This window comes from Stylophora pistillata, chromosome 14 (assembly GCF_964205215.1).
Source record: "Stylophora pistillata chromosome 14, jaStyPist1.2, whole genome shotgun sequence".
Lineage (NCBI taxonomy): Eukaryota > Metazoa > Cnidaria > Anthozoa > Scleractinia > Pocilloporidae > Stylophora > Stylophora pistillata.
The window spans coordinates 18419963-18544878 of NC_142532.1; the positions used below are offsets into that span (position 1 = coordinate 18419963).

Genomic DNA, 124916 nt, shown 5'->3' on the forward strand with positions numbered 1-124916 from the left:
TTTCCTAGTTCTTTTTAGGACATTCAATCATCAAATTGTAGACAAATGGAATTAAGCTGAATTTTCTTTCAGAGCTTTCAGATCTGAAATCAAATTTCACACTAACCCTGGGTTATCTTAACACAGCTTTGAACAACCCGGCCCAGATTACAAGATCAGTTTCTCAGCGGAAGGTACATATCTAAATCCAGCAGCTTTCTCTTCCTAAAATTATTCTCTTTTGCCGGTTTCACGATCCCACCATCATCAAAACCATTCGACAAATAAATTCAAGAATCAGAGAGATGAAAGAAGATGAATATTCAAAAAGAGTCGCAAAGATTCAGGTCTGAGCGATGTCTCGTGCGGGAGAAAATCGAAGGATTTACTCAAATTCATAATCCTCTGAGAGGCACGACTGTGGTGGCCGGAAGCTAACAAAACCCTACGTCGGCGAGTTTCGCTATAAAAAGGTTACAGTCGCCTTCTAAGGGCTCATAAACATCTGTACGAGTACCTATTCTCATGCAAGGGCTACTGAGATTGAAATTTCAGCGGTTAAGTCATTTTTTTATTCTCGCTTCGCCAGAAATTTTTTTTTTTCGCGCGAGCGGCCATTGTTAGCGCGGGGAAAAGTAATATATTTTGCGACAATAATGGATACAAACAGAGACTCGGCCTACTAGTTGCAAAACGAAGACAATTTTTGGACCTTTTCCCTTGGGCTAGAGTTCTTAAATGAGGCAGAAAAAGAGAAAAAACAACGGAAAAGGAGACTCGGCATCAGCGCCGTCATGATTCGCTTCAATTGATATTGTCCGTTTTTCGCGCGTCTTATTTGATGCACAATTCCACCGGCTATGTTCTAAAACAATTGGTTCATGCTTTCAGCTGTGCACTATCGAGTTATGGAGCACGCGAGAAGTTTGAAGAGCACGAAAGAAGCGTAAGAGTTGCCCGAGGCAATAGCCGAGGGCAATTCTAGCTTCTTGAGTGTTCTCCAAACTTCCCACGTGCTCCAGAACTCGATAGTGCACAGCTGAAAGCATGAACCAATTGTTTTAGAACATAGCCGGTGGAATTGTGCATCAAATAAGACGCGCGAAAAACGGACAATATCAATTGAAGCGAATCATGACGGCGCTGATGCCGAGTCTCCTTTTCCGTTGTTTTTTCTCTTTTTCTGCCTCATTTAAGAACTCTAGCCCAAGGGAAAAGGTCCAAAAATTGTCTTCGTTTTGCAACTAGTAGGCCGAGTCTCTGTTTGTATCCATTATTGTCGCAAAATATATTACTTTTCCCCGCGCTAACAATGGCCGCTCGCGCGAAAAAAAAAAATTTCTGGCGAAGCGATTTGCTCACGCTACCAGCGTGCACTATCGGGATTTTGAGCACGCTTACGTATACTGAATTTGATTGCGCGGCTTTGCTAGCTATGTTCTAATTTAATATCGTGTCCCGCAAAAGTTTAGAAATTCAACCTTGCTTTATCGCACGACGAAAAACCCTATCAAGTTGAAAATTTGCAAAAAGATAAACCTTCAGCTGTTCTAAAAACTGACTAAACTAAAATCTCGAAAGGTTTGATAATTCCTTATTTTTTTTCTTTTGATGACGTCACGTGAAAACGAAGAATACACTTCACCAGCCGGGCTTCGAGTCTCTAAAATCCTGAGCTAACTAAATGTACTTTAGCTACAAGTTGCAAAACAGACAAACGACAAGAGCAAACAAAGAAGCAACAATAACTGTAATTACCTGAATTGATGAGCATTCCCATCAGAATCTTGTGGTATCTGAAAAGTTCAATTTAACACTACAGGGGCGTTAATTTTATTATAACTATTGCGGTGAAAGATACAGTGAGAAAAAATTCACTTCATTGTTGTCATTTGAAGAGAGAATTGTGAGGAATTAAGTATATCAATTGCATATTCATCTATAGTGCCCCACAGTCTCCCAAATTACGGGACAGGTGCAAGAAACAATTTCCTGCCTCAATGTTTGGTGTGGAAATGCAACCCACTGGATAACAAGAAGGGCCTTATTTCTCAGTTTAGGAAATTGTTAGAAAAGACACCATTACCCTATATAACCTTGAGCTCAGAATGCTAAAAACCGCAAATGAAGAATGTTACATTTGTACGCTTTGCGCTTGTCTTTCAGCGGTGAAAGAACAAACATACACAACACCAGAAGAATTGTAAATCGTTTATTGATTGCCTCATTGCTATTTTTTACAAGTAAAAGGAATATTCTCCTTACAACATCCATGTCTCAGCACCAGATTATTTCGCTGGACATTAAATTGGTATGAAAATTGAATATAACCCGACATAAGGAAAGAAATATACATTTCTATACTCTATATTGACCTTATATTGCACATATTGACGGTAAAAAAACGTACAACATCAAAGAACCCAAAATGTCTTTGGACAAAATAATTAAATATGAAAAATTACATCACCTCTTGTTACAGATACGAAATATCGAGCACTTTCAATTGGTCTCTACTTCAAAACATTACAGCCTTATATTTGCTCTGTTCAATAACTTTCCAAAACTAGAGATTTCTGTCATGCTTGCCTTACAATAGCAACAGCTTATACACAACACTTGTACACAACGGCTTGTACACAACGCTTCTCTTACACAAATTGCTGTGTCACAGCGCGCAAAATGACTTCACACCATTTCTTTACCAAAGTAAAATAGCTGATTAGCTTTTAGGTTTTACTTTACAACAACACATTTTAAATCTTAACATATATATTCTTGCTTTGGCCTTTGGGCAGCGTAGAAAAGTATTTATTGAGTAAAAATTTATCAGTTTAGTTATTCATTTATTCAGCGACTGAAGCCATCGACAAGTGACGAATCTTCCTTCATTCTGTGGGGAAAATCAAAAAAATCTATTTAACCCTTGTGGTCTTTATTTCAACCCTGAATTTCTTTCATCTTTATCCAAAGCTACGAGTAATAAAAATTTATTAAAAACTGGATCATTGGATAATGCAATTCAAGACTTTTTATTGGCTTAGCCATTATGGTATATGAGCCAATATGCCATAATCTACAAATATGGTAAGCGTTCGCGTCAGCTTAAAATTAAAAGGGAGCTAAAAAATTTGTCTAATTTAAAGATTTGTCTAATATCTTGGGGGCGTTTTTAATAAAAACAATTATTCCACTCCCGCTTGTTGGATACGAGATGATTATAGCCAACTCGGCGCTACGCGCCTCGTTGGCTATCTATCATCTCATATCCAACGCGTGCCCGTGGAATAATTGTTAATAAGCAAAGTAGGATTTGGCTCAGGGGTGGTGCCACTCAAAAAAGCCAAATGGAGTTTTAATAAAATAATCGTGTCGTTTATTTTCCTGCAGAGAGCAAGTCTTTTAAAACACTTCAGCTTAACGTCTTTGAGAAGAACTACTGTGACACGGACTTCACGCATAAAATTTTTTTAAATAAATTCATTTTAAAGGTGCCTTTAAGTATTTAAATAAGAATATCAGAATTACAGTTCATACGGATAAGAATTCATTAATAAGATAAAATAAATAAACATGTTTTCTTTTTTTTATGTTTTTAACTAAATAAGAAAACTGCTGACAATTGATTAGTGATGATAAAGATTTCATTTTAAACAGTTATCTGACGAAAATTCAACATAACCTTTAAAAAGTATTTATCGTCGTGCGGTGCATAGACATAAATTTGATACTAACAAAAATAGAACAATCTTCGAGTACAACACCATCGGGTTCCCCATAAAAGAAATGCAATGTCTCTTGGAGTCGACATCAATGATTCAAACTGCCAACGAGGCCAATTCGAATGAAAAAGGATGAGCGTTAAAAATAACTAATAAAAAAATGAGCGTTTCCACGAGCAGCTCCTTTTAAACTCCGGCTTCAAAATTTGTAGCGTAGATGGTGAACGGTTTTGCACAGCAGTAATATCGGATATATTTTCGCTTGAGGATGATTGTAGAGAAGTGGACAACGCGAAACGCAGAAAGAGGGTGTGGGAATTACCATTTTAAAAACGCGTACAAGTAACAAGTATTAAGGATTCTAACAGCTTCGAATTTCAGGTGATAAAGTTTCGGTCGTTCAGTCTTTGAAATTGAACACATAAGGATCGTTGATGCATGAATGAACACAAATAGCTAGTTACACCAACATAAGTCTACAAAACCCGATTTCTGACTAGCCTCGCTTTCGTGCAACCTAACCCAAACCGACCAAGGAGTCCGCCATATTTGCATTTGGTGTACTGCCTAAAGCTAAAAGGAGTCGGCCTTGTCTTGGATGAAATATTGGTAAGGTTCAATACAGCGGTATCATGTCGGGAATGCGCAAATCGATCAACTTTGGCCGGCCGCGCGACAGTTTCCGGCGCAAAATTTAAAAAAAAATATAGGCAACTGCACAATTTTCATGCTGCACAATAAGGCCTGGGTAAGATAAGAACTTGTTTAGCTTACCAATCAGGAGAAGTAACACCTTCCTCTTGACTTCCTAGAGGTGACACACTCAGACCAGAACTCGAACCAGACCCCGTAGAATGTCTGGGTGAGTCGTTCTCGGGAAGATTTAACAAATCCTACAACACGAAACAAATAACACGTATAAGACGAGATTATATAAACTAATCAGCAAAAGGCGTTAGGATTTGTTGGCAGTGGAGAAGCAGCAAGGCAGCAGCTAGGGGCCATTAACTCAAAGTAAGAGTGTGCGCGGGAAAAAAGGGAAACAAACAGACAAAACAAAACGCCAAGAAAGCCAAGGAGAAGATATTAATTGGAGGTCAAAAATTGGAAATTCAAATCAGATCCTTGAAGATAGAGGTTCAATCGAGAGTCGCGGTGCAATAAGACAACGAGGTAAGCAATGGTGAAATGCAAGCCTTGATTTAGGTTTCAACTTCCTTGCTTAATTTTACTCCTAATATCTTGATGAAAATTCATCCTGACTGTCTGTCGTACATTTCTTGTAAATTTTTATCTGAGAATTTGCTGTTGGATCAAAAGATAACCCTTTCGTTGATAATTTTCTTTATTCTCGTCACTTGTCTGCTGATATTGTATTGATATTGTAAGGAGAAACTCTGTCTTGATCACTCACGGGGGCGAAAGGGTTAACACGTACGACATGATCTTTTACAGCCACTTGTTAAAAACTAATTAACAATAAATTCCCTTAAAGTGCACCTAAACCCAAAAACTTTTTTTCGCTTAATGAAATAAGCGTATTTTTTGGAGTGTTTCTGTGCAAAAATTTTTTTATTTGCTCAAATCTTCAATTTTCTGTGCACGCTCGAAATACGGAAAATCGGCCACCATCTTGCCCCACGACCGAGTTTAAAGGGGAATGGCTCTAGCAAGTAATGTGACGTCAAATCGAGAACACGAAAGTCTGCATTTCACACATTTTCACTTGTTTGGGAAGATTGTAGTCGATAATGTCTGAAAATATGCCGACTAAGTGTGTTGTAGAAGGATGTAGCAACGTGCGAAATTTGGAAGAGGGTATCGCGCTTCATACATTCCTCATACAACACACCTAGTCGGCATATTTTGGACAATATCGACGACAACCTTCCCAAACAAGTGAAAATGTGTGAAATGCAGTCTCTTGTGTTCTCGATTTGACGTCACATTACCCGCTAGAGCCATTCCTCTTTAAACTCGGTCGTGGGGCAAGATGGCGGCCGATTTTCCGTATTTTGACTGGGCACAGAAAATTAAAGATTTGAGAAAATTAAAAAATTTTTGCACAGAAATACTCCAAAAAATAAGCTTATTTCGTGAAGCGAAAAAAATTTTTGGGTTTAGGTGCATTTTAAAGACCTTTGACATAGATACAAACATACTAGTGCTAAAAATCACTCATTTGAGTGCAAAGCTGAGACAACAAACCAAGTTACTGACACAACGCGCGATTATTTCGGTTAGCACAGCTAACAGTTTAATTTAACTTAAAAACAGCATGAAATTACAGTTAAGTTAAATAAGTTAGAATTTCGACATAAGCGTAAAAAAGGACATTCGGTTAAATTTAAAAGACATTACAGTGGTTAGGGTTAGCTTGTCTTGGACACAAAAGCTGTAGCACTTTTTAAGGCGCTAGTACAAAACCATTCAAATTGAGAAATAAGGAGTAAGTTTCTGGAGAAACTGTGGTGCTGCGTCGGTGGAAGGTATTGCAAGATAAGTTGGTTTTATCAATTGAGTTGATAATGAAAATTGGCCAATGAAAAAGTTTCTCAAACTGACGTTTCGAGGATTAGCCCCTCGGTCAGAGCGAATGTTAAACTTACAGTTCACCACAAATTATGGGGACCAGAAAGGACAAAAAGGAAATAAAGCTAATTCCATTCTAGGGTGTGTCAGTCGATTAAAACGAAGGTGTTCTAGTGTTGGTTGAAAATTAACTACTTTCCAGTACCCAGCCAAAGTCAACTATCAGGTGACTTTGGCAAAGTCATCTATCAGCCATCAAATACTCTAAAATAAGATTAGTGATCATTTGTTGAACTAACAAGCAGTGGCGAACGAGCCGTACTCCACGAAAACCTTAGCGAACCAGTGACATTCTTGCTCATCGACTAGCCAATACGGAAAATTTCTCCCGTTACCTCCAAATTCATAACAAAAAAATCCCGAACAACTTTTGGTCAACTCGTCCGAACAGTGACCTGGGTTACTACCTCAGCTTCGTCCATCAGAAAAATCAAACAAAAAAGTTACTATGGCTACAAACGCCGACCCGTGAATTTGTGCTGCCACCGTCATAACTCGGTCCCGCATGCCTTTTACTCAACTCCAACGCCAAAGCCAGATGCCTCTGCTCGTCCGCTACACTTTTGGGTCTCAAGGTATTGAAGTACTAAACAAGAAAACAGCGCTCATATCACAGGTGATATCAACCCTACTGCTTTCATACTAAAGTTTCTTTCTTTTTGTTTTCCTCTTTTTTATCCCTGCAGAACAGACGTCAGTTATTGCGTTTTACAAGCATGCAAGCACGAGGCGACCGCAAGGCAAGCGTGAGACGACCGCGAAGTAAGCGCAAAGAGACCACAAGGTAACCGCAAGGTAACCGCGAGGCGACCGCGCGGTACCACGAGGCGATAGGAGGTAAGCACGAGGGAAGCATTATGCAAAGCGAGAAGCAAGCACATGGCGAGCGGAGGCAAGTGCAAAACAAGTGCGAAGCGAGCGTGAAGCAAGCGTGAAGAGAACACGACGCAAGCACGAAGGTCAAGTCGCACCCCTCGCCTTTTGCTTCCCTTAGATCGGTTGAGTACGCAAAACGATGACGCCTGTTCATTAGGCTATCAATTTTACGCGAACCAAACTCAATGGAAGAGCACAAAGGAACTCATATTTCCCTTTTTTCTTTGTTACCTGTGCATAATTGTCGAGATCGGCAGAGAGCCGGTTTGAACCATTTGCCACACGTCCATCATTCGAAACATCTTCCGCTGACCGGGTAGATGATGATCGCGGTCTGGGAACTGGTGGAGAGGCTTCAGCAGAACTTAACAAGAAAGAAACGAGATAAAAAGTCAAAACTTAAATCTTACCGTTGGTTTTGTTGGTTTTCCCTTCCATTTCTCAATGAACAGAAATATAGGCAAAAGTACCTGTTAACAACATTCATGGACGCCGTTCTGCCATTTACCATTCCTTGCGCGGGTCCAGCCGGTTTCAGACCCCTCGCTGCCACGTTGGGTCGAGTCATGAGACTGGGATTTGCAGTGACAGCGCGCTTGGACCTGGGACCTACTGAAGTATTACGTGGAACCACTGTTTGAAAAAAAGTTATCAATATGAGTATAAATAAACATATAAATAGATTTATAGACAAGAAAATCGCGAAGGCATGATACATAAAATAACTTAAACCAAAAAGGACAATACCTTGAGGAGGTTCCTCCTCAACCCCGCGTTGACCCTAAAACGAAAAATTATTGATGTTAAAAGCTACCTTTACATACATACATACATAAGTTAATTGACCACTCCCCATAGGGGCTTTTTAGGGCCAACACCCACCCATCCCACCCAGGGGAGGGCATCCACCACACAGTAATCTCGTGCGTGGGAAATTAACGTCTCCTACCCCAAACCCTGCAGGAGACGGGGCCTACGATTTATTCGTCCTTATCCGAGAAGACTAGAATATCTATCCAATTCTTGATTATAGAAAGGTAGCAAATTCTCCTCACTTATTTTATATACCATGAGTATTGGTCCGAGACCATGAGTTACCCATAATGAGTTATGAAAAGTCGCAAATGTATTTGCTTCTTTAGCTTAAAAGCACCTGAACCCAATTTTGTCAGGATAGTGTCCCCGGTTTTAGCTCAAGGGTAAGTCCAGCAGTTCATGTCCACTTCTTTATCCCTCAGTAAAAATATTTGCAAGTGATTTATATTTCACCTGTCTTTAACCCTTAAACTCCCAGAAGGGATTAACATGAAACTTCTCCCTAAAATATCCTAACATTATCCAGCAAACAGGTAATGCGAATACCCAAGGTTATCAGAAAGAAATGGTTTATCTTGATCTCACACCAAATTCTCACAACTCATTTGCAAGGAAATGTGAAGCAGCTAGAAGGGATAATAAACAATCAGATCATGGCAGTTAAAGGATTCATGGCCATAGGGACTAACCGATGGTAAGTCTTTGATGATTTGGAATCCATCCCCAGGCCCCATATGAGAGATATGGTTGAAATTGGTTGGTGCTGAGATAAGCTTGGATCTGATATCCGCATCCATATCTGCTAAGCCACCCTCTTTGTTTTTAAATCCAAATCGGTATGAACTACTGCAGACAAATAAGATGAAACAAAGATAAGTTCCCACAGAGTATCACCGAGGTACTTCCGTTCGAGTAGAAAACCACATGGACATTTCTTTTCAGAACGACCCTTTTGAAAAGGGTCGACTTCTACTTGGGAGAAAATGGATTCTTCAATTTGCGGAAACAAACTAATCAAATTGGAACAATCATTTTCCAGGAATTCCGGTAAAATCGAGAGAAGCTGAAAAAGAATATTAATGGAGGAATTCTTTTTTGTTTCATTATCGAAAACATTTCTCGAAAAACGATGTACCATTTAGTTTCCAACCCGAGTTTCCGTTCAGAGGGAAAGTGCTCATGTTCTGTGTTAGATAACCAACCAATGAATGAAAAAATGAAAAAAGAAAGAGTCTCGTTTAAGATCAAGGTTTAAACCCGATGATGTTCAATCTCGGATAACCTTAAGATAACAAGCTATTCTAGACAACAAGTCTCTGAGACATGCTACTCAGGGTTAACTGCTTCCAAAAACTGTTGCTCAGCTGTGATTATTCATGTAGGAATGTGATAATGTTACACTGGAAGAAATGAAACATTTGGGTCAGAAGCCTCAAACCAACCTCCTCTTGCTGCTTTTCAGTCTTAAAATAGCAGCTAGGGCTTTCTTTCCTTTAGTGGGGTCTGGAATGATCAGTTCCTCTTCTGTAAAAAAAAAGACAAACACACAGCAATAATAAAAAAAAATCGCAACAAAAAAAATTGCAAGTACTCCCATACACACCATGACACCAGAATACATATTCTCCATAGTTTTTTCTACACACTTCCTATGGAACTCGCAAGGAGAATTCGTGTAACAATCAAAGCTTCTTAGGTAGGCGATAATTTCCTTTACATTCATGATCTTAAAGATTGATTCAGCTGTTTTACTAGACAGAGAAATTAGATGCTGGTCACTCTTTGGATTTTAATAATTCATGTTCAAGAAAATAACTAATGTATATGAGAACGATCCTTCGCAGTAAAGCACTATTTGAGCAATAGTGAAAATCAGACCTGAAAAAAATTTCAGGCCTGTACGGGATTCGAACCACTGACCTCTGCGATACTAGTGCAGCGCTCTACCAATTGAGCTAACAAGCCAACTGGGAGCAGGCCATCAAATTAATTCGATATAAACCCGTAGATGATAAATCAAACAACAACAAACATATGAAACATATGAAACATACGAATTAATTTGATGGCCTGCTCCCAGTTGGCTTGTTAGCTCAATTGGTAGAGCGCTGCACTAGTATCGCAGAGGTCAGTGGTTCGAATCCCGTACAGGCCTAAAATTTTTTTCAGGTCTGATTTTCACTATTGCTCAAATAGTGCTTTACTGCGAAGGATCGTTCTCATATACGTCTCATAACCGCAGTTCACACATATGTTTCATATGTTTGTTGTTGTTTAAAATAACTAATAGTTGAAATAAGAGAATATACAAACCTTCATACAAAGTATTCCTCAGGTAAACTAAATTGCACTGTTCTGAGGCGGTGCACAGAGCCAGTGATCCATCGTTGATCAAAGCATGACACTGTAAGAAAGAAACAGAGTACCGATAGTCATTGAAGAAGCGTTTCCTAACAAGGATCACTGACAATAGACCACATTTCGCTTAAGCATTGTTAAACCAATACTAAAGTAATTATAGTGGCCAATCAGAAGAAAGGGAAACACCTTTGAGAGCCAATGAGAACTCAAAGTAAAAACAATCAAACCGCAGAAAGCGCGGGAAAACGCGGGCTACCAAGAAAAGCGCGGACAAATGCTGGCGACCAAGAAAAGCGCGGGAAAATGCTTGCGACCAACAAAAGCGCGGGAAAATGCTGGTGACCAAGTCGTGATTGGTTTTAGTGTTACGTCTATTGGTTGAGAGTGGCACGAGTTTTCTGAACAAATCACAGTGCAAAGTAAAGCAAAACAAATACAATTCCGGATATTGACATTCAATTGAACATTGCTCTAAATAACCCTGACTACACAGTTTAAAGTTAAATAGCTATGGGTGATTCGAACAGAAGTATGTCAAAATTCATCGCGTTGGTTAATATTTCTCAGTCAAGAATCCAAGCCTCTTTTGCGCTCTCTCTCTCTCTCTCTCTCTCTCTCTCGAATGAAAAGGACTTGCAAAATTAAATTCTTAACAATGAACCATTTCTTTCAGAATCCAAAAATACATCTACCTTTTTGAGCGGTATGGTCTGCAGCCATTCGGCATTACTCGAGTCAAAGATATCTATTGCTCTCTCACTGAAGGAAATCACGTACGGATGTGAAAACGCTAAAATAGAAGAAAGAAGACACTATTTCTAAACCTCCAAGTTTCAATAGGTTAACCTTAACTTCTTTCTCCAAACAGCAGAGGTATCAATACACTTTAGACACCTATGACATTTACTGAGCTTTAAAAAAAAACCATCCTTAACAAACAGGTTCATTTGAAATGTCATCAAACCCTTCACATTTTCCACCACTTCTGTGATTTGTACTGCTTTCGAACACTTTCCAAAAACTTAATAAATGGCGCACAAAAGAAGATCTAACTCGATTCTCAAAACAGTTGCATGGTTTTCAATATTTGTATCAACAGTATTGTCTCGCAGAATCTGGTAGAATTTACTAGTTTTTTTCTTTGACACAGAAAACTTAATATTGTTTTGTTTTACTAAATAAACTCACCGACATTTGTTGGCGGTGATGGCCACATCAGCTCATAATGTCTAGATCTGTAACCACTTTCGTCAACAAAGATTCCTAGTACTAAGAAAAAAGTATACATATTTGGGTCTCGTCAACGCATAAACGTGTTTTCCTTCTCTAGGAGGCGAAATTTATAGTCACTGGACTAAGTGACTATAAGAAAAAAAAAACATCAATTTTCAGATCCCAAAAATCATGTCAATCAGCTCGCGGGCAATTATCTGGTTCTGTGTGAAGACGTAGGGTCGAAGACAAGGCCCTGGGCTCTAATGTGGTGACTTCACCAAAAGACTACCTCATTTCCTCAAGGACTCGCATTCAGACTAGGTTTACACTAGAGGAGAGTTTTCCGGATTCGTAAATGTTTCCGGATTCATCAATTTTGGAGTATTCGGATTCGTAGGCGTTTACCCTAAAAGGATATTCGGATTCCTGACCGTTTACACACAACGACAACTCCAGGAACATTTGAAATGGAATGGTTACCAAGCCCAGTGTTGTTTCGTCGTTCGATCGACAAAGTGAAAATGCCTCCCCCAAAAAAGGCTAGAGTAGATCCAGATGCCACTGAGGCAAATTTGAGTTGGACAGATGCCAAGCAGTCTACGTCGTCGGCGATTAAGTGTGGCTGACGTTAAACTTCCTTGCAATAATAATTTGCGTTTCTTCAGAAATACTGCGGTACACATGATAAAATTTATCGGCTGAACCTGCAACAAGATTAGGCAACCGGAGACCGCCAGCAATGTTAGCACCAGATCCATTTTGGTTTCACCGCAAACTCAAAAGATTGCAGGTGGAAATAATATCCGGATTCGAGAAAAAAAGCGGTTACACGACAAAACTTTCCGCATTCAAAGTTCCCACTTTAAATTCCGAATTCAAAATCTCCGGAGACACGACCAAACCGGGAAGTTTTTATTTCGGATTCGTCCACTTTCGTGTAAACGGCAGAATGAATCCGGTACTAAAACGTTTCGGATTCATCACGAATCCTGAACATTTCCTCTAGTGTAAAACTAGTCTCAATCTTCGTACAATTAATTAAGCCACCACACCTGTAGTCGCTCTCAGGAAAGAGACTGACGCTACATGTATGATTTTGGTTTCTCTAATCCATTCATCAAAGCTGTCCATGTCTCCATATACTTACAATTAAAACACAACAGAAATTCTTTCTTTGGTTCGATTTCCACGGCAAGTAAAGCATCCAGTGGGTTATTGGTGATAAAATTTAATGTCTGGTCGTCTGAGTTGACAAGTTCTAAAGGAAAAAGGAAAAAGCGAAATGCAACTTATAAATAGCGTAAACAGCGAGGAAAGTAACAACTGAAGAAGAGGTCAGACCAGTTGAAATAAAGTCTTGTATAGTTTGACAAAAGATTCTCTGAAACATTTCGAGGTATCGTCTAACACACTGAATTCACATGAATGAATCTGCGCATATTTCTAGCTACGATTCATCGAGAGCTTGGCGAAGCAAGACAGAGAGTGAACATCAGTGAGGGATAACTGGGAATCTCCTGAGGACAAAGAAAATTTCGCGGTCTCCCCTAGAGTACATTTAGTTAATACTTTTGTACAAGAGGGAAAATCAAATAAACAGTACCTCCGCTAAAAAAAAATGCTGAGATATTCTGTAAAGGGTAGTTGTATTTCGTTAATTTTTTTTTTTTACGATTGGATTAGAGTAAATTCTAACGATTAATTCATCGGGAGGAATCGGAACGAAATGATCAAAAAACAATTTGGGTGGGAGGGGAGGGTTGGGCGGGAACGTGACCCGCGAATTTATAATCAAAAACTTCCACATTTCAGATTTCCATTTGTTAGCATTTCTGGGATTGGTGCAAGAAAGATAAAAAAAAAAACTCACTCTGAGGCCCTCCTTCTCCTGTGATATCATGTATAGTAAACCCGGAGACATATCCAACTAGTAACCTTCCAAATGAAACTCCTAACCATTGAATGTTGAAGTTCACTGGAATTTCCTACGAAATGGAAAACACTTGAAATTCAACATTACAAATTTAATGTAGCCGCCAGTCAAAGAAAACGTGTGCTGACGCGTTATATTTCAATTTCCAATTGAGTGTCGAAAGTAATCCGAGTTTGCTTGGGTTTTGCTTTTCTTCGCTCAGTGATCGGTTCAGAACCTAGCATCATTTTCTCAACCAATCAGATTTAAAATTAAACCCCATAGGGTCGCACGCGTTTTCCCGCGTTTTGGGCAGCTTGCTTGTTTCTCATTGGCTCCCCTTGATTTCTTCCTTTCTTCTGGTTGGCTATTGTGATTACCGTAATCACAACAGCCAATCAAACACTCAATCGAAAAGCGCTCTATTTATGGAAGGACAACGAAGTAAAAACTTGCGCCCAAAAGCACATAAGTGCGTACTTCTGCCAGATCTGTCGGTATCAAACAAGTCCGTCTAGGTACAAAACCTTCTATTGGTCGAAATTGTATAGACTTATCTCTTAGATACTCTATTCCACAGCGACCGCAGCATTATCGAACCATCACTTGCGACAAAAACCACAGCATCGAGAACCATTAAGTTTACCTTGATCTTCAGATGTCTGAACTTTGTTCTGTTCAGTTCGTAGACGTATATATGCCTCTTGACTGCTGCACATAGACAAGTCGCTGTGTTATTATGAATACCTCCTGCTGCAAACATTAAACAGTTTTTCGCTTCTGCAATTTTAACTGGTTCTGTGTCATGTCCATCTACAGCAGAAAGTGGATAGAGTCGAATTTGACGATTCCTTCCTAAAATACAAATAACAACACAATGTTTTAGTACAATACCTAATAACACAGTTTACCCCAAAGTACACATTTCGTTCCTTGACGACAAACAAAACCCTAAATTCCCAGAAGTCATTAAAATGTAACTTCTCCTCTAAGATCCATTCGTTATTCAACAAACAAGGGATGAGAATACTCAAGCTTATCAAATTTCTTGAGGGGAAAATTAACGATCAGATGTTGAAAGTTTAAGGGTTTATTTAACCACAGTAAAAACCCACAGCCTATATAATAGATTTTTCTGTTGTTTTACCCATATTTACCTGATATCAAAGCAAGAAGTTGCTCATCTGGTAACATCTCTATCTGAGAAACCTTCTTATTGTCTCCAATGCGAGACAAACCTGAAATTTAGACAACAAAATGACAAATAGGCATAACAAACATCGAAAATTGAGAAATAACCCTAAGTCTACAAGAGAGTCATGAGGTGAGGCATCTAATTCCTTTAGTTTACACAGAAATTGCTGCTCTAGTCGTTAAGTTAGTTAACGGAGTCCGATTGTAAATGGTGCTATAGTAAAGGCTGTGGATCGAAAAAAGAATGGCAGTTTGGCACGAGTAAAAAGACGGAGAGGTCTAAGTCGGATGTAAAAGAGAGAGGTTCGGGTACGATAAAAAGAAAGAGAGAGGTCTGGGTCGGGTCGCATATAGAAGGTAGGTACTTGGTGAAATCCTTCATACATGCATCAATACAGAAGAACATATGGGAATACATGATCATTTGCATTCATTAACATACATTAAGGATTACACCAATTACTTACCATATAGAACGCATGGAACACGCTGACTCAGAAATTTAATGTACTTACTTTCTTTCATCAATTCAATACAGAAGAGACCATCCTCTGTACCCAGGCACACTCGGTCAGTGTCGATTATCGTTGCACAGAGTGCTTGTTTGATCTGTGGATTGGACTCGATAACTTCTTTGGCCTGGTAAACTTGCTGTATATAAAACAAAACCACAAAGTGTCAACTATAACCTTCGTGTCTCTGTACATATAGGAGAAATACTACTCACATTTTTCAACTTAAATCAAAACAAATTCACAAAAACACTTCTAAATTCGTCATCTTGTCTTATGTAGAAGATAACACAATAACCAAAAACTCGGTTGCCTCCTTTAAAAATCATTTACAACTCTACCACACAGAAATACCACTTCAGAGTTTAGAAGATGGAAAAATAACAGTTGATTTTGCTTGTTACAGTCGTTCTGTTAGTAAAAGTGGAGCGAAGTAGTTAATAGCGCAATTTGTAGTTCGTCGCGCGACTCGACGCGACTCCAAGCTAACCAACCCGACGCGACCCGATCCAAATCTCTCTCGTTTTTCACTCCTCCGCAGCTATCACATCGTCTGCTATTGCGCTTCAGTTGAAATCCTGGATTTTACGAAGTATGTCTTCCACACACTCAAAATGTTTTAAATATTCAGTGTAACAAGATACTAGTGTTCCAATTAATACAAATTTGAATATCTGTAAGCCGACACATGTATCAGGCACAATAACACAATATAACATCTACGGGGAACATAACATGATGAAGCAAGCAATCTGAAGAAATATAAAAATACCCTTTCACTGAAACAGAGAATATCCGAAGAATGTGCTTACCCTCCTGGAAGTCTCCTTGTTTTCCTTAAGGACTTTGTGCAACTGTTGAAGAGCATTCACCCATTTAACTCGATCATTTTCACTTTCTGTTAGTATCAGCTGTGTTAGAGATTCTCCAGGGGGGTTCATCTGAGATGCTGTAATCTATAAAAAAAAATTAACTTAAAAAAAAGCGTTGCGATGTTCCCACCAATAACGTAGCTCCATTTTCTGCCTTTAAAAGCACGCACAACCCACAATTCCTCTATTCGCTCCGACGAAGGGTTAACGCTCGAAACGTCAGCTTTTTTAATCGCTACGGTGGCCAATTTACCATTTCAACTCTGTTGATATATCCAAATTATTTCGTTACCCCCACCGACGCAGCCCCAAACAGTTTCTTTAGAAACTATCAGCCTTTATTTAAAAAAAAAAAAAGCTACTGGGGGCGTGTGCAACAGACTGTTTTAGTGGAAAGAACTATTTAATTCAATCAGAGCGAGAAAGAAGGTAAATATTTTGCTTATATCGTCCGTCAACCCAGCATAGCAGTAGCAATTGTGAAGACATTTTGGATACAAAGACGGACAGGAAAAGATGGCCACGCACAGTCCTCTAAGCTGCAACCGTTTTTAGTTGCTACTCTGTAGGAAAACATTTTGGCGTCAGATTTGCAGAGAAAGCCGCCAATTTGGTCATGTCACAAGCAATAACAGTTTTATACTGAGCGTTTATGGTCTAAAGTTTAAGTGAGATTTACATTTTTATGAAAAACTTAAAACGCTCCGTCGTTTTCATCTGTTAAAATTTGTCAGTGGTCCGAGTATCAAGGCTTGAGATGTCGCGTGCACCTCCGAAAGTGATTGCCAGCCGTATGATATGACTCATTGCCAATGGAATAGTCAGCGTTATATTTCGCCATGCACTCTAATGTCTTATCCCATTTTATCAACCATTTCAAGAAAACCGCTGGGTAGAGGACTGGGTAGAGGACTGGGTAGAGGACTGGGTAGAGGACTGGGTAGAGGACTGGGTAGAGGACTGGGTAGAGGACTGGGTAGAGGACTGGGTAGAGGACTGGGTAGAGGACTGGGTAGAGGACTGGGTAGAGGACTGGGTAGAGGACTGGGTAGAGGACTGGGTAGAGGACTGGGTAGAGGACTGGGTAGAGGACTGGGTAGAGGACTGGGTAGAGGACTGGGTAGAGGACTGGGTAGAGGACTGGGTAGAGGACTGGGTAGAGACAAGCTTATGGGTCCCTCCACTAGATGATGCCGATGGCTGTGCGTCACTACCCTTGTATGGGACGAAAAAAAAACATATCTCTATACATACCCTAAAAATACATTGTAAATCTCTTTTATTTGCGTGAATTACATCAGCAGCCAGTACCCCACTGACTGAGAACTCTTCATCTCTGCAAAGAACAAAAAGTACTTTAGTGAAGATCAGGTCTTTTCCTCAGATAGAGCACAATACATTCCTTTGACTCCATTTGTAATGAGACGACTTTAAAAACAACTGTCTGGTTCAATATATTAATGAAACAAAAACGCCGTAAGGTTGAAAAAAGAAACTGCTGAACAATTTTTTTTTCCGATTGGTACCTTCAAATACAATTTTAGTACAAAAAAATATTTCTTTTACATTAAAATAAAGTGTAATTGAGCAGAAAGTGACGTAACCAATACGATTAACTTTTCACACAGTGACATCAATGTGCATATTCAAGGCTGTGCTCTAAGAAAAATTGAAGGGAGACCAGTGCTCTGAAACTGTGAAATCCAGGGTGCCCAGCATATGCTTTCTATGAAAAAGCTAAGATTCTTGAGTCGCCCAAGAGCAAAAGTAACACGCCAAGGGCCACCGGGCGCTGCTATCTAGGCTACAGCCCTGATATTCTCCATACTTCTCTCTTCACATGTCCTGTCACACTAACGAGGATAATTTGTTTAATAATCAAAAACTTCTTTTTTATGGGATAATTTCCTTCATTCTCATGCCCTTGATGTTTGATTAAGGGGGGGGGGGGGGTTACGTGAGGAGAAATTAGATGCTGGTCACTCTGGCGGCCAAAGGTTTGATCGAAGGTCACAAGGCAACGTTTCTGTAGCACCTACCTCATGTCAATAACTTGTGTTGCTGATTGAGAAATCTGAGGGGGTTTGTCACCAGTTACATCAAAAAGAAATAATTTGAAGTCACAGATAAAAGCGAATTGTCGAAGCCAACCCTTTTTTATTCCACCAGGCTTAGGAATCTAAAAAAAGAAATAAAGAAAGAAATGCTTAGTGGGGAAAACCAGCGATTATCTAGGACAACTAACATGACAGCACAAAGACGTATCACTTCCTGTCTGATAACGTCACCTCCACCGTATGACCCCTTACGTCACTTTCGCTTAGCGTGAATATGTTGACCCCTTGCACGAAACTTTTTGACACTAAAGCCGTGAAAAAAATATTGAGCAATATTAATCGCCATTTTAAATGCCATTCCGGCCATATGATTGGTTTATTTGTACCACGTGGTGCAAACTCATCTTCTCTGATTGGCTGTGTACCATAGCGCCCTGTACACGACTGATGCCGGGAAAAAAAATTGAAAATGTGTTTGAAAGGGGACTTATTTCTAACTTTAACTACCTTAACAATTCCTTCATAAGCAGTTCCTATTCCCTTTTGAGGGTCGATTCCAAGCGGCCTTCTGTTCACTACACAGAGAAGAAAGAACAATGTCAAGCAAAATTACCAATAAACAAAACCTTTGTAGATCGACTTAAATGAACCAAGGTTTTGGAAACACTTACTTTGACTCGGAGGAATAGGACAAACTGGCGGTGCTTGTTTAGTGCAGGAAACATGGCAAGCGTATTGACACACTGTGAAACAAACAAAATTATGTCAAGGGGCCAAAATAATGTTAAAATTTGGAGATAACATTGATTGGAGGTGATAATATTTTCAAGTTGTAAGACCTTGCCACGCCCCACTACAAACCGCAGAGGCAATTGGGTCAACGAATAAATATCATTATTATTATCATTATTATTATTATCATTATTTATTATTACTATCATTATTATTATCATTATTATTATCATTATTATTATTATTATTATCATTACTATTATCATCATTATTATTATTAGAGAACTGCTTTATGTGAAATATTTTTAAGGAAAAAATTATTATTATTATTATCATTAATATTATTACTATTATTATTATTATTAAGGACGTCGATCATGTATCGTCAATTTATTTGCTGTTCTGCTGAATGAAGCCGAAGCAAAATAATGCAGACAACATGAATTCTGCTACTCTGTAGAACAGTTCTTAATACCAAAGAGATTCAAGACTTTTCTCTCAGCTAGAGACTTTTTAAACTTGTTTTAATATTTATACCTTAATTTGTCTTAATTTTGTTTGTTATCCTGTATTTTTACTGATGAATTATAATAAAATTACAGTTTAATTATTATTATTATTATTATTATTATTATTATTACTATTACTACTGTCATTATCATTATTGCGGCTAAGGTAATGATGAGGAGTAATATAGACTTATTTGGTTCAGTGTCTGGTTTAAGTGTGCGCCATAACTACATTTGGCAGATAATTAAGAGTAGCCTTTTTGGAAATCTGCACAAAAAGGTACAAATCACAAAACCTCACCTTCACATATTGAACCTTGCCTGACCAAACCGATCATCAGTGAAGTACACTGACTGCACTTTGTAGGTGTTGTGAAAGTTCTTACTGAGAACTTGTGTACACGAGGCTGGGAAGAAAAACAGAGTTGCGTAAGTATAGAAAACAAAAAGACGTAAAGACAGTTTACAAAGCATGTTTGCGCAAGAAAGTGAGATGTTTACTGTTGACAAAGGAGAAAACATAATTCTTCCCCTGAGCGTCTAATAAATTACACAAAACAACTGCCTTGGAAAAAATATAATGTGATACACAGTAACACAAGTAGAAAAAACTAAAACCAAGGCGAATTACATAAAAAAGGCTACTACAAAATGTGGCGTTCTTTAGGAGTTAAAAATGGAAAGAGCAAAGCTTAAACAAAATTCAAAACTTGTTAGCGAGACATGCTGAGCTTCAATTATGTAAAGGACATGCTATGAGTTGAAAGAAAATGTTTTGCATGGTCATTTTAGAACAACTTTCAATTGAGTGTTGAAAGTAACCTGAGATTCCATTGGTATTACTTTACTTTGCTCTGTGATTGCTTCAGAAAACTCGCACCACTTTCAACCAATCAGATGCAATACTAAAAACCAGTTACGACTTGGCGCCAGCATTTTCCCGCGCTTTTCTTGGTCGCCCGCGTTTTCCCGCGCTTTAGGCAGTTTGCTTGTTTTTACTTTGAGTTCTCATTGGCTCTTTAGGGTATTTACCTTTCATCTGATTGGCCGCTGTGATTACTTTGGTTTTAGCTTTACGACACTCAATCAAAAAGCGTTTCCACTAACCTGCTTGCAGGCGGTAGTTTGTGTCTTCTCCCCTTCCCCCCTTCCCCCTCCCCCTCGCTTTGTCACTCGTCCCAGATCTTCCACCCGTCCAATATGGCGACCGAATATTCGCCGCGTTGAATATCGGGCTTGAAAACAAACTACCGCCTACAAGCAGGCTATCTTCAAGGTAAAGTAATTAATGATGACACAATAACACGACAGTTCACCTGAGGAGGTGCGATGGATGACACAGATGAAATGGATGATCTTATTGAAATGGACTGATGGAAAATAAAAAAGCAAATAAAATATCAGCATTTAATGAGTTAGGTGTATGTTGTGTATTGGATCAAATAGCCCATTTCCGAATTACCCTTGGCCTCTTTTTAAAAACGAGGCCTGGTGCTCAACCATTCTTGTGAAAATGAGTTTAATTTGCATGTGAATGAAAACTTATTATCATGTGAAAGGGTGAGCACCAGAACTCGTTTTGAAAATGAGGCCAAGGGTAATTCGGAAATGGGCTATTCGTTATTGTTAACAGTCATAATTAGACGCAATCATTTCAATTAAAACTTTCTCTCAGGCGAATGGCTTAAACAGAAAATTTTCCTTACAATGCTAATACATCTTTTATGCCGAACGGTGATTAGAAAAAAAGATATGAAGAGAAGGATACTTCTTGATTTAATAACAAGTACTCAAATCTGTAATCGAAAGAGGTGTATGAAGACAGTGCGGAGAATTCATATCCAGATCATGGAGGAAGAAAAAAAAAGACACTTACATCGGGGGCAGCTGTTGAAGGAGTGCTATGAGACCGGGACCTCTGGTCCTCTCCTAACTGACCGTCTATTTCCTGTAGAAACACAAGTAAGAACAGAAAGACAACAACAACATCAAAACATAAATATAAAATTTTCACAATGAAGTGTTACATATCTCTTATTAACCAAGCGCGAGGGCCGTACTGGGAGAATATCGGCCCGAGGTCTTGACAGTACGGACCGAGCGCTGCGAGGTCCGTACAAAAAAGACCGAGGGCCGATATTCTTCCGGTACGGTCCCGAGCAAGCTTGGTTAATAAGAGATTTATTATACGACTGAAGTTCAAAGGGACACAAGTGCGGTATCATTCGGGACCATTCGGGACAGTGCCCGGTCCAATACTGAGAGAATATTGCCCGGCAATAGAGCATTTTGATTGGTTGATTTCAGTTATTGGCCCTCTGACTGCCTGATTCGTGTAATAATGTTCTTTATTGTTTTGCTTTCTTTGTGCATATGTTTGTTTATATTTGGCGGCAAGCATGGCAAGACGTTATGTAAGTCTGTCTGTTGGTAGAATTATGTTGGTTTTACTAAGCTTTGCTTTGTGATTCGTCCAAAAAAAAAAACGGCACCAACAAGTTGCAAGACTAATACCATTAAACGATTGGTTCGTTTTTAATTTGAGTTCTCGTTGGCTTTTCCGGATGTTTTTTTTCTTTCTCCAGATTAGTCAATTCGTTTTTTTAGTTTTACGACCCTAAATCGAAAAGCACTCTAACCCTAAAAAACTGAATGATTCCTTGCATTGTTTACTCAGCAAGTAAATGAAATCAAATGAATACCTCTGCCAATCCTTCTAGTCTGGAGTCTCGCGAAGTTTCCCTCATATACAAGAATGATAATCCATCTGTATAACAAACAGGGAAAGGAATTATTCCGGTAATCATATGCGGAACCATACCGCCCTGGCCTTTATGTAAGTCAAAGGTTTACCTTATAGCTTAGCCTGCAGTGCTGGCGTCTTGTACAAAAAGTTGTACCGACAAAAAGTGATACGACCCCGTGCTGTCATTTTATTGTCTAAAATGATCGCTGGTTTCCTTGCTACACATTTCTACTTTTTTTCGATTCCTAAGCCAGGCGGTATCAAAAAAGGTTGGCTCCACTGTCATCTGTGACTTTAAATTATTCCTTTTCGATGTGACTAGTAACAAACCCGCTCAGATTTCTCAATCAGCAACTCAAGTTAAGGTTAAGAAGCGCGCGATCGTTTATTCAACCGGCCATGTTTTATTTGGAGTTAGATTTGACGATAAGGGGGGAGGGGAAGGGAAGAGGCGAATAGACACTTCCCCACCCTTACCCCTTCCTTCCTTCACTGTTACTCACCCCCTTAGTACAAATTTCTTTCTCTCTCCATCCCCCCGCTTCCATTAAAATCCAAGATGACTGCCATAATTTTTGCTGGGAAAATACTGAGCACTCGCGCTATTTGCTTTTCGACAAACATTTAGTGCTCAAAAAAAAAAAAAACACTGATGCACACAACGACAAGAAAGTGCTTATGCAAAATGCAGGATTTTCAAAAGTCGACTGATTAGTTGTTCCTGTTTCCAGAGCCGAAATATCCATGAAAGCAAAATATCCAACGAAGTACATAAAATGTAACAGTAAACAACAAAAATGCACTCATATCTACTCTCTTTTAAACCATCCTTAGATTAACGCTATTGGAAAAGGTTTCTCATTCACAGTTAAGGAAAATATTTTAACTCTAGGGTGGAAACTGCTGAAAGGAGAGGGAAAAACATTCTCTTTTTTTTTTCACTTGTCCAAAACATCTTGCTTGCACTTCTTTAACAGGAAAATCTGGGTAAATTCCGCAAAGTAAATGAATTCTTACTTCCAGACTTGCCACCAACTCTCAATTGTTCGATTTCTGCTTTGAGTTGCTTGACTTCATCACGCAGAGTATCACACTGCGCTTCAGATTCACCCAATTTCCTATAATCAATCATAACAATAAAGAACTCCCATAAACAAATCAGTTATAATGACCAATTAAATTTCCCACATTTAACTGTTTACAAGACTGACAAACCTTGCAGAAATAAAAAGAAACCTAGCAGCAGAAACTTGTTTTGTATTACAATTTACCTTAGTTGGTTACAAGCCAGGTGTTACTATAACTTGTTCCATAAGCTGCTACCTAAGGTGTAGGCGCTTTTTCCATAGGTGACTGTACCCGGAAAAGAGCATGCACGCAAGCTAAACAGCGGTACACGGCTAGTCACCAGCTTTTAGTGAAACCTCCGCAATCTATCTCTAACACTGTTGCACCTCACCTCTCATTAGCTACATTAGCAGCTTTCATTTTGTTCAGTTCCTCCATCAGTTGCTGCTTCACCTGAATCTCAGCTTGGAGATTTGACTGCAGCGTCAGTATCTCTTGTTTGTCAACTTTCTGTGATCGTCTCATCTGCCACTGGTTCTTTTCACCCTGTCACATAAACAAGAACAAAATGGAATGGAAATAAATCATGTGCACATAAAATTTATCTTGAGCCAGTGGTCCGGGATTATTTTGGTTTTTCTTAACTTTGATCTGTGATTGGTCCAGAAAACTCGCGTCACTCTCTCGGCCAATCAGATGCAAAATGAAACACAATCACGACTTGGTCGCCCATGTTTTCCCGCGCTTTAAGCAGTTTGCTTGTTTCACTTTGAGTTCTCATTGGCTAATGATAATGTAAACCTTTGTGCTGATTGGTTGCTGGGATTACTACGGTTTTGGTTTTTTGACACTCAACTGAAAACTACTCTAACGCAAAAGTTGATTTTCATCTCAAAACCATGGTGAATTGAATCGCCAGCAATAATCAATGGAAAACTTTGCAATATACTTTGACTTTTTCTCCAGTTTCCTTGTTGATACGTCGCCTGGGAAATATCTAGTGCACCATGAAGCCACTTTTTTGTAATCTAAATTTTTATTGCCGCTGACCAGCACATACCCTCGGTATTGTGGCGTATCCTGATGATTTCAGACCATCCAGTTCTTCTGTCATTTTACTAGCTAATGCTTGAAGATAGCCTCTGGCCTCCTTCTCGTCACTCACCCTTCATTGAAAAATGAAAAGGAAACTCTTTTTTTATTACTGTTAAACCAGTATTCATAAGTGGCGGATCCAGGGGGAGGGTCCGGGGGGTCCGGACCCCCCCCCCCCATCAAACCTGACGCTTACAACTTTGAGACAGGATCGTATATCCCTTTTAACTGGCTGATTTTTTTAATAAATCCAAATAAACGGTAAGCGGCCAAGGAATTATGACGTACAACCGCGACTAGTGGGAGGGGGTGTGGGGGAGAAGTAATCTGCCTCAAAGAGTCCAACAGTCCTTTCTGAACCAAAGTTTGGACCCCCCCCCAATCAAAAATTCCCGGATCCGCCTCTGATTTATGGACCGTATTGAGTCACTTTGTTACAAAAACCTGCACTAGGGGTAATGAGAAAACTGAGTTCCATTTTGAGCCAAAAAGAGTTTGAGTTTGCAACATATTGACTGTTAAATTGTTTGCGTTATTACAACATATGCTCTTCTCTTCACCAGGAAACAAAACCCTTATGAGAAAGGGTTTGAATTACCCAATATCTTCTGAAACTTTTCCCCTCTTAAAAGTTACCTAATAGAGAGATTTAGCGCCGCGTTTACGTTTCACGTCAACGGCAAGAGTGACCACCTGACCTTGTTTTTCCCGCCATTTTTTCAGGTTTGCCGGTTGTGCTTTGCCGTTACTAAGTGAAAGTAAACTGTTTCGCGTTTGTCGTGTACGAAAGATTTTCTTCACTTTTTTCTCTCACAGAGTAGAAGTTGATTGCCGGAAATAGGGCACCAGAACTATTCCCTGCAAGTCATGACGTGAGCTCACGCGAAGCTTGAGCTGCAAGGTTCATGCTATTTCACGTGAAACGCGAAAGGACAATCTGACTTTTACCGTTTCACGTAAACACGAGGCTAAATCTCACTAATAATATATGAAGATAAAGCTGTCTTAACACATACCACTGAATAATCTCAGCTATCTGAGCTTCCCAGTGTGCAACAGCATCTTTCTTTTCATTGCTGTCCCTCATTTCTTCCTCAAGTTTACGATGAGCAGAGGTGGTACGTTTCAAAGTTTCTGTCATCTGCAACATTCAAAACAATAATATAAGCACCACGTTATCATCAAGTTTGAATAAAAGGAGAGACAAAATTGGTTGCAAGATAAAAAAAACTTTCATCTATCCAATAGTTAGAGACAAGAAGTTTAAGAATTGAATGGCCAAAACTCGATGAGCACTCCTTTACCTGGAAGAGGACAAATTTCATAATATTCTTTCAGCTTGGTAAGCCTCTAATTAAACCCCTCCCCTCCCCTTGTCCGTCAGACAACCAAAATCGCAAAAATACCCATAGGATACTAAGAGAAACAAAAGCAGTTTTTTTGCCCCGTAACAATAAATGAATCACTACAAACCTTGTCGACATCAGCTTGTAATTTCTTGTTCTCCTCCTCAAGAATACCCTTAGTTCTTTCACTCTTTCTCCTCAGTTCCTCGATCGCTTCTTGATGTTCTTTTACACTAAATGACAAAGCAGGTAATGAGCAATATATTTGTAAATAATACATGCATTAACCCTTGATCTAATTATTAGTTCTCCCCTCTATCTGCTACACATTTCCTTGTGAAGAGGTTACGAGAATTTAGTGTTCAATCAAGGTAACAACTTCTACCTGATAAGTTTGAGTACTCTCATTACCTGTTTGCTGAATATAGTATGGATATTACAGGGAGAAGTTACATGTCAATCAATTCTGGCAGTCAAAGAGTTAAATAAGGCAAAGTAATGTGACTACACATATGTAATGTTAGCAGACGCTTACTAGGCATGAGAAAGGATCAGGAACTAACAACTTCTGTGCAAGCCACAATGCCCACTATCTTTGTTTACAAGAACAAACGATACACAAAGGGGTTGGAACTCTACTTGACTCACATAAGGAAGGACAGACTTCCACTGAGATATTTTTTACGGATGACTTTACATTTACCTCTACTTGCCCTTCAAGTGAAGGTTGAGAACAAATTGTAATATAATTTACCTGTCCATGCGTGCCTCATTTACTTTGGTAGTTAATGCAGAGACCTGAAAATACATCACATATCAGCAATTAGTATATACACACTCAGTGATCTTGGCGTTTCAAGCAATCTGATTGGTTCGCTATCTCGGGCTAATCAATAATGTACAACTCCGAGCGAGTGGATAGTGTGAAAAACAAAATGACGAGTGTAAACTCGCGTTTCGCTAAAGTTTCAGAAGCAGAAATTACCTTTAAATGGCTTCCTTTTAATTTTGTCGAGATCACTTCATGTGTATATACTAAAACAATTATTCTTTTCAATCTCGGTGAATAGTGACTTTCGGGAATATTTAGCCACTATTCACCTCGATTTCACAGAATAATTGTTAAATGTAAAAAAGTTTGCAAGTAGCTAGTATTGACAAGAAAAGAACTGGGGTAGGTGTCAAGATTAAGCTAGTTACATAAATTTAATTACCTCATTTTTCAAACTTGCTCTCGCTGAATCTGCTTCAAGAAGTTTCTCATTCAATTCCTGATAAAAATTTAAGAGGCAGATGAAGAACATCAACATAGAAAAAAAAAAAAAATAACGTTCTTGAATGGAAAGCTTCATCATAAAATGTGAAATAATCAGGTATCGAAGATAACAAAAACCTCACCTTAATTTCACTGGAATATTTCTGTTGTTCCTGAGCTGTTGATTCTTCGTATTCTAGTTTGATCTTCTCTATCTCTGCTTTGAGTCTAAAACAACAACAATAAACTCCACTGAGTCTGAAACTGTGATCATCATTACAAAAGGAAATGGAACAAAGTTAGATTATTAAATCATCATTCAAATTATACAATATAGTATGGGGACATTTCAAGATTTCAAGATCATTAAGAGGGGGGGGGGAAGGAACAGAGAGAAGATGTAAAGAAAGGATAGCATTAAAGAAAAGCCTGTCTTAACCATTCCGTCCCCACAAAAGACCAAAGGGGACTTCCTATTTGCAATATCAATACATTTGAAAGCAAAAAGGTAATGAGGAGAAAGAAAAATATCAATCAAAGGACAGTATTTAATTCAACAACAAATTCACATAGTTTCATTGATAGATAGGTAGTTTAATGGCCATATACATTGCAACCCGAGGGCTGAATTGCGTATATACAAATGATTAAACTGATATAATGGGTACATAACATAAAATACTTTAAATGTAAAAGTATGCAAAAAAGGGATAAAATACAATAAATGGACTTAGAAAAACGTACGTATTAATATTAACAGTAAAGGATCTTAAAATAAAACTGTTTCTAAAACGATCTGTCTTGCAATTGGGTACGATGAAGCGCTTATTGCACCTTAGGGCATAGCGTGACGGACCGCTAAGTTGAATTAACTTGTTCAGACGGTGTTCAGGGTCCTTTATAATGGTGTCGAAAGTGTTATTACATAGCCCCATGATGAAATCTAGAATGGGGACAATGTTCACTATAGTTCGACGGTATCCTGGTAGGGCAGTTCAGGGCAAATCATAGACCTAGCCCGCTTCTCGACTCGCACCAAATCGTCTGTTAAGTACTTTGGCAAAGCATAAAAAAGGCAGGTGCCGCGTAAGTAAGAACACAGCGGATACAGGCAGTATAAAAGGTGGGCATATCATGCCCAGGAACTCTTGATCTTTTTAACTGCACTAACAAATACAGATGCTTTGACACTTTTTTTATTACGTCATTAATATGTTCGTTCCACTTGAGGTTGTTCGATATGGTCAGACCGAGAAGTTTCGCACTAGTCACTAACTCTAGTTCTTTACCATCTACAACAATAGGCGCAAACAGGGGCTCGTTCTTTGCGAAAGATATTCTGAGCTCCTTACACTTTTCGCGATTAAGTTTGACTCTATTCTGCATGGACCACTCTGCGATAGCCTGGGCATAACTGTAGTTGCCCTTGGTAACGACTTCTGATGCCGTCGTATCGTCAACGTACTTCCATACATTAGCTAAGTCATCAACAACTAAGTAATTTATAAGTACAAGAAACAGTCATGGGCCTAATTTAGTTCCCTGAGGGACTCCGGAGGGCACTGGGCCCCACTCTGAGTAACAGTCCTCAGATAGTTTGATTCTTTGGAAACGATTAGAAAAGAAGACTATGATCCAATTGACAATTCTTGTATTCAGATTTGACCAGCAAAATTTCTCTACAAGTATTCTATGGTCAATAAGGTCGAACGCTTTCTTATTATCAGAGAGAATAGCTCTAATTGTTGCCCAGTTGCCATCGGTTTCCTTGGACCAGTTATGAAGCATGTGTATCAGCACCTGGGTGATTGAGGACTTGGGAACAGCTCCATATTGGTTAGGGTCAAGCAATTCCAGAACTGCATGCTTTACGTAATCGAGAATTACGCACTCCTCTGCAACTTTCGATAAACATGGAGTAAGGGAGATAGGCTTGAGCTGCTTCGTTAGGTCTTCAACTGGCTTCACCTTGGGTAGAGGAGACACATTCGCGTACTTCCACGATCTTCGGAAGAGACTGCTCATTCAAAGTGAGGTTGATAATTCTACTGATGGGAAAGGACAAACATTCAGCATACTCCTTGAGCATCCAGTTTGGTATCTCGTCGGGACCACATGCCTTGGAAGGGTTTAACGCAGTCAATAACTTAACAATACGCATATCCGAAACCCCTGGAAGCTCAGGCGTGTCCTCATCAATGCGAAATTTGGTCAGCGGTTGAAGTAAGCGATATTCTTCACGAGGCTCAATAAAGGCGTTTGCTAGCTCCTGGGGCTTAACGTTGAGTCCTTAAGCAAGACACTTCACTCACATTGTTTCCTCTTCTCGGATAGGACGTAAAGCCGGAGGTCCCGTCTCTTAAAAAGGGCAAGGGGTAAGAGACGTTAATTTCCCACGTACGAGATTACTGTGTGCTGGATGTCCTCTCTGGGGTGGGTTGGGTGGGAAATCAGCAGGTCCACATCAGCTTATACAGTTGCCAATAAATTCAATCTGCTTGAACAAATAAACATGTTGATGATGATGATGATGATGATGATGATGATGATGATGATCACGGTAAGAGTGTCAACTCCGTCAATATGGATGTGACTAGAAACGTTCCGGGAGTCTGAGTTAAAACCGCACAAGCGTTTAACCTCCTTCCACCAAACCTTTGGATTCTCCTCCTTCATATGCTCGAAATTGGATTTGTAAAGTCGAGCTTTGCATGAATTCCTTTCACGATTTACAGCATTCCTGTAGAATTTTTACAGCATTGATCCCGCGTCACCATCGTGAAAGGCTTTTTGTCGTTTGAGAATGAGTGATTTAAGGTGATCGTTCATCCATGGGGCGTCAGATGTGTTAACGCGAACTCTCCTAATAGGCATCAGAAGGTCAAGCCCTGTATGCAGCACCTTGCTAAAGATGTCACGCATTTCCTGATAACAGTTGGCCAAAGAAAATAACATTGGCCAATCAATTGCACACAGGTATCTACCCAACTCAGCTTTTCCTACTTTCCCGCTTGTCACGTTTGAACACAAATCTAGATTTTTGACGACAGTTGTCTGTTACTTTGGCCTCTACAGTAATGGCATTATGGTCAGACAGGCCAAAGGGCGGGAAGCCATGAGGGGCAGCGTAAAAGCAGTGCAAGTTAATGAAGACAAGATTCTAAGACTGTGTTCTCTCTGGTTGGGATTTTCACTATTTGCTTGAGCCGCAAATGCCTTTCGATTGGCCTTGTGTCAAGACGATTGAAGTCTCTTGCCACAATAAGGGTGCAATCAGCGATGCGTAACTCGACAAGTTGTAATGACTGGAATTAACAAATGGTAAACACCACAGCGTACACTATTGAGTTATGGATGCACGCGCGAGGCGATAGCCGAAAGCGACTCTAGCTTCTTGAGTGCTTAGCAAACCTCCCAAGTGCGTCCATAACTCAATAGTGTACGCTGTGGTGTTTGCCATTTGTTTTATAACATAAGATTGATACATTGTAGCTAAAGAGTTCCCTTTTATTTAACAAATCTTTCGCGACCAGAAAAAACAAGCGCGCGCGGAAAAATAGTCTTTGCATTTGCTCACGTCAGCAGCGTACACCCATGGGCAAATGGGGGACGCTAAATTGACCAATCAGAGCGCGCGCTTTACTTTGGTTATATGTTATAACAAGTGTTCTTGCATAAACTTGTTCTCAGCGGCAGACCAATGTGGGTGATAGACGACATCAACTATCAGGGAGGAAAACCTCCCCGGCAGACGTTTAGGGCGTAGCTGAACCCATAAGACCTCGTGGTCAGGGCAGCACGAAAGAGCGTCCCGTCGTTTGTATCGAATTTCAGCATTGACGTAAAGGCAGACGCCACCATGATTATCGGATAAACGGTCCCTACGTAGGACTGCGTAGCCTGGAATATCAACGATAGGATCAGCGACAGAAGAGCAGAGCCATGTCTCAGTGATAATAGCGTGGCTAACTTGGTTTCGCAAAACGAATTCACACACTTCGCTCATCTTTGGTACAACTGACATAACATTTGTAACTATGACTTTTGGCTGACAGTTTCTAAAGAATCTGTTAGGGGCTGCGTCGGTGGGGGTAACGAAATAATTTGGATACATCAACAAAGTTGAAATGGTAAATTGGCCACCGTAACGATCACAAAAGCTGACGTTTCGAGCGTTAGCGCTTCGTCGGAGCGAATAGAGGAATTGTGGGTTGTGTGTGCTTTAAAGGCTGAAAATGGAGCTACGTTAAGGACATTATAAGGGTTACTGTGAGCGAATTCCTCCAAGGATCTCGTATCCAGCGTGCTGTTCCGTATGGGGTTTGTTGTTTGATTGTTGTTGTCCCATGAAATTCTCTCGGGATCCCGCGGCTCCTTTCCACCGGTTGGAGTGCTAGCAGAGAGGTGTGAAATTAAATATTTAGTGACTCCCTTGAAGAATTATGCAAAAGAGCTTCGTCTCCGAGATTTCCAGAGGACAAAGTAGATATGTTGGAGACGTACAAAATAGATGAATTGAGACGGCTCACAGGGTTAAAATAAGGCTGCTGGTCTTGACTGAGCCTGAGATTATTTCCAAATCGTTTGCGTTGACATCCACGGCAACCTCTATGTGTTGTAGACCAACGTTCTACTTCCAGAAAACTTCGGTCTATCCGGTAAAATCAGAATCACCTCTTTCGCATTTCACTCTTGAAATGTCATGATCAGTCAGGCGTCGCCACAAGTCTAAAGGACAACGCGTTGGAATACTCGAAGAAATAGTTTTCACAAATGATCTACAGTAGACCAGAGCCACAGGGGTGTGTTTAACTACCAGTTCCCATATGTAGGCAGATGAAACGAATTATCTTGAGGCAGATAATTAGATGTTTCATCAGAGCGGCGCTCAAACATGCTTATAAGTCCAAAAAATGGAATGAATGATAGTGCAAAATAATTTGATCTTGGAATTAAGGTTGAGAACTACCCTTAGATTGTCAGCAGATTGCAAGGAATGGAGTAAATTAGATGACAACTCATCAGAGGTGCCCCTGGAGCAACCAAACGACAGGACAAGTAGGCTGAAGTGAATTTCACATTCATAAGTAGGTATCTGGACTACTCGTCCCTTTGACAATTAGCCCCCGATCTTCAGACAACTGGCCCCAATATGAAAACACCTATGTTACGTTGGACAAATATATTTTTATGCTCATAAAGTAATAATTTCTTGAAAGAAGAAAGTTTGTTTTTTAAAGCACATTACGAGACCGAGACTTCTGTTTGTAGCGATCGATTGTAACGTTCGCGTAAACACCTGAACGTGACCATTTTGTAATCCAGCCACAACATTTGAAGTTGCTGAAGAGAAACAGATCTAACTGTTTGTTTTTTTTGTTTTGTTTTGTTTTGAAGCTTTCTGTACTATGAAAAACAAACTTTCATCTTCTTTCAAGAAATTGTTACTTTATGAGCATAATAATTTATTTGTCCAACGTAACACAAGTGTTTCCATATTGGGGGCCAGTTGTCTGAAGCTCGGGGGCGAGTTTTCTGGGGCTAATTGTCCAGGGGGCGAGTTGTCTGGGGCTAATTGTCCGGGGGGGCGAGTAGTCTGACATTCAACAGAAGTGTTTCCATATTGGGGGCCAGTTGTCTGCTGAAGATCGGGGGCGAGTTGTCTGGGGCTAATTGTCCAGGGGGGCGAGTTGTCTGGGGCTAATTGTCCAGGGGGGCGAGTTGTCTGGGGCTAATTCTCCAGGGGGGCAGGTTGTCTGGGGCTAATTGTCCAGGGGGGCGAGTTTTCTGGGGTTAATTGTCCAGGGGGGCGAGTTGTCTGGGGCTAATTGTCCAGGGGGGCGAGTTGTCTGGGGCTAATTGTCCAGGGGGCGAGTTTTCTGGGGCTAATTGTCCAGGGGGGCGAGTTGTCTGGGGCTAATTGTCCAGGGGGGCGAGCTGTCTGGGGCTAATTGTCCAGGGGGCGAGTTGTCTGGGGCTAATTGTCCAGGGGGGCGAGTAGTCTGACATTCAACAGAAGTGTTTCCATATTGGGGGCCAGTTGTCTGAAGATCGGGGGTGAGTTGTCTGGGGCTAATTGTCCAGGGGGGCGAGTTTTCTGGGGCTAATTGTCCAGGGGGGCGAGTTGTCTGGGGCTAATTGTCCAGGGGGGCGAGTTGTCTGGGGCTAATTGTCCAGGGGGGCGAGTTGTCTGGGGCTAATTGTCCAGGGGGGTGAGAAGTCTGACATTCAACAGAAGTGTTTCCATATTGGGGGCCAGTTGTCTGAAGATCGGGGGTGAGTTGTCTGGGGCTTATTGTCCAGGGGGGCGAGTTTTCTGGGGCTAATTGTCCAGGGGGGCGAGTTGTCTGGGGCTAATTGTCCAGGGGGGCCAGTTGTCTGGGGCTAATTGTCCAGGGGGGCGAGAAGTCTGACATTCAACAGAAGTGTTTCCATATTGGGGGCCAGTTGTCTGAAGATCGGGGGTGAGTTGTCTGGGGCTTATTGTCCAGGGGGGCGAGTTTTCTGGGGCTAATTGTCCAGGGGGGCGAGTTGTCTGGGGCTAATTGTCCAGGGGGGCGAGTTGTCTGGGGCTAATTGTCCAGGGGGGCGAGAAGTCTGACATTCAACAGAAGTGTTTCCATATTGGGGGCCAGTTGTCTGAAGATCGGGGGTGAGTTGTCTGGGGCTTATTGTCCAGGGGGGCGAGTTTTCTGGGGCTAATTGTCCAGGGGGGCGAGTTGTCTGGGGCTAATTGTCCAGGGGGGCGAGTTGTCTGGGGCTAATTGTCCAGGGGGCGAGTTGTCTGGGGCTAATTGTCCAGGGGGGCGAGAAGTCTGACATTCAACAGAAGTGTTTCCATATTGGGGGCCAGTTGTCTGAAGATCGGGGGTGAGTTTTCTGGGGCTTATTGTCCAGGGGGCGAGTTATCTGACATTCCATACATATTCAGTCAGATTCCATAGTCTACATTACCTTGTGATTTCCTGCTGTTGTTCCTCAGCTGTTGTGTCTGTGGCAAATGGTCTTCCAAGACTTCTCTGCTTGGCCTGAGATAAAGACAGGTAAGTTTATATTCATCAATATATTCTAAATCAATAAAGCAATATATGACAGTCGGCAGCCAGCATGTCAATAATTCTAAGACAACAGTCCATGTTTCTGGCTACAAAAAATGTAGCTTTTGATGAGTTCACTTCTTTCTCTGATTATAATTTCAGCAAAAGTACCAACAGATTACATTTAAAAGAGACAGTCACATATTAAGTAAATTAGCCTTTGCTATATTGACATTTGAATTTGCACAAAACAGTCCCATCTCAAATGAAAGAATACTTGACTTTACCTTAAGGTATTCTATTTCCTCCTCAAGTTGCTTGGCATTCTAGAAGGAACACAACCAGATTAGAACTCAATGAAAAAGTCTACTCAATGAATGGCACTGCAATCAAAATTTATATAGTAAGGATGGCAACTAATATTTCCTTACCTGATCACTTCTAGCCCTAAGTTTCCGTTCCTTATTAGCTTCTGATGACATTTCCTCCACCTGAGCAGCAAGCTAATATCAACAAAAACAGATGTAATAATGTTGAAATATTACTCCTCTTCTTGCAATCACAATATTTCATTCGATACACAAACAAAAATACCAACTTCCTATGGAAATGTGGTCAAAAAGAAAAATTAACATCTGCCTTCAAGATCAAAATAAAAACTTTGGATTTTATATCAAGTTATTGCAATTGTTCTTAATAGTGAGAAATGGCTGTCACCAAAAAAAAAAAAAAATTGTGGAAATCAGTACACTAGTCTCAGAGGTTTTCAAAAAAACTCACTTCTCTCTTTTTTCGGTCAGCATTGCGAACTTCTTGCCTGAGACCATCAAGCTTTTGTAGGGTGGATTCTATAAAAAAAAAAGTGTTCAGTGACTAGAAAAGAATAATACCAGATATTGAAAATTAATTTCTTTTATCATATCCTTCACTCAATTTAGAGAGCTCAACCATCATGCATTTTGGCCCATTTGAATTTAATGCTGCTTTCAAAACCAAAACTTCACTTCAGTCCCAGTTGTTCTTAAATTGTGAGGCTGAATGAAAGTCTTTTTTTTTTATCTTTTGATTTCTTTTAATTACATGAAATGCATCAGTCCTTTAAAGTCATTTCACAAGACTAGAAATAATAAGAATAATATATGTTAATTGGAGCTCCCCCTTAGTTGCTTTTCAGCCACAATGTAGGCTAACTAAGTGCTTAGTTAGTCCCAAAAAAAAAAAAAAAAAAAAAAAAAATCCCCACCGACAGGAGGCAGACCAGTGGGCTATTTACAGAGCGCAGCCGAGGAGTTGAACTAGGGGCAACTGAGATTAAATCCAGTGAGTGCCCGGGCGGAAGACTTGAACCCGGGACACCAGATTACAAGTCCAGCACCGTAACCACTCGGCCACGCCGCCTCCTAGAAATTGCTTTGCCAACTCCTAATACACTCATACCATTATCTTGATCACTCTGTCTTCACATACTGGGCTGCAAGTTAGTGAAATTTTTTTGCCCTTCAATTAATGGCATTTGTGATGCAGCTTTGAGCCATAGTAAGGGGGAAAAACTTGGTCAGTAACTTACAGCAGCAACCCCTTCAACATTAGGGAAGATATTCACATGCACCAGCGCTCGCCACTTACTTTTCAACTTACTAGCTAAGTGGCAAGTGACAACTTGAGATGCTAAGATAATTTGCAGTTTCTTTACTAGCCAGACTTGCAATTGGGAATCGAAAACCACTAGCCTAAACTGAATTTCTACTAGTCTGCACCCTTAAAATTGGAAGCAAAAGAAAAGACAAAAAGTTCTTACCCAATTCTTCCTCTTTTTCACGAAGCATCCTTGACACCTTGGTTTTCTGTGATCTTATGTCTGCCAGCTTGTCATTCAGCTCACTAAACTCTGCCATGGCTAGTTTTCTCTGGTTGTGTGCTTCTTTCAATTCCTTTTGCTGTGAGGCTATTTTTTCATTGGCCTCCTGAAGAACCTAAGGTTTCAGGCGACAGAGAGCGAGACACTTGTAGGGAAATTTACATACCGTAAAAACCCACAGATAAGCCACACCCTGAATTTAGCAGCTCAAATCTTGGAAAAAAAGTGTTTTTGAAAAAAATCCAAAGTTGAGTCTTGAGAAGTCTTCTTCATCAGCTGTTCATCGAACGCAAACTCACTATTTGCATTGCAACAGAAAATCTTTCAAAGTCTTACCCACAATTTTAGCACTTTAGTATAATGACACCATTTCTACCAACTTTGACATATGATTGATCTTTTTCTAGTATTTGTTGACAGAAAATTCATCATTCAACACAGTTTTTCCATAGATTTTTGCCTTACAACAAGAACACAAGCAGAACATTCAAAGCTTAGTAACCAGGCATTAGATCGGACGTGAAAATGGACATTCAAAACAACTTTTTCAAATGTTCCTGCAGATAAGCCACCCCCCCAATTTCTAACAATGATTTTTGGAAAAAAAGGTGCAGCTTATCTGCGGGTTTTCACGGTAAATCTTTTCTATCAAGATTACAGTTCACAGAACAAGAAATTTAAAAGGAAAAGTACATGTAACTCAACTTACTCTTTCAATGTCCTCTTTCTCCATTTTTAAGCCTCTGTTTTCTCTATCCAAGGACCGCATCTTGGCACTCATTTCTGACAACAGAAAGACAGCATCAGACAACTGTAACTCATCACTGTAGGGCACTTACATGCCGTTTAACTGTTAACTGGCTGTACCCTATAACAGAAGAAAGCAACTGCACCCTTCATCTTTACTTATGCTTTTCAGTTTTCCTGGGCAAACAGAAATGGTGGTACTGTTTCTTGATGTCTTTCCCAAAAACACGGTCATGCAAGACACATTGATATATCAAAACACATGGCATTACCCTTGTCGCCCCTGTGACAGACTAATCAGCTCATATATGTTATCTTGTTGTTTCAACAAATTCTCTACACAAATATACAAGGAAATGGATAGCAGAAAGAAGAAAGAGTCATTAATCTGATTAGTGGAAAAAGCTTGCCTTCGTTAGTTGATTCCAGGTCTTTCCGAGAGGTCAGCACATCTTGCAGTTCTTTCTCTAAGTCAGAAGATTGAGCCTCGTACTCTGTTCATTCCAAATAAAGAAACAATCAACTTTCTTGAATGAGGGCCATTATAGCACTCTGTTAGGCTCCAAATATTTGAACCCAACACACCCAAAAAAGACACCCTCAAGTGTCTAATAAACACTCCCCTTTCCCTCTCCATCAGAACCAAAAATTGTCAAGTAGTAGTTACAGTATATTGTGTTTCATTGGTTATGGGCTTGTAAATTATAAAGGCTGTACATGTTTCCTTTTTCAACCAAAGAAATTTAGATTAAATACGTTATTCATTACATCAAGACAAAAAGAAATTGAGTTGTACCTCAACCATCAATTCATAATATGATGAGCCCCACCAGGGCTTGACACTAACTTTTCAACTTACTAGCCAAGTGGCTAGTGACATCTTAGATGTTTATAGATGTTACGACAATTTCAGTCTGTTTTACTAGCCAAACGGGCTAGTGGAAATTGAAAACCACTAGCCAAAACTGAATGTCTACTAGTCTGTGACTAGTGGGTTACCGTTAGTGTTCAGCCCTACCCACTCTGTTATAGACCCCCGCCCCCCTCTGGGAGTGTGGGAAATCAAATAACCCCTCGGGGACAAACAGGAAGGTTTACGTACAGTAAGTTGAATTTTTGTAAAAACAAAAAAAAATGGATATAAGATTCAACAAGCATCCACTTACCCATGATTTTCTTCTTCATTGATGTCATTTCATCTTTTAGTCTTTTCACTTCCCTTGTGTCCATATGATCGCTTTTAGATCCATCTACAGACAGTGCTTGATCTTGCAAAGCTTTAGTGGATTCTGTAAAACAATTCAAATGAAATTTAGTAAGCAGTATTGATAAGCAGAGTAAAGATGGCTTAACTCTCACAGGACTCAACCAGGGAGATGTAGTTTTGACCCCCCCCCCCCCCCGGGATCATTTGCATACGGTAGTCCAAACTCTCCATTGCCTCTCTGTATCCTAGTGTGTTTGGGAATAAATATATCTTATTAACCAAGCGCAAGGGCTGTACTGGGAGAATATTAATTTAATTTAATTTAGTCCATTTTCACTGCATTAAGTTTTGCAGTGGGGAAGGACTAGAAAGGAACATAGGAACCATTCGTGCTAGTCCACCCTCCCACCCATCCCACCCCAGGGGAGGACATCCATCGCACAGTAATCTCGTGTGTGGGAAATTAACGTCTCCTACCCCAACCCTGCAGGAGACGGGACCTCCATTTATTCGTCCCTATCCGAGAAGACTAGAATATCTAACCATTTCTTGATGTTATAGAAAGGCAGCAAATTCTTCTCTATTATTTTAAGACCCTGAGTGTTGGTCCGGCCGGGGCTCGAACCCTCGACCTCCCGCACAACAGTCCAGCGCTCTATCCATTGAGCTAACCGGGAGGCGGTTATTGGCCCAAGGTCTTGACAGTACGGACCGAGCGTAGCTCCGTCCGTACAAAAAAGACTGAGGGCCGATATTCTTCCAGTACGGTCTCGAGCAAGCTTGGTTAATAAGAGATTTATCATATGACTGAAGTTCAAAGGGACACAAGTACGGTATTATTTGGGACCATTCGGGACAGTGTCCGGTCCAATACTGAGAGAATATTGACCGGCAATAGAGCATTTTGATTGGTTGATTTGTTATTGGCCCTCTGACTGCCCGAGTCATGTAATAAAAGGAAACTTCCAAAAGAGGGGCTCACCTTGAAGCTTTCTGGCCAGTTCGGATTTCTCCCTCTCTAGCCTCTGTATTCTTCTTTCATAAGCTTCAACAGACAGCGAGCTAGGAACTTGTTTAAAAAAACAACTCAAAATTAGATTTAATAGTATAATAAAATTAAAGAAGAGCAAGGTTTTGGAATAACAAAAAGTACAAAACTGCCTTAACCAAATGGCTTTAAGAGACAATAAACATGAAACTTCTTCTCAATGTCATTCATCAAATAAGATGACAATAAGATGCAAAAGTTCCCGCTTTCTGGTGTTAAATACCTTCCCTTGGTATGCAACAATTTTTAATATAAATTTATAAGGGAATTTTTAACCTCTGGATCAGAGTATTGCTGATAAGATCTAGGAACTTCAAAGGTTACTAGTTTTGCATGTGCTTTATCTATCAGCCTCTAAGCTGGGCCTGGCTTTAAGCCAAGACCTCAAACTTGAGACACTTGGTGATGGGCTTGAGCATGTTAAAAAATCTTGAAAACTCTTACAAACCCCTTAAATATAAGTTGAGACTCAAATCTGACTTGTGCCACTCAAAAAAAAAAAAAACACAAAGATGCAAAGCATTTTATACAAATTACCATTATTTGTGACCGGTTCCAAAGTGACCTGCCCTGCTTCCTTTATCACAGAATGAGCTTTATCAGACAGTCGACTGGTGTGGGTGGAAAACGTAGTAACTATATTAGTTTAACAATGAGCATAACCTCAATATCCAATTGGACTTACTTACGCTTAAAGGAAACACGAAACGTTACTCTCTTTGAACTCAAAATGTCTTAAAACCAGGACATAGAATCTAGATACTCTACCTTGAGTTCTGTGAAAAGCAGACCTTAAATAAAGTGGCCACCCTGCAATGGGCAGGGAGCACTGGCAAACAACGTCCTAAATTCGGATGAAAAGCATTTAAAGACGTTCACAAACCTGTTCTCTGTGAATGAAAATCCAATGAACGGCAAATGATGTCCAGTAAAAGGGGAAACAGATGATGGCCTCATTGCGTCCTAAAGATTAAGTTGAAATCGGTGCCAATAAAAACTATTTAGAATTAAAAGCTTACAGAATAACATTTTCACAAACTTATCTAATTCTTTTAAAATATATATATCTTTTATTTTGGCGAGCTTTTGCAGGAGTACAACTACTCAAACAAAGACAGACAGTTAACTCACAAAAAGAAAATTGAAATTGCATGCCTGACTCCTAAACAAACAGATAAACCGTGTGGGAGCATCTAGACCACTTGTGAACTCTCTGTCATCTACATTATGTAAAAACATGATCAGAAAAACAATCACAGCACATACATTTGCTCTTGATTCATCAATGTCCACATCAAAGTTTGAAGTATCTGATGGACTACTGACTTCAGGGACATATGGTGGAACAGCTGTAAAATGCAAAACCGAACATAATCACACCTATTGTAGACGTCTACCAACTTAAAACCACATGAGCAAGTCCCAGTTTCCACATTGTAGGACTACTGCAACCACCCTTTCCTTTTACACAAGATCTCAGCCAATTGCAGGTAACCTCCCAGCAATTAGTTGAGTTCACCAAACAGTTTTCTGTTACAAAACCTAAGGACTGAAAAGTTTTCATGCTGAGACGCTTCCTGCTTAGATCCATTTCTCCCATTATGCAAACTTCCATACCATGACAACTTGCCACAATATTTACCAGAGACACTTTGATAAGTTTCCTCTCTATCAACTCCCCCTTCCCCCCCTCCCCCCCCCCCTCCATCTCTTCATTGAAACTACCCTCTTGAAGGACCAAGAAATGTGAAACTCCCCCCTTAGGACTCATGAGTCCAAAAGGAGGCAGCGTGGCCAAGTGGTTAGGGTGCTGGACTTGTAATGCGGTGTCCCGGGTTCAAGTCTTCCACCCTGCCACTCACTGGATTTGTTATCAGTTGCCCCTAGTTCAACTCCTCGGCTGCGCTCTGTAAATAGCCCACTGGTCTGCCTCCTGCCAGTGAGGATTTTTAAGCTCTTAGTCTACATTGTGGCTGAAAAGCCCCTAAGGGGGAGCTTCAATTAATGTATATTATTATTATTATCATTATTATTATTAACATATATTATTATCATTATTATCATTATCATTTACAATTTAACATAAACTTACTGTCACCAATGTCGTCCCAGTCAATTCCCTCAAAGAAAGGGTGATTTCGAAAATCATCAATCCCATTTTGACCTAATCTTTGTTCTATTTTACAACACAGTCTGTAAAACAAACAGAACAAAAGTGATCTAAAAGCACAGATTTAACTTGGAAAGTTACCCAAGCATAGGTTCTTAAAAAATATTATGGTCTCTTACAAGGGCTTGCAGGGACATAACTTAACAATGCACACCATTTAACAAAGCAAATCCTTGCAGTAATGCTCCCAACAGCAAACAAAGAGAAGAAAACCCTCTTGTCACAAGGCTCAACACTAACAGTAGCCAAATAGCCACAGACTAGAAGACATTCAGTTTTGGCTAGTGGTTTTTTATTTCCACTAGCCAGTTTGGCTAGTAAACAAACTGAAATTGCCATAACATCCAAGTGGTCACGAGCCACTTGGCTAGTAAGTTGAAAAGTTTAGTCGCGAGCCCTGTGTCAAAAGTTGATGTAAACATTTCAACTTTATGCAGAAACAACTAACAGCAGCCAGCAAGGAAATCAATTTTTGCCCTTTGTTACATTCAATATTCTTAACCTCCCAGACTAATGATTGAAATTCATCAAACAAACCTCTGCATTAAATCTCTTGCATTATTTGAAACTTCTACATCAGAAGGGAAATTAAACTTGCCCTGCAAGAGAACTCACACTTTAAACATCTAATTATTAATTTCAACCAATTTTACTCTACCTGCCCTTAACTCCCAGAAGTGATTAACATGTAACTTCTCCCTATAATATCCATACACTATCCAGCAAACAGGTAATGAGAATACTCAAACTTATCAGGAAGAAGTTGTTATCTCAATCTACAGTTCTAACACCGATTTCTCAAAACTAGTTTAAAAGGAAACATGTAGCTACTGGAAGGGAGATTTGACAAGAAGATCTTGGGAGTTTAAGGCTCAATTGGTCAACTCCCCTCTATTTTGATGGATTTTTTCAACAATTAACGAGAAAAACCCCCAAAGGGCCCACTCATCTTCATATTCACCCCTCAGATTGGTCAATTTTTATTAGCCATAGGCATCATTTGTTAAGGGTTTCACATCAAATAACTTTCTTGAGACTTGACTAGATCAGTAATATTACCAAATTTACAAAGAGTAACCCTTACTTTAAGTGCAGGAGACAACAGAAATACTAAATTTTAAAGACTTACCGTGTGGCCCATGATTTTGCTGTAGGTTTCCACCAAAGATTCTGCATAAAATGGAGTTTCTCCAAAGAGCATTTCATACATGCACACACCCAAGGACCACCAATCGCATTCAACTCCATATTCACCTCTCCCATCTTCCATGGCCTGTACAAAGTAAAAGAGATCATGAAAGGATAAGAATGGTAAGTTTTGAGCTTGGTAAAGAAATAAAGAAAGATGTTTTTCATCTTGTCATAACTGTCAGACAAAGGAAAAATATGGAGTCCCCAAGAGAAATTGAACCTGAGACCTTCTGATTCCTCCCTCCCATACTCCACATTTACATTTACATTTTTACATTTATATCATGCAGACTTCTATGTGGATATATTCATTCGCGCTTAACAGTATCGTAAGGTTGAGATCGGACGTCAGCATTTTTATCAGGCGCCTCTGGCAGCCGCTTCAGTCCATGTAGCGATCTCACCTTCCCACCCATCCCACCCCGGGGAGGACATCCACTACACAGTAATCTCGCGCATGGGAAATTTACGTCTCCTACCCCTAACCCTGCAAGAAACGGGACCTACGGCTTTACGTCTTATCCGAGAAGACAAAGCAATATGAGTGAAGCATCTTGCTTAAGGACACAATGTCATGCCCCATCCAGGACTTGAACCCAGGCCAACTGACCCAGAGTCCAGCGCACTGACCACTGGACTACTGGCTGAGCCAAAGAAAATCCATGGTGAGCAAGGCCCATTATGAAGTTTAAGTGTGAAGTGCATCCTGCATATTGCTTGGATCATAATGTTGATAGCCTCATGTTTTGTAAACAGAATAAGAGAGATGGTAAGTTTTGAGCTCAGTAAAGAAATAGAGAACAATGGTTTTCGTCATGTCATGGCGATTGAGTGTGGAACAAAGAAAAAATTCCCCACAAGATCAAGATAGTTACAAAGGGTGAAGTGAGACCGTTTTTCTTAATCAATGTACATGAAAAATTATGGACACTGTGTTAATCTAGGAAGATCAGTCTTCAGTTTTGATAGTTAGACATACATTTGTAACAAAAGTCTGCTATAAAAACTGACACATAAACATACCTGCAGGATTTCAGGAGAGATGTAATCAGGGGTTCCCACAGCAACAGCTGATCTCACCTATGGAATGAAAAAGGGATATAAGAAAATTGTATAGTTCCAGGTTCAATTATTATTTCAGTGAGTAGGAGGGTTAGAATTAGAGGAATGCTGGCCAGAAGTCTCCATCACTAACTCACACAGAGCAGTTTTGCCATTAACTGGGCTGTGTATTCAGACTTCAATATTTAATTCCAATGTCAATTCCAATGCCACTGTGATGGTGCCTCACAATGGCCACTTATGCTTACCCAAACAACCTTCCCCAAATTTAACACTCAACTTCCACGATTTTATTGCTAATTCTCCCATCTAACTGCTACACACTTCCTTGTAGTTGGTTACGAGAATTTGGTTTCAATCAAGGCAACAACTTCTACCTGATAAGTTTAAGTATTCTCACTATCTGTTTACTGGATCATGTATAGATATTATAGGGAAAAGTTACATGTCAATCACTTCTGGGAGTTAAAGAGTTAACACTGGATTAAGAAAGGGAAACACTCACAGTTCCTTTCTTGCCAAGCTTGGAACAGGAACCAAAGTCTGCTAATCTGATATGTCCACTGACATCAAGAAGAAGATTGTCAGGCTTGAGATCCCTAAAAAAATAAGAATTAAAAAGAGTTTTAGAGAATTGTAAAGGCAAATTTGGATACAGATAATTAAGCTGCAAGACCAGTAAAGCCTGGTTTTCAAATGTCAGGAAAATCCCAGATGATTGGCTATTTCACTGTTTCCTGACTGTCCCCCAGATTTTTTATAGAGATCCCAAACTGTCTAGGATGGCCAGAAACAAATCTAGGAAATCTGAAATGTTTCTTTATTTCAAAATACATCCCAGGCTTCTAAAGAGCGCCTGCCAATTGCCTGTGATCTTTTTGAAATATGGAAACCAGCCTTACGCAGACTCGCCTTCAAACCAGACATCAATGCACTATAGGATTCAAGACTGTTCCTACCTGTGCACATAGTCCATTTTATGTATTGAATTTACAGCCAATACCACTTCAGCCAGATAAAACTTGGCCATTTCTTCTGGCAAATGATCTTCATATTTACTGAGCAGAGTGAGGAGATCCCCTCCACTGTAGTAATCCATGACAAAATACTATTCAAGAAAAAAAATTATTATGTTATCATTCACACCTTCCATTCAATTGAACCTTTTCGCTGTAAAGTCATAACAAGGGTTGTGGTCTAGCAGAGCCCAGTGACCCCCGCCGACTTACTTTTGCTCTTGGGTGACTTAGGAATCATAGTTTTTTCATAAAAAGCATATGCTGGGCACCCTAGATTTCACAATATCAGAGTGCTGGGCTTCCTTTAATTTTTCTTAGAGCACAGCCTTGATATCAAAACAACATTTCTCGAAACTATTAAGAAGGTTATCACTTGCACTATCACTAGCACTCCAAGCTGTGACCATTACAAGGCTTCACACTACATGCGTTTTGAAGTTGCCACTTTGTAATCTTGAGTTATAAAATGATCACCCAAAATATCTACTCAGCAAATTCTTTATAGCCAGAATTCAAGGGTAGTAATAAATTGCATACAAATACTCATCTGTTTTAATAGTTAACCTCAATCATTGAGTAATCTAGGTCATCATGTTGGTGACTTTCCAGGCAAATTTACTTGCCAAACCATTTTTCTATTTGCCATGGCAACCGAAATGGTGGCAGCTCAGAATCAGAGTAAAAGATCAGAGATCGTGGTCTTACCAAATAATCAGCATCTTGAAAAGCATAATGCAGAGTGGTAATCCATTTCTTGTCTCCATAAACAAGGACATCTCTCTCCTCTTTGAAGCACGCAGTCTGCAATAAAACAGAAGAAGACCTTTGCTTAAAATTCTTTAACATCGTCTCCAATCCCTTGGATTGTTTGTACCACTTACTCCTTTTCGATAACTGAGATCAACTTATGGAGTTACGATGACGCAGACCATTTAGAGTTTCCTTTAATGGGTTAAAACAAATCGGTTCGGAGATACTTTCATTCCAGCTAGCGCAAGACATTTTAACTAACATTTATTATAATTGTATATGTAAATTAGCTACCTTTTAGGTTTGATTTTATTGTATATTTCCTTTACATAATTTGTACACCTTTGCAATTCAGCTTCCAGCTGCTATTAAGGTATTCTTAATAAACATCTATCTATCTATCTATCTATCTCAGGAAACTTCTTGACGAGACTTGGTCATATGGAGGACGCGTATTAAGTTGAATTTGTATCCTGTGGTCACCCACTGGGAATGTCACGGTGACAACTTAATACAAATTGACACCTAAATACAGGTTTCACAGAATTAAGTGTCAAATATGATTAAAAAAAAAAAAAACATTTGTCAGTATCATTTTTAAGGTGACAACTTCTTATGCAAATGATGACATGATAAATTGCTTAAAAGAACAATTTTACTTGCATTGCATTGGAAACATTTGAACTCCATACGCTGACATTGATTATCAGAGATAAACATGGAATAAATTTGACTTGAGAGATTACTCTTGTTTCAATCAAGTGGTTACACTTTAATGGACCCTTCAATACAGGTGGAGACCATATAAACCGGCCATTAGGACTCAATCAAGGGTAATCAAGAATTCTTAATAAAGGTGACGTATAAATAGAGGCAAAAAATTACAGTAGTTAAGGGCGGAAAGTTTTCTGACTTTTGACAATCTGCCACTTAGTTAATATAGGTTCAACTGTACTAGATGGTGTTTGCATAAAATATGTGATTTCTGCATTACCGCCAACTGTGTCCGAGAATCTTTTAGATCTACTCTTTAAAATTTCAGCAAGCCATAATAGATTTGGTAATCCCCTTGTTGAGATGAACTTGCTTTACATTGCGAAAGCGTTACAGAAACTTTTCACTGTAGAATATCAAAAAATTGCTTAGTGTAATGATATTAACCCAAGTTCACTTCCGGTTAATTACACCATTCTTGTCAAACTTGGGTCACGTACAAACTATGTGCAAACCATGACTTCCACTTTTATTCTTTTGCTCATTGGTGTTTGTTATGAGACTTTACGTTAAGCACCGTTTATCCTTTGAAGATTACAAGTTTAAAAAAAATCTAAATTCTGCCTGAAACACTGATAGACAAACTATATTCAAAAATTGTGTTTGTTATCAGGACTTTCACATTTTCAGGAGACAGTAATTAACTGCTTCATTAATTGACAGGTTATTATAATACAGTTGAAGGCAAAGTGAAAAGCAAGCTTTTGATAAAAAACACCTTAAACTCAATAGGCATGTTATGCATTAGTGTCATCAGCTTAAGGAATTAATGAAAATTGAATTTAAAAAAAGTATGTGATAGATATAATTTAGCTCACTGCAAAACTAGATTGATAAACTTTAAAGAAGAACAATGTGCTATTAAAAGAAACAATGAGACGATTAAATGTGTATCTTGGCCGTGGAAAAATTGGATGAGAAATGTTAAGCAGGATGCTTATCTCTAATGTAGCTTGCAAAACAATTTCTTGGTTTCTTGTTAATTAAATTAAGGATACACAAAAATTAAAAACATACTTGCTGTACTAAGTAAACATACTGTGGGTTGAAATACACTTTTTTATTTCAACTACAAACAAAGAAATGAGAGGATGTCATGATGAATCTGAAAAAATGTGAGAAATTTTCTGAAAGGGCAAATAATTTTTTATGCAAAATGTTACTTCAGCTTGCATTTGGTTCTTGCAGTTACTTAGTCTTTTTCAGATTTAACAACCTCTGAATGAGCCCGAGTTGCTGAATAAACATCATTATCATGTACTACATGTTACTAAAATGAGAATCTGACACTACTGTGAACACTGAACTTAAGATATCGGACAAAACAAGAGAATGGTGGAATGTGAATTTTAAAGATAACATAGACACAGCACATTGCATGTGCAGCAGAAGATAGTTAGAATATTCACAACACCCTACAGAATCAAAACAAAAAGACAGGAAATTAAAATGATCAAGATATGAGGAGCTGTCAAAGTTGATTTTGACATTTTACATCGTTTAAACAATGTTAAATAAGTTGACATATATTTCATTGTGGTCATTTCTTAACCCTATGATGCCACATTCTTCATCTCCAGACAACAAGTAAAAAAAAAGTTAAGCTATATCAATTTCTAGTGTTGCACTTTTTTTATCTTCTAGTTTGTAAAGGAATGTAGTACTAAAATCCTCATGTGACTCTACTTGTAATTTAGTATTAAACATGTATGTACTTAGGAACTGATCATATAACACAAAACAGTTTACTGTTCCTATTTCAGACATGCTGTGGATGACGTTATATATTCAGCATTTCTTAACTAACTTTGTATTTGTATTGGGGATCGAGTTGAATTATTTATAGAGCCAACAGAATGCAAACTTGCTCTAACGTGACCTGTCATCCTCGTTAATAAAACACCCCTTCTTTGAAGGCTAAGATTTCATGCTATTAATTCGATATTCAAACTGTACATCTGACGGTAACATTACGTTTACTGTACATAGAAATGATTAAGATGATGCACCTTACAGTAACCATATATTGATAATACAATTACAGCTGTTCTTTCGTTTTTCCAGAAGTTACGACAGAAGAATTATAATCATTGAAACCAAAGAAAAACGAGTACATCTGTCAGCTACAGAGGTGAACATTATACTGTATTTTTTTTTTTCGCAATACAACCTCTGACACGGAAGGAGTCACGAAAAGAAACTTACGATCCTTGATTCACTTAAAACTAACCTCTCTGTTGGATCTAAACAAAGTCATATTTACATGAATATAAACAAAAGCTGTGTTTCACGATTCAGAGCACAAGAATTTCCTACTCAAAAGCTAATGGAGCATCGAAACTAAGCATTAAATTGAGTAAAGGCAGCTCAGAAATAGGAAACAAAGGAAATATCGACCTTCTTCGCAAAAACCTTCCAGGCAAACACTGCTATGTGTTCTGAGTAGAGGGAAGCCTTACGCCTGTGGTCAAAGTAGATACTTTTGGCATAACGTGGTGTATTTTAATCCGCACCGGTGCATTTCAAGTGCAAACCGAAACTGTGCGAATACCGCGCACTGTGTTCCAATTAGAGACTACTGAACTTCCATTCGTTCGGTATAACCTGTCTCGCAAACTGATCCAAACGCTGAAATTTGTCAAAAAATCAACATTTGATCAATGGTAAAGTCGCTTAGCAAACGACTGTGGATTGCAAGAGTGTCAAATAAGAACTTACACTTTCCAGACACGCAGTTTCAACTCATTTAATTTCCACAAGACCAAAGCGGAGCCAATCGTCGGGTCGAAATTAACCCAAAAGACTAAACAACATTTCACTAAATAGATGAATGAGCTACTCACCTCGGCTCTTTTCAACATTTCCCATTTGTTCAAAGTCTTCATAGCGTATATTCTGTCATTGGATTTCATTCGAACCACAGTCACCTATAATTAGAGAATTCGATAGGAAAGTTCACGTACTCTGTTAAAGAGAATTATGTTAACTTGGACATAAAACTTTATTCCCATCAAAAAATTCAGGATTCTTACTTCTCCAAACGCCCCTTTACCAATCAAGGTTAGTGGATCAAAATCTTCACGGCGCAAACGAAGAGTTTTAATCTTCGTGGCTATCGGCTTCACTGCAATGAACGCAACAACAGACACATCAGCAACCAAGTCCGCAAGCAACTGTCGCAGTTAGAATAACCGGGCTGTCATAAGCCACAAGCTCAGCGTTTCGTTTCAATGCTGATTCTTCACTTACCATTCTCAATAAATTCACTGATATTTTTGTCTCTACGAAGGGTAGAATTACAACACTCATCGTACAACAACAGTAAAATGTCTAATAAGGTCTCCGTGCTGTAAGACCCTTTCTCTTTTCCTCCGTAAGAGAAAAGATTTTCAAGTTGTTTCAGTCTTTCCTCGGCTGGTGCTTCACTCGCTGCTGCCATGATAAGTTCTATTGTCCTCGCTTCAAGCAATTAACAAGTGATCTAGTCGGGCGTACAGACTACCGCATATTCTCGGTTGAATATACACCTCTACTATGTCCTTTGGACATGGTCGCAATTGATAATGACGACCTAAAATCCTTCAAGTGTCGAACCGTTGGGCCAGCTTCTTGAACCCTAGACGCTTGAAAATACTGGTTTTAAAAAAGATCTCCAAGACCGGCTAAAGTCCGTAGCTTTGACCGATCTTAAGTCGATGATTCTATCCAAAAACAATGCCTCATATGCTTTCGAAGAAACTCGGAAATATGGCAGTCATCGCCAACGGCATTGTGGGAAAGCCAAGCCTTGCATACCGCTGACGTAATGAAAGAAGGCGCAAGGGCACTATGGGTAATAAATGTTTACACGTAAAAAAAATTTAGTTGAAGAAACTTTTCAAGGAGCGTCAAAATTCACGTCAGACGAATAAAAAGGAACATAGCTCTAAGATCAAAATAAATAAATTTGAAAGGAACGAAAATATGAGAGCACTAAAAACTGAGAAGTACATCGTGAAACTATTTATTCCGAACATCTTGACCACCTCTTCCGATTACGAGATATATACCCACTCAAGCAACTTCCTACCACAAATATCAATTATTTTTAAATCAAAAGACCATTCCACAGCAGATATATCGACTTTTATCCAGAAAACTAGCGAATTTATTAGCTTCTGGAGAAACTGCTATCCTCCGCCGTGGGGCAAGCTTAAGCCGGACTTGGCTGATTTACAACTCTGATTGAGTTAGTTGATTTTTATTTTTATTTTTTTATTTATTTTTTATTTGATTTATTTGTTTAAGCAGGTTGAATTTATTGGCAACTATTAAGCTGATGTGGACCTGCTGTTTTCCCACCCAACCCACCCCAGGGGAGGACATCCAGCACACAGTAATCTCGTGCGTGGGAAATTAACGTCTCTTACCCATTACCCTTAAGAGACGGGACCTCCGGCTTTACGTCTTATCCGAGAGACGAAGCAAAGTGGGTAAAGCATCTTGCTTAAGGATATCAAGCTAGATTCACGACAGTGGCTAATTTGAAAAGCTGACATCTCGAGCGTTTCTCCTTTGTAAGAGCAATTTATTTGTTGTTGTTGTTTGGCCACCCAAGAGTTATCAAAATCTTCCCCAAATTTCAAAATAATTGTTCCTGGCACGCCGGGCAAGATTTTTGCTTTAATTAAAGCTTCAACGGAGTAGGATCAAAGGTGTTCTCTATTTTATTATTCCCACACAGTCAAGCGCCGTTTCAACCTAATTAAATGTTCAATATTGTGTTTTCAGAAGTATCAACTTTTCAATACCGGAAAGATCAATCACGAAACTAATTATCAGTTATTCTTGTTGCCATATTTGTCGGCCTTTAAAGGTTCTAAAGCCTTTTATATCCTGCCAAAGATTCAAAGCGTTTTCTAATGTACACAATTTTTTCACGACTCGTCTCTCTTCTTTCGCGTCTTCATCTCATCTGTATCAAAATCCACCGAGGACTGTATGTCGACATGCTTATCATGAGTAAATAAATAAATCAATCAATTAATTCTGACTTAAAAACTTTGCCCAGCCTAAAAAGAGTTTGATTTAATTGTGTTGAAACGCAAGCTGACCTCAAATTTACAAATTTACAGGATTTCTTCACCGTGACTACTAAGATGCAAAATTACTCCAACAGTTGCAACATATAACATGCATCTTTGTCTAGAAAATGATCATGATCCAAGACAAAACAAAGCCTGACTTTTCTTGGCCTCAGCCAACACAAGAGAAGGAAAACAACCACAAGGAAAAAACACAGCCGGGTTAAATGATTTTAAGTTTCCTAAGAGATTTCATGCCTGACACTAAACCTTTCATTTAACTGAAGTTCCCAAATCTACCTCTTATGCACGACACCCACACATATTCTAGAAAATTATTTAATTAAAACTCATTATGTCCCGCAGCTGCCAAGATATAGACGAGTTTTACAAACACATCCTTTGTATTCACGTTTCTCGTTTTCTTTGCCTCTCAACTGATCGATAAGTTGAACAAGCAAAACGAATAATTTTCTTGAGCCTCAAGTCAACCTGATTATAAGGTTAAGACTGTTTATTTCAACTTTGTACGAATTTTCCATTTAAATCAGTTGAACATGGTTACTAGATAACCCAAACCCTTACCAATTTAAGGTATTTGGTGAATGCGACCCTAAAGATAGTTAACTTTTCTAGAACTTGGTCGTCTAAATCCTTCTTAGACCCTGCTGAGACGATGAACCTCTCATGTTTAACCAGTTCTAAGAAACTGTCGCATCTCGCAGTTTTGTTACCAGTCCCCACCTGAATCTACAGCGAAATACCTTACCCAGAGAAGACTTAAACTATAAATTATTCCATCTTTTGGAATCTAAAAGACGTCATAACGTAAATGAAAGTTCACTTACAAGATATCGTGCAACTCAAGTGGACCGTAACTTAACCGTTCCAATATTGGGTTATTGTAAATCTTTAAATGCGTTTATCGCCCAAGTGCTTCGGTCACGCAAAGCTACTTGATCCGCACGAAGAGTGGCCATTTCAACCGACATGGGACACGTGGAATCCTATCAAATTGAAATTTGTTGTAAATTTAATTTGTTAATTGGATTTTGACAAGAGCATTTGATGAGGACTTTGTTGCTGCAAGTTCAAAAATATTTACTCAATCTGTTACAAGTTAATACGCGCAGTTTTTCGTGATCTTGTAAAATTGGAATGAAAAACTTTCTCATAGAAAAGCAAGATTAGACAGTAGTTCAAGCTGACTTGACTAAAGAAAGACCAGAAACTAGAAAAAGTGTTTTCCTACTCTTCGTTTCCTGCCATGAATTGCATTCACAAGAAGAGATCCTTATAAATGGACCGCTCTTTAACCATCGCCTGGGGGTAGTAGAGGGGAGCGAGGTGGAAGGGGGGGCTCAGAGACTTAAGTTGTGATATGATAAAATTCCCCTGATCCCCTATAACGTTCCGTAATATCCTTATAACCCCTCTCCCTCATCGGCAGTCAGTTTTATATCGCCTTCCCCCTTATAGACTCTGTTGGCGACGAATGATCCCCCCTCCATTCCCCTGAAAGCCATTTGATCCCCTCAAAAGCCTCCGCTCCCCACCCCCCTCTCCCCTAAATGGGGTCAAATCTAAGCCGCCCAAACAATGGCTGCATCCGTCGAAATTAACTGTTACCGGACCCCTCATGTTAGCCCTTTCACTCCCATAAGTGACCAAGACAGAATTTCTCCTCACCATATCAATGCAATATCAAGTAGACAAGTGACGAGAATAAAGAGAAATATCAATAAGGGGATAATTTGTTGATCCAATACCAAATTCATCAAACTAATATCATAAGAATTGTATGGCAAACAGTCCGAAGAATCACTATTGAGATCTCGGGAGTGAAAGGGTTTTAATCGCCTTATTTTGCTCTAATCTAATGACGATGTAGCATGAAATATTCGGGCAATTTTTTTTTTTTTTTTTTCAATTTTGCAAATTCGCAATTTTGATTATTCTGTGGGAAGAAACTTTTGCCGTTCCACATGGCTGATGGTAACTTCTCAAGTTTTGCGATTTTTATTCAAGTAATAAAACCATTGTTACCGAGGAATGACACGTAATTTCAATGTTTTCAACTTTTATATATGTTGAGTGGAAGCACAATCTACTTACAAGGGACATTTCACCGAATTCGAACGAATAGTTCGAATATTTGCTCGATCAAGATTTCCATCGCGTGAGAGTTGGTGGGAGCCAAGGCCGCATCGATTATCACGCTAAAGATCGTGAGCGAAAGATCTAATCGTTTTAGTATAAATCTACTAGTCGTTCAAAATCAAACGACCACATAGGCTCACGTTTTTCATTTATTATATTTTGATTGCCACTGCGATGCTTCTCACTTTTCTCGCCATCTGTCACGGAACAGATAGCGAGCAGCTCGGCCAATCAGATTGCAGCATTAACGAGAGCACGACTTTCCTTTTTTCTCCATACTGGTCCTTGTACATCTTCTATAGTAATGACATGGCGAATTTGATAGACAAAAACCGAGCAACTAAAATTGGCGATCGCTTCCTTTAATTCTCAAGACGGTAACGTTCGATTCCTCTGTGATAGTGTAGGTTTAAGAGTTGAAAGGCAATCCCACAGGTTTTACCGAAAATCGTCTGTGCAGACAACTGATAAGAGTCGATGAAAGGTTACTCGAGCTGATAAGCGAATCCTTTACAATTGGATGAAAGGATAAAACTGGATATCTTAGATGCGATAAGATAATTTCATGTCAAATTAATTAAATGACTTTGTCAAGGTGTCATCATTTCTGGTAACCCAGTATAGTTGTCTCTGTGGTACGATGATTATAAACACTCTAAGAATCGTATACTAAAAATACAGATAAGAAGCAAACCAGTTAGTTATTCCAGGAGTTGCGCTGTAACAATGAATACCAAATCCACCTAACGGTCAATAGGGGACTCGAACCCGGGACCTTCGGGTTGAAAATCCAACCCGTTCTCCCCTCGATTGTGCTGCTGAACTTCTATAAAGGCCTTTATACGTAAAGGCCTTTATTTTTTTACGTAAAGGCCTTTATTTTTCACAGCTTCTTTTTATTTGTGTTAATCTCCCTTATTAACTTTTGGCTAAGGAAGGTTTGTAACTCTGGTCTCTAATATCAAGGAAAAGGAGACGCTTGTAGATTTCGTGAAACAAAGATTATTCTTTAAAAAATTCTTCATTACACTTGGTATAGTTTTGAGTTTTTATTTTGTGCTAGCAAAGCGCTTTGAATTTTGAGCAAGGGCGCAACATCTTTGTTACTTATTGTTGTTATTAATGGAAATTATTATTACATGAAATAATTTTTAGAATCATCGTCATTCTCAATATCGTTATTCTTATTAATATTATTATTAGCAATATATTCATATCCATCAGCAAACATTCATTATCATTATTATCATTATTATTATTGTCATCATTGCTATGAAATGTTGAGATTACTCAAATCATTTTCCTGTAAGTTACTCACTGTCTGACCACACGCTACAATTAGGGGACATGAGTACATTGGCACAAACCACCACATCCGAATAACAAGTGTCAGAGACTGGACCCAAACTTTACCGTCAGAGCCTGGTCCCGAACTTTAGTTGAGTTTGATTGACATTGCACGAAAGTGTAGTCATGCATGTGGCCGTGAGTGTGTGTTTTTTCATAGAGAAGGTGTGAGAGAATAAAACGAAACGGTTGTGTTTATTGAAACTTGTAATAGTGACTTCGGGATACTAAACTTCTCAATGCCACGGACGCATTTCCGAAACAAGGAAAGAACATTGTTACTTTTGTTGATGGCCTTGAACGTAATTCCTAACAGGCATTCATTGCAACGAATACCGAGCTATTAACAATGTAACTCATTGATAATTATGATTAAGCTATTAAATATCTATTTATTCATTTACTTATCTCTTTTCGAGCTTGCCGGCTCGAGCGCAAATAAAACAATGGCGCTGATGGATTCAAGAAAAAGACATTTATAAAAAGCTCCGCCGCGCAAATTACAAAGTTCTAAATAATCTGCTATATACAATGCTATACCATTCACATGGTATCTTCAAATTCAAAATAAGAATAAATCGCGCACGTAAAAATTCTTGCTTGCAATAGTTACTTAGAAAGTAACTATTGTTAGTTATAAAATTAAAGGTCATACATAGAACTGCAAGGGATACTCTTAACTGCAAAAGTAATAAACGAAAATAAAAAATTTTAAAAGCTAACGGCATAGGTACATGTGACTAATTATACGTATCTACGTAGTCATAGCCTTTATCGCAATGGAAAAATGTTCTTGCCCTTTTCCTTTTAAACCCTTACAGTGCTACAATTGTACTTAGAGAAACTTGTGAAGGTTTTATTCTAGTTCACTTTGTGATTGAATTTTAAAAGTGGTGCAACCCTCTGTATCAATTCCTGTAGATGTAAAACTGATACAAATCCCAATTTGGTCACCTGCGTTTTCTCACGCGATTGCGTGTTTTTACTTTGAGTCCTGATTGGCTCTTGCGATGTTTTCTTTTTTTCTGATTGGCCACTGATTTGCTTGCACAATAATTAAAAGCAGCCTATCGTTACAGAGGGGTCTCTCTCGTTAAACTGATTTGAAAAGAAAGGCGTTAGCGGTCATTAAAAAAATTATTGAAACAACGTTTCAACACTTTCTACCGATTTTTTTCTCTCACAATTCTTGTGGTGTTTTTTTTTTTGTGCGTGTGTGTGTGTGTATGTGTTACCCCAGCCTTACCTTCTTAATTTTATCACGAACATACCTTTTCCTCTTGCACAAGTAGACAACATATGTAAAAATTCTTTCCTTCAAATTCGGAAAACTATGAGCACAAATTTTCTAGGAGGAAAAGTTGATCCAACAGGAGCCAAGCAGCTACGATATTAGGAAGGAGGAGGAGTATATCTGAGGTGATCTTAATCTACGAGTTTGACATAAAAGAAGGGTCATCCTCGGTGTAAAAACCTAACGAGGTTTCCTTTGTTTCATGAGGTATTGTTTTGCTGTACGCTATTGTTTATAATGTTTTGTTGTCTTTGTTTTACGTCACTCGTGAGCTTCACATGTTTTTACACCGAGTATGAGCCTAAAAGAAACTATACCTTAATAACATACGTTGACACTGTGGACATAATCACTACTAGCAGATAGGTATGTAAGACCTGTTGAAACACCACTGAACACTGAGAACAAGTCACTGGTGATTTTTTTTGTGTTGGTTGCGAATTCTTTGGGGCAGGCCTTATCTCTGCAGGGCAGACAAATCCATTGTCGGAACAAACTTCTTTGCAAGAAGGACAAACGAGTGTTCCTTGAAAGCACCACATATCGACTTGCACAGAAATATTCAAAACTTGCCCTTTGTAGAAACACGGATATTTAAGGCCTGCAGCGATTTCGACCTTCAGTGCGTCAGGTTCACAATGAATCTTATAGCACCCGCTACCAAAATTCACAGCTGTATATCGTGTGCCACATTTCTCTTTAATCCACTTGGTTCGTTGTTCAAAACACCGTGAACTGCTGTTGTAAAATTCCAATGCATAATTCAGGTCAAACGACAAAGCGTTGTGTCCTGATATACAGGAAGATGTCCTGACATCTTCTCCTTTTTGCGTCCACGTAAAGCTTTGGTAAAAGGGACAAAAATCAGCTAAGGCTACTGCCCCGCCATACCTGTCTTCAGATTCGGAAATCTCCGGAATAGAACCGGGCAAAAAATTCTGAAATTCAGTTGGAAGATCTTGTTCATATTCTACTAAGTTACATGAGGCAACGGATGTTCTGTCAAAGGAACATCCAGTCTGTGGGTCACCTTTTTTCTTTATTTTCGAACAAAATGGAGCTATGGACTTCCCAACAGCTGTTTGAGCTTTCATCCAGGCAGCACAGCTCTTTTTAGCGAACAAACAACCCAAGTTCTTGCCCCAGCGTAAAGGATCGGCCATTTCATAGTTGACAATGTACCAGCCTGAGTCCTCCATTAAGGCCAAAGTCATTCGACTAAACACAGTACTTTGCGTAGACACACCCGTCATGGCTTCGTTTTCAAACAGGCGCTTTTCCCAATGGGCTAGGGCTGTACCTTCTCCTCCTTGGTTTTCAAGCTCGGCTCCTTCTAGTGTTGAGCAGTTGAAATGTCTCCGTGCCTCCTCCCTAACTCTTGGCGTAACCATCATATAAACATCGTGTTGCAATGTACCAGACCTTGTTAACCAGTCGTTTCTCGTCACCACCTTGACAGTCTGACATGAAATTCAGTTTAAAACTTTAACTCACGGAAAAGGATTACTTTATAACTTATCTCTGTAACATCAAGTCATTATCCCGCAAACAGGAAACGAGATAAAAGTTGTTGTCTTGGTTTAACTACAAATTCTCCTAACTTATTTACAAGGATATACGTAGCAGCTAGAGGTGAGAATTAACAATCAGATCTTGGGAGTTCAAGGATTAACCAGTCACATGACCGGCCCAAGATTTGGAGAGACCACCTACAGCCGACCACCTAACAGCCTCCCGGTTAGCTCAATTGGTTAGAGCGCCGGATTGTGTTGTGCGGGAAGTCGAGGGTTCGAGCCCCGGCCGGTCCAATACTCATGGTCTTAAAATAAGTGAGGAGAATTTGCTACCTTTCTATAATATCACGAAATGGATAGATATTCTAGTCTTCTCGGATAAGGACGAATAAACCGTAGGCCCCGTCACCTACAGGGTTAGGGGTAGGAGACGTTAATTTCCCACACGAGATTTCTGCGTAGTGGATGTCCTCCCATGGGGTGGGATGGGTGATTTCCTTGCACGGCATATTGGCATGTCTTGCCAGGGACCTAATCAGCCTCAACAACCCGAGTTGAAATAAAGTTACCTACAGCATCCATCTCCCACCTTACACTGTTGTCAGAGCTAAAATACTTTTATGAACGATGTTTCTGTTGTTCCTTGAAGTTTAAAATATGAATGAATGCTTGAATTTTTTGTTTCAAGATTAAAAGTCACAATGAGTTTTAGTGAACAGTCATGGTGTTGACCCTTTACACCCTAACATCAGTATGCATATTCTCCATACTGTTCTTGGTACATTTTCTAAGGTGCTGACAAGGAGAATTTTATTCAACAATCCAAAGCTTTTTTTAGTTGCTGATCATTTCCTTTACTCTCCTGACCTTCGTGTGTGATGCAGAGATATTGTAAGTAGAAATTACATGCTGGTCACTTAGAGCTCAAGGGGTTAATATCCATTGTGGAGGTACAAATCAGTGACAAAACAAGTCAGTGGTGCACAAACACTGGGAAATCCTTATTCTCATTTGCAAATAAGGATTTCGCTTTTGTGACTAAAATTTCTCCATTAGTAGTGATTTTGCGACCATTTTACAGCCTAGCTTATATATAAATTATATCAAACAGCCATGTGTCTTACTTGTTGCTGGTTGCTGTAGTTTTATCCGAAAAATCCTGCGAAATCCAAGTTAAATGTTGCATGACTTTTATCATTGACTTCTTGCTGAGAAACATATCACGGGCACACTTTTTCAGAAACTAAGTCATGCAACGTTCATGAAATTACTTTTGTGACTAAAATTTTCAAACTTGCGACTAAATTTTAGGAATTACTCGCAAATTGCAATCGAGAATTTTTTTTTATTTCGAGCCCTGCTCCAAGAGTTCTCCGCAGCACGCTAACAGCAATTGTTTTTAGCCTGGGAGACACCAATGCCTAATGGTTGGTGGACTGGACCACATGATAAGAGGTCTGGGTTGGAGGCCCAGCTGAGTCAATGTGTTAAGTTCTTCGGCAAAACACTTTACTCTCTCTCCCCAGGAATATAAATGGATACTAGTGAATTGTTAGGGAGGCCTGAGGAAATGCTGGGGGGGGTTACTTAGTGATAGACTAGCATCCCGTCCAAGGGAGGGTGGTGATACTCTTGGTTGCTTTATGCTAAGGAAACTGAGATAAGCTTCAGCTTGGTGGGTGGGCTTCTTAGCTTGAGTACAGACTTTAACCTTAACCTTGACCTTGACCTTAACCTTGACCTTAACCTTAACCTCGACCTTAACCTTGACCTTAACCTTGACCTTAACCTTGACCTTACCAACCAGCCTTGTCTGTCTCCCTCAGCTCATGGAAATTAACTGTTGTTTAAGTCTGTTTGGGTTTGACCACCAAATAAGCTGAATCCTATCAGTTTCAAGGCTGAGGTCTAGCAGCACCCGGGGGCTCTAGCGCCTTACTTTTACTCTTGGGCGACTCAGGAATTTCAGTTTTTTCATAAAAAGCATATGATGGGTACCCTGGATTTCACAGTTTCAGAGCACAGGGCTCCATTCAATTTTCCTTAGAGCACAGCTTTGAGTTGCATTTGATTGGATGGGTTATGTCTTACCAATTACAACAATGGTAAACAGACTCCCTTCAACAGGTGTCAACAACTACCAGCACTATACAGACAACTCATTCACAACATTTACCCAACAAAGGAATGCAAACAGAGCAACCTAACATTAACAACAGATTAAAACTGACAAATCATGACCAACTAATACCTTTAGAGTTTCACAGCCAACAACATCACTATTTAACTCGGGGCTCAACACTAACTTTTCAACTTACTAGCAAAGTGGCTTGTGATATCTTAGATGCTACAACAATTTCAGTTTGTTTACTAGTCAAACTGGCTGGTAGAAATCAAAAACCACCAGCCAAAACTGAATTTCTACTAGTCTGTGGCTAGTTGGCTACTGTTAGTGTCGAGCCCTGTTAACTGACCAATCAGTTTACATGAAAATCGCACTAGTATAACACTTGATTGACAACAACTTTTCTCTTGACTCTGATGATAACTCCTGCTCAGGACAAAACATCAAAACATCATTCACCACTACAAACAACAGTCCATCTCAGGACTGCCCTCGCCAGGATGATCAGACTACAAGATCCCGTTATCCCCACATTAAAACCATTTACTATTATATGATTACATAAACATAATCCCTAATTCTAGTAAAGTAAAACCTCTTCAATGTAATGTGTCAAATGCCTGACCTGTTCACTCCATTTGTAGTGTTTTAGCACAGGATCAAACTCTTCTGGAAGTCCATTGGAACGACGAGCAGTAAGTGGCTCACCACTGTGATTGCGGAAGAATGCAAACAATGATGGTGCAAATCCAAGAGCATGAAATATTTCATGTTTGACAGTTGCCAAAACCTAAAGAATAAATTTTTGTAGGATTATCCATGAATCACAATTAAAGGACATGACTAGAAAACATAACTAATTGCTACATTTAGCAAAGGTATACTAAAAAATAACTCAGAGAGTGGACACAAGAGAAAAACAACTAACTATATATCTGCCACCATGTTGAATGTAACTGCTACACAAGGGAACTGGAAACAATCATTTCACTGGCTAGCGCATACCATCAGCGGGGTTTTGCATGCAAAAAATTTTGAATTTACTCTCATGCTGTCACATTCCTAATATTTGTTTTGTTGAAGGATGGCCTTATTCCTTAAAATTGCAACCAATCAGAACAATGCAAAGGGTTATTATATGAGAACTCACACTTAGGTGCTTTCAATTTTAAAAGCCATCATATTAGTCTCTCCCACCTCACTGTAGCTGCTTCTCAGTTCACTTGCAGTCACCTTTTTCGGGCATATGTTGATAAATCCTACTACGGGTCTATCCAATCCACTCTCTTGTTGACATGCCGCTCCATACGCTAAAGTCGTTGAACTGTTTACACAGTTTCCATGAGTAACTGCTGTGACGTAAAGAATGAAATCTGTGTCTTTGTGCCCTTCTCCGGCAGTGAATCCAGGCTTTGTGTCGTTGCGACAGTTCTGGCCATTCACATCACAAACCCTACACTGATCTAAATCGTTTTCTGGAATTTCAACTGGTCCGCATAATATTCGAGAAGAATTGCATGATTCTTGACAAAATCGGACCCTCCCTGGTCCATTTCCATCGGCATTTTTGGAGAAAAACGTCTGGTTAGGACAACTCCTTTGAAGAAGAATCGCCGACGTTGTCTTACGGACTTTCAACGTTCTACTAAAATAGATTTGTGCTTGTTTCAAAATATCCTTCACCATGCTGGGATTTTCTAAATTGTTGATGTCGAGAAAGTCCAGCGAAATTCGTAATGGTTGATCCACAGAGCGTCTTTTTAAGATATGCGATGGTTCTAGTGGAATGTGTCGTATCATTTCGTCGTATTCGTGGATCAGATCATGTGACAGAGTGAAAAACCCAGCTAAATATGACTGGACCATGCAAAAGAACAACAAACCATCAGCCGCCATGTTGAATGCAACCGCTGTGTGTGGGAACTGGAAACGATCATCGCAGATTGTGGGCGTTTTGTTTCTGTCAGCTTGGTTTTGCACGCGTAAAAAAAAAAATGGAATTTATTCCGTACTCTCACAGAAAGCTAAATTTTTATTAGCACCATCCTAAAGTTATGTGAATCCCTAGTTTTTGTTTTGTTGAAGGATGGCGTTATTCCCCCGTAAGGGATCAGAGAAAATTTAGTAAAAGATTACTTAATTAAGCAAACCACGACGGCGACGGCAACAGGGACGGTAGCGAAACAAAAGATCTAATTGGCAGAACAATAGATCAGCACGTGCGTTTTAAAACTTAGCACATTTCTTAGTCGTCCTTTGCAAACAACAATGTGAAATCACCAAAATTTTCGTCGTCTGCGAACCGAAACCGCGATGGCAAATTATTTCAATTTCTATTTGGAACTCAACGCTACTTTTATACGTTTAGCTTAAACGTACACAGCTTTACCTAGCCCTTGACTTGAGGAAAAACGTGTAAGAGTAGACGCGTTTTATTACTTTCAAGTAGTAAAATCCATATTCTGTCCATCTCCACTGGAGCCCTAAAGATAAATCCCAGCAATAAAAGTGGTAGGGCTATAGCCCCTCCCTCTCTGCGGTCCCTGTGCATCAAAAAACGACCAAAAACAAAAACCTTGACCCTGTAATCCAAAAAAGCGACTGACATCTAATTTCTCCCAAATGTATCATCCCTTGATTTTTATTTGTATTTGCAATATTTAGACAGGCGAGCACAGTTCAGCTTGAAGCTGGTTTAAATGGGGGCCTGTACATCTCAACCATCTCACCTCTACCCACCCATCCCACCCCAGGGGAGAACATCCATCACACAGTAATCTCGTACGTGGGAAATTAACTTCTGTATTTTCAGAGCGGAAGATCGCAAGGCTCACACAAAAAAGATGATGAAACTGAAAGGGGAAACCGCCCAGTCTCCCTACTCAGCATTCCAAGCAAAATCATGGAGTCAGTAGTAAATAACGCCCTTGTGAAACACGTCTTTCGAGATAACAATTTGGTCTCAAACAGGCAGTGGGCCTACCGACCCGGGCATTCAACGGAATACCTGATGATCTATCTCACAGAATCTTGGAGATCAGCTCTTGACTCTGGAAAATTTGTAGCAGTAACGTTCATCGACTTCAGGAAAGCTTTCGATAGCGTCTCGCATGCTGCATTAATTATGAAGCTTGAAAGACATTTCGGAATTAAGGGATCAACCCTCGATTGGTTAAAGAGGTATTTGACAGGGCGAAAACAGTTTACAGAGTGAAATGGAGTTAAGTCAGACCTTCTCCCAGTATCCATGGTGATACCTCAAGGAACAGTACTGGGACCGACTCTGTTCTCACTATTCACAAATGATGTGCCACTATCTGTCCGGTCGGGTTCTGGGTATCTGTTTGCCGATGATACCACGGTCTTCTGTATAGGCGACAAGGTGGACGAGGCCATCGCAAAGTTGAATGGTGCATTGAAGGAGGTTTATGACTGGTGTGGTAGAAACCAGTTAAGAGGGTCGTGAAGGGATAAAATAGGAACTGAGATTAGCCTTATTTTGGACTGGGAAAACGGGAGTTACTCACTGGGACTGGGATTTAGCCACTGGGAATGGGATGAACAATTATAAAATGGGAATGGGATTTATTTTCTTCAGCGGTCTTTGCACCAATATTTTGAAAAATAAAAATAAAATTTCGTAGCAATAGACTTTGCACTCCTCAGTAGAGACCGTGAAATCAGTATTTTTCGCCTTCGCGCCCGCGGTCAAGCTACCAGGCTTACATGGTTGCATATGGTCTGCACATTACTACACACATCCCAGCTCATACTACCTTGCTGAACCTTCTGTTGCTGGCCATTTGGTAAGTGTTGAAATTCCCAAACCAGTTGGAGAAAGACTGTCCAGAAACGAAGAAGCAGAAATGAGATTGTGGGCAAAACGATTCGGCAAGTGTGTAAGGCAGCGCAATGTACGACAAGACAATACCATGGACAGAGCTGGTACACTGCCTTTGAATCTGTACGAAACACAGACATCGCTTAATCCAATAGATTTGCAGTTTGTATTTCCTCCTGCACAAAGCTCAGTACCGGATGAAAGTCAAGAAAGTGAGACTGATGAACATCCTGCGGAGGTTATCACCTGCACCGATCAACGTGACGACTACAGCAGCAGTGAAAGCGGAGACAGTGAGTCAGACGAGGATTGTGCAGATGATAGAATTGGTTTTCATATGGTTATGTAAACAAGGGCTGGAAGAGAAAGAGTGTCCACCAGAGATTTTCTTCAGTCCAGGTGAAGGTACGTGTATCCAAATAGCGTCAATCAGTGCTTTTAATTTATTATGGGTATGATTTTGCAAATAATCATTAGTAATGGGATTTTAGATTTGGTAACTTGGATTTTGGCAAAAATTAGCCTGGGAATTGGGATTTGGGCCAAATTTAGGCTGGGAACTGGGATTTGGTACCCCCCTTCACGACCCTCAGTTAACACCCTATCCAGGAAAGAGCGAAGCGATGCTACTTTGTAAGGGAAACCCAATGGGGCCGATAGCTCCGGTGTTATTTGTGACTCTAGTATAAACTGGGTGACTAAAGCACGCGTGTTTGGCTTGACAGTCGACCACAAGTTAACATGGGATGAACATTTAATGGATGTTAAGAAGAGTTTTGCTAGCAAACTAGACCTGTTAAAACGATCTAGATTCTTGCCAAAAAGCGTTTTGAGAGATTCTACTTTCAGGTCATTTTGCCCTCTGTTAAATACGGACTAGTACTGTGGGGAGCGTGTTGTAACTCAAATTTACTTGATTCAATGGAGAGACTTCATTGTAGAGCATCTCGAATCATTTTTAGCTTACCAAGAGACATGCCTTCAAAAGAGGTGCTGGCCTATGATCGGTGGCCCACTATTTATTTATTTATATTATAAAATAGACATTCTTAAGATGACTAAGATCTTTTTTAAAGCACAAAATGGTGGCTTGCCCGAATTACTGTCTAATTAACAATTATTCCACGAGCGCGCGTTGGATATGAGATGATAGATAGCCAACGAGGCGCTACGCGCCTCGTTGGCTATAATCATCTCATATCCAACAAGCGCGAGTGGAATAATTGTTTTATTAAAAACGTTAAATTAAATTAAATTTTATTCAATTTTTAGCTCCCTTTTAATTTTAATCTGACACGTACGCTTGCCATATTTGTAGATTACGGTATATTGGCTGATATACCATAATGGCTAAGCCAATAAAAAGTCTTGAATTGCATTATCCAATGATCTAGTTTTTAATAATAATATTTACATAGAAAGGAGTAATGGATATTCACTACGGGGTGGAGACTGCTTATCAGTACCAAGATTCGAAACTAGATTTATGAAGGATTCGCGGGCTTACAGAGGCACCGTTCTGTGGAATACGATTTGTCTCAATGAGAACGGGAACATCGCATCTGAGCAACAAAGATCGATATCTGATAAGAACAAAAGATTACTTCAAGGATTTTAAATTCGAGGCTACCTCTGCCTCGACAACGCGGCGTAGAAATGCAGATTTTATATATAATTGACTTTATATATAATATACTGAGCTATTTAATTATATAAGTAGTAAGTTAGGCCGCTAGATAGTTAGCTAGTAAATTAGTTGATTAGTTGGTGAGCTAGTTAATTGGCTAGGAAATTAGTTAATTTCAATATAAGTTTCAAGTTTTTACTCTCATTATTACAGACTACCTTATTAGCTAGTTTCTTTTACTCATGTTTTAGAGATTTTTATGGTTTTTTTAATCTTATCGGTCCGATTTATAAAATTATTGTACAGCGCTATTGGATAGTGATAGAAATAGCGCTATATAAATACTGTACTATTATTATTATTATTATAATTGAAGATTATTTATGAACATTTTGGTGATATTTTACCCATTCAGTAATGATTGTATCTCGTAAAAAATAAATTTAATGTGTAATTCGTAATGCGCTAGTTACTAATTTTGTCAATATTTTGACATTATTTTTATTTACATTAGGATTTATGTTTTTAATTACAACTACGCGACCCCACAAGCTTATAGCTTTAAATTTTTATCGTGTTTAAATAAAGGTCATCCATCCATCCAACGTCTCCTACCCCCAACCCTGCAGGAGACGGGACCACCATTTATTCGTCCCTATCCGAGAAGACTAGAATATCTAACCATTTCTTGATGTTATAGAAAGGTAGCTTCTCAGTTATTTTAAGACCTTGAGTGTTGGTCCCGCCGGGGCTCGAGCCCTCGACCTCCCACACAACAGTCCAGCGCACTATCCATTGGGCTAACTGGGTGGCGGTTACTGGAAATAACCACAAACTGGAATTGATCACATCTTTAAGAAGCTCTTGATTGTTAGACAAATTCTCCTTGTAAGTACCACAGAAATTGTATAAGGAACAGAATGGAGATCCTTTTTTTTTAATACTTTGGAGAACTTGTAAGCATGTAAAGGGTAAGTGTTGTTCCGCAAAGAAAGTAACGCCCACGAACTGATCCACCACAAAGCGTATAATTTGATTGTTATTTATTGACGACATTGCAATTATTCGATCTAGCAAAAGGACAATACGAAACCGTTTGTATCTATGTATAACTAAATTCTCATACAATAATTCGACCCCAAAATAGCTCGAAAATGTAACTTGACAATCACGTTTTACTTACTTCTGTGGTGAGCCGTTGACTACAGGTTAGCTTAAAGGCTCGTTTCGGGTTAGCAACTTGAACTAGACCTTTACTTTTTAAATTGATTTACTGACTGAAATGTGATGTAAAGTACAAAGCTTAAATGTCAATCAATATTCTAAATCACATGATTCTCATTCATTTTTAACAAAAAATGTGTTATCAAATTTTTCTCTTCTGTGCCTTTAATTTTCTGATGGTCAACTGTCCATAGCCCCAAAAGCAATCCTGTTTGCAACACAACTTACACCAAGTCTCCCGGTTAACTCAATGGATAGAGCGCTGGACTGTTGTGCGGGAGGTCGAGGGTTCGAGCCCCGGCCGGACCAACACTCAAGGTCTTAAAATAATTGAGAAGAATTTGCTACCTTTCTATAACATCAAGAAATGGTTAGACATTCTAGTCTTCTCGGATAGGGACGAATAAATGGAGGTCCCGTCTCCTGCAGGGTTGGGGTAGGAGACGTTAATTTCCCACACACGAGATTACTGTGTGATGGATGTCCTTCCCTGGGGTGGGATGGGTGGGAAGGTGAGATTGATAGACTGAAGCGGCTGCCAGAGGCGCCTGATATGCTGGCGTCTGTTCTCAACCTTACACTGCACCCGTAATTCAGCCTCTGGGCTGCAAGTGGTCAGATATAAACTATATCCATATTCAAGTCACCACTTTACAAACTACTTGATTTAAGTGCTCCCTAAATCAGAGCTCCCAAATGCCAATTCGTATTTGGCACTTTACTGTCTGTATTTTATGATTATTCTGATGCAAGCCACTTTTCAGAAGAAATGATGGGGTAATGCACACAAAGCAAAATAAACTGTTCACTTTTAATAAATGCATACACTCATTAAAGAAAACCTTGCATATTTTTCTCCATATGATTTTTCTTCAAAATAAACCTGTACTGATAATGACCCTGTCAGCTTATTGTTGAAAGCCTTAAATACTGAAATCAAGCAGAGAGTTAATTACAATAACTGATCTGGAAAACTGGTGTTTTTAAGGGAAAGGTTAACTCTGCACTTGAGCCGATTGGCTCACCTGGCAAGAGTTTATCCAGACCTCCAAGTAACATGAAGCAACTAGAAGTATTGCTATTCCCCATGGATGGATGCCGGTCAATTGCAAAGTTACCTCCAGCATTTCATCAAGCTTCCCTGCAGATTCAGCAGTACCCATTCTTATTACATCGCTTGCAGCGCCCATGGGCAAGATGAAGCGAATCCTGTGTTCTGATTGGCTACCCGAGTGGGCAAGATGGGCCTATCTTGCCCACTCGGGATTGCCCACATTGATCCCACACACATAAAAAAAAAAAAAAGAATTAGACCTACATTTGTAATTCTTGGACATTTTCAGCAATGGAAACGCAAAAAGCAGCAGAAGATAGTCAAAACACAGAAAACAGAGACAACTCTCGTGAGTTTGTTGTGCTACAAACAAAGTTGGCTTTCTTTCCTGGCTCTCAAAGTACACAAGTCATTCTAATTCTTAATAAAGCAAAATCTTTTTGGCAATATCATATATCCTTTATTAACTAAGCTTGTTTGGTCAAGATGGCTGGATGTTAGCCTCGTTCCTTTTTTGGTACTTAAAATAATCAGTGTGATATTTAGATGACCTATAAACCATTAATAGCACCAAACTTTATCACATACTCTTAGTATAGGTAATCACATGATTTCGAGTGCAATTTGGAATGAGCCCATGCAATTTGAAATTGCTTTTTTGGTATTTAAAATAACCAGTCTGATATTTAGATGACCTATAAACCATTAATAGCACCAAACTTTTTCACATACTCCTAGTATAGGTAATCACATGATTTTGAGTGCAATTTGGAATGAGCTCATGCAATTTTGTTAGTCTTTGAAAAAATTTATAAGTGCTTATTTATTCCAAATTGCACGAGAAAAACATGTGATTATCTATTAATAAAATACATGAAAAAATGAGGTAGCTTCTCATAACTACGCAGAAGAGCGCGCGCATTACGTGTAAAAATAATTTATTCAAACCCTGCAAGTAACATTGACCTTTACATTGACCTTGACATTGACATTGACATTGACATTGACCAATCATTCTGACCAGTCAGAATGTCTGGTTTGTTTCTTTCTTTGCACTGAATTAACTCTCTTCTGCACTGAATTAACTGAAAACTGCATTCATCTTAACCAATCAGAATTGAGAAATTTTTTCATGTATATTATTAAACAGTAAACAGTATCCTTTTATCGATCTAAGTTTTTCACCTTAGCTTGCTGAAACATGGAGAACCATTTTCTCTTCTCATCATCAATGTATCGAAAAAGAAAAACAATTTGATTACGTGGAGAGAATATCATTCAAAGGAAATGTTGTCTTTTTCTTCTCCTATATTCTCAGTGAGAGCATTACAAGGAGCCAATGGAAATGAACAAAGTGTTGTAGGATGGATTCAAGCCTGTATATGTCCTGACAGATTTGGTGGCAAAAGATCAAGGTAACTGAGGAAAAATGCAAAAAAAAGACAAATAATAAATGATATGGCCAGAGAGTTAAACAAGTGGTAGTCATAACAAATCTCATGATACTGAATTACATATATCTTATTAACCAAGCTCGAGGACCGTACTGGGAAAATGTCGGCCTGAGGTCTTGACAGTACAGACCTCACTGCGCTTGGTCCGTAAAAAAAGACAGAGGGCCGCTATTTTTCCAGTACGGTCCCGAGCAAGCTTGGTTAATAAGAGATTTATTATACGACTGAAGTTCAAAGGGACACAAGTGTGGTATCATTCGGGACAGTGCCCGGCCCAATACTTAGAGAATATTGGACCGGCAATAGAGCATTTTGATTGGTTAATTTTAGTTATTGGCCCTCTGACTGCCCAAGTCGTGTAATAAACTGAATTACTATACCATCACTTAAGTATCTTTTTGTAATTCCGACACCACAACATTGTCAATGTCTACTTCTCTAGCCTGGATTGTAGGCATAGCATTCAAATGTCTACTTCTCTAGCCTGGATTGTAGGCATAGCATTCAAATGTCTACTTCTCTAGCCTGGATTGTAGGCATAACATTCAAATGTCTACTGGTGATGTGAACAAGTACAAGGGAACAAGAAGTCACACACAATCGTTACTCACTCACTAGTTTTCCTTGCATTTTCACCAAACACATTATTCAGGCAACAGTAACTGTAACAGTACTTAGCCTCTTGACATGGCAGTTTTTTCTAGTAATTTTTGTTTTTGCAAGAGAGCCGTCACATGGTGGATTCCAGGCACCAGTGCCAAGACAGACAAGAGTTCCCCCTTCAACTTTCACTTTGAATATCAAGTTCTAAGTTTTTATTTTTTTTCCATGTTTTGTTTATGGCTTCTTCATTTTTTAACTCTTTGATCTTTGTGACTAGCATTTAATTTCTCCCTATAGTGTCAACCCTGAATAAAACCAACAAGGTCAGGGAAGATCAAGGAAATTATTTCCATTCAAGGATTTCTTTTGATTGTTAACCAAACTCCCTGTATCAGAACCATAGATAATGTATAGACAACATTATGAAGGATATGTATACTACCTTTAGGGTGCAAAGGATAAAATAGGGGTAGATCTAGGAGGAGGGTGCAGGGGGTGCACACCCCTCCCTCCCCTGAGATGACCATTAGCCTTTTCTTTGTATTTGCTATTACAATTTGGTTATATCCAGTCACCAGTCAGTTACGCCATTCGTTAGTGGTGCACCCCCTCCTCAAAAAAATCGTGGATCCACCCCTGTAAAGGATGTCCTCCCAACTATAAATTTACTAAAGGTGACAAAGCAAGCTCTTTTACCTTGGATATATCAACAAAGTTGAAGTGGTAAATTGGCCACCGTAACGATTACAAAAGCTGACGTTTTGAGCGTTAGCCCTTCGTCATTCGCTCCGATGAAGGGCTAAGGCTTGAAACGTCAGCTTTTGTAATCGTTACGGTGGCCAATTTACCACTTCAACTTTGTTGATATATCCAAGTTATTTCGTTACTCCCACCGACGCAGCCCCAAACAGTTTCTTTCAAAACTATCAGCCTTTATTCTTTTACCTTGGGTTGTGCATTTCTATTCGTCCTCTAAGTATTGAAGGACCTAACAATGAGCTAAACTGAGAAAGGCATTCAGAAGCTGCTGTTGATGTTAGCGCATTGTCACTTTTCTGTGGAAGAAATGTTTGTAAAACTAGAGGTAAGGACAAATAATTATTATTTCAAGTCTTCCAAAAAAGTTGAGAACAAAACATCACAAAGGTCACAAATGATTCATAAGATCTTGGGGTATAGCTAAAGGAGAAATACAGATAACTTTTACAAGATTTCACCATCTAGATTCCAGAACACCAAGCATTTAGGCACTATGGAAAAAGTATTTAAAAACACAACTATCACTAGTTCTTACCAGACTGTAGAAAATTGAGTCAATGAAAAGCTCAAAATGTCTTTTAAATTGATTCTTTCCTATTCCTTTGGCAATGAATGGTAGCTGAAAAAAAAAACATAGCCAGCTAATTTAAAAAATAATTAAACAAAAAATAAAAATTGGATATGTTATTGTCAATGATAATAAGACATGTTTCCAAGTTGGTTTACCTGTGTGCAGACTGTTTCAAGTAGATGAAGATGCTGAGTGTAATGTTTATAGTGGGCTGCCTGTGCTACGAGGGGCAATAAGGTGATGACTTCTTTATGAGCCTTGGAATTGGTTGAAAGCTCAGCAACAAGGTCCACACAACTAGGAGAGGGAGGAAAGAGTTCAATTCACATAGGACTTCACCCTACAAACATCAACAAGGCCAGTGGGAAAGAAATCCCAGAAGCCTGGATGCTGATAATCAAGAAACCCAACAGCAGGAGTCTCTCATGACAGTCTGATCCAGACCTGATCAGAGAGGCACCAATCAGATCCATTCAATCAAAGCTGAGCACAATAGAATATAGGTGAAATGTACTCAATTGACCTCATTGCAGGAAGACTAGCAGTATATACAGTCAAAATGTTGTGATCCACATACGAAAAACCACATCATGGGACAAATAATTATAATTATATTTCTCTTGAAAAAGTTCTCATTATTAACTTGCTCATAATCCCCAATCATAGTTAAGTAAGAATTAAAGGTTGACTCCCTTTACCAAATTTCCCTCCAAAGACACCTTCACAACTACTGTGACAGTCATTGACAGCCGAAAAGGACATTGCCTCAGTGAACAATAAGCTAGTATCCAAAGCAAGAGTTCCAGATTTAGCTCTGGTTGGGGAAATAACCAAAAATCTCCTATGTTTTGACACCCAAAATTGCTATATTTTGGTTTATTACAAACTGGATAATGCAATTCAAGACTTTTTATTGGCTTAGTCATTATGGCATATGAGCCAGAATCTAATATCTCTACATTGTAACATCCGGTTTCTTCTTACAAAATAAAGTCGCGAAGATTTGTCTAATATCTTGAAGTGGGTTTTTTTTTAATAAAACAATTATTCCACTCACGCTTGTTGGATATGAGATGATTATAGCCTACGGGCCACGTTGGCTATCTATCATCTCATATCCAAAGCGCACTCATGGAATAATTGTTAAATATATCTGGGATTTGCAATGAAAACAATTTTGAACCTTTAACTCCCCACATCTGCCTTAGTGGAAGTGTAAGTTGTGAGAGATTTAAACTCACCCATCAGCTCTTTCCCATGGCTCAGCAGGTCTTCTGAAAAGATGGTCAGCACATCCACCTCCCCTTCTCATTTTAGGGGCAAGTGACCCACAGGAATACATCTACAGACACAAAAATACCCCCAAAATTTTAAAAAATACCTTATTACAATAAGGCTCACAATTTAGTATCAAAATGATTGATAACAAAAACAATAGTGATCCTTCAAAATACACAGTCTGAAACAGGTTTCAATCCTGTGAGAGCAACAAAGGGAGGGACCCAATCCTGTTTCACACAAGAATTTTAGAAAAATCCATGTGTCATGTGTGCTGTAAACAAGATTTCACCAGTCACAAATTTAAAGGGGAAAACTTCAAACCTCACTTACCTTGCCTTTCTGTAAAATTAACACACCACATTTTAATTTTGGGCTCAATCACATGTAACCTATCTAAATAAACCCTCTTTGCCAAACTTTCCTGAACAAAATGAGTTACTTAATACAAACAATAAATTTGTTAAACTACCTGTCTGTTTGTATGTAGCTCCATATCATTATCTCTCAGTCTTTTTATAACTCCAAATGTGGCCGGACCTTTCTCAACTCCCGTATACCTTAAACAAAGAGTTAAACATTAATATTGTCTTCCTAGTTGGTGACAGCTGGCTGGTAAACTAAACATCTCCTATTCTTAATTTTTCCAGTGGTTCCTTCTAGGTTCAGAACATTTTCTGAGTAACAACAGGAACAATTGGAGACTTTTCTACAGAAGAAAATTGTTGGAAAAAAATATCCACAGAAAAAGACAAGCACACAGCTATAACAAAAAATTACACATCTGGGCAACTAAACTCAATAAGTAAACATTTTACTTTCAATTGAATATAAATTTGCACAATAATTGCTAAAATATAAGATGGAAACAAATTTTTACTTTTCTGTGGTGGCTTCCTGTTTCTCGATTCCTTGAAGACCTTCTGTTACTCTCTTAATGACAATGTTTAGTGCAGTTTCCCCTGCAAATAAAGCAAATTATTTTGCATTGATAGTCTGAAAATTACTACAGTGTTCTCCATATAATTCTGTTCATTTTCAAACCTTTAAATAACATAAACACATTGTTTATGTCACTTTGTTTTAGACCATAAACATCAAATGATAAATACCTCACAATTTGCTACAACACTACTCAACATAGGTTCTCAGCAACAATTCATTTAAATTTTGATACCAGATTTATATTACCACGGCAAATAAACAGTCACAATTTGAATTAATGATGAGAAGCATTACAAAACTGTTAATCCCCTCTCACTTCAAAACAGTCCACACAAAAAATTATCACCCCAAACCATTACTCTGCAAAAACTACTTTTGATAACCCAGTGAAAACCTCTTCTAACAACTAGTGACAAGTAGGGGTACATACCATAAGCTTTAACAACATTGCTAAGCGACACTGCTGCACCTTGTCTGACTGAAGGGATGCTGTCTGAGAGATTCTCAAAAAATAAAGGGTAAAGTTCATCCGCGCTAGAACTAAAAAAAAAAAAAAAAAGTTGTTTCAGGTAAGGAATTCTAATTCCTAAATTATGTTATTACCACAGGGGGCCCATACAATCTGTTTGTGTAGCTGACTTTTGTTTTAAAGTGAATATACAAGATTTACCATTTGCCTCACCTATAGTAATATATTGCTGACTATGTACATAAATCACTGATAAATAAATGTTGAATTACTTTACCTGTGGTGTATAGTCGTCCTTTTGCCTCAAAAATGTTCTTTTTTAGCGATTTTGAATAAGTCTGAGTTCGTCGTTAATGTAATGCACAAAAGAAAGATGTCGTGTCTTACTTGTGTTTGCCCACTAAAATATTTTAAGAACGTAGCACGTGAATTCCAGCAATGCGAGTTCCAGCAAGTTCACGTGCACATGACCTTTTTCGTTTCTTTTTTTTATGAATAAGTACTTTGGAACTCTAGTTTTTCGAAAAGTTGGTATCTAAGTTAGTATGTAAAGTTCGTGAAGGGTTTTTGCAAAAGATTCAGAGAATTTCAAAGCAATGCGGAGCGACATAGGTAGAGAGGCTGATTTACAACGCTGTGGAACTCTGAAGAAAAAGGAAATTAAACGTGGAGTTTACAAAAGACAAGGGTGGAAGCCTTGCTTTCAAAGGGTTCAAGCGCTCGAGTGATTTTCCCCCTGAAAATTGCATTGCTCTGCTTTCAAACTTTGCAGCATTAAGGTCAAAAGATGCAAGATTCTCCTCATACCTTCTAATCGAAAATCCATCCAAATGGACCGGAGCTAGCCCTCAAAGAAAATCAAAATCCCACAGTATTTGAGCACCTGGGATGCGTAGCAAGATTCTCATGTGCCAGCCAGAAACCATCACACCTGATTGACCAATTTAAAATAACGTTGTCCAATTCAAAATAACGTTGTCCAATTCAAAATAATGTCGTCCAATCAGAAAAGGGCAATCAGACATGACGGTTTCTGGCTGGCACATGAGAATCTTGCTACGCACCCCAGGTGCTTAAATACTGTGGGATTTTGATTTTCTTCGAGGGCTAGCTCCAGTCCGTTTGGATGGATTTTCGAAAAGAAGGTACAAGGAGAATTGTGCATCTTTTGACCTTAATGCTGCGAAGTTTGAAAGCAGAACGATGTGATTTTCAGGGGGAAAATCGCTCGAGCACTTGAACCCTTTTAAAACAAGGCTTCCACCCTTGTCTTTCTTTTATGCATTACATTAACAACGAACTCAGACTTAATCAAAATTTCTCAAAAAACAAAAACATTTTTGAGGCAAAAGGACGACTATAAACCACAGGTAAAGTAATTCAACGTTCAATTATCAATGATTTATGTACATAGTCAGCTCTATATCACTATAGGTGAGGAAAACAGTAAATCTGGTACATTCACTATAAAACAACAGTCAGCTACACAAACAGATTGTATGGGCCCCCTGTGTTATTACCAGCAGATTCATGTGTTATTACCAGCAGATGCATGTGTTCCACCACATGCTTACTTATTTTGGTTCTGAGCATTTTTTCAATAAGTTCAAACATTGTAACCTTACAAGTTATTCACTTGTGACCTTTTGCACTTTCAAATCATTATCCAGTTCATAAGACACAAGAATAAACAAACTTTACTTATCAGCTGGAGGGTGTAATCTTGTTCTAAAATAAAACCAAATTCTTTCAAATAATTTACAGTGAAATTTCAGCAGATAACAAAGAGAGAGTTAACATTAACAGCTTAACAGCTGGCAGAGCAGCAGTCTTTTGTGGCCAGAAACAGAATTTCACAATAAAACATGGGTATGCAATGCATGCAGGAGTTAATAACTTTTTCAGATGGGTGGGTTGAGATGGGACACTTTGGGTAACTGATTTGTTTAAATTTTGTAGAAGAAAAAGGGCATTAACATTCAGAGTTTCCAATAAAAATACTGTCCAATGTAAAGTAAAAAGATGTTTTGATTTATATGAAAAACAACTCAGACACAGGTATTATATGGTCTGTTGTCCTTGTTGTCTGAACAATCTGGAGCAGAAATAAATTGCATTGGTGCCACACTCACTGTAGTCTCCTTTGCAGCAGTTGTTTGGTCTTGTCATGCAACACACTCTTTCTCCCGTTCATGACAAGACCAAACAATGGATGCCAATGAGACTTCACTTGCATGTGTGAAGGCTCTAATAATCATTTCACCTACCTGCACTCCTGAGGGAAACACAGCACAAAATTTCCACAAGCCACACAGGCAGCTGAAGAAGAAAGAATGTCATTTTGAACTGTTGTTTAAATTATGATCAATTACTGTGTGTGAAATAGTAAATTTGAGACATATCATGCTTAATGCTTGGTTTGTTTAATTAAATTGATTTTTATTTGAATTTTAAATTAAAAAATGGGCAATTAAAATTCCTGGCAACAACAGCATGTACACTATTGCATAGAAACAAGTAAGATAAATTAGACATGTCTTGTCATATGGATTTCCAAAATTCAAAGATCACTCATGGTCAAAAAAATTACTTTTTTCTAACCATTTTTCACTGCATTACCGCAGTAGGGTAGGACTAGAATGAAATATATGCGAACCATGCGGGTAGTCCACCCAATAAATCCCACCTATCCCACCCCAGGGGAGGACATCCATCACACAGTAATCTCGTGCGTGGGAAATTAATGTCTCCTACCCCTAACCCTGTAGGAGACGGGACCTCCATTTATTCATCCCCATCCAAGAAGACTAGAATACCTAACCATTTCTTGGTGTTATAGAAAGGTAGCATATTCTTCTCAATTATTTTAAAAACTTGAGTGTTGGTCCAGCCAGGGCTTGAACCCTCGACCTCCCACACAACAGTCAAGTGCTCTATCCATTGAGCTAACCGGGAGGCGGTTAAGAGTTTCTCTCACATCAATCCCATTCCCCCACCCTTCCCTGCCTCAATATAACAAAGCACAAAACATACCATCCCTAACAGGCCAACTGTCATCTTTGAAACAACACACCAAAGCCTGAAGAAGATCTGAAACATGTGATCTTAAACTGTCTTGGCTAACCTAAGAGAAATTAAATGGGTATAAGAAACTATCTTTTAGAAAACTATCTTTCAGTCTGCTATCACCTGAAAGAGAATAACTGAAAGTCAAGCGAACAACCAGAAAAAAATACAGAATTAAATTGTTACAAGTTCCTATTTGAAAGGTTTATAAACCAACCTTGGTTCCAAGTTCAGCTATGCAGGCACAAGCAGCCTCTCTGACAGCATGATTGTCTGCTTTGGTTTGGCTGATGTAAAATTCAACCTGAGTGATGATAATAAACTTTAAGCATTACATTAGAGTCTATTTAAACTTTCACTCCCAGATTTGAAATGTTTTTTATCCGTGTCAAATGTCACAATGAATAGGAACAGTGTGTACAGTGCTAAACAACAGAATGCCACTGTATAGTACTGTACTGCACCGTATTTATGTCGTTAATCATGATGTTAATTGAAAAAATTCTTCCAATGAGGATTTTGATTGTTGTTGGTTTGTTTCACACTTTGTCTTTTGTCATGTGTTGACATTTGTTCATTACATTGGGGAATCTGTATATGTTGTAGGTCAATTTGTTCTTTAGGTAAATTTGTTTCAAACTAGGTTAATTTGATCTCAACCTAGGTCAGTTGCTGATGTCTGTCTGTCTGGTTTTTTTTTCGGCTGTGTTGAAATGGAACCTGAAATTATACTAAAACAATTATTCGCCTCAGGTTCCAAACATCTCAACACAGCCAAAAAAAAAACAGACAGACAGAGGGACATCAGCAACTGACCTTGGTTGAGATCAAATTAACCTAGTTGGAAACAAATTTACCTAAAGAACAAATTGACCTACAACATATACATATGGGCTTCTGGATTGTAAACATTGTAATGAGGACTTTGTCATTACATTTTATTATTACTTTAGCCGGGCTGAAAAGTATCACTTCATTATACCAAGGACTTTGTTAAATAGAGGTTCATTACATCAAGGTTCCACTGTATTTCTTAATTTAAAGTAATTAAAAATATTTTTCGCTCACTGTCTCTGTGATGTATTTTTCCACCATATGTTTCCCTTCTGTTCCAACTATGATTTTCCAGCTTTGCTGAGAGTATATTCTTACACCTTCTGCTACATAATACCTTTTGAAAGAAATGTATTCAAATAATTTCAATTTAGCTACACAGATGGGAATAACTAGTTAAAATCCCAATGTCAATAAATGTTGAAGTTTTTAAACTTCAAAAATTTCTTGGCATTGGGATTTTGAAACACTTACTATAAATTAAAGTGTTCAAGGTAAAAAGTTCACTTTTCATTTCCAACTGCATGAGATTTCATCAGCTTTGCTTTTTCTTAGGGAGACAAAATTTTTTGCTATAAGAATCAATTGAATCAAGTCAGGAATTATGGTAGAAATTATAGCATCTGGTCTAACCTGTTCAGACACATGGCTGGTAAAACCTTGGGGAAAAACTTCTCTCTTGATTCTTTACTGGGTAGAGTCTGAAAGAACTGACGTGTGGCTACTGAGGCCGCTAACCTAACCTACATTTCAAACAAAAACAAATGTTATGAGCTATAAAGTATAAGCAGGTGGTATTTAAACACATACGTCTAGGAAAATTGTACAACAAAGTAAAGTCAAGGTCAAAACAAAGTCAGTGGTTATTCAAGTTCATCTATCTATTAACCCTTTAACTTCTGTGAGTCAGGACTCAACATTAACAGTAGTCAACTAGCCATAGACTAGTAGAAATTCAATTTTGGCTGGTGGTTTTCGATTTCCACTCGCCAGTTTGGCCAGTAAACAAACTAAAATTGTTGTAACATCAAAGTTGTTACTGGCCGCTTGGCTAGTAAGTTGAAAAGTTAGTGTCAAGCCCTGTGAGTGATACAGAGAGAAATTCTCCCAACCATATCAATTCAATATCAAGCAGACAAGTGATTATTAATGATTATCAACTATTAATCCAATACCAGACTCACTAAACAAACATCATAAGAATTGTATGGAAAATAAAAAGGACTAATTACTAGGCAATTTTAATAAATACATAACACCATCCCATCTTTGGAACTGAAGAGCTTTCAGTTTGGAGGTTTTATCCAGTGAATTCTGGTTCTTAGTGCTTTTTTGCCTTTGCATCACAGTGATAAACAAAAAAACATTACCAAGATTTCCTAACAAAATTTTTCTAGCTAATGATAAAGTGGGACAGAGGATTAAAAAAAACACTTGTCTTAATGAGCTTGTGTTCAAAAATTTTCAACCAAAGGAAAAATTTGAACCACAACACAGCCTAACTGGATCACTACCATAAAAAAAAATGGATATCAAGTAATCCCTATGTGGCTGCAGAAGTAACCTATCTACCAACATACTTGGCTCCAGTTATCAGACAACCCTTTCTTCAGATAATCAGAAAACTGATCTCCATGTTTAAGTATTGCATTCTCCTCAACATCTACCACAATAGACTCTGTAACCTCTGACGATTCATCTGCCACAAGAATGCATGTTTTGATGAATCACTCAAGAGTTAGTATAGGTAATCACATGATTTCGAGTGCAATTTGGAATAAATAAGCACAAGTAAATTTTTTCAAAGACTAACAAAATTGCATGAGCCTGTAGAGCAAGTGCAATTTGTGGTCTTTGAAAAAATTTACAAGTGCTTATTTATTCTAAATTGCGCGAGAAAATCATGTGATTATGTATTAATAATATACATGAAAAAATACGAGGTAACTTCTCATAACTATGCAGAACAAAAGTGAGCGCATGAGGTGCAAAAATAATTTATTCAAACCCTGCAAGTGACATTGACCTTGACCTTGACCTTGACCAGTCATTCTGACCAATCAGAATGTCTGGTTTCTTTCTTTCTTTGCACTGAATTAACCCTCTTCTGCACTGAATTAACTCTCTTCTGCACTGAATTAACTGAAAACTGCATTCATCTTAATCAATCAGAACTGAGAAATTTTTTCATGTATATTATTATAAGAGAAACACTACTATTATATTTGCACAAGGGTAGGAAAAGAGAATAATATGATTCAATAAATTTGACACCCAACATTTCATAGACCAATGGAAAAGGGTCTCTATGTGATATGGGATAAAGCATAAAATTCATATAAGACAAGTTAACTTTTCTAAGAGATTTGTGTGTGAAACAGGATCAGTTATTACCCCCCCCCCCCATCCTCACCTTTGCTACTCTCTCATATGTCCAGAAATGCATGCACTAACAAAAATTGGCAAAATTTCCTCAAAACCTTCAAATCCACCATGTTGATTTCACTTCAACAAATTTGACTTAAATTTGCAAAAATTGTCAATTTGACCGAGCAGATTTTGCTTTGATGAATTTGACTAAAAATTTACCAAAATTGCCAAATATGTACACATGCACTGAGTGATATGACAATTTTGATGTAATTTCCCTATTTTTGTTACTGCACGCATTTCTGGACCTGAGTGCCCACTCAATGCTTATGCTTAATGAAATGATTTTATGTAAAGATTATGTTATCCGAAAGAGTAGAAAAAAAAGTTTAATGGTGATCCAAAGAATTCCTACCTTGTTTTCTTCCCAGGCTAACAAGTGATGCACAGAGTTGATAACCCGTCTCCCTAACGAATCTGTTTGTATGGTTTAATGCCTGAAATATCAGATCAAGGAGGTCTTGAGTAATATGTTCATTGAAGGCTCTTCCACATCCTTCTATCACTGATTGAAGAGACCTAAAACATAAAGTATATCTGATCAGCGACCTTAAGCTTTCTTTTGTTGCTGTATAAGGCATTAAAAGTAACTAACATTCTCACTGATGAAAATGAATTTTGATAGCATGTTACAAACCTCATACTTGTCTCTAAATGTTTCCATCCTGCAGTATCATGAAATATCTGTGCTGCATCTGCATTTTTGTGCTAAAAAATCCAAACAATATTGTACAGAAAAAGTGTTGAGACAAAAATGCTTCTAGTTAGTTAAGTAAAATAAACACTGAATGATATATTGCTCTTGGTTGTTGAACAGAAGAAAAACTCGGAAATTGCCAGTAACATCTTAAAGAAACTTTTGGTAAATTGGCAACTATCAACACAGCTACCAAATGAAAGTTTAAATTCTCTCATAAAGCTTCCAATCTTGGTTAATCTTTTTTTTTTATTATTGGAAACTTTCATTGCATATTTAGTTGAAAAACCTTTTTTCTTTTTGGCATGGTGACCAAAGCAACTGCAGCATGGAGCATAGAAGATTGAGTTATACCCTTGTATTCACTATTTTATCCTTTGACACCAAAGTGATTAGCATCTAATTTCTCCTTTTATATCACCTCTGAATCACACAGTAAGGTCATGAGAATAAATAAAATGATCACCAACTAAAGAAGCTCTTGATTGTTAGACAAATTCTCCTTGTCAGCACCTTAGGCCATGTTTAGAGAACAGTATGGAGAATATCAGTTATGATATTAGGGTGTTAAGGGTTAACCGTTAAATGCAAAGATCTGTTTGCTAATTCTCCTCTTTAGCTGCTAAACCTTTTCTTGTAATTTAGTTGATGATAGATCAAGATTCTACCTCATAAATTGGAGTATTTTCATTACCTATTAGCTGGATAATGTATATATTAGATATCATAAGGAGAAGTTAAATGTCAATCATCATCATATTGAAAATTTTGGAAAATTTTGCAAAAATGTCAATCACTTCTGGGAGTAATAGTAATAAGTTTACTGAACACTCCCTAAAAGGGTTTTTCAGTGAACAGTAAAGTACAATAAGAATAAAAGATATACATGTATAGTACTTGATCAGCAGGGATTTGCTAAAGCAAAGGCATAGAAAAAACCAGGAAAGATTTATTACTCGACGTTTCGGGGTCATCGTGACTCCATTATCAAGAGACTAGTTTAAAAACATGCAAATAAGGAAAGGTACAAGAATAGCATAAATTAGACTGAACGGCTTAAACAAACACCTTGGCGCGGATGGAATCCGTTTGCACGTTCAGTGTTGGCTTACGCATGCGAATATACAACATTTCATTAACAAGGCAATCAAATTTGCCGTTACATTTCGTGATGACGTTGAATTGCTCGATCAAGCGTTCAGGCATTTCACTATTGTGCTGGAGGTGGTAGTGTTTGTAGATAGAAGATGATTTCCTTGTGTGCCCTTCTACGCGCTCGTGTAAGTGACCACGAGTATAGCCCACATACCCTGCATCACACAGGTTACATTTAAATTCATAAACGACACATTGTTGGTTAACAATAGGGGGCTTAATTTCGTGTTGCTTAAGCTGTTGATCGAGCTTAGGGCTAACGAACACTGGTTGGACAGTCACGCTTAACTTCGAGCTTAGACTGTTCAGTTGTTGTTTAACATGATTAGCTGACGACTGGTCCTTGAAGGGTAACACTAATCTCACAGTCTCCGATGGTACGTCTGGTGATGGACAGGGTTCTGCAGATGAAATCCTTCTCTCAACGAACCGCTTGATTGTAGTTTCAACCAGTGGCTTTGGGTATTTCAAGTTATGAACCCAAAGCCACTGGTTGAAACTACAATCAAGCGGTTCGTTGAGAGAAGGATTTCATCTGCAGAACCCTGTCCATCACCAGACGTACCATCGGAGACTGTGAGATTAGTGTTACCCTTCAAGGACCAGTCGTCAGCTAATCATGTTAAACAACAACTGAACAGTCTAAGCTCGAAGTTAAGCGTGACTGTCCAACCAGTGTTCGTTAGCCCTAAGCTCGATCAACAGCTTAAGCAACACGAAATTAAGCCCCCTATTGTTAACCAACAATGTGTCGTTTATGAATTTAAATGTAACCTGTGTGATGCAGGGTATGTGGGCTATACTCGTGGTCACTTACACGAGCGCGTAGAAGGGCACACAAGGAAATCATCTTCTATCTACAAACACTACCACCTCCAGCACAATAGTGAAATGCCTGAACGCTTGATCGAGCAATTCAACGTCATCACGAAATGTAACGGCAAATTTGATTGCCTTGTTAATGAAATGTTGTATATTCGCATGCGTAAGCCAACACTGAACGTGCAAACGGATTCCATCCGCGCCAAGGTGTTTGTTTAAGCCGTTCAGTCTAATTTATGCTATTCTTGTACCTTTCCTTATTTGCATGTTTTTAAACTAGTCTCTTGATAATGGAGTCACGATGACCCCGAAACGTCGAGTAATAAATCTTTCCTGGTTTTTTCTATGACATGTATAGTAAAAAAACAAAACTATATGTTAAAACCATTATTTTTGTTGTAAGAAACTCATTCAACATCCTTAATTTTAAAGTTTTCTTAAAGTTAGTGAGGCCTTTACACAGTTTCAAATCACTGTCTAACGAGTTCCATAATTTTACCATCCTATAGGGGAATCCTTGTTTACAATATTTGCCTCATTAGCATAAGCAATTCAGTTTCTGATGGAGCTAAAACTAAATCAGTTCTGAATATCGAAAGGTCAAAGTACAATTAACTCGGCCAGAGAATACAAGCCCGATGATTTCAATACTTTTTGTGCAACACGGGTTTAAAAACTCAAAATTTTACATAGAATGTATGAGCTCATTAGCACTTTTGCCACCCAGAAATTTTGCAGTTTTTGATGGACCATTTCTCCTTGAATATTACACCCAAAGAGCTAAAAATTTCACCATGTACTAAGGTTTTCTAGCTCTTTAGCTGCCTGAAGTCAATTTGTATCTAACATGCTTCCTTCTTTACGCAAAGTCGTATGCAAATGAGCAAAAATGTAAACAATGACGTCAGCATGAATCCGCCTATAGTGAAACGATCTCTGACCAGCAGCGGTTTTAAATAAAGGAATATTAAGTTGTTGGGAATTTCTTGTTATTTGGTCAGATATCTGCCTTCTTGTGGCAAACTGTGACATCAGATAGGTCGGGGCATGGTCTGTCATGCACCTTGAATTCTTGTTGAAGAATTAACAAGATTTCAAATCCCAGTAAGCCAAATGAACAAAATGAAAACAAAAATCATCTTTACGGGGAAGTAATCCTATGGAAAGATACTTATCAAAACAAACATTTCTATTCAACCTTTTCACTCTTATGAGTGACCAATACAGAATTTCTCCTTACAATATTGATACAATATCAAGTAGACAAGTGATCAGAATAAGGAAAAAGAAAATCAGGGGATTGTCAGTTGATCCAATACCATATTCTCCAAACTACCATGATAAGAATTGTATGACAGACAGTAAGGAGATTTACTAATGACATCTTTGGAGGGAAAGGGTTAAAAATATTTGTTACTGACCTTTTCTTCTCCTGTCTCCTTTTCACTACCCGTTAACTTATGCACAAGTCCTTCAGCCACTTCCTCAGGGTCGGGCAATCTTCTCTCTAAATTTTCACCCACATTCCTCAAGATTTCATCACGGCAGGCCACAAAAACTCCTGTACCTTTCCTTGAACAAAGGGCACCGAGTACCTCTCCTGTTAATCAACAAAAAAAGGAGGAAAAGTTTCAAAATCATTTTACATTACTCTAAAAAAAAAATTATCCGTTGCGTAAGTGTTTGTGTGGATGGAAAGTGCCTTTTATGACTTATAAATATTTTTGGAGTGAAAGTTGCTTTTTAATTTACTTCTTCCCTGATTTTACAGAGGGGGCCTTCCTGGGGGATACGCAAAATGATTCGCTGCTTGGATTGATTGCCAAATTAAAGTATGCATTGTCATAAATTGATTGCAGATACACTGGACACTGTTAAGATTCCAAAAAGATTTGCTTGTGCCAAAGACATTTTGGAAAATTTCGATTTGTTTGGGGGGAAATTTATATAATAACATAATAACGTAGGAATATCTCAGTCTATATATAAACTGGAAAATTTTACGCTGTTTGCTATGATCGAGCACCTCTCTAAACCTAGCTCTCGATTCTGAGATCACCTGAAGCAATCCTGACCCTCGCCTCTTCATCATGCATTAATCCCAACGATTTTTTTCTGAGTGTCTCACAGAAGTCATCTGAGCCGAGATTGTTCAAAATAAATGTTTTGCTCCCTATCAAACCACCATGTCTTGTCTCCCAGGCTCCATCCGTCGACGTCACAAATTCGGTTAAAGAGTTTTGCAAATCCTCTACTTGTCGTATATCTGAAGTGAAGTTAGAAGTATCTTTCAGTTTCTCTTCCAAAGCTAGTAGTCCTCTATCCCTTTCAAGCTTTACATGGCTACGGAGAAGATTTAAAATGTCACTTACAGATCTGTCCGCCATCTTTAGTTGTTGGAATCACACAGGGGATCATGGGAGGGATATATCACTTTTGACTACTGGGAGGGGAAGGGTGAGAATTGTGGTACTCGTGCTCAGCCGCTCAGTCAGTCCGAACAGACGTGGAGCTATACAGGTACAGTATACAAGTATGCACACACAAAAAAAAATCCTCCCCAGATACGTCTGCATGCTCCTAAATTCCAGGTACTTTTTTTCATCATATATATCACAGCATACCTAGATATAAGTACCAAGAGAGAGAGGCTGATGTGTAGCCGGCCCGCTGCAGCCCGCGCTTCCCTTCCCGCCTTTTCTTACCCTTTACCAGTCGCTAGCCAATCAAATGTTGGGTAGATGATGACGTTTAACGAGGAAAAAATTTGAGCTGAGTTCAGGAAAATTTTTGAATTTGCGTCCCGTCAAGTTTTCCCTCGCTGACACAGTAAAAATATTTCCAGTAACTCACGTTTAAATTCGCACTGACTCAAAATACTGTCGGGAGAAACTGGGAAGGTCGAAGACAGACCTGCTCAAAGTGAAGAGGTAAGCCGGTTGCCCTTGATACCAAGCGTGCATGGGCTAAAATTGTACTTTCAAGAGCTGCCACGATTTGCAAAATAACCTTTTGTATATTTCTGGAAAAATTTAAGTGAAATCTCGACTGTCAATTTTCATGCATTGTTTCGAGGAATTTTTTGAAAAGTTCGACGTTTCTTCAAATGTTGAATTATGGTATCCAGAGGGAAGAGTACATTTGGTTTTTTTAATGACATGACTATATATGTCAGCCCTTTCGCGTTTTAACAAGCTTTATTACACGACTCGGGCAGTCAGAGGGCCAATAACTACAATCAACCAATCAAAATGCTCTATTGCCGGTCCAATATTCTCTAAGTATTGGACCGGGCACTGTCCCGAATGGTCCCGAATGATACCGCACTTGCGTCCCTTTGAACTTCAGTCGTATAATAAATCTCTTACCAAGCTTGCTCGGGACCGTACTGGAAGAATATTGGCCCTCGGTCTTTTTTGTACGGACCTCGCTGCGCTCGGTCCGTACTGTCAAGACCTCGGGCCGATATTCTCCCAGTACGGCCCTCGCGCTTGGTTAATAAGATATATTTATTTCATTGCAGGAAAAGGACCAACAAGAAATAAAACAGAACCCTGACCATGGCGAGTCAATTGTCAGAGTATGAAATTCAACGACTTCACAACATAAAAAAGAACCACGAGTACATGAAAAGTCTAGGTGAGTATTATTATGAAGAATATTTCATTAACAAAGACATTAATGCCGAACATTTTTATTGTATGCTCTTTTAGTTAGCTGACTCTTAGATACTGTTATGATAAAAAAATTGCTTATAAAAACTTTTAAACGTTTAGCCCAATTCAATACAAGTTGGAACTTCCCGTCAAAACTTGTAGAACAGTATACCTGGTCTTGAATGAGCAGATAAGCCGATTTTTTAAAAAAAAAAAAATTTAACAATTATTCCACGAGCGCGCGTTGGATATGAGATGATAGATAGCCAACGAGGCGCGTAGCGCCGAGTTGGCTATAATCATCTCATATCCAACAAGCGCGAGTGGAATAATTGTTTTATTTAAAAAAGCGCCCCCAAGATATTAGACAAATCTTCTCGACTTTATCTTGTTAGAAGAAACCGGATGTTACAATGTACAGATATTAGATTATGGTATATTGGCTCATATACCACAATGGATAAGCCAATAAAAAGTCTTGAACTGCATTATCCAATGATCCAGTTTTTAATAAATATATTTATTAAAAACTAGATCATTGGATAATGCAATTCAAGACTTTTTATTGGCTTAGCCATTATGGTCTATCAGCCAATATACCATAATCTACAAATATGGCAAGCGAACGTTTCAGCTTAAGATGAAAAGGGAGCTAAGAATTTAATAAAATTTAATAATTTAATTGAACGTTTTTAATAAAACAATTATTCCACTCGCGGTTGTTGGATATGAGATGATTATAGCCAACTCGGCGCTACGCGCCTCGTTGGCTATCTATCATCTCATATCCAACGCGCGCTCGTGGAATAATTGTTAAATATACATCTTAGTAGTATGCCGATACGTGTCATATACGAACTTGCTGTGGGCTTTTGCGGCTCAGTGGTAGAGCATCGGAGCCCAGAATCCGAACTGTCACGGTCTAGGATTCGATTCTTACGGATGATTCAAAATTGTTTTCTTTGGTCCCACGCTCGTGACAGGGGCGAAAAAAATCCCTCTTTAATTCTTTACCGAGCTCAAAACTTACCGTCTTTCTTATTCTATTTACAAAAATTGTAATCAATTCAGACTTACCTAAAAGTCACGTTTTTGAGTCAGTCGACTTGCGAGTAGTGAGAGATTTTGCATGCAAAGGCGTACTTAAGGCTTTGAGAACTTCCCTGGGGACGCCTACGGCCAATCGGAATAGCTGCCACGGGAGTACGAGGTTATCCGATCTGCGGCGGCTTTTGCGCGAATTAGAATATCTCTGTGGAAATCACACTTTCTAGGAAAACTGATTTGATTGAGCAGTTAATCAGCCTTAAAACTCAATATATAGTACCTCCCTGTACGACTACTCCTTTCCCCACTTTTGAAGATGGAAATGTCTGCCTCAACGTCGCCTCTTTTTACCTATTTTCAGTACTACCTCTCGATAGCCTAATCTATTTTGCAAATTTATTCATATTTATCAAATATTGGTTCTACATTCCCAGGACTTCCAGTTCCTGTAGTTCCAGCTGGGGTCCAAAGTCGTCCTCGTAGAGCACCGGCTAAGAGATGCAAAACACTATCTATCGGCCAAGGTGGAGAGAGTTCAGATGAGAGTAGTGATGACAGTGATGACGACTGGGTTCCAGGGTCAGAAGAAGTCAGAAGAAGGAATAAAATGATAAAAAGGTTTATCCCAGGTAAATTGTTTTCCTTGAAAATATGTAAATCAATCTGGTTATATATCTGTGAAATGTAGCGTTTTTGACTGCTGACTTTTGATTGTTTCGTCAAAATCTCAAGGTGTGCCTGGTGTAGTGATGGCAATCTTTAGATTTTTCACTGTAATTCCCGCGTCTACGTTTCTAATGAGAACCCTAGTACCTGGCAACCGGAGTAACATTATAAGTACAGGTTACTATAATTCATTTTATTTGTCAGCACATTCCCCTACCTTAACTAAATTAAATCGTAAGGACTAACATCAAATCTTGTTTTAATCACTTCAGATTTTCGACCAAAACCTCAAACGGTGCCAGATCAACAAAGACAGATGAAAATACAAGTGGTAATGATAGAGTCGTTGCTTAGACTGTTCAAGATTTGCTCTGAAAAAACGACACCTGTGTCGCTTACTTTAGAGGACAAATATGCTCTAGAAACCATATGGCTTTTAGAGTAGAGAAAGTCCAGCTTATCCTGACACTAGCCGCGTTTTGAGATTTCAAAGATAACATAAAATTTTGGAAATTGTCTTCAAAGTGCCAAAAAAAAAATGGAACAAAGACGCCTTTGTTTTTAATCTTGCTTAGCAACGTGGCCGCTTATAAGTGACTTTAAAATGGTGTTGCTCCTCTTTCTTCAATCTCTTCCTTATCTATTTGAATAACTAAAGAAGGTACACAAAGGTGTGAAATAGATAATGACTGTTTTTTTTTTTTTCCACATAACCGGAATGCAGGTTATTGTGAACTACGTGTCGTGTTTTTCGTGGGCTCATGATTTCTAGAGCATGCTTCTCCCATAAATCGGGATAAAAAAGAACTAATTCTGAAGAACTTTTCTGTTGACAACGAAAGAAACCGACGTCGGACAAAATGCATGGTGCTTTTGAAATCCTGAACCACGCAACACCACATGTTGTACATTAGATAGGTCATCATTCCCAAAAGAAAAGAGAGTAAAACTATTAACAGTTAAGGCACTATGCTTTTTTTTCTGCTTCATTGCCTGCTTGTTTCTTTCAACATGACTGCAGGTGGAAGACGAACAGAGTTGCCTAACTGCATTTGAGGAATTAGGTAGGTTAGAAGAAGAGGTGGATTCAATCTCTGATGAAAGTAGAGTGATTTCTGTAAAGCAAGACAAGAAAACGCAACAGCAAATCAGTAGACACCAGCCTCCTGAGAAGCGAATAAAGTATGCAACGCGAGGGATGATGCATTTCTATGGCGAGGCTGAAGTTCCAGACGATGACCATTATATTTGTAAGTTAAAATGCTGTTTTTATTGACCATTTAGACAGTGTTACTGATGATTTATTACTTAAATACAAAATGCATGTGCTTTCTATATTAAAAAGAGCACTCTAGTTTCTGTATTGGTTAAACTTTGCGGGTCAGTTAAACAAACTAAAATATCTCTTTGCGAAAAGACGTTTCTTTTTCTCTCTCCATGAATACAATTTAAGTAAGTTTTACACAAGTCTTTTTACACAAGTCTCCTTCTGGGGAGACACACAATAGGGCAATGGGGGTGGGACAGGGGGGTCGGAGTCTCCCGCTTCCCGTGCCACGCTCTCCCGCCTCCCGTACTTGTGTCACATGCCCCCTTGCCTCCCGACTCCCGCCCTCCATTGTGTTGCTCCCGTCTTCAGGTTAATCAAGAGGATCAGAAACCCGGGTTTAACTTTCAAACAGAGCTAAAACTTAATATTCTTGTTCTTTTCGGCTGACCTCTGTTTTGACTGGGGATCATTAGTTCCCGATGAAAGCTGCTACTAGTCAGTTTTCTTACTAAACTAAGTTTCGCTAACCGGGTTATCACAGTTTGATCGCCGCTTCTGACATCTCGTCATAGAGACGAAAGTCTCAGTTCAATATGTGATGTAACAGCTATTGCCAATTCAAATTCAAATGAAAAAATCAAGAGGTAGACGTAACGTTTAAAGTCTGCTTCTTCTGTATTCGTGCTTGCTTTCCCTTTTTGACGTAAGTAGGACTAAGTATTCGTAGTTAGTACATCAATTGTTGAACCGTTTGCATTTTGAGCGTTCAGTTTAATTGCTAGTGAAGCATGATTGAACAGTCTTCTTCGACCGATTATCAGATTTGTTCGATGGGTTGAAATCGTCTTTTAACCTTTGCGGTTAGAAAAAGTCTTCCATGCGCCGGGGAGGCCGCACTGACCTCTTCCTACTTCAAATTTTATTGTCGATGTCTTTTGATATCCACAACGTTAGTACACGTTTGATTTGTGCTAGGTTGTACTATGTTGCACTCCTTTGCATGAGTTGTCCAGATTGTGTAATTCTATCATTGACTGAATTTTCTGTATTTATTTGACAACGCTTCACCAGTACCAAACAAACTAACGGTGATTCCTCTCCTAAATCGTCCTACTTCAAAAGTCGAAAAATGTAGGGATCTTTTGCTTGACAGAATTAAAGTGCATGTAATCCGCACTTTTGGCAGCTGCAAATATGTTTAATTACCGTGTAAAATACAAACAGCACAGGAAATCACACCTACCGTGTATTTCGTAATCTTTTGCTATCATTTTGTCTTTGTTGTCTATAAAATCCAATCTGATGGCTTGCCATGCTGTTTGATTCTGGCCCTATCCTAATGGGAAGTGCCTTAGCCTTATCCAAAATAAAAAATTGCGTCGAAAAGTGGACCACTCCGCACTCTCCTGCGCGCTCACTGAAGCGGCACCACGAGGCAAGTCATAAGGAACGAGCTCCCAGGAAGGTCTTCCATGAACGGATTTTTCGTAGCCACAACGGAAAATACTCAGACCGATTAATATGGTCTTTGACGACATTTGTCACAATTGACCTGAATGACCCGAAATCACTTTCTTTGTTGGAGATTTTCAATAGCTACAACTTACCAGACACTGTATCTCATGACCAAAGACGTAATCAATTTTGAAGAGATTCACAACTTTACCGGAAGTAATGTTGTTTTTCCAGCCCGAGTACAAATTTACGTTTTCTTGCCTCCGAAAATGTTTTTAAACATTGGTAGATTTAACTGGAAATTTCAAAACCTTTCTAGATAAGTGTTTATGACTGAGTAATACCCAGTAATAAACAACAAACTATCGCCTTATTTATTTCTGCTCCCGGTTCCCGCTCTCATGTAGATACCGCTTCCCGCCCCTTGTTCTCCCGCTTCCCTCCCTCTCCCGCCCCTTGTTCTCCTGGGCTCCCGCCCCCCTGTCCCCCTCCACACAATATGACATTTGTTAGTTAAAACTCAAAAACTCAAGGTGATACACATTATGAATGTGTGACGTTGGCCCCTGTGAGATTTGTGTCTACTCTTCGAAGTTTATCCGATATTTATCCTCAAAAGGGACTTTTCTATCTGTAATTCGAACTTTTCACTATATTTAGTTTGCGAAGAATGTCAAGACCTTCATTATGGTGACTGTCCAGTACATGGGCCTTTGCAAATCATAGCTGACAGGATTACAGCAGAAAATTCAAATCTGTCGATTGCATTGTCTTCACTACCGGCAGTTCTGGAAATAAAGACTTCGTCAATTCCTGGAGCCGGTTTAGGCGTTTTCAGTACTACTCATATTCCGAAGCAAGTTCGGTTCGGCCCATATAAAGGGAAGAAGATAAAATGGGAGAGCATTACTGATGAGATGAATACATGTTACATTTGGGAGGTAAAGTGACATTCCTCTGAATTGTTTCCTCATCTGGCAAACTTTTTTCATCTTTCGAAGGCTAATCAGATGCCAGATACTGTTCTAAAGCGGGAAAACCATGTATAGACATTACGCACTTCTATTAGCAAGCTGGGTAATTGAAAGTTTTCTTTGCATTAACTATTTGTAAATGATTTAACAAGGAAACCACATTTTAAAATACAAAGGTACCTATCGCTAAACCCAAGAATGAATGGACGAGTAACATATACCAAATAATCACCAAAGTCAGGTAGCTAGTGATGGATATTCACAACGCCGCTTCGCAACTCGTTAAATGTCCACTGCAAGCCACCGTCATTGAGATAAATAGTTGTTTTAGTGTATACTAAAACAGTGAGATAACATAACTTGAAAAGATGATTAAAGTAATTTATTCCTGCGACGATAACAGCATTTTTGGGCACAAATCCTGCGCACGTTGCTCAGAGGCGAATAACAAAGGATTTTTGGAATTTGAATAGCTAATCTGAGCAAGCCTTCAACACTATCCGCTGTTTTAGTATCCACTTAATATATGTTATTAAACGTTTTGTTGTGTAGTATCGCTGAGTATTTTGACGAGTTGTGCAGTATTTTGACGAGCCCGTAGGATGAGTCAAAATACAAATAACGGGCTTTCTTTGCAGTTTCAATAGAACTGTCGTATCCCCAACTTATTAAAAGAATGCTTTTCCGCTATGGGTTGAACATTTTCAAATACAAAACTGTAAACGATGGAAAATTCGGGTCGAAATGGACAGATCATGGTCACTGAAATTAACAACTAAAAATAAAGTTCGCGTTAATTTCGAATTATAAGGAAGTGGATTCATTCTGTGTTTTTGCAGATTGTGAGAAGTGGTAAGTTAAGTCATTTCGTGGATGGGCACGATGAAAGCCAAAGCAACTGGATGCGATTTGTAAATTGCTCTCGCTGCGAGGACGAGCAGAATATGGTGGCTTTTCAGTTTAGAGGCGAGATCTACTACCGTACTTACAAATCAATCAATCCAGGTGAAGAACTGCTGGTATGGTATGGAGAAAGCTACGCCAGAGATCTGGGTATATCACTTGTTGATGATCAGGATCGAAGCAGTACAAAAAGTATGTTAAAAAATGATTCGTTGACTAAAATAGAATTACTTTCTGTACGACTCCAAGTGTAAAGTTATAGAGGTTGATTAGCCTTGATAACAAAATAGAACGAAAAGATATGTTACGATAGCCAGTCACGACAGCATGCACACAAATTAAGAGCCTAAATTCATTTTGATGCCGTATGTATAAAAGATTTTTTTTTCTTTGTTAGGTGTTATCGACTCATGTGATGGTTGTGGAAAGATGTTTACTTCCATAAACTTTCTTCTCAGACACAAGAAACATTACTGTTCAATAAGAACTGAGACAAGAAACTGGCAATGTAATATTTGTGAGAAGAAATTTACTTCATTGGATCATTTTAACAGACATATCAGTTTTCACGTTAATGAGCAGCAAAAGCCATCCAAAAGGTCGTTCCCTAAAAACAAGTACCTTTGGACCGACAAGGGTAAAAGTTCACACAAGCGTTCACAAAGTGACAAGTCGTTAAACCATTCTAGCGCTCTGACAATGCACCACCATACTCAGAGAGGTGAAAAGCTATACAAGTGTACACAATGTGGCGAGTCGTTTAAACAATCTGGTCACCTGACCAAGCACCTCTGCACTCACACAGGTGAGAAGCCATATCAGTGTACACAATGTTGCAAGTCGTTTAGCAACTTGAGTAACCTGACCGTGCACCTCCGCACTCACACAGGTGAAAAGCCATATCAGTGTACGCAATGTTGTAAGTCGTTTAGCAACTCGAGTCACCTGACCGTGCACCTCCGCACTCACACAGGTGAAAAGCCATATCAGTGTACACAATGTTGCAAGTCGTTTAGCAACTCGAGTGACCTGACCAGGCACCTCCGCACTCACACAGGTGAAAAGCCATATCAGTGTACACAATGTTGCAAGTCGTTTAGCAACTCGAGTGACCTGACCGTGCACCTCCGCACTCACACAGGTGAAAAGCCATATCAGTGTACACAATGTTGCAAGTCGTTTAGCAACTCGAGTGACCTGACCGTGCACCTCCGCACTCACACAGGTGAAAAGCCATATCAGTGTACACAATGTTGCAAGTCGTTTAGCAACTCGAGTGCCCTGACCAAGCACCTCCGCACTCACACAGGTGAAAAGCCATATCAGTGTACACGATGTTGCAAGTCGTTTAGCAACTCGAGTCACCTGACCGTGCACCTCCGCACTCACACAGGTGAAAAGCCATATCAGTGTACACAATGTTGCAAGTCGTTTAGCAATTCGAGTAACCTGACCAAGCACCTCCGCACTCACACAGGCGAAAAGCCATATCAGTGTACATAATGTTGCAAGTCGTTTAGCAACTCGAGTGACCTGACCAAGCACCTCCGCACTCACACAGGTGAAAAGCCATATCAGTGTACACAATGTTGCAAGTCATTTAGCAACTCGAGTGACCTGACCGTGCACCTCCGCACTCACACAGGTGAAAAGCCATATCAGTGTACACAATGTTGCAAGTCGTTTAGCAACTCGAGTAACCTGACCAGGCACCTCCGCACTCACACAGGTGAAAAGCCATATCAGTGTACACAATGTTGCAAGTCGTTTAGCAACTCGAGTGACCTGACCACTCACCTCCGCACTCACACAGGTGAAAAGCCATATCAGTGTACACAATGTTGCAAGTCGTTTTGCCTCTCGAGTCACCTGACCACTCACCTCCGCACTCACACAGGTGAAAAGCCATATCAGTGTACACAATGTGGCAAGTCGTATAGCAACTCGAGTGACCTGACCAAGCACCTCCGCACTCACACAGGTGAAAAGCCCTATCAGTGTACACAATGTTGCAAGTCGTTTAGCGATTCGAGTAACCTGACCAAGCACCTCCGCACTCACACAGGTGAAAAGCCATATCAGTGTACACAATGTTGCAAGTCGTTTAGCAACGCGAGGGACCTGACCAAGCACCTCCGCACTCACACAGGTGAAAAGCCATATCAGTGTACACAACGTTGCAAGTCGTTTAGCGACTCGAGTGCCCTGACCAAGCACCTCCGCACTCACACAGGTGAAAAGCCATATCAGTGTACACAATGTTGCAAGTCGTTTAGCAACTCGAGTGACCTGACCAAGCACCTCCGCACTCACACAGGTGAAAAGCCATATCAGTGTGCGTCATAGGGCAAGTCGTTTAAACGATCTGGTCACCTGACCATTCACCTCCACACTCACACAGGTGAAAAGCCATATCACAATGTGGCAAGTCGTTTAACCGCTCTAGTTACCGGACCGTGTATTTCCGCTCCCACACAGGTGAAAAGCCTTAGCAATGTACACAATGTGACAAGTTGTTCAGGCACTCGAGTGGCCTGACCAAGCACCTCCATACTCACACAGGGCAAAAGCCATACCAGTGTACACAATATTGTGGCAAGTCGTTTAACCGCTCTAGTAGCCTTACCGTGCACCCCCGTACTCACACAGGTTAAAAGCCGTATCAGTGTGCACAATGTAACAAATCGTTTTAACAGTCTTGTCACCTGACTATGCACTTCCGTACTCACGCAGGTGAAAAGCCCTTTCCGTGTACACCATAGGGCAAGTCGTTTAACCAGTCTTGTCACGTTACTAAGCATCTCCGTGCTTACGCAGGGGAAAAGCTATATCAGTATACACCATAGGGCAAGTCGTTTAACCAGTCTTGTCACGTTACCAAACATCTCCGTACTCATCACACAGTTTAGAAGCCATATTAGTAAACAAAATGTGGGAGGTTGTTTGAGCGATCTTGCAATCTGACCCGGCACCTCGGTACCTATTTAAATGATAGCCGTATCAATGTACTCAGCAAAAAATTAGGCCTTGAATCAGTTTGACGAAAAAACTGAGCATAGTGTGTAATTGTGTTTAACAAGTTTAATTTACAATAAACCATGGTACTAAACCAAGTGAAAATCGTATCCAGTCGATGAACGCAAAGACATATTCCAACGCATGTTTAGAATTGACATTGAGACTGGATGAATAGCCATGGAACTAAAAGTTAAATCTGTACTGAAAGTCATATCTGCAAAAGTAAAGGATTTCAACAATCGCAGCATAATTGTTAAAGAAGGCTCGCGGATACCTAATATTATTAATGAACACCTTGCATTAGTCGGAAACAGACTTGCTAATAACCTGCCTGCATCATATAGACTATGTGGATAATTGCAAATCTTCAACTTCATCCTTTTTTCAACCTGTTTCACCCGAAGCCAAAAATATTACTTGTACCGAATCAGTGATAAATCTTATGGTTTGTACTCCTCACCAACCAAATTATTCAAATGTTCGAGTACCGTCAGTACTGGCTACTGTCCTTTCAGAGATACTTAATACATCCATTCTATTAGGGACTTATCCATCAAAGCTCAAAATTGCTAAAATTACACCAGAATTAAGAGTGACGATGATACTGACACAAACAACCATAGACCTATCTCTTTACTTTCAAACTTTAACAGAGTATTGGAGAAAATAATTTACAATAGATTGAAGAGCTACATTAAGAAACACGAACTTTTGTATTCCTCACAATACGGCTTTCGTAAGGGACATTCAACCCAACACGCAATATTGGACATTGTTAAAGATATACAGGCAAACATAAATCAACGATGGCTATCTTGTGGAATATTCATTGATCTCAAAAAAGCTTTCGACACCGTCGATCACGACATTTTACTTAATAAACTCAATCACAATGCCTTTCCTGGATTATTACTTAAGAATGGCTGCCTGTAAGGATCGAGAATCGTCCGTCAGCGACCATTTTGGTGAATTGCTCATATTTTGCTCAACGATACCCTTTGGTAAACTGTTTTCAAAAATCAAGTTTAAAAGTTCCGAAGAGTGTTAATTTTTCAGAAATTTGCGAAAATTTGAAAACGCGGTTTAAGTGCGGTTTTTCCGCCTGGCAAATTGTCCAAAATTCACTGCAAAACCCAAGCTCTGTTGAAGGCTTAAAATGAATTCAGTTAACACCAAACTTCACGCGTTTTAAGAAAAAGTCTTCCCATTCATTTGTGTTATGTTAATTTTTCCGTACACAGCTATATTGTGATTTTTTTTTTTTTGTCCCTTAAGCAACACCCTCAAAAAGTGCTGTACATGGGGCGAAAAATAGGTAAAATTTAACGCGATAAAGTATACCTGGTACATAATTTTTTAAATTTTTAACTAGATATTCGTAATAAAATGTCATTATTCAATACCTGAGTAAAATTCGAGGCTTTGAATCGGAACGCTTCATTTTGAAAATACCACAAATGTTTGTGTCCTGAGCGAGCAAAGACATATGTTGTGTAAACAAACGCTAATCTAATTATTCCCTGCCAGGTAGAAAAAGGTTTTGAAATCAACTTTAAGTTTGGAAATTTTTAGCTATTATGCCACAAGATATTAGGTGAAAGGGAAATCATGCATTCAGAGTTGCGTGAGAGCAGAAAGAAAATAAAATCAGTGTCGAAAATGTACATACGGTTGTTACATCGATCACCATTATGCAAATTACGACCTCAGCTGTAGGAAAACTATGATATCTCTTGCTCATTTTGTTGAACGACTCTTTTAACCATTTTGATGAATTGCTCATATTTCGCCCAAAGAAACCTTTCAGTAAACCCTTTTCAAAAATCATGTTTTTGAGTTCCAGCGATTCTTAACTTTTCATAAATTTACGAATATCTGAAAACGCGGTTTCAGGTTACCTGAGTTCAGGCTCCGCATGTCGCACAGTCAAGAATTAACTGCGAAAACCAAGCTCCGCTCAAGGCTTAAAATAAAATCAGTCAAACCTCACACGTTGTAAGGAAAGCTATTCTTATTCAATTCTGGTGAGTATATTTTTTCGGGCACATCGATTTTGGGATCACTTAAGCCCTTGAAAGAACATCCTTACAGACTACGCAAAATGGCGTTGAAAACAGGTGATATTTCGCGCGAAAAAATGTAGCTGTTACCTGACACTTTGGATTTTTAACAATATATTCGTCAGACAATGCTATTTCCATTCACTGTGCAATTTTTGATGCTCTGAATCGCATTGCTTCCTTTCGAAAATGTCAGAAGTGTTCGTCACCTGAGCGAGCAAAATTATGCAAAGTGTGTAAACAAATAACTAGGTAATTTAACCATATTGAGTTGTTAAATATCCAAATTAAATTCGGTCTCCGTTGTAGTGACTTATAGCTTGTAAAATGTAGAGAGACAGGTCAAAAATTTTGCAAGATGTTTGATAAGGTTCTCCAAAACATTTTTGGGCTGAAAAATCTGCAAGTGAAGTACATATTACATTACCACCTTCTCACATTCAAGTAATGCAAAAGATACATTCGAAAGAAGCTACTTAAGACTTGATTCCACACTGATAATCTAAATACTTTTTATCTTTTACAATGAGAACTAATTTTCTGTAAGTATAAATACAAAGAAAGGCGCCTTATGACCTTCAAAGTAATTTAATACAAGAGAACAGGTGTTATTCTCCTGGTAGATATTAATGTCACGCAACGTAATTGGAAACGTTTTGGGGGCGCTTGAACATACGCGCGTTTAAAAACCGCAACTGAAAGGACGACGTCGTTAAATTAGAGAAAGAAATCCCGCATGAAAACATGAGCGGATAGAAATGTAGGTTGGATACTCCCGCATCCGTCAGTTTGCATATTTCGGCTACCAGATGAGTAAACTTCATTACCTACGTAAAGACCAGAAAAGAAAAGTGAGGGTCCATACTGGCATGATTAAAGAAAAACAAAACAAAACGCAACAACTTCTGATCCGGCCTATGTGCATTTTTAAAAAATAAGATAACCACTAACTGACGATTAGGAACGATACGCCGTTCATTCGTTTCTTCCTCACTTTCCTATTCCGCTAAACAAAAGAGAAAGTCAGCATCATGATGACTTTTGGTAAGTCCATTTGCTGACAATCTCTTTCAGTAGAGCCAATTACGGGGCCTTTTTACGAATGGGCTTTGATGGTATATTGAGGCCAAGATCTTCACACATGTGCTGCAACATGGGTAGCCTCAAGATTTTCAAAGAGTCCTTTAGCGCCCTTTCACAAAGATCGTACTGATCGTAGATCAGGGGATGGTCAAGTTGAATTGACGTGACAGTCTCCTTTGCCTCGCTAAAATTACTCTCCTCCTGAGCTGCTCGGATATCACTGTCATCAGCATCTCATTGGCGTACTAACGCACTCTGTCTTAAGAAGAAAGAGGTGATCTGGGTAGTTGTGAGGAATTCCGATGACTGGAAATTTCTTGTCGTGCACCATCGGTGCCCCGGGCACGCCGCATATCTCGAGCAACTACCTCAGCGTCAAGCTTGTGGCCTGTCGTCTGCCCTATTCGAAATTTAGACAGAAGGTACGAATTTTGTTTTTCGTTGAATCTGTAAGCCTTCTTTATTACTCTGAGAGCCCAGCCTTCTTTCAGAGAAACACGAGAATCTTCCTTTCTCACAGTATACTGGGTATACCGACGCACTATCCTTTGCCCTTTGTAGTAAATCTGAGATTGAAGTGTAAAAGTGTTATCGTGTGGTTATCAGACCTTGAGTGAAGTTTTTGTTTTTTTCAGTCTTTGGTATATTTATGACAGCCCATTTAGGGTCTCATGTGGTGCGTGTTTGCTGGGATCGGACGGCGGTTACGATAAATAGAAATAATTCGCATTGGTACACTGAAATGCTTGTACAGAATGCTGTTCTCCCCCTACATTCTCAGGAATTATTGATCAATATATACATATTATCTCTATATATATATGAAAAACAACCATTGAATTGTTAAAGAGTCATTCAACAAACTGAGCAAGAGATATCATAGTTTTCCTACAGCTGAGGCCGTAATTTGCATAATGGTGATCGATGTAACAACCGTATGTACATTTTCGACTCTGATTTTATTTTCTTTCTGCTCTCACGCAACTCTGATTGTATGATTTCTCTTTTACCTAATATCTTGTGGCATAACAGCTAAAAATTTCCAAACTTAAAGTTGATTTCAAAACCTTTTTCTACCTGGCAGGGAATAATTAGATTAGCGTTTGTTTACACAACATATCTCTTTGCTCGCTCAGGACACAAACATTTGTGGTATTTTCAAAAGGAAGCGTTCCGATTCAAAGCCTCAAATTTTACTCGGGTATTGAATAATGACATTTTATAACGAATATCAGTTAAAAATTTAAAAAATTATGTACCAGGTATACTTTTATCGCTTTAAATTTTACCTATTTTTCGCCCCATGTACAGCACTTTTTGAGGGTGTTGCTTAAGGGACAAAAAAAAAAAAAAAATCACAATATAGCTGTGTACGGAAAAATTAACATAACACAAATGAATGGGAAGACTTTTTCTTAAAACGTGTGAAGTTTGGTGTTAACTGAATTCATTTTAAGCCTTCAACGGAGCTTGGGTTTTGCAGTGAATTTTGGACAATTTGCCAGGCGGAAAACCGCACTTAAACCGCGTTTTCAAATTTTCGCAAATTTCTGAAAAATTAACACTCGTCGGAACTTTTAAACTTGATTTTTGAAAACAGTTTACCAAAGGGTATCGTTGAGCAAAATATGAGCAATTCACCAAAATGGTTGGTGACGGACGATTCTCGATCCTTACAGGCAGCCATTCTTAATGATTGGTTTTCTTCATATCTAAAAATCGCACGCAAATAACGCAATTTGGCCATCCTATTTCAGATAGAGCTGTCGTTGGATGTGGTGTTCCTCAAGGATCAATTTTTGGACCATTACTTTTCTTGCTATATGTCAATGATATCCACAGATGCTCGAATAAATTTAGGTTTTACCTCTTTGCAGACGACAGTTACATTCTGTATAAGGACAAAAATCTGAAAGAAATAGTCAACAACTGAACGAGTTACAAAACCTATATATCTGGTTGACAGCCAGCAAACTAACTCTTAACACGAAAAAATCCAACTTTGTAATTTTTCATCCTTACCAAAAGCGACTGGCTTACCAGTCAAACCTCTGCATTTCTGATAACGAAAAGAATAAATATGTTCGTCTCGAGTCTAAAGTTTACATAAAATATCTGGGTGTTCTTATTGATCAGAATCTGTCTTGGAAATACCTCATTGACTCTATTGTTACAAAAATTAGTAAAAATGTTGGGCTACTTGCAAAGCTACGCCACTTTGTACCTCGACAAATACTATTAAATATCTATAAGTCACTAATCCACCCATATTTAACCTATGGTCTTACTGCCTGGGGTCAAGCATACAAGACTTATCTTAAAAAAAAATTCTTATTCTTCAGAAGAGAGTCCTTCGTCTGCTGTACTTCGCAGGCTGGCATGACCATGCAATTCCTTTGTTTATTAAAGCAAACGTGCTTCCAATAACTTTTCTTTATTACAACTCTGTATCAACCCTAATGGACGATAAACAATTCCTTCTCTCGGATCGGAGTAAAGCTGTGGAATAAGATACCAAGCTGTAGAACGGATCTTCCAAAGAAATATAGGCTGCTAGTTTCGAAAGAAACTGTTTGGGGCTGCGTCGGTGGGAGTGACGAAATAATTTGGATATAGCAACAAAGTTGAAATGGTAAATTGGCCACCGTAACGATTACAAAAGCTAACGTTTCGAGCGTTAGCCCTTCACTCCGACGAAGGGCTAACGCTCGAAACGTCAGCTTTTGTAATCGTTACGGTGGCCAATTTACCATTTCAACTTTGTTGATATATCCAAATTCTTCCAAAGGAAGCTTTCAAAAAAGTTCTTCGCAAATTGGTATTTGATATCTTGGAAAAAGAAGATAACCTTCCGGTTAGCTCAATGGATAGAACGCTGGACTGTTGTGCGGGAGGTCGAGGGTTCGAGCCCCGGCCGGACCAACACTCAGGGTCTTAAAATAATTGAGAAGAATTTGCTACCTTTCTATAACATCAAGAAATGATTAGATATTCTAGTCTTCTCGGATAGGTCCGAATAAATGGAGGTCTCGTCTCCTGCAGGGTTGGGGTAGGAGACGTTTATAATAATAATAATAATAATAATAATAATAATAATAATAATAATAATAATAATAAAAATAATAATAATAATAATAAAAGATTTATACCGCGCCAGTATCCTACTGGTCAAAGGCGCCTACAAAAACTTTAACATTAACACTTAAGACAGCAAATATTAATTATAAAAGGCTTTTCTAAAAAGAAAAGTTTTAATCTACTTTTAAAAACAGACATAGACGGAGCATTTCTAACTTCACATGGCAAAGCATTCCATAATGATGGTGCTGCTACAGAGAAGGATCTTGCGCCATATGTTTTCAAGTTATAGGATGGAGAAACCAGAAGGTGCTTGGATGTAGCAGTAGTAGTAGTAAACTTTATTTTCAGCTCGGATTGAAGAGTAGCGCATAAGCGCTAGTATCTCCGAGAAATGAATACAATATAATATATGGGAACAGTTAAAATAATATATAGATGCTAGTAAAATGATATGTTAAAGACAATTAACTAAGAATTAAGAGAATAAGGAAGAATAAGTCTAGCTAGTTACAAAGGCAATGCAGTTGTTTCTGAAATAAGTTACATAAGTAGTAGTTCTAAGGGCGTCGTTCAACATGTTCCATAATTCAGGTGCTAGAAATTTAAAGGAGTTTTTTCCAAAAGTTGTGGTGTTGACACGCGGTAATTGCAGCTTGTTTTTGCCTCTAAGCCCATTGGTGTTGGTTTTTGTTATAATTAATGCCGATACGTAGGCTGGTGTGGCTGCTCGAAAGGATTTGTGAACTAGAATTAACGTATCGATAATTCTTCTCTTACTTAGGCTTACAAGTTTCAGATTTTCCAGAAGCTCCTCATATGTGCTGGCTTTATCAGCAAGAATTATTCGTAAAGCATGTTCATTGAGGAGTTCTAACATTTCCAAATTCCCAGCACCACAGAAATGCCAGATAGTGCTGCAGTGCTGAAAATGCGGCATGATAAAAGCCTTGTTAAGCTGTGCGTTTGTTTAGTTCCTTAAGATGTGTCTAAATCTTTTGATAACTCGATTTTGATTGTGTACCCTTGCGCAGATATTAAAAATATGCTTGGAAAAATTGAGTTTGTTATCCAAATTGACACGAATTGGACGATGAGCGTAGTTGACGCGATGGGGTGTAAGATGTAAGCAACTCACAAATGTACGACGGTGCCAAGTTGTTAAGTGCCTTGTAGGTTATAAGTAAAATCTTAAAAATAATACGTTGATTAACGGGAAGGCAATGAAGATTAAAAAGAACAGGCGTAATGTGATGCTTTTTTGTAAGTGTGACAAGGCGCGCCGCGGCATTCTGGACGTGTTGTAGCTTTTTATAGTGTAGGCTGGTAGGCCATACAAAAGGGAATTACAGTAATCCAGCTTCGAAGATTAATTTCCCACACACGAGATTACTGTGTGATGGATATCCTCCCCTAGGGTGGGATGGGTGGGAGGGTGGGAGGGTGGACTAGCCCGAATGGTTCCTATGTTCCTTTCTAGTCCTTCCCCCCTGCAAAACTTAATGCAGTGAAAATGGACTAAATTAAATATATTCAAATCCCCATGATCATTTAAAAAGAAGGTACATAGATTCACCTTCTAAGTTTAATGTCTTCTTATCGTTTTCTGTGTGACTCTGTGACTGTGTAAATAACGACTCCGTGTCCTTGGATACTAGACGATTTAAGTTATTCAGGTACTTGTCTTGCCCCGCCACGATAAGCTTTCTAGCTATTTGCGGGGCAAACTATCCCACTTTTATTTTATGTAAAAAGATAAAAGAATAAAAATTGTTGTTTTTGTTGTTGATTAGAACAAACAAAGAAATAATAAAAAATAAATGATAGAATTAAAGTTAATTTTTATTAAAGAAAAAATAAAAAAACAGATATGTTACAGGACACCGCATTATTTAAATTTTAAAATCTTTCTGGCACAGGATTTTCTATTTGTTACTTTATCAAGTTTCGGCAGAAGCGTATGGTCCACAGTCTGGTTTCAGATAAAGAAATCTTTGAGAGTGTTTATGTTATTGAGCCTTTTATGTTAAACCTTATTGGAATGAAAACAAAAAAATCCATTCGTTATAAAAAAAAAAAAGTCTATGTTTACGAGCACACTGTTTTTAGGAGAGAATAGTTTGAGTAGCAAAGTGAGCGAGTTTCTTCACTCCAAATTCACAGGGGCAGTTGTGGTGACGCGCAATAACCTGACCGAAAAACACCCAAACAGCTTGCCACGCGATGTAGAAGGGCCGAAAGCCAGAAAAACGGAAGAGGCATTTAAAAATTGCCCAAAAAGTGTCAAAAAAAAACTTCCTCGACGCAATTTAACATTTTCTCTTTTTTGTAAGCCTTCACAAAACACCACAAAACTCGAGGTAGATTTATTGACAAATGAACCACTTGGGTGTTAGTTTGAGAGATGGTCTCTGATGCGTCCGCGAAACTCCACTTTAGGTTATACCACATACCTCGTATATGAGTATGACAAGCTCACCTTCCCATCAAGCACGCCAAGACGAGATGTCAAGATGGCGGCGGATGATCGTTCTGTTGTCTTGAGGATAAAACGTAAAAGAACAGAAGATCCTCTGGATGCACTGCGTGAGTTCGTTTCCTGTACTTTCTGATTAAGCTTGTTCTTTTTTAATCTGTGTCCAGTTCAAGAGGTAAATATTTTTCTTACTAAATGCTGCGTTCACAAAAATGGTACACAGTATTTTTTCTCCAACCTTGAGGTATTTTTAACAGTTGTCGCTCAGGTTTTCAAGAAACCCTATATTGCAAAGAACGAAGACTTTGAAAAAGATGCTCCTGATTTCAAGAGTGATGAATCAACATCTACTGATACAGGTGTGTGGATTACAACTGACATGTCTCGTAATTTTTTTTTTTATAAAAAAAAAAGATAATAAAAAATGTAATTTCTTCGTAAATGAAAAGCTATCATCAAACTAAACTTTTTTTTGTAGTTCACATCGTGTTGTGCATTGCTGGTAGACTGGCAGCGAATATCCATCTACCAGAAATTTTGCTGAGACACGGGCTTGAGATTTTTAATCTTGGGATGGTAATATTTCTGAGCTAAGATATTTTGTCTCCAGAGAAGATTTTGGAAAAAGTTTATCTTTGGAAAATACCTAATCTCGTCTTGAGTCTTATTAGTGACCTGTAAGATAGAGATGAAGGTTAGGATGGGATAAGCATTTTACCTGTAACATAATTTGGTTGAAGGAGAACATGAGTTATCAAAGTCTATGCAAGCATTTATTTTCTAATGTGGTATGGGTTTTTCCTCGGCCTTTTTCAAAATTTGGCCTTTTTCAAAAATTTCAGTGACAAGTACATTGTATAAATTCAAGTTCTTGGAAAGCATTTAATTACCAGGAAAATTAGTGAAATAGAATCAATATTGATATCATATCAAGGAGAGCCTATCACCAAATAACTGAAATTCTCAACTAAATTTCCACAATAAATGATGCTTTCAAGAAATTAACAGGAACCTTCAGCAGCAATCACAGCATATTATTTTTATATAATATTGTCAACATAAAGCTTACGAGAATGTGAAGCCTCTCTGACAGTGAACAATTTCTTGGGATTTCAGTTGAGCGAGTTTTCAAGTTTGTTGGAAGTATACCACAAGGAGATGAAACTAAAAGAAAAGATTTGCTGGTGAGTATTGTGTTGACTCAAGAAATCAAGGGGCTGGAATCATGCAGAATTCATATTGCCTTTAAAAATTTCTTTTCTGAAAATTGTTAAAAGAGATTACGGTACCTTGAAAACTTCAGTGAGTTAATTTTGAGTATGTTATCAGTTTTGTAGAACAAATTGATTGAAAATCAGGTATTGTTTTGTAATTAATTTTTCATTGCAGACTAAGATTAAACAATCTATTAACCATGAAAACTTGGCTAAATCCCATATTCAAACACAAGAAGCTTTGCAAGACAGGTTGCGGAAACAGAAAAAGGTAAATCTCTTTTTTCTGATATAAAGTTATTTTTTCTTAATACTTTCTGGCCTCACTGATTGAATAATAAATGTAGCCCTTTCACCAGTTCCTCGCTTTTTTTTTTCACCACAACAGGATGTGCTGATGTTTTTTTATTTAAATGTTTCTTTTTATTTATGCTGCAACCCTAAGGATGCTATAAATCAAAGCCTGAGTTAGAGAATGGTAACATTATCATTCTACTAAATAATATTCCTGTTGTACTTCATTTCTTCACAAAAGTGGTGCATTTGTTCTCAGTTTAATCAAAGTTGCATTTCCTTTGTATTTGTGTAGCTGTGAAACAACTATTAAAGTAATATCTGTAATTAGGTTAACAACAAGATATTATCTCCCCAGCTTCTGAATCAGGAGGCCAGGTTTAAAGTCATTTCCTCAAACAGGGAAAATGAAAATGAATCAACCAGGTATAGAGCCTTTACTGTTGTATTATGCCAGAACATTTCTATTCAGACCATAGAAATCCATTGAAATTGATATGATCATATCCTCTCCTGATCCCATGTTACGACTCTTAAGAGCGAGTTTCTGTAAATACCACGGATAGGTGTGCAAGACAGAAAAATCGAAATCTCCCAAACTTTGTCATATTAAAGCCCTTATGAAACTATTGTAGAAAATACTAGATTCAGTTTCTTGTGATTGATATTTTCTGAAAATAACACTTTTTTTTAATTTTCACCTCCAAGAGGCCCTTAACCACAGAAAAATGTGCTTCACATCCTCGTGTGGTGAATAGAAATGGAATCAAATACCATGACTATTGCGATGTAAGATGATTTTATGACCCTTCCTTTGTATGAAAACATTGTTGTAATTTCAAAAGATTCCACTCTGAATTTTTAATTTTTTTTCAAAATCACCCTCTAAAACAGTTCCATTGCGACTATCAATTTTGCTATTTTTCAACAGCAAAAAACCCTTATTGGTACATGGCTTTCATTGTCCAAATGCTATTCCAGAGAATGAGCAATCCTTTTTCTTTCAATTTATGAAATAAAATTTTAGGGCAATTCAAACAGCAAGTTTTGAGAACTGAAAACATAGGCGGTACTTGCGTGAAATTTACGACTTTTGAACTTGCAGTTGCAATGACTAATACAAGGAGTACACAAGAGAATTTGGACAGCAGTTTAGAAACTTTGAGAATTTGATCCTTTTCCACCAGTTAAAAAACTAAGCAAATGATTATGACTCCGTAGTGGCAATTATCTGAAAAGAAAAGCATTTTTATTGTACAAAATTGAGCTGTAAACCTCTTGACAACACTTCCCGTACCTGCACATTTGTTTACTTTGAAGCATGGCTTGTATCAGTTATCTAAAGATGAAAAGTATTGATCAAAATGTTTGCATTTTGTCTGAGAGAAATCATAAAAGCAATGATGGAAGAATAGGACAAACATTTACTCACCTCATATACATATATTTTTGAAAAAAGACCAAAGTCCCTCAGCTAAACTAGATTGCATGACATCTTCTTTGACTAGACCCAGGTAAGGGGGTGGGGGATTTGGGCTTGGGCTTGGGTCCAACACAGACAAAAACATTCCCTAGTAAATCCCATAACGGTTAAGAAAAGCTGTGTAGGCTTTTAGAAAGAAAAAAAAACAAAACAAACTGAACAAAATCAATCTTGGGACAGGAGCCGATCTTCTGTTGGGAATTAAATAAGAAAAAAATGAGAATCCTTCCATCTCACCAAATCCCAAACCTCCCTCCCATTAGGTGCTTATTACCCAGGAAGAAAACCTCAGGCCTCTGTGATGGATTGAAAAATATTCATATAGTTAACAACCAGACAGCCTAGAATCTGAAGGATTTTGTTGGCATGGGATCCTGGCAGGAACAATTTTGGCATCAGGCGTAATGTTCTATACTTTAATAAGAATATACAAAGTTGATAAAAGTCGAAGGCCTGATTAAGCCGTATTAAGATTAGGATTAAGCCATATTTCCAAGCTAATTATAAGTTTTTTGCTTCCAAACATAAAATCAAAGAACGTTGATGCTGGAATGTTCATTTAATTTGTCGGTATAGACCCTAACTGTTACTACAACTGCATGCCACCAGACATTCTCCAAGTAGGGACAAGTAAGGAGCTTTGTGTCATCCTTTGATGTTCATCACCTCAATGTCAAAATGTTCGCAAATGGAATGCAGCATGGAAACACTAAGCTGTCACAGGTAACCTACCTTGTGGGTGTCACATAAGTTGAAAGTGTCAAAAACAATTGGGTGCCTTAGTCCCACCTCTAAAACAACTGCGCGAACATTTTCGTTTGCGATTTACTCTTCAGCAGCCATAATATCGTCGTCTTGATCAGATTCTGGATCGTCCGAATGATATTGCCGGAGTTTAGAGGCTCATCTTGAAAAGTATGACTGCAATTGCTGTTCGGTCAAAAATTCACTTACTGTGAACAGTTTTTCCCCTTCTTGGTTTCGTGTGTAATGCATGTCACGTGCAACATCCACTGGATAAAGTTTCACTCCTGTTGCTTGCTCAACTTTAAATTTCACATCTAAGTACTGTTGCTGGGAATCACTAAACCTCGTTGCCTTTTTAGTGGATGTTAAAGCCCACCCTTGTGGAAGAACCTCAGTTGTTACCAGGCATTGACTTGACTCAGCCTTCACAGATGGTAGGTTGTTCGCCTCACAGAGTAGTTTATCATGGTATAATACTTTGACCTTGTCCATAAGACTTTCTCTGACCGGTCTCTGTACCAGCCAGGAGCCCATGCTGATAAAATCCTTCAGATCCTAGGTAATAAGCACCTAATGGGAGGGAGGTTTGGGATTTGGTGAGATGGAAGGATTCTCATTTTTTTTCCTTTAATTTGCAATAGAAGATTGGCTCCAGTCCCAAGATTGATTTTGTTTGTTTGACCTTTCTCTGTACCTGCCAGGATCCCATGCCGACAAAATCCTTCAGATCCTAGGCTGTCTGATTTTTTTTTTCTTTAATTCGCAATAGAAGATTGGCTCCAGTCCCAAGATTGATTTTGTTTGTTTGACCTTTCTCTGTACCTGCCAGGATCCCATGCCGATAAAATCCTTCAGATCCTAGGCTGTCTGATTTTCAGTAATAAGTATTTTTCATTTCATTGCGGAGGCCTAAGGTTTTTTCCCGGGTAATAAGCAGCTAATGGGAGGGAGGTTTGGGATTTGGTGAGATTGAAGGATTCTCTATTTTTTCTCTTTAATTCGCAACAGAAGATCGGCTCCAGTCCCAAGATTGATTTTGTTTGTTTGTTTGTTTGTTTTCGAAAAGCCTACACAGCTGGTTTTTTTTTTTTTTTTTTTAGTGATTATGGGATTTACTAGGGAATGTTTTTGCCTGCTTTGGACCCAAACCCAAACCCCCCCCACCCCCACCCCCTTACCTGGGTCAAGTCAAAAAGGATGTCACACAATCTAGTTTAGCTGAGGGATTTTGGTCTTTTTTCAACAATATAAATTATGTATAAGAGGTGAGTAAATGTTTGTCCTATTCTTCTATCATTGTTTTTACGATTTCTTTCAGACAAAATGCGAACATTTTGTTGAATACTTTTCATCTTTATATAACTGATACAAGCCATGCTTCAAAGTAAACAAATGCGCAGGTATGGGAAGTGTTGTCAAGAGGTTTACAGCTCAATTTTGCACAATAAAAATGCTTTTCCTTTCAGATAATTGCCACTACAAAGTCATAATTGTTTGTTTAGTTTTTTCACTGGTGGAAAAGGATTGAATTCTCAAAGTATCTAAACTGCTGTCCAAGTTCACTCGTGTACTCCTTATATTAGTCTTTGCAACTGCAAGTTGAAAAGTCGTAAATTTCACGCAAGTACTGTCTATGTTTCCAATTCTCAAAACTTGCCGTTTGAATTGCCCCAAAATTTTATTTCATAAATTGAAAGAAAAAGGATTGCTCGTTCTCTGGAATAGCATTTGGACAACGAAAGCCATGTACCAAGAAGGGTTTTTTGCCGTTGAAAAATGGCAAAATTGATAGTTGTTGGATGGAACTGTTTTAGAGGGTGACTGAAAAAAAATTAAAAATTCAGATTGGAATCTTTTGAAATTACAACTATGTTTTCACACAAAGGAAGGGTCATAAAATCATCTTACATTGCAATAGTCATGGTATTTGATTCCGTTTCTATTCATCACGTGAGGATGCGAAGCACACTTTTCTGTGGTTTAAGGGCCTCTCGGAGGTGAAAATTCAAAAAAAATCATATTTTCGGAAAATATCAATCACAAGAAACTGAATCTAGTATTTTCTAAAATAGTTTCATAAGGGCTTTAATATGACAAAGTTTGGGAGATTTCGATTTTTCTGTCTTGCACACCTACCCGTAGTATTTACAGAAAGTTCCCATTGAAAGTACTGTTAGTAGGATTTCACAGACATTTAAGAGACCAAAGCTGATGTTTTATTTTTCATTTTTTTTCTGCACTTTTGACAATGATTTTATAGAAAAAAGATCTGGCATATGTACAGGTTATCTCTTATATAGTATTATTAAGAAAAGGTATTTATATGCAGCCAATCAGAAAGTAAAGGGGACCTGACCATGGTGGAGACTGCATCAGGCGGAGCTGTTGATGATGTTGATCTTGAGGTGCAGAGGCTTCTAAGTGTGTATGATCTTGTTAAAGATCAGGAATCAATAAGGTATGCAGTAAGATTCTCTCTGGAGTTCATTTTAATGTGATTTGTCTATCATTTTGTTTTGTGGGAAGAAAGTTCTGTATAGTAGACTAGAATATCAGTAGCCAACTCGCCACAGACCAGTAGAAATTCAGTTTTGGCTAGTGCTTTTTTATTTCTACCAGCCACTTTGGCTAGTAAAGAAACTAAAATTGACCAAACTAGTTTCTGTCTTTCTCATGGTAGACAAACACAAACACTTTTCTTTAAGTTTCATACTGGACCTATCATGTTACCGGGAATGTGCTGTTCAGCATTTATGCAAATTTAAGCTTGTTTACTTCTTGATGTGTGGCATGAAACAGGTAACTTAGCATGTTTTATTACACGACTCTGGCAGTCAGAGGGCCAATAACTAAAATCAAACTATCAAAATGCTCTATTGCTGGTCAATATTCTCTAAGTATTGGACCGGGCACTGTCCCGAATGGTCCCGAATGATACCACACTTGTGTCCTTTTGGACTTCAGTCGCATAATAAATCTCTTATTAACCAAGCCTGCTCGGGACCGTACTGAAAGAATATCGGCCCTCGGTCTTTTTTGTACAGACCTCGCTGCGCTCGGTCCGTACTGTCAAGACCTCTGGCTGATATTCTCCCAGTACGGCCCTCGTGCTTGGTTAATAAGATATATTTAATGTTGAAAGAAGTATTTGACAGACAAGACAACATTTTCTGAAAGCAGTTATCAATGTTTGTTTTTGTCACAAATTTAGTTGAACAAAACATGAGCTTCCTAATGAAATAACACAAAAAAATGTGCAACACTGTTAAAGGCATAACATTTCATTTAGCAGGACAACACATAGGTGATTTGTCATCCCATGCTTCGTGACAAAACTTAACTAGATGGCAATAAACAAGCTGGTTACATTTCACCTGTATAATAGGTAGCTACATCTTTACCTTCCTTAATTTAGTGAAAAGAGACGAGAAGAACGAAAAGCAAGGAAGGCACAGCAAGCTGCTGATGTTAATGCAATACTTTGCAACTCTGTCAAGATGATTCGGGAAAAGTTGACAGTAACTGATGGTACTGAAGAATTTTTTTGAATTTTCAGTGTGGTTTTAATTTCCTCAAATAAGTTTTACACAATATTTGTCGCTCTTTCTTAGATATTTACAATGTATTTTTCTGTGGCAAAACTATCTGATTCACATACATCATGAATGAGCTATCAGCTGTAAGGTGTAACATGCACAAATAAGTTAGGATGAAGTTTAGTTGTGACTACCTCAATTATCAACTGAGTCATATCAACTTTTTTTTGTATCTTGCTTTCTGTATGCGAATTCAGTTAAAAGAAATTCATCTCTGAATTTACTTTGGTATTTAGCTGAGCAACTCAATGGGGTGTTTTACGAACACTTTATAAAATCATAATTTTACAGATTTATTAAAGGAAAGAGCAGAACAGAATAAACCAGAGGCAGATGGATATGTCTATGATTTTTATTATGCTAATGATCATCTTGGACAGCTTGGTGATATGTAAGTGTTTGTTAAAAATTTTTCAAAATCTACATCCTTTACAAAATGTATACACTCTACAACTAGTTTAGCTTAGGCAAAGGATGGAGTATTCTTAAGTTTCTTATTAAAACTTAAAAAAAATCTTTGGAGAGGGCTTTTAAAATATAATTATATTTTAAAAGCCCTAAATATAATATAATTAACAATTATTCACCGAAGGTGAGGTGAATATCGTTGAATAATCCCCGAGACGAAGTCGAGGGGATTATTCGACAATATTCACCGAACCTGAGGCGAATAATTGTTTTAGTATAATTTCAGAGCTGAACAACAGAGAAATCTCTAAAATCATAACATTTTAGTAACATTTATTAACATTTTAGTTTAACATTTTATATGAACCGCGCGGAGCGGTTTATATAGCGTCATATAAGGAACCGCTCGACCAATCAGATTGCTGGAAACTCTTTGTTCAGCTCTGAAATTATACTAAAATGTAATTATTATAAAGCTTCTTCAGACCAGCAATGTGGGCATGAATTATTTGTGCAAGGAAGCTCTTTCTCGAGTTTAACTCTTTACACTGTTGTGCGATTATCGGAGGCGGAAGGAAGAGTGGAGGCCAAGTATATATTTAAAGCTATACATTTAATGGGAAGAGGAGCTCACAAGAGCGAGGCCTTAGGTCAACTGAACTGTTGCATAATCACATCAGGATATTTATAAGTCGAGCGCGGTTGGTAGGTAAGAGGATTAAGGGCTAATCCCACAACTGTCACTGGTGAATCAAACATGAAGGTCATAAGAATAAAAGAAATGATCAAGATTTACATTCTCCCTGTCAGTACCATGGGAAATGTATACAGAACAGTGAGGAGATTATGCATGCTGATATTAAGATGTAAACGGCTAAACAGTGCCGTAGGCAGGAACTAGTTCCCCTAAGAGTGAACTTGTTCAGCTTTCAGTCGAATGGTCACACATTCGGGTTTCCATTCACAGACAGACGTAGAAGAGGGAACAACCTCATGCAACAGATTTTAGCGACGTGTAAAAGTTCTCTTTAGCTTTAATTTTAGTGAAACGTATGATGTAAAAGTATCACATTTAACCCTCGTTTGAATAGTCGTCACTCAAAGTACGAGTTTTATTAACATATTAATTATCTTGTTAAAGTATATGCTTTTTCTTTTCCAGGAGGACGACTGAGTTAATTACTTTCCCTTTATATTTGGCTGACAATTGTAAAAAAAAATCTTTCTCTCATAGAATTGAAGTTTTGCCTTTCGACTCAGACCTTGTTCATGAGAGTCTTGATGAGGAATTTGGAGAAATATATGACGATGAAGATGATTCTAATGGTTGGTAGATAGTATATTAGGCTGTACTTGGGTTCTTGTTCACTTTAAACGACTCGAGAAGAGGTATTTCGAAGGTGACCTTGTCTTAGCGTTGAATTAGTAATTTATTCATGGGCTGCGCGCGATTCTCTGAATTTGTGGAGAAGAAAAAACAGAAAGATGAAAAAATGAAAAAGCTGTTGTTGCTCTTATACGTTTCTGAGTAATTTAATAACTCAAGGGTGCTAACAATTCTGATGCTTAGGGAAGATCAGATCAGTTCGCGAAATGATTTCTATTTTTCTTAGTAAAAACTTGTGTTTTGTAGATATTTGCCCCGCCTTTAGAGGACAATGTATACATTTTGATCATCTCTTCATTCTCTTTTCACCTTGTTTCCTTGTCTCTACCATTCCCGAAAAATTTGCCATCCTTTCTAAGTTTTGTCGTTAACATCAAAGCTCTGCAATAAATGTCAACGATGTAAATATTGCAGATGAAGGAAACTGGCGAAATGATTACCCTGACGAAGATGAGCAGTGGTCAGATTCTTCCCAAGACAGAAAATATTACGAAGATTACGGGTTTAATTCTGGTGAGTTCATTTATAAGAGCAAAAAGTATCAAAAAATAGATTTTTGGTTCGGGAGATGTTGCATGCCAACGTTATTAAAATATGTCTAAAAAGAATAAGTATTGAATGCAGAAAAGCAAGGCGTTGTTTATGTAATATAGCAAAGGACAATATTAATACTGCTTAAGAAACTTGTGACTTATATCGAGGGATTTCAAAAATGTGTGTTTTCCTTTTAGATGAAGATTATCGAAGGTATGCTTTCGACGACGATCGCTCGGACGAAGAGGACAGTTAAACTTAGTGTACTTCACATAAGCAGATCAGCAACGCCGTTATATCGAACAGAAATACCGTGTGCGACATGCTGAGGTTTCCCTCCTCACGGAAAACCAAGGAAACCATCCGCATCCTAGTATGAGTGCTGTAGAAACTGTTCGTGGATGAAGTGCTGAGATGTAAAAATATTGGGAAAAAATTATCCAAAGAGGGGATAAATATGTTTTTCGTCTTAGTTAGGTGTAGAATTACTATGGACAAGAAAAGAAGAATAGACTCCAGGTGAAACTCAGCCGATACGGAAATATGAACTAAGTTAACAGAGACAGTTGTTCGGTTGCCTCCTAGCTTATTTACCCAAGAGCTAGCTTTTGTCTCAATACCAATTGTATGAAAAGCACAATGTAAATGCAATGATATATTCGCAACCAAAGTTAGAAAATTTTTTTTAATTTCCCATATGTGAAAACTTTCCCAGATGAATTGTTCTAACTGAAAACAAATGTCGGAATTTTGGAGTCAATGTTTTCCAGAAGACGTGCTGCTGGAAAGTTGTTTTACCAATCAATAACGTAAATGAATAGGGTGATTGTACGACGCTTTAGCCATATCAGAGACCGCCTTCGGTATGACGGTTCACAGTCTTACAGCAGAGTCTTTTTAACCGATGTACACTGTAAACGACTCCTAACAACGCAAAAAAAGACTTTCCGACGTCATAAAGAGGCCTTCGGGAAGGCTCTCCCCAGCTTTAAGGAACGAGCCCCTACCCCAGACTCACTCGTGGCGGGAAAAAGAGAGAACATGAGAACGAGATTGCACAAGGTACTGGGCGGCGTAAAGCAACGCGAGCCGACGCGTACTCGGTAATTATTCTGTAAGGCCAATGAGAGCGTTTTCATAGGCACTAGATAGAACATTACCAAAGAACAGACTAGAACGAACTTTCTTTGCGATCATATCGATTCATGTCAATCTCAAATTCGCACCATTGTCCGCACTCGACCCAGTACCTCACGGTATGAAATTAGGCAATACCTATGCATTACAACCAAAATCTCCCTTCAATGGTAAATTAATCAGCCTTCAAAACAACTTCTCAATTGACTCCTATGGTGATCTCCATAAACGATGTCATGGCTTTAGTCACTAAAACCGACAACGGTCGTTTTCAGAACTGTCGAACCTTCATGATAGACAAATTTATTTCTTTTGGCTTTGCTAATCGCGAAAGGTAGCTTGATCAGGCTAATCAACTAGAGAACTCTTTTACTGGTATTTATTATTGTTTTTTAAACATTCGAGTAAAGATATAAAAACAGTTGACAATGAGTTTAAATCAGAACTAAGAAATGATTAAATCGTCTCGATATAAATATTGATCACTCAAATCACTTAACATTTACTCCAAAAATAAAAGGCAGAATTTGTTCATATAATTACAAAATAAAGAGTAAAAAAAATGTATTTTACTAAAAAAAAGTGGTTTAGAAATTGCAGTAGGTCACTTCAAGAATACAAGGTACTTCTATTTACAAGATTTCAGACTAGATCTTTGAATATGTTGCTTTGTTCTTTAAAACAATGAGCCAATTTCTCCGAGTCGATCATCACTATCACCGTAAATTTTTCGGTTTTTCTTTTTTTCCTTTTCCTTTTTTTTTTTCCCTTTTTTTAACCGCATCTTTCGTTTAACAAAGTCTTGACAGTGATTGATGACCTCCGACACGGAAATGCTACGTCAGCGGGTATGCGGTCAACAACGCGGGCTCAAGTGTCCTAGGTCTAAAATTTAGCGAAATTAGCGGAAAATAATAAGGGCTGACCTTTAAAACCGAGGAACTCTGTTTTCGTCGAAACCACTTTCCAATTTCCAAAGGTTTAAAGGAGGAAATTAATTTTTGAAAATTTTTAGGAGGTTTACCAAATTTTTGGAGGTTGTTCTGTAAAAGAAAAGCGGCAAGGAAAACGACGCCTCGAAGCAACAGAATAGGAAATCAACCATGCGAACGACTCAAAATCCGTGTTTCCGCGGCAAAACCTGGCGCATGCGTATACGTTATTCAGCTCTGTCGGTCCTCTATAGATTGAACTAACTTTCTCCGCAAATGTCCTCCATTACTGGTCTCTGTACATCTTGTGTCTTATGCGACATCGCAGTTACAGTTGTTCTTAGAATAGGTGATGGAACTCACGGTCGATGATTCATTATTTGGCTCCCCATTCACGTGACAATCGCCGTTCTCAGTTTCCACCTTTGTCTTTTCTGTTGCCGTCTTTTCATATTCTTGACGTTTCATCTTCCTCTGGTTTGATCTCTCGTATTCCTTGGGTGATATTTGAGGTGTTTTCACTTTGTACCTTGTATCGAAAGACGACAGGTCTGTCCTGTTATCAGGATGCAGTAAGATTGGGTGGAACCGCTGACCCCAAAGAATTTCATCTGCTAAGAAAGAAGTCTTGGCCTGGGTAACCATACTCGTTGATTCCACGACGCCCTCTAAGACTGCGATGAATTCCATACGGGAATTTGCGAGCTCTTGAGGCCCAAGTTCGTACAGCGGGCTGCGCTCGTCGATGACATGTACTACTGTCAAAGGTAGTAACAGAAACGGTTTGATGAGCTCGCCGACCTCGCTCCCATGCTCGGTGGTGATGGGAAGTTCTGTTTGGGAGAATAAAATTTCCTCCCCAGTCTTTGTGGTTCGAAAGCAAAAACAGTGAAGAGAGATTGCCACGTCTAGTAATTGGCTCTTGCGTGCGTCGCCTACCCGAAACATCAAAGATAGGAGTCCATCGTATGGCGCCACGACTGCCTGCTTCGAGAAAATGACCGTTTGGCCCCTGGGACGGGGTCGAGAAAGTTTGGCGAAAACGAGGCCAAGCAGTGACGTAGACAAAAGGAAGCCGGTGAGAGATTGGAGCAGAAGACAAACCACGGCCTCGGGGCATTGCGGGGTTATCTGCGGTAAACAAAAAAGATTAATGACGAACATTTTTTATTGCATGCGCTGAAAAATTCAGGAAAAGCAAAAAAGGGTTGGCTTGTCCAAGGTTAGTTAGTAAAAGCCACATTTGCAAGTTTGATTTCGATGGAAAAAATTAAGCTAGTGCCGCGCCGGTTTAATTTACTACCCAAAGCTTGTCATTATATTGAAACAGTGTAAAAACCGGCCAAATAGGAACGGAGAGGGAAATCTTGATTGATTGGAGGTCAGTCGGTAAGCTAAAGAAATCGAGTTCGCAAAAATTCCGGCGTATTTAATTTCGCATTGTATGAAGCGTTCAAGTTAAGCAAATTTTCTCTTCTTGCTGTCGATCCAACTCTGATTCATATGTACGGAAAGTGTTCTGATTGGCATGTCTACGTCCACTCCCGATTTCTTTTAGGAAAGGGTAAGATGTAAGTGAAAAATTCAGCTGCCCCTACTTTCAAAGAAGTCTTAAGGTCAGCACATACGAGGGGACTAGTCCCTGCGACTAGTCCGTGCGACTAGTCCCGGCGACAAGTCCCGGCGACAAGTCTTTGAAGGGTTTACACGAGGGGACCGGTAGCAGGGACTAGTCCCTTAAGGGTGTTCACACGAGGGCACTCAATTACACAAGAACATAGGAAAATTAAGAGGCAAAAGATGTTTCTTAGTCTGGGGCGTCACACGAAAACAATGAAAATTTGGTAACTTTTCATTGTAGCACTATTAAACATCAATGCAAATGAACTACACTTATTCAGTCGGATTATTCATGCTTTTACGTGTTCCGTTTTTGTTTTTGTTTTTATTTTTAACAGACACAGAGTCAAATAGGGTAAAAATTCCATCAAAACGGCTCCAAGACATCTGTATATGTTTACAAAACTAGAAATAGTTTTTTATTCAGAACTTCAGTGGTAGAAATTTAGAATTCAGGGAAAATTCATAGAAACTGCAATGTTTACAAATCATACTGACCCGTGATTGGCTTATTTATCGTTTAGTCGCCGGGCCTGGTCGCACAAACAGTTCACACGAAGGGACAAACATTAGTTTCATGTGACAAGTCCCTGCGACTGGTCGCACGAATTCAAACCAGTTTGAATTCGTGCGACCAGTCGCGGGGACCAAATTTTAATCCCTGCGACCACAGAAATGTGTGGTTCACGCGAAGGGACTAGTCGCATGAAACTGGTCGCTGGGACTAGTCGCAGGGACTAGTCCCCTCGTGTGTGCCGACCTTTAAGGTCTAAAGAGAGTAAATTTCCTCACTACAGTACTAGAAAAAATGTTCCATCGAATCATCAATAGCCTAAGCTGGTTTTTAGCCAGAGTCTACCTAAGCGATCATACATGCTCGTAGCTATTGCTTTAAATTTCAGCGAAAGTACGAAGGCTGAGAGCGTTTAACCTTGGTTTCAGGAAATCAAGTTTTTTCGCAAACTTTCCCGGCTAAAACAGCGAGGGTATAAAAAAAATGCCTTGCGTCTGCCCTTAAAGAGAAGACATTTTCTATTGTCGCTTTATATTAGCTCTTGGTTGTATGCAAAACTGGTAAACGTGTCGAGTAACATACCACGTACCAAGAGCCTCAGACGGCTAACTTCAAGGCAATGATCGAAGTTCTCTTAATAACTAAGTCCTTAGCAAGGAAACAGTCTTCATTAAAGCTGTGCTCCAAATAGTGAGGGACATTTATTGGCTGAAAGAGGCTTTTTTGTCAAAGCGATATTGTACATTGCTGAGAATTGTCACCTAAAGAAGTTACTGGCGTCATCACTCGGCGTTATTGATATATCTCTGGACTTCAATATCAAACCAGCTCTTTTTTTTTTCTAGACAAAATATTTATACTCGATATGAGTTTTGTTCCCTAGAAAGTCACTCAGTCAGATTTGTCTCACAATACAAAATTAAATCAAATTCCTTTGCCATGCTGTACTTTCCAACTTTTTCCATTAAATCAAACCGGTCAGTATTGATTTGTGCCTAGAGTCACAATATACACATTTCTTATCTGGAAACTTTCTGTAGTAGTTGGCTAATTTCACATTTCTTCCAATATACTTCTATGTCCTAGGCACAACAAGTTAACCGTGATTTTATTTTTTTAAAGTTAGATCTGAAAAGTCTTGAGATTTCTAAATCCTCACCAACCGTAGATGGAAAAAAGCGAAAACTCTCCCAATTTTTTTGTTTGCCCTCTTTTCCGCTTATTTCGAATTTACCGAGTAATTATCTTGCTCTTCATCAACCGGAGACGTGGTTTTGTCTCGGAATGTTTCTCTCCACAGCCAGTATCGGGTTATACCGCTCATTAAAAAACGTCATTTTGAATGCTTAATCCAATATTTCATAGTTCCCAAGCTTTTATGAAGTCAAGAAAAGTTAACCATCATTAGTCAGAGGACATGTCGCTTGTTATGTAAGCGGAACCTATTTATCAATCAGTTTTTTTCACTGTGTCAAGTTGGCGTCAAGTAATAAAACCTATTTGCGTAGTTTTATAACTTTAAAAAAACACTATGAAAGTCGCGTGATAAATTTAACATTTTTTTAATTAAAAGCATTTAAGTGGCTTTTAGGTTCAAAGGAACCCAGCGGTGAAACTGTTCAAAAGCTTTTAATTATTTTGTCAAACGTTTCTTCTTAGTTTTTCTATTGCGGCAACAGGTAGTATTCAGTGTTCAATTCCGACACTCAATTGTCGCTTACCTCTGTAGTATATCTTTCATTGATGATACTTTTAGTTTTTTCGAAGCGTATTAAGTGTCGCGGCCTCAAATTTTTGGGGTGCTTTTTGTAGGAATGCAAAAATAATACACAAAAGAAGAAATAGTACCTGTCGTCCACCGTATCCAATGGTAGTCTGAGTTTCCACTGAGAACAAGAAAGCCGATGTCCAAGAATCTACATTGTCCACACAAACGGTTCCATTATCGTAATGCAACCGGAGCCAGAAAATCGCAAACCAAGCTGTGCCGAAAAATGTCCAGCTGAAGATGAAACCGGCTGAGTAAATAGCTATCACCCATCGCCACTTGGCATCAATTATAGAAGTGAAGAAATCCGCCAAGAAGCGTTCTTTCTTCAGAGGAACTCTGTAGGGTCGCAAATTTACTTTACCATTTTTGTGCAACAAACGATGACGATGTGTCCTTGACCGACAGCTCCCTCTCTCTGTTGAAGATAAATCTGACGAGATAGGATTAGAAGTTATGTTAATTTGAGTATCTTTGTTTTTGCCGGACATATTTTTTAAGGTAGCACTGTCTTGTGGATGATCAATGCCGTGATGCTTACTCTGCGAACAGCTGAAACAGATCAGAGTTTTATGTACATCACGTCTGATATAAATTTCGTGAAATCCCGAGGTTTAGCCAATATTAACCCTATATTGTACACTTTTAAAAATAGTGGATTTCGGACGAGTAAAGGCTAAGTGGTCTGTCACGTGGCAGGAACATGTTAAATTTAGTTAACAAACAACTTGTTTTAGTTAGGTCAGCATTTACGACAACAGTTTGAATAGCATTTTCATATATTTTCATTGGATTTGTTTTCAAATCGACAGTGTCGATTATGAGTGTAATTGAAAGTAAGTTGTCATGTTCACATAAATTCCAAACTTCCTTGGAAAGGTTTAGCACAAATAGATGACGAAATTGGACTGGTCTTACCGAGTTTTTGCTTTTCAGTCTTACCCCTAAAGCGTAATGAGGAGTTTTACATGGGAAATGACAGTTTTCCGCTGGCGTTAATTTAAAGACATTATAAGGCACTGCACGCATGATGGAGATTCCAGCAACATTCAGTTGAATTATATTATTTACACTAAATGTTTGTTTGACTCACAACAATAATCACACTAGTTCTTTGTTTAAACGTTTAACTCTTAGGATCGTATGTTCGATTTTCCAATTTCCTTAATAAATTAGAGAATAGAAATGAGATTTTTATCTAGATGACGCTTTTTTGCTGCATGATAACTTGATATTCTAAGGTGGCGAATTTGGTCAGAGATGTCCTACAGCCGATACTGAACATATTGAAACAACGCCCGCGACAATTCTTGAAGTAAGCTGGCAGACAAAAAACTGTAGTGAGCAACTTCATGGGCATTAATGAATTAGCAAAACTACAACTTAGACAAACAAGGTTCAGCGTTCTTAGTCTTGCTGGTTCAAACAGAAAAAAAACTCAGTGAAAACGAGGACAGAAATTAGAATTCATTGTGATTCAAGTCCTCTAGAAACCGTTCCACCTTTATCCGGTGAGGCAAGTTAGAAATAACATAGATCTAATGACGAAAACTTTAACCTACTCGATCACCATAAGCATCTCCCTTGTGGCTTGTTTCAAAATTCGCCGATTTTACGCCTCACTGACTGGCTCCAGTAGCAGGTCTCCCCAACATACTGGGCCAACATTGTGGGCCAGTATTAGTGTGGTAATTGTGCTAGTATGTTTTATGTCCTTTTTTTGTTGGGGATTTCAGAGAAGTTATCACCAAGCAAGTCGCTGTGAAGCAAACACTTCTAAAAACAAATTGCAGGTTTTGAAGATCATAATGGGTTTTCGAAGAGGATACTCAGAATTTTTTTATCTTGAGATTGGAAGACCGAATACCTTTTTGAAATCCCAGGATTATTTCTCGGAGAGACTTGGAGTCCACTCGTAAAGAAGTGCTAAGATTTACGCTGCCAAATAATCAACACTCCAGTTCATTAATTGCTAAACAAAAATGTGATATTGCAGAATGTACTGGGAAATCATTGCAGAGCTACAAAGGGCTATATTGGTTTTCTTAAAGGACATTGCAAGTGACGGTACGTGCGTGTTGTTGAGAAGTGAAGCGGCAAGTTTGCTCTTCATTGAAATTAGAAATTCTGGGACATACCACTAAAAAGCAATCTTTTTTCCCGCTCAGTGAGCTTCAGAGAGCAAAGCTGGACAGCGTTCCAGGAAGCCATTTCACTCTTCACTCCAAACGTCCTGTGATAAAGTGGCTATGTACTTTGAACTTTTATGTAAAAAAAAAAAGCGTATCACATATTGCTCATTGTGATCATTCTTGATACTCTGCCTTTTTCGGCTTTGCTTATCGCTTTAAAAGTTGATTTTTATCATTGCGAACCTCCTGTGTACAATTTAGCTCTTCACTGCTTAACCTCACAGATATAATCACTGATAAAGGCTTTCTTCAAATGAATCAAAACTTGAGGCAACGCATAACATATTTTTAATTTTGCTATATAATATATCCGTCCTTTATTCATCACCATGAATCACCGAAAGTATAGATTAACATATCAATAAACGTTTTCAACGCAGAAAATAAATAGAACAAGCCACATTTGAAACTGCCAAATTTTTGTTGCTAGAACTACCCTTTTAGTTATCTTTATTAGTTTGTTTTTATTTCCACTTTCAAAAACAGCCATGACAAAATCATCTTATATTGTTGCATATTTGTTAATTTTGATTCAAGTTTAACTTCATGAAAAAATTAAGAAACAATTCTTTCTCCTACTGAGTCGGACTACTTGAAGCCGAATCATGCAACTTACGCTGTCGTTTTTCTCTCCTGTCTCTGACATGGAAATTGCAATTATGGGTTTATCATGGTGAGATGTCCTCTACGAAAACATGATTTAACTTGCCTGTTCAGGAATCGTAAACTGCAAAGATTTCTTTCTCTCATTACTTTGTGCACTTATTTTTTGTTGATTTTATAGAATCTTTTGATGATTTAACGAAAGTAATGGAATTTTTTTCGAATTAACCCGAAACAAATTTTTGACATAACGAAGACAAAACATGACAATTTGCGGGTACCGAGGTGACCAAATTACGTAAAGCAGGAAATTTTTTTAAAAAGGCAACAAATAATCCTTATACCACATGATAATAACAAAATTACAATGGTTTTCAGAAGCACACGAAATACAGACTTTTTAAAGAAATCAGTCAGTGATTTTAAAATTCTTAAGTTCAAGTTATGTTTTTGTTCTACGAGCAAACACGCTAGGGCACAATTGCCATCCGCTGTTCCGAAAATGAGCCCACGCTTGCTCCCTCCCCATGCCTCCTCCTCCTCCCTCCCAACTTTAATGGAGGATCGAGGACCTAATCTGGGAAAACAGCAGAACACGGGCGCGAGTCGAGTGAGTGGCGGCACATGTGAAGTATTAAGTAACGCAGACTAAAAGGGTTTGAAAGGGAAGTTTTATCAGAAATAGAAGAACCACAGCATTAAACTTGGCTGAAATCATGCTATCAGAAGAGGAGCTAAGATTAAACTCAATCAAGTGCAAATGATGACGCAAATACTTGCTATTTTGCACTTACAAGGTTACGATTGCTCTCCCAATTCAAACTTCTATATAAAAAAATAATAATAATAAAAAAACTAACACGGATCGCGTCTTGATCTCTTCGTGTTTTGCTTGTTTGTTTGAGTTGAGTTCTGATTGACTTCTAATAACTTCTTTATTTTCCTTTCATTGGCTGTTTTGATTACTTTGGTCATGGATCCATGACTAAATAAATTGACTAGCGTTCTATTTCATGAGTTTTTGGGTCTGCTGGTTCAACTGAAATCTCAACCTCGTTCCCAGGGCCTTTTCCATTAGTTGGGGGGTGGGGCGGGAAAAGAGGGCCTTTTCCCGCCCTACCCCAACTCCACCCCCAACTAAGGGAAAAGGCCCTGGGAACGAGGTTGCTGAAATCTTGGAATGCGTTAACAGATGTTCTTTAACCCTTTCACCTTTAAGAGTAACTAGCATCTAATTTCTCTTCACAAGTCACCCCCTCTAATCACACATAAAGGTCACGACAATGACCAAAGACAGTCTTGTACCCAGACCTTCCACGACCAAGAAGTAGAATCTGGTTACGTGATTACCAAAGAAGCTGTTGACTGTTAAACAAATTCTCCTTGTCAGCACCTTAGAAAAAGTATGGAGAACAGCATGGAGAATATGCACGCTGGTTTCAAGTTGTAAAGAGTTCAATAAGTCACCTGTCGCGACCGGAAGTTGTATTATAATAATAATAATAATAATAATAATAATAATAATAATAATTTGATATTAATATTGCGCAAATTAACATGTGAATATGATCAAATGCGCATCACAACACTTTTCGGGGAACTTTGGCCGGACTGCATCAGCAGTTTACAAGCAATCGAAGGAAACTTATTTGAAGATGCCCCCTCCTCTCCAATTCCCAGTAAACAGGCCAGACCACATCACAGTAATCTCGTGAGTGGGTTCTTTAACGTCCCCTGCCTAACCAAATTAACTAATTAATAGATGCAGGAGACGGGACCTAGGTTTATTCGTCCTTATCCGAGAAGACTAGAATGTTTATCCATTTCTTGATATTATAGAAAGGTAGCGCATTCTCCTCAGTTATTTTAAGACCTTGAGTGTTGGTCCGGCCGGGGCTCGAACCATCGACCTCGACCTCCCCCACAACAGTCTAGCGCTCTAACCAATTGAGCTAACTGGGAGGACCGGTTAGCTCAATTGGTGACATCAGTTTATCGTTGTGTTAAGTATCACGTGTACCGTACCTGAATGAATCTTTTTCAGAGTTTTTGCTAGAGTGAGTGTAAGAAAGGGAGGTGAGATTAAACCATTGTTCAAATAACGTGAGTTTTCTTAGTCGGTGTAAACCAAATCCCGACAAAAGTGATGACCCTGACAGGACTGAAGAAGGCAACTTCGTTCCCAGGGTCTCTCATCTTCCCGCCAACTGAAGCGGAGCGAGGAGAGAAAAGTCACCAAAACAGCGTTAAAAAGACCGTAAACGACAAAGCAGCTACGGAAAAAAGGAAAGGAGACTTCATACGATATATTCCTCGCTTTTATTTTCCTTTTTAATTCTTTCTTAATTTTTTTTTGTAATTTTTCCAATTTTACAGTTGATCGGTGACACCGCACGCGTTATAAAGCAAGTCGCCAAAACAGCGTTAAAACGACCGTTGGCAACAAAGCGGCTACGGAAAAAAGGTAAGGAGACTTCACGTGTTTAGTTCCTCGCTTTTATTATCCTTCTAAGTTTTTCCTTATTTTTTCTTTTAAATTTGCCCTTTTTTTTAACGCCCACACGTTCGCTTGAAATTCGATCTTGATATGTTAGTTACTGCCGTTAATGACCTTTACACCCTTAAGTCACACACAGTACGCTTAGGCCGCTTGTGGTAAAATAAATATGTTTACCATACTTACACTTTGATTTGAGTATTGTTTATAAATTTGTACCTACCGTGCATCAGCGCCAAATATTGATTGT

The 124916-nt window shown here is 38.7% G+C and overlaps 6 protein-coding genes, 1 long non-coding RNA gene and 1 pseudogene across 17 annotated transcripts in view; 3 read left to right on the forward strand and 5 right to left on the reverse strand.

Moving 5' to 3' along the window:
- The window catches only part of LOC111325725 (serine/threonine-protein kinase MRCK beta), a 55652-nt gene extending 6174 nt beyond the window's left edge, over positions 1-49478 (reverse strand). The window contains exons 1-55 of one of the 9 annotated variants that reach the window (XM_088745544.1): positions 48972-49478; positions 48755-48846; positions 48566-48649; positions 44904-44999; positions 44139-44287; positions 43685-43778; positions 43141-43197; positions 42056-42199; positions 41464-41525; positions 40849-40949; positions 40023-40105; positions 39640-39719; positions 39294-39367; positions 38691-38777; positions 37668-37790; positions 36912-36995; positions 36464-36537; positions 35695-35869; positions 34677-34744; positions 34328-34399; positions 34184-34222; positions 33814-33887; positions 27003-27087; positions 26819-26875; positions 26359-26402; positions 25732-25837; positions 25275-25399; positions 24224-24329; positions 23555-23709; positions 23113-23213; positions 22052-22116; positions 21226-21297; positions 20666-20719; positions 19651-19756; positions 18780-18851; positions 18616-18683; positions 18091-18230; positions 17306-17387; positions 15992-16135; positions 15183-15318; positions 14631-14711; positions 14120-14328; positions 13432-13546; positions 12709-12819; positions 11535-11615; positions 11039-11136; positions 10299-10389; positions 9428-9509; positions 8675-8828; positions 7917-7950; positions 7640-7802; positions 7401-7533; positions 6760-6879; positions 4476-4594; positions 1738-1795 (exon numbers count right to left, since the gene is read on the reverse strand). In XM_088745544.1, coding sequence (XP_088601670.1) covers positions 1759-1795; positions 4476-4594; positions 6760-6879; positions 7401-7533; positions 7640-7802; positions 7917-7950; positions 8675-8828; positions 9428-9509; positions 10299-10389; positions 11039-11136; positions 11535-11615; positions 12709-12819; positions 13432-13546; positions 14120-14328; positions 14631-14711; positions 15183-15318; positions 15992-16135; positions 17306-17387; positions 18091-18230; positions 18616-18683; positions 18780-18851; positions 19651-19756; positions 20666-20719; positions 21226-21297; positions 22052-22116; positions 23113-23213; positions 23555-23709; positions 24224-24329; positions 25275-25399; positions 25732-25837; positions 26359-26402; positions 26819-26875; positions 27003-27087; positions 33814-33887; positions 34184-34222; positions 34328-34399; positions 34677-34744; positions 35695-35869; positions 36464-36537; positions 36912-36995; positions 37668-37790; positions 38691-38777; positions 39294-39367; positions 39640-39719; positions 40023-40105; positions 40849-40949; positions 41464-41525; positions 42056-42199; positions 43141-43197; positions 43685-43778; positions 44139-44287; positions 44904-44999; positions 48566-48649; positions 48755-48846; positions 48972-49161 — 5448 coding nt within the window. In that variant the 5' untranslated portion in view covers positions 49162-49478 and the 3' untranslated portion in view covers positions 1738-1758. Of the gene's footprint in view, positions 1-1737; positions 1796-2174; positions 2873-4475; positions 4595-6759; positions 6880-7400; positions 7534-7639; positions 7803-7916; positions 7951-8674; positions 8832-9427; positions 9510-10298; positions 10390-11038; positions 11137-11534; positions 11616-12708; positions 12820-13431; positions 13547-14119; positions 14329-14630; positions 14712-15182; positions 15319-15991; positions 16136-17305; positions 17388-18090; positions 18231-18615; positions 18684-18779; positions 18852-19650; positions 19757-20665; positions 20720-21225; positions 21298-22051; positions 22117-23112; positions 23214-23554; positions 23710-24223; positions 24330-25274; positions 25400-25731; positions 25838-26358; positions 26403-26818; positions 26876-27002; positions 27088-33813; positions 33888-34183; positions 34223-34327; positions 34400-34676; positions 34745-35694; positions 35870-36463; positions 36538-36911; positions 36996-37667; positions 37791-38690; positions 38778-39293; positions 39368-39639; positions 39720-40022; positions 40106-40848; positions 40950-41463; positions 41526-42055; positions 42200-43140; positions 43198-43684; positions 43779-44138; positions 44288-44903; positions 45000-48565; positions 48650-48754; positions 48847-48971 lie in introns of those variants that run through there. The other 8 variants (XM_088745546.1, XM_022929594.2, XM_088745545.1 and 5 more) reach the window with 8 other exon arrangements.
- LOC148716953 (uncharacterized) lies at positions 27103-32603 on the reverse strand (annotated as a pseudogene).
- Positions 49479-53979: 4501 nt separating the features above from the next.
- On the reverse strand, positions 53980-61409 carry LOC111325728 (leishmanolysin-like peptidase). 2 transcript variants are annotated; one of them, XM_088745552.1, is made up of 4 exons: positions 60423-61409; positions 59851-60015; positions 58225-58259; positions 56886-57046 (listed from the first exon to the last, which is right to left on the reverse strand). In XM_088745552.1, the coding sequence occupies exons 1-4, from the start codon at positions 61119-61121 to the stop codon at positions 57031-57033; spliced, it is 915 nt and encodes a 304-aa protein (XP_088601678.1). In that variant the 5' UTR covers positions 61122-61409; the 3' UTR covers positions 56886-57030. The 2 variants fall into 2 exon arrangements, with proteins under 2 accessions (XP_022785331.2, XP_088601678.1); XM_022929596.2 differs by lacking the exon at positions 58225-58259 and having other exon boundaries at positions 53980-57046; positions 60423-61396.
- A 6750-nt stretch (positions 61410-68159) lies between these two features.
- On the reverse strand, positions 68160-84471 carry LOC111325729 (uncharacterized). Its single transcript, XM_088745275.1, has 18 exons — positions 84114-84471; positions 83476-83654; positions 80018-80088; positions 79736-79899; positions 78531-78649; positions 77584-77693; positions 77185-77287; positions 76334-76420; positions 76084-76174; positions 75318-75369; positions 73012-73121; positions 72517-72598; positions 72109-72196; positions 71600-71700; positions 70514-70655; positions 70323-70406; positions 69974-70083; positions 68160-68390 (listed from the first exon to the last, which is right to left on the reverse strand). The coding sequence occupies exons 1-18, from the start codon at positions 84439-84441 to the stop codon at positions 68342-68344; spliced, it is 2070 nt and encodes a 689-aa protein (XP_088601401.1). The 5' UTR covers positions 84442-84471; the 3' UTR covers positions 68160-68341.
- A 350-nt stretch (positions 84472-84821) lies between these two features.
- On the forward strand, positions 84822-95138 carry LOC111325710 (uncharacterized). The gene is made up of 8 exons (XM_022929576.2): positions 84822-84984; positions 85578-85693; positions 87192-87386; positions 87696-87754; positions 88445-88673; positions 90809-91089; positions 91962-92217; positions 92423-95138. The coding sequence occupies exons 2-8, from the start codon at positions 85615-85617 to the stop codon at positions 93526-93528; spliced, it is 2205 nt and encodes a 734-aa protein (XP_022785311.2). The 5' UTR covers positions 84822-84984; positions 85578-85614; the 3' UTR covers positions 93529-95138.
- An 8571-nt stretch (positions 95139-103709) lies between these two features.
- LOC111325746 (putative RNA polymerase II nuclear localization protein SLC7A6OS) lies at positions 103710-114101 on the forward strand. 2 transcript variants are annotated; one of them, XM_088745163.1, is made up of 11 exons: positions 103710-103850; positions 103998-104099; positions 104857-104924; positions 105130-105225; positions 105607-105674; positions 109808-109936; positions 110894-111006; positions 111366-111465; positions 112717-112808; positions 113284-113382; positions 113601-114101. In XM_088745163.1, exons 1-11 carry the CDS (start codon positions 103778-103780, stop codon positions 113657-113659), a joined length of 999 nt encoding a protein of 332 aa, XP_088601289.1. In that variant the 5' UTR covers positions 103710-103777; the 3' UTR covers positions 113660-114101. The 2 variants fall into 2 exon arrangements, with proteins under 2 accessions (XP_088601289.1, XP_088601290.1); XM_088745164.1 differs by having other exon boundaries at positions 103827-103850; positions 103964-104099.
- Positions 105980-108858, forward strand: LOC148716954 (uncharacterized). Its single transcript, XR_015995370.1, has 4 exons — positions 105980-106037; positions 107308-107454; positions 107838-107912; positions 108797-108858. It is a non-coding gene; the product is annotated as an uncharacterized LOC148716954 (long non-coding RNA).
- Positions 114102-114905: 804 nt separating the features above from the next.
- On the reverse strand, positions 114906-121612 carry LOC111325724 (ATP-sensitive inward rectifier potassium channel 11-like). The gene is made up of 3 exons (XM_022929592.2): positions 121513-121612; positions 119455-119807; positions 114906-116603 (listed from the first exon to the last, which is right to left on the reverse strand). The coding sequence occupies exons 1-3, from the start codon at positions 121583-121585 to the stop codon at positions 115785-115787; spliced, it is 1245 nt and encodes a 414-aa protein (XP_022785327.2). The 5' UTR covers positions 121586-121612; the 3' UTR covers positions 114906-115784.
- Between the last annotated feature and the right edge of the window lie 3304 nt (positions 121613-124916).

Excerpts from the sequence above, each read along its gene's own strand:
- LOC111325729 (XM_088745275.1), bottom strand. The coding sequence starts at position 84,441 with ATGGCGGACAGATCTGTAAGTGACATTTTAAATCTTCTCCGTAGCCAT. Across the intron at positions 71,701-72,108 it reads AGCTACATACAAACAGACAG|ATGTATTCCTGTGGGTCACT; the intron begins GTAGTTTAACAA and ends TTGTGTCTGTAG. Across the intron at positions 68,391-69,973 it reads ATAGAAATGCACAACCCAAG|TTACCTTGATCTTTTGCCAC; the intron begins GTAAAAGAATAA and ends ATTTTTCCTCAG.
- LOC111325710 (XM_022929576.2), top strand. The coding sequence starts at position 85,615 with ATGGCGAGTCAATTGTCAGAGTATGAAATTCAACGACTTCACAACATA. Across the intron at positions 87,387-87,695 it reads GATAAAAAGGTTTATCCCAG|ATTTTCGACCAAAACCTCAA; the intron begins GTAAATTGTTTT and ends TAATCACTTCAG. Across the intron at positions 88,674-90,808 it reads AGACGATGACCATTATATTT|TTTGCGAAGAATGTCAAGAC; the intron begins GTAAGTTAAAAT and ends CACTATATTTAG.
- LOC111325724 (XM_022929592.2), bottom strand. The coding sequence starts at position 121,585 with ATGGCTTCCTGGAACGCTGTCCAGCTTTGCTCTCTGAAGCTCACTGAG. Across the intron at positions 119,808-121,512 it reads AAAAAGATTGCTTTTTAGTG|ATTTATCTTCAACAGAGAGA; the intron begins GTATGTCCCAGA and ends CTATCTCGTCAG. Across the intron at positions 116,604-119,454 it reads TTGGATACGGTGGACGACAG|ATAACCCCGCAATGCCCCGA; the intron begins GTACTATTTCTT and ends TGTTTACCGCAG.
- LOC111325746 (XM_088745163.1), top strand. The coding sequence starts at position 103,778 with ATGGCGGCGGATGATCGTTCTGTTGTCTTGAGGATAAAACGTAAAAGA. Across the intron at positions 103,851-103,997 it reads AGATCCTCTGGATGCACTGC|TTGTCGCTCAGGTTTTCAAG; the intron begins GTGAGTTCGTTT and ends TATTTTTAACAG. Across the intron at positions 104,925-105,129 it reads CTAAAAGAAAAGATTTGCTG|ACTAAGATTAAACAATCTAT; the intron begins GTGAGTATTGTG and ends TTTTCATTGCAG.
- LOC111325728 (XM_022929596.2), bottom strand. The coding sequence starts at position 61,121 with ATGGCGGCTGATGGTTTGTTGTTCTTTTGCATGGTCCAGTCATATTTA. Across the intron at positions 60,016-60,422 it reads TGAGAAGCAGCTACAGTGAG|GTTTTGGCAACTGTCAAACA; the intron begins GTGGGAGAGACT and ends TTTATTCTTTAG. Across the intron at positions 57,047-59,850 it reads ACTACAAATGGAGTGAACAG|ACTGTCAAGGTGGTGACGAG; the intron begins GTCAGGCATTTG and ends ATTTCATGTCAG.